General features: G+C 37.6%; 4 protein-coding genes across 7 annotated transcripts; 2 read left to right on the top strand and 2 right to left on the bottom strand.

Annotated features, from left to right (window-relative positions):
- Nucleotides 1-50,735: 50,735 nt before the first annotated feature.
- LOC131951602 (transmembrane protein 234 homolog) lies at nt 50,736-63,942 on the bottom strand. Its single transcript, XM_059313932.1, has 5 exons — nt 63,844-63,942; nt 53,500-53,651; nt 52,296-52,362; nt 52,033-52,125; nt 50,736-51,703 (listed from the first exon to the last, which is right to left on the bottom strand). Exons 1-5 carry the CDS (start codon nt 63,854-63,856, stop codon nt 51,624-51,626), a joined length of 405 nt encoding a protein of 134 aa, XP_059169915.1. The 5' UTR covers nt 63,857-63,942; the 3' UTR covers nt 50,736-51,623.
- Nucleotides 63,943-64,944: 1,002 nt separating this feature from the next.
- Nucleotides 64,945-87,446, bottom strand: LOC131951601 (kelch-like ECH-associated protein 1B). 4 transcript variants are annotated; one of them, XM_059313928.1, is made up of 6 exons: nt 87,206-87,446; nt 72,138-73,018; nt 70,076-70,687; nt 69,271-69,476; nt 68,609-68,785; nt 64,945-67,910 (listed from the first exon to the last, which is right to left on the bottom strand). In XM_059313928.1, exons 2-6 carry the CDS (start codon nt 72,950-72,952, stop codon nt 67,771-67,773), a joined length of 1,950 nt encoding a protein of 649 aa, XP_059169911.1. In that variant the 5' UTR covers nt 72,953-73,018; nt 87,206-87,446; the 3' UTR covers nt 64,945-67,770. The 4 variants fall into 4 exon arrangements, with proteins under 4 accessions (XP_059169911.1, XP_059169912.1, XP_059169913.1 ...); XM_059313929.1 differs by lacking the exon at nt 87,206-87,446 and adding an exon at nt 77,443-77,549; XM_059313930.1 differs by lacking the exon at nt 87,206-87,446 and adding an exon at nt 77,267-77,318.
- A 21,648-nt stretch (nt 87,447-109,094) lies between these two features.
- Nucleotides 109,095-129,180, top strand: LOC131951605 (uncharacterized). The gene is made up of 3 exons (XM_059313936.1): nt 109,095-109,205; nt 110,031-111,203; nt 128,995-129,180. The coding sequence occupies exons 2-3, from the start codon at nt 110,064-110,066 to the stop codon at nt 129,178-129,180; spliced, it is 1,326 nt and encodes a 441-aa protein (XP_059169919.1). The 5' UTR covers nt 109,095-109,205; nt 110,031-110,063.
- Nucleotides 129,181-131,909: 2,729 nt separating this feature from the next.
- On the top strand, nt 131,910-140,615 carry LOC131951604 (uncharacterized). The gene is made up of 3 exons (XM_059313935.1): nt 131,910-131,998; nt 133,032-134,258; nt 140,556-140,615. Exons 2-3 carry the CDS (start codon nt 133,128-133,130, stop codon nt 140,613-140,615), a joined length of 1,191 nt encoding a protein of 396 aa, XP_059169918.1. The 5' UTR covers nt 131,910-131,998; nt 133,032-133,127.
- Nucleotides 140,616-144,179: the final 3,564 nt, after the last annotated feature.

Genomic DNA, 144,179 nt, shown 5'->3' with positions numbered 1-144,179 from the left:
GATGTTGTTTGAATCAGATGGCGTAAGATTTGCGCAGTTATCGGGGTATTTTACTTCTGCACCAGGCATACGTCCTAGAGGTCGTTAATGTTGCATCTTGTTCTGACCGGCCACAGGGGGATCACCTTGATATTCCCGTAGGGGAGGGGCGATGATATATTATATGCAATGAACCGTAACAGGTAGACGTCAATCCCAGGTTCAAACTTTTATAAACATCTGGTTATTTTAAATGGCTCGCACTACGTATGTGTCCATATTATCTCAATTATATGTGTAATGATTAGCATATGGGTTGTTGTTTTTTTTAATAGTGTTGTATAATTGTCTTAATATTGCATCACAATCAATCATTTGCCATTTAGATTTAAATTTAAATCTCAAAGGCCAAAAAAAAGTGGACAAACGAGTCACTTCAACGCTGATTCGAGAAATATTATAAGAGTAAAAAGTAAGAATGGTAAAGTATTAAATTAAATGCTGACAAGAGTTCGAACCACCGAGCCGATTGGGTTTGATAGCTGGGGACAGCAACTCTTCTAGGAGAGACAACTCCCAAATCAAACAACTTATGCCCTGTAGTTTGTTCTTGGTTGGACAAAGGCTATGGAAGCAAATCCAAAAAGAAAAGCAGGCTGAAATCGGAGTCAATGGCCTCGATGGTGCATAACCAGTTGACATGCTCTTCTTAATTGTATAACGTAGAAGAATAAAGAAGAAACTAAGTGTTGGTATACAATACTTTGTGCTTATGTACGGAATACAAGTACGAAATAAATACAATGAGTAATTTGTTTTTGTCTGTCGTCTCTTCCGACTTAAAGACGTTTGATATCTCTGAAGTGCCAACTGTCTTGTTGTGTGTACCATATCGCTGCACAAATCAGAAACTTCAAATCAATCAGACGGAAGAAAACAAACTGCAGACTAGATATTAGATTGTTGGACAGGTGAGATAGATGATGTGGGTGAGTACACCAAACTTGGTGACATCAGGTCATGTAACAATATCAGCACACAACACTTTAGTACAGGGGTCTCCAAACTTTTCAGTCCGAGGGCCGCATTTACTATCAAATTTCAGTTCGGGGGCCATTTTCTTCCAGGCATGTCTTTGATTTTTCTGGGCAAAGTTCCTCAGCCAGCACCAACAAACGTTTTCTCCGTGGACAAAAAGATCTCCGCGGGCCGGATGAGAGGACCTCGCGGGCCGCATCCGGCCCGCGGGCCGTAGTTTGGAGACCCCTGCTTTAGTACATCAGGTAACAAGTTCCTCTCACCTGAACCTACCTGTGTGTACACCAAACGTTGTGATATCAGGTAACAACGTCCCCCGTATACTCACCTGTGTGTACACCAAATGTTGAGATATCAGGTAACAAAGTCCTCCGTATACTCACCTGTGTGTACACCAAATGTTGAGATATCAGGTAACAAAGTCCTCCGTATACTCACCTGTGGGTACACCAAATGTTGAGATATCAGGTAACAAAGTCCTCCTTATACCCACCTGAACCTACCTGTGGGTACACCAAACGTTGCGATATCAGGTAACAATGTCCTCCGTATACTCACCTGAACCTACCCTGGGTCTGCACCCAGGTACCCCAGCGCCAGGTAGTCAGGTTCGACTGTTCCAGAGTACAAGTTTCCTGTAATAAACTTCGTCGTCTGCCGATGTTACATTTTTTACCTGAGTCTATAAAACATAAATTCATTCCATAAGACATTCCATTCATTTTTTTTGGTTCCTTAAAGAACAGCTGGAAAGCAAACAAAAAAGTATCATAGGATATTTTCCTCAGCAAATATATATAGTAGTTATACTACGGATTAGAAAGGGTTAGTTTTAGAGTTAAGCATAGGTTTATGCAGTGGCGTAGCGAGGTCGGGTGTCACCCGGTGCGGTGCTTAATGGTGTCACCCCCCCCCCCACCCTCAAACTTTCGATTCCCCCCCCTCGAACTTTCGATTTGCAACCCCCCCCCTCAAGTTTTTCTCCATATATTTTGCTATTTTTTGCCTTGGTGTCACCCCCCTAAATGGTGTCACCCGGTGCGTTCCGCACCCCCGCCCCCCCCCCCCCCCTCGCTACGCCTCTGGGTGTATGCTTTGGGTTATGGTCAGGCCAGTTTTGATAAAGACCAGCTTAGGTTTCGGACATATAAAGGCCTACTAGCAGAAGACACATTCAAACACAGATAACCGATGTTTTAACACTTTTTTCCTCTGTTTTGTTCGTATCATCATGAAGCTCTATCAGTGTTGCCGCATTAGATTTCTTGTTTTTACGCTGTGTATACTTAGGATTTTCTTATTTATTTATACTGCAGGGAAGGGCGTGGAAAATTTCAATACGGTTTTAAAACTCTGCCCTAGATGTAATTTGTGATGGGAAAACCCTACACACAACAAATGAGTTTACACTTTGTGAAACTTTATTCTTCTATTTAAATGTACCTGTAGTAATTCAATTTAGATCCTGAAAAACTGGGAAATGTTGTTATGGAAAAACAACACAAAATTGATACTACCCTTTTGCTACTGGTTCTTTATGCTAACACGTCCTACCGTTCCTTGAAGTGCCAGTCTCTTTTCATGTCCTATCGACTTCTCATGTCCTGATCTCCTCCCATGTTCTACAAGCTCCTGATGTGATGTCCTCTCATGTCCTACAGACAGACACCTCATATACTTAAGTCCTCCATGTCCTACGTATTCCTCATGTCCTGAAGTCCTCACATGTCCTACATACTCCTCATGTTTAATGTCCTCACATGTCCTACATACTCCTCATGTTTAATGTCCTCACATGTCCTACATACTCCTCATGCCCTGATGTCCTCACACGTCCTACATACTCCTCATGTCCTGATGTCCTCACATGTCCTACATACTCCTCATGCCCTGATGTCCTCCCATGTCCTACATACTCCTCATGTTTAATGTCCTCACATGTCCTACATACTCCTCATGTTTAATGTCCTCACATGTCCTACATACTCCTCATGCCCTGATGTCCTCCCATGTCCCATGTCCTACTAACTCCGCTTGTCCTCACGTCTTCCCACGCCCTACTTCCCTCTCATGTCCTGCTGTCCCCTTGTATCCTCTTGACTCCACATAGCCTATTCCGAATATAATACACTCGGATCTATAATTAGATCTACTCCTATCAAATAAACTGACCCGGTGTTAATATCTAGGTTCTAAAACTCGTTATAACGGTGTAACAGGAAATTAAAATCTCGAAACATAATGACACTAATCGAGATAAGAAAAAAAAAGTTTAAAATATAAAACTATTTCAACGATATATGAACTGTAGGCGTTATATATGAACTGAAATACATTTCTTTAAAAAATGAGAATAAAGTTAACGAATAAATGATAAGAAATAATAATTGAAACATTATGCTTGCGATAGAACTCCACGGAATTCATTTCAGGACGAGTCAATAGCGAGCCGCCTACGCCTAAGAAGACTCATTAAAAATGTGTGGATTTAATCCCCGTACCTGAGCTAGCTATGACCAGGTAAACAATAGCTTGTGTGTCCCACTATTTCTGGAATGTCAGGATTCCGGGTCTGGGGTTGAAGAAAATAACGTTCATTTAGAAAATATGTACATAACATAAATCATATGAAATAACTCCAGGTCTTTAAGTGTAAAACTTATGCACGGGAAACTCATTTCAGTGTAAACGACTTCATCGTGGTGTTTTGTTTTCGTTTTGATATCAATCTAGAATATGCATGTGCTTTAACAGCAACTTTATTATGTCCCAGATTTTTCGCGTAAATCCCTAGTGTAAAAAACGTGTTAGGGTTATTGTCTAGCATGTATGTTGACTTACCGCCACCCAAGCCAGCTAACCCAACAAGATAGACGTCTGATAAATCAGACAAGACGCCCTTATGTTGCCATGGAGACGCACGCAGTAAACTTGGAGCTAAGCGTGAGTACCATCAACCTCCGGCCAAAAATAGCGCACGTGCGATTAATCAGGTCCAATTAATTCAGGAACTGGGAGCGACTGAAATGAAATAGTGTTACTTACTTTTAATTAACAAGATAATTAATTATTTTGTTTTTAATTAGAGAGATAATGCAATCGTTATAGTCGAAAATTAGACTTAAGAGTTAAGAGCTAGGAGCTTCTGGGCTAAAGCTAAATGCTAGCAGCTTAGGGCTTGTTAGGAGCTAATGGCTAGGAACTCTAAACTGTTTAGCTGATTTTTTTTAATCAAGCGGTTCCAAATATATACTGCTCACCAAATGTACTTTATTAAATAAGTGAGTTTGACTATGTGAAACATACAAAGTCTGTTAACATTTGAACGATTACTTATGAGCAATGGATTACATCAAATGATCACTATTGGCCCACTTTTTATTTTAGTAACAGAAACCGTTATATTACATTCAAGCAATCTAAATAAAGCACATTAAGATAATTTTAATTTGACCCGTTCGTCGCATTGAATTCTATGTAAGTGGTTCAGTCAAAGGACATTAACATACATTTAATTTACCCTATCTGACACAGTTACATTTGATTCAAGAAACGATAGAACAGATTCACGGATTTATGTAAACTCTCCCATCAGATTAAAGCTGGATAAAGTTTACCTTTGTTTAGACTAGCCAGGGACTGAGGGGTTCTCAAAGAGTGCTACTGGTTGGGGGAGGGGGGGGGGGGGCAAAAGATCCTGGTACGTCATAAAACTCGGTGCTGAGGGCGCCAAAACTAGGCAATGTGATGCCCAGGGCAGAAGATACATAAAACATGGTGCTGAGGGCATCAAGACTAGACACTGTGATGCACAGGGCAGAAGATCTGTTACACCATAAAACTTTGTACTAAGGGCACCAAAACCAGGCTGTGTTAACAGAGATAAGATATCTTTTGATCGGGTCTGTACCGTCATTCATTCAAGTGCAAACATCTTCTACTGGGGGGTGGGGGGAGAGAAGAGGGGTAGGGAGTAGCTGGTTCGCTCCGCGTGTGTAAGGAAATAGCATCCTACAGATTCTGTAAGTGGTACATCTTTAGTGAAGTAGAAATTACCGAAATGATCTTAAAACTAGTGGAATGCTTTGTTTGTAAGCGAATACACCTCAACTGCTCAAGCTAAAAAGGAAAACAAATTCTCGACAAATTTGCTCCTCAATGAATTCTTTGTACTTAAACATCTATGACGTCAGGGGACTTCAAATAAACATCTTTGAGCAGACCTGTTTTTCTTCTGCTTTGAAATCAACGGTAAAACCCGACTTCAGATGTGTATGTTAGAACAAATCTAAGCCTTTACGAGCTAGAAATAAAACAGTAAAATTTTGAAATTTTGTAGAGAAACTACGCACAAAACTTAATTAGACCCCGACGGTCGAACAATTAGTTGCATATTTCAACGATTGATATTTTTATCGCAGCAATTAAATGTACATTCATATACGCACGCGTACACACACACACACACACACACACATACACACATACTAACATCCACACACAGTTTCACATACATATATACTAACGTCCACACACAAACAGTTTTCACACAGGTAGGCCTATATATGAAAAAACACACGCTCAAACAAGCAACACAAATGAATAAATAAGTAAATAAACATGTATGATTATATATATATATATATATATATATATATATATATATATATATATATATATATATATATATATATATATATATACATATATACATATACATATATATATATATATATATATATATATATATATATATATATATATATATATATATATATATATATATACATATATATATATATATATATATATATATATATATATATATATATACATACACACACAGAGAGAGACAGTTTTAGCCAGCTTGTTGTACTTAAGGGTCAAACCAAACCACCAGCTTTGCAGACCTGATTAAAAATCATTTGCCATCTAAATCATTCATCATATTTGTATTGATTTTAAATATTTGCCCCCGATTTTATTACATTTTGAACCCCTAGATCAATACACAGCTAAATCAGATGAAATCAGTTCAGACAGAATGTATAACGGAGCAGCCTTGAGTTTCCATCCCATAGTTTATACAAACGTGTTGTGGTGTGTACCAGGAGGCGTCGTCAGGCAGCTAATGGCATCCAGGCAGACGACAAAAGAAGCTCACGTCTGCGTCCTTAATGCCCCTGTTCTGCGGCAGAGTAGGGCACGTAATCAAGTGGAATGACGTCATATCGACATGTGCAGGTACACTGGGGGAAGGTGGGGGGGGGGGGAAACACGATTTAATCGACTTGCGTAGCAGTGCCAGACTTTATGGGATGTAGGTTGGATTGGTAGACATCACTGGATGATGTTGTAATAGAGTTAGGAGAAGAGATGGGGGGGGGGGGGGGTCGGAAAATAAACATTTTTTATTAACATCTGTATGACACGAGTTTACTTAATGTAAATACGTTACGTAAACTTTTGACACTTGTCTAAACTAATTCCGTTTTTTAATTCCACGTTTTGTTTTTCGTTGGCCAGACTGTTTGGGTGATCACGTGACCACCTGTAACAGCACTCGTGTGCCCAGGGTTGTTGGAATGACCGAAAATTAGGTCAGAACACACATACACGCAAACTGACACATGTACACACACATACAAACACACACAACCATACTCACACACATACATCTCTCTCACACATACACATGCACACACACACTTCATCTGTTACCCCCCTCTTCCAGTAGATGTAATCCACACTGTATCCAGGCCTCAATATGTTGCCACCTTTTTTTATGCTAGCACCGCCATCCACACCATCCATACACAACTTTCATGCTAGCACCGCCATCCACACCATCCATACACAACTTTCATGCTAGCACCGCCATCCACACCATCCATACACAACTTTCATGCTAGCACCGACATCCACACCATCCATACACAACTTTCATGCTAGCACCGCCATCCACACCATCCATACACAACTTTCATGCTAGCACCGCCATCCACACCATCCATACACAACTTTCATGCTAGCACCGCCATCCACACCATCCATACACAACTTTCATGCTAGCACCGCCATCCACACCATCCATACACAACTTTCATGCTAGCACCGCCATCCACAGCAACAAAACACAACTTTCATGCTAGCACCGCCATCCACACCATCCATACACAACTTTCATGCTAGCACCGCCATCCACACCATCCATACACAACTTTCATGCTAGCACCGCCATCCACACCATCCATACACAACTTTCATGCTAGCACCGCCATCCACACCATCCATACACAACTTTCATGCTAGCACCGCCATCCACACCATCCATACACAAGTTTCATGCTAGCACCGCCATCCACAGCAACAAAACACAACTTTCATGCTAGCACCGCCATCCACACCATCCATACACAACTTTCATGCTAGCACCGCCATCCACACCATCCATACACAACTTTCATGCTAGCACCGCCATCCACACCATCCATACACAACTTTCATGCTAGCACCGCCATCCACACCATCCATACACAACTTTCATGCTAGCACCGCCATCCACACCATCCATACACAAGTTTCATGCTAGCACCGCCATCCACAGCAACAAAACACAACTTTCATGCTAGCACCGCCATCCACACCATCCATACACAACTTTCATGCTAGCACCGCCATCCACAGCAACAAAACACAACTTTCATGCTAGCACCGCCATCCACACCATCTGTACACGTTTTATACTGGCACTGGTAATCTACAAGACATCTGGAACGGCAGGCATTAGACAGAGCCGTACATTAACCCACAATTACCCGCCCCTCTTTAACTGGCTAGAGTTACCACATAGTGAGAAGGGGAGGACCTTTACTTCTGGCTACATCATCATATAAATATACAGTTCTGTATAATAAAACACGAGGAGTGCTAAAACCACAGGCTAAAGGTTATGCAACTCCTCCCCCCCTCCCACTCACCCACCCCCTTCATGCTACCCATTTGTTTAAACACACAACATTCAACCACAAAGTCAGAAAATGGTCAAATACTTATAATTATTTTTTTAACGATTTTAATCAAATCGGTAATCAATTTTTTTTTTTTAAATAGACAGCGTCACATGAAAGTCTTGAGTTCGGATCACAGGCTCTAGTTCGTAAGATGTTCCTGAGTCCACAAAACGACTCACGTTACAGAAGTAGAGGCGGCTGACCACATATGCTTAAGTCACTGAAAAAATGCGAAGTTCGCCTACTAAATGCACTGTAACTTTCGCAAGGGTACTTTACCTTTTTACCTTCTAAATCAGCATACACACTACGCTATCACCAACTGATTAGTTCTACATGACTCTAAATAGTCGAAATAACAATACTGACTAATCGGACAAAGTAACAGATTTGTAATTATCTCTCTGAAAATTTTTGACACCGAAGATTTTTATCCTATAAAGAAATGACGAAATCCAACCCGCCCATTACATAAATAATCTATCGAGGCCCATCAGAGGCGTAGCGACCCTTCCCGGCGCCTGGGGAAAAACTTTCAATTTGGCGCCCCCCCCCACCCTCCATATATTTTTTAGTTTATAATTCAAAACTGCAGTTAAAATTAGCTTTTAATTTTTTTCAACCCATTTTGGAGCCCCTAGGGCCCACTCACTCTAACATTCCGCCTATGAAGACTATCATCCTCTTAATATAGGTGGACAAATATCAAACACACATTGGTTGTGAGTAGTTTGTCTAGGATAATGCAATAATAAGTCAATACAATAAGTAATAACAATAATAAGTTAATAAGTCAATACATACTTTCTTCAACTAAAAAACAATCATTACTTAATTAGCATGTTCGATTTGAACATAAACAGCTAGTTTCAGCAAACAACATCACGTGGTTTGTATAAGAGAATGTCAATACTTGTTCCAGAGTTTCATTAAATGTTTACATTCGTCAAAATTGGAATTGTTCCACGAAACTAATCGCAGATCGCTCAAATAAAAAGGCCTGCGATAACCACACACACACCCACACTCTCACACAAATGCATGCAGCAACACACACACTCACACATACACACTCACGCAACCTTTTTTGTACAGCCATATTGCTACTTAACCTTCAGAATGTTGATTCACTAAACAACATCAATTCCGCAGACACCCTTAGAAAACTGTTGACCTCGATTTCGACATTTTTCCCGATCAATACTAATCGAACTATTTTTCAAGTTTTTTGTTGTTCTGTTTTAATGAACTTTGAAAATGAGAAAGAACCGGTTCTATCCGGCCACGAACCGGCATTAGCTCACCTACAAAGGGGCAGGTAACTACTGAGTTGTTATTGAATTAAAGGGGGGCCACCGCGTATAACGGCAAACAACTCAAATGTGCAGCACACAGAAATAACTTGCACGTTTGTTTTCCCTCGACTAGGTCAATGACTTGTGTTATTAAAAGGTAAACAAACCCACGTGACCTAGAACGTACTTGCATCTTTTATTATGTATGAAACTAGGTCACCTTGTATCCTCTCAACAAATACTGGATGATTTTGATGAAATAAAAAAAAATGTGTGTTTCAAAAATGTTTCAATGCTATTATATAAATAATAGAATGTCATCACGGCCTTCTAACATTGTGTTTTATTAATGAATTTACTCACTCTGTATTCTAGTAAACAGGGTGGAAGGTCAAAAACAAGAAGATTGGTTAGACAGAGAAGTCTCAATACACGCAATAAACTGGAGAGCATGACGTACTAGCTACATCATTTGGAACTAAGACTTTAAGTGAAACATAGAGGACTAGCATAGTGGTTAAATCACTCATGACTGCTGGTTCTTTTAACTGCTGATTCCTGTAATTAACTTAATAATAATTCTTCTAACTATCGTTAGCCAAACAAATTAACGTTTATATTCGGTGAGTACACTTTACAAGAGGTGTTTATTCCAGTTTGTTTACATCGCAGTTGTTGATGTTGTTGAACATCGTGTCTTGCTGCTGTTGTTGATGTTGTTGATCATCGTGTCTTGCTGCTGTTGTTGATGTTGTTGATCATAGTGTCTTGCTGCTGTTGTTGATGTTGTTAATCATAGTGTCTTGCTGCTGTTGTTGATCGAGCATCTGAATCATTCAGTGCCGGTGTAATCCTAAGTAGTAGGCCTAGGTGTGACAAACATGCTCAATATAGTCATACTGCACATTTGTAGCCTCAGCTAGAATTTTTTTTTATGTCTAGGGTATGTCTCGTTGGACAAGAGGTCCCTTAAGATTGTTTTGCTGTATTACTTTTACAGACTGTATGTCAATACTTGACCAACTGAACGGAAGAGTTGAACCATAGTAGTTTAATACATGAGTACATACAGTAATAAAACAGGAAAGCTAATGCTTTCGTGATACATTCAGATACAACAAAGCAATGCTCGCTTCGATTGGTATTGGGTGGGCGACTGGTGGTTAGGCTTGTTCAGCAGTCAAAGCTAGGGTAGCAAGAAAGGGGGGGGGGGGGGGGGGGGGGGGTTGAGACATTATGATAGGTATTTAGAATCCTTCATAACACTAGTCACCAAAGGCGTAGCGACCCTTCCTGGCGCCCAGGGACAAACTTTCAATTTGGCGCCCTCCCCCCCCATATATTTTTTTATATATAAAACTGCAACTAAAATGAGCTTTTAATTTTTTTTGGTGCCCCCTAGGGTCGGCGCCCGTGGACATATGTACCCCCCGCCCCCCCCCCCCCCCCCCCCTCGCTACACCTCTGCCAGTCACCCATATAAAAAACCAAGTACGTTTATATCCCATTCGAAATTATTGTACAAGACACATCAACGCCCCCCCCCCCCCCTTCTCCTCCTGGTTAAACCGTTTTATCTATATATATAATTCTCTTCTGGGATCAGTTAGAAAACAAGCTGCAAGCGCGCCTTTGCAGTCCCCTCTCTTCCTCTCTATCACTATCACTACCACCCCCCACCCCACCCCCACATGATCTGGTGAGCGGTGTTCACTCTGTTTACATTTTACAATCATAGAGACGGGTTTGGTGACGGCTATTAGGGGCAGATAATTGAGTTTGAAACGATTTTAAACTTAGAGGAGGTAACTAATAGGAGGCTGCTTTCACGTGGGGGGGGGGGGGGGGGGGGGTTAGTGTTTTTAAGCAAATATTTTCAATGGCAGCATTGGTAATGTCGAATTCACAAATTATAAATTACTGAAAAGTAGAAAAAACAACAACTAAATAGCGGCGTATGATACGCAGCGGGTCGGCTCGTGGTAAGAAAACTCCTAGAAGTTAAACGCTACACTGTAGGAACGTTTTGTTGTGTAAACACGAGCATAGTTCAAACTTTTAATGCCACCAACCATGGGTCGTCAGATCCAACCTGCTGGTTAACCCCCCCCCCCCCCCTCTTCTCCTTCTTGAATAGCACGTGTTCTGGTCACGTGTGATTACAATGTCTCATTAATAATTATAGATCATTAAAGATTGTATGCGTACCGTACCCCTTCGGTTGAACACATGTTAGAGGCATGCCCGTATCATTGCTCGATGCTTAATCTCAACGATTTAATCACCCCACAAAAGAGGATGCTTTCAATGTACCGGTCTGTATTTTAATGGTTGAATCTCCAATGTCCATTCCCTCCCACTATGAATCATAGCCATGTACAATGTCATGTCACTCTCAGAAATGCGCAGTTGTATACATCACTATAAAAATGTTCTTAAAGCCTGTTTTATTTTATTTGCCTTTACTTTTCTTTCTCAAATTTTACTTTTTAACTTTTATCTTTTCCCGTTTTATTTTCCTGTTACATTTTTCAGTTATTTTATGTTCCTGTTCTGATATATTTTCACTTGCCATTAGATCGACGTATTTGTTTTTACAAAGTGACTTCTCGGAAACATGGAAAAAGATGTTTCGGCAGAAAATACGAAACTCAATAGGTCTGTGCATGCGCAGTGACCTTAATAGCAGGGCTAGGGTTAGTATTAGGGCTAGGGTTGCGGTTAGGTTAGGGTTAGGGTTTTTTTTAGCCTTGGATAAATTGTATTACAGAAAAGGGTTATCGCAAGGACGGTAGACTTATACTACAGTTGCCCATCTTGACTCGTTTGAACTAGATCTCAAACCCTCAAAACTGGCAATTCTGTGCCTTTTTAATTGTGGCATAGATTAACTGTAGACAGCCACAGATGTTCCGATAGTACGTTTACTTCAGTAGTTGTAAAAAATTAAAGAACGTAATTTAATATTGTTGGGCAAACGACATTTTTGCATTGAATGATAATTTTCCCATCGCGTTTCTTAAGTTTTAAAATGTGCATAAAATAGCTTCGGTCAACGGCTTTTAAAAATACAATGTTGTGATGTGTAATTTGACTGCGCATCATAATACTTATCTGCAATGTTGTGATTTTATATTTAAAAATCAATATGTAAAAAGGCTTTTCGATTTTAAATCTTTGATTCAATTTCATGTCTCCCCTACCTCTCTTACCAACCCACGCTAGTGAATGTTTTTCACCCCCCCCCCCCCCCCCCCACACACACACACACTATTAAATACTTCCAAGTATAAACAAATAGCTTGCCCATGTCACTACCGATAACCTCGACAGTTTTATGGATTACGTCCCTTATTTTTTGTTTTTCGCCATAGAACCACGTCAACAACAGACAGTTGCAGTATTATGTGGGCCCACTGTCAGGGCGGAAGTGGTGACCAAAATAGACAGAACATGCCAGGTTTTCGCCACTTCCGGAGCCAAACCTGCAAAAATCGGAGGATGGAGCCACATCATGTGATCACAGAAAACAGAAGCCAGACAGATGTCTGGGTCTGATCTCTTCAACACGGGGGCGTTAATTGATTTATAAACACCCCCTCGCCCCGACCCCCTCGCCCCGACCCCCTCGCCCCGACCTCCCCGCCCTCCTTTGTTTTTGTTATCTGAAGGTGATGCCGCCCACTGCTGTGATAATGATAGTTGATTTGGGGTTTTGTTGTTCCAGGTTAGCAAACATGGATTAGATATGAGTGGGGCAATCATAGATAATTGTAAGCAAGGATTAACAGAGATTAGTATAACATATGATCAACATAGATATGTGTAAGTAAGGATTAACATAGATTATCTTAAGCGAGAATTATCGTAGATTAATGTAAACTATGATTAACATAGATCAGTGAAACCAAGGATTAATATAGACCAATGTAAGCATGGTTTAACATGCATTGTTGCAAGCAAAGATTATAATACATAACTGTAAGCAATGATTAGCATAAGGCATTGTAAGCAATGACTAGCATAAGGCATTGTAAGCATTAATTAGCATAATCTTGTCAGGTTAGCCTGTAATGTCACTCACCTACAGGTGGTCGATCATGACTTTACAAGTTACAGTGGACATCAGTCATGAGTTTCATCAAGTCAGCAGGTCAGTCATGAGTTTCATCAAGTCAGCAGGTCAGTCATGAGTTTCATCAAGTCATCAGGTCAGTCATGAGTTTCATCAAGTAATCAGGTCAGTCATGAGTTTCATCAAGTCATCAGGTCAGTCATGAGTTTCATCAAGTCATCAGGTCAGTCATGAGTTTCATCAAGTCATCAGGTCAGTCATGAGTTTCATCAAGTCATCAGGTCAGTCATGAGTTTCATCAAGTCATTAGGTCAGTCATGAGTTTCATCAAGTCATCAGGTCAGTCATGAGTTTCATCAAGTCATCAGGTCAGTCATGAGTTTCACCAAGTCATCAGGTCAGTCATGAGTTTCATCAAGTCATCAGGTCAGTCATGAGTTTCATCAAGTCATTAGGTCAGTCATGAGTTTCATCAAGTCAGCAGGTCAGTCATGAGTTTCATCAAGTCATCAGGTCAGTCATGAGTTTCATCAAGTCATCAGGTCAGTCGTGAGTTTCATCAAGTCATCAGGTCAGTCGTGAGTTTCATCAAGTCATCAGGTCAGTCATGAGTTTCATCAAGTCATCAGGTCAGTCATGAGTTTCATCAAGTCATTAGGTCAGTCATGAGTTTCATCAAGTCATCAGGTCAGTCATGAGTTTCATCAAGTCATCACAACTTGGTCACCATCAGACTGCTATCATCTAAGCTCAAGCCTGATGTTACTGCATTTGCACTGGGTTTCTTTCAGAATTTTTTTTTTCTCTGGGGGCCTTTTGACACTTTCTGTTGGCGCATGCATTACTACCTTGGGCGGAGGGGTTAGGTGGAGTGGACACTGCATATATTGTGCATATAAATTATAATAAATTTTCTTCATTTTTCAGGTTAGGAGCGGTTGTGGACGTCCTATTGGTGGATGCGGGGGGGGGGGGGGGGGGGGGGGTAGTCACTTGAAAGAAACTCTGCTTCTATATCACGACATGCTACTGTTCACGTGCTAAATTTGGAACTTCCAAAAGCATGATGCGATGTCACGTGGTCAAATTGATGCGAAACGATATCATTTCAGTTTTTTTAATGCAAAAAAAAAATACAATGGGCTTATGTAATTACTGTTGGGACAACGACGCTGCTTCAACATGCAGCAATAAATAATGAGCTAGCCTTGAGCGGCACTTACGGACTATTTTAGCTTAATTACAATGATCAGGGATAACATTTTTTTTTAATTCTTACACAAAGCGATAAGAACAGGTTGCCTTTTTAGTCCGATTTTCGTTTCGTTAAAATCACGCGAGTATAACACGGTCACGATTTGGGATTTTTGTTGCGTAGAAATAACCCGTGAAAAAAGAGGTCGGAAATCGGGATTTTTTTCCAGACATTATGATTTTTCTGGGTGGGGGTGGGGGGGAGGTATTTAGAAATTTAAAACTATCCAATTATGGATCATTATAAATTATTATAGTATAATTTTTTCGAATTGAAGGGTGGGGGGTCCGTGGAAGTGCTCCAAGGGTGAGGGGTGGGGTGGCAGAGAGGTCGCGAAACATATAATTACATTTATTTTTTGTCATCAATACCAAGCCATATTTAGATTTTATGCTCGTTTTTTATCGCCTGATGCTGGTGACGCAATAAGCAACATATTTGACCAACTTTACAAAAACAGACGTCGGTAGAGGCTGGTGACTCAATAAGCAACATATTTGAACAACTTTTTACTTCTTCTTCATCTTGGTTCTTAATTATTAGTGTTGGGAGGGATCGAGTCTTATCTGCCAGAGGGTTTGAACTCGAGACTTTTTTTTTGAATTTATCAACCATGAGCTTTGCCGACTCGACCATGCTTCCATCACAATTAAGGATTACAAAAACAGACGTCGGGAGAGGCTGGTGACTCAATAAGCAACATATTTGACCAACTTTACAAAAACAGACGTCGGGTAGTAAAAACAAGAACATACCAAATTTTGCTTTTATAATATGCAGCCAAATTTTGTAAAGTCTTTCAATTGCCAAAGAAGCACAAAAGATTGTATAGTCTATGAGAAACACGGGCCATAAAGCATTTAGCTAGCTTCTATATAAATCTCTATTAAAAACATTTTTAAAAATGTTTCTAAAAATACCCTTCGGCCTAATCAATACACCAGCATGCATTATAAATCAAACCATTTACAATTCCTTTCTACCGACGTCTTGGCGTCTATTTACGACTCTCGAACTAGCAATACGGATGGATAAAAATAGATATCTGCCTCATCCCATCTATTCTAGCCAACCAATCAATAGCGTTTAACTTTGTAGTGTCAGTATTGGGTGACAGGTTTAACAGAGTTAAACTGACGTCTGCGAGCATTGGATGCACTTATAGTTCTGGTGTTAGATGTCGTCTGTCCATGGTGAGTTGACAAAGACATTTTTCAAGTCCACATCGGTGACGTCATTGTTTGACTCACCTGGACAGGATGTCCGGTGCTGCTAAATATAACTCGGTCATATCGATTTGTGTCACTAAGATATAATGAGCAACTAATTACTAGCGTTTGATGATGGATGCAACATTAAGACCAAATGTTTTAAGACTAACTTATATGTATGTGTATGGGCATATTGTGAATTATATATGTATGGTCGTATGGTGAATTATGTCTATAACGATACATTTGTTTCATGGTACAACTTTTAACGGATGAAAGATTTTGGGTATCTTGTCTATGTCGCTGTATACTTTTTCAAGTTAAACCTGAGTAGACATTCAGTAAATTAGTATTGGGGTTTATTCACCGGCTTGTCTTACAAAATATGAATGAATAGAGTTGTCGGGTTATATGTCAGTTTTCAACTAGACAGAACGAAGATCAATTAAGGTTTCTTTATGGAGTGTGCACATATTGATAAAGAGTAGTCAAGAAAAAAAAGCCCATCAACTCTTACGTAAGCTAAATGGTGATTAAGATTAATAACGACATAATGCATTTGGCAAGTTTAACAGCGCAAACCATTCATAAAATACAAACACATAATTAACAAGAATAAAAACCTGAACATCAATTCTAGTACGCTGTAGGAAAAAGTTTAATGTCTGTTTTCACACGAAAACAATGTTTAATTCGTATCTTTTAGTTCATCTCGGTAACGATCAGTTGTTGTTCAGTTCTCGGTAAATAGCGGAAACGAAATAAGGTTTGAGGCTATGTTTCCGTACAACCGCCTACATAGTTAACGCTGTCTATCAGCACGTACACGCAACTAAAAATTGCCCCTGTCTACACACACGATAGACAAATAACAGTTCTCTGCCATAGGGCCGGGGCCTGTTTCTAAACTTAGCTCTGTAAACAGAGTTAGGCTCGGTGCTGGCCACAATCCCACGATAACGCTCTGAATAGGTGCTAATTAACTGCAGTTGTTTTAAGAAAAAAATAATTAATTAACTAATTAATTAACTAAGAAGAGTTAAGACAAATATTATTGATTTAAGAAAATAAATTTCGATACGCTTAATTTTTTTTTTTTTTTTTTTAAGGCATAACTAATTTTACTTTTCGGTGTAAATGAAAAGTGTGGCTTTGTGTAATACAGTTGTTGTTTATTTTAATTAATGAACATAGCTTTTAACAAAGAGCGTTACGATAAATAGTGTCAAATTTTATAAATCACAATCATGCAAACATGATACATACATAGATCTTCACTTGGTAGAGGGCAACATCTCCTCAAAAGAAACAAAAATATTAACCTACAAACGAAAAGATTAAAGCAATCACCGCTTTTTCTTATACAGTCAACTTATACAGTCTTAACTTGTCAATGTTATACATTTAAAAAAAAAGAACACTAAAACAATTGTAAAACGATTTATAATTGCTGCAAATTGATTGCATTTTGTAATTATGTTGTTAAATTCACAAGAAATAGCGAGCTAAAAAGAGCAGTCTGATTTAAGAAATTACGATACTGTCTTGTATCATGTCTCAATCGTCGTCTTGATATTTAATTGAAAACATAATGCCTTTTGTTTCGTTTCTTGAAGGTAACGTGATATTTTGACCTGATGAAAATTCTAGAAGTGAAGTCGTAAAACGGCGATATAATTATACAACTGACGCCATCTAAAAATAGCCCGACATCCGGTCAATAGCTGACCTAGAAAGTGTGGCGCTGACGTACGGACGGGTAGGTGGAAATTTTAGATTAGCGCGCGCAAATCGCACAAAATATGGATTGAAATTAAAACGCGTCTCTCAGTAATTAAACGTTTATTAACAGTTCGTGACTATTGAATTATTTTTTAAATGTCGTTGTACAATCTAAAAAGTTATCTCGCTTTATAAGTAAGTGAATTCATATAAGAGTTAATGACAAATCTCCATAAAACCAGATTTGTTTTTAAAACATACGCGACGTTAGACAAAAATAGCCCGCCTAGATACTTTATAGAACCAACTAAACATTTAATCTATTTATATCCCGAACCCCGGTCCTTTACTCCTTTCACTTTAACTAACCAAAAGAAACAATGACATTAACCGCTGGAATATAACTAATTGTTTTAGGTTTGACGTCTTTTTACTTTCTCGTATATACGAAGTATAGAGAAAGTCTTGTAATCGTGCAAAAAAAAAAAATCGAGATTTTTGCAAATCTCGACGTTTTGCATCTCACTGATACGGAAAAACATAATTTTGCAATCTTGTCCGTATGTCTGTGTGTCTGTGTGTGTGTGTGTCTGTGTGTGTGTGTGTCCGTGTGTAAACACGATAACTTGAGTACCGTTACAGCTAGGTTGATGAAATTTCATATATAAGTATTTTATCAAAATCGTAGATCAGTATCAACTTTTGAGCGATTTCCGACAACCGGAAGTGGTACTTTTTCTACTTTGAATTTTTCAAACTTGAGTACTATTTCAGATAGATACATGAAATTTCATACGTAAGTAAAAGATCTAATTCTCTACCTTCTATTAAATTTTGAGTCATTTCCGTTGACTGGAAGTAGTACTTTACGCTACTTCCGATTTCTCAAAAAACTAATGTAAATTTTAAAAGTAACTAGAATACCCGTCATCCGTTGGATAACTGTGGGTTTCGGGGGTCATCCATCAAAAAACATCACGTCTGTCACTCAGAGGCATAGCGACCCTTCCCGGCGCCCGGGGACAAAGTTTTCGATTTGAACCCCCCCCCCCCCTCAAACTTTTGATGTGCACCCCCCCCCCCCCACTCAAACTTTCGATTTGAACCCCCCTCAACCTATCAATTTATTTTTCCAAACCATTTTGGCGCCCCAACATATGTCCCCCCCCTTCCCCCCTCCACCTCCCCACCCCCCCTTCCCCCCTCCACCTCCCCACCCCCCCCTTCCCCCCCCCGCCTCCCCTCCCCACCCCCCGCCTCCCCTCCCCATCCCCCGCCTCCCCTCCCCTACCGTCCCCCCCCCCCTCCTCGGTACGCTACTGCAGTGTCACTTATCGTCACAAAAAACAGACCCCACATTCAAATATATGTTTTTTATCTTTTAAAAACACCGAAAACACCGATTTCGGACTATCCCTTCATAAACTGACGTCACAGGTGACCTACTCAACTCTACTTCACCTACCCAGTGTCCTGCCAAGTCTCAGACAACATGTTTTTATCGTTTAAAAAACAATTCCAGCCGAGCATGTATCTGACCACACTATCCTTTCATATGCTTAGGACAAAGAAACAGATGAACTCTACTTCACCTGCCCTGTATCTTGCCAAGTTCAGATAGGCAACGTTATCATTCACATCTAAAAAAAAAAAATTGAAAAAAAAAATTTCATTGACATATTGGTCTAGAACCCGTGCCTCCTGCATGAGAGCTGACTACGCTACCATTTTAGCTATTTACTCGTGACGTCACAAGTGAATTTTTATACTATACTATGTGTCTCCTTATGCAACTTGATTTACGCGTATAGATTCTAGATCTAGATCTAAAAATAAGTCTAGTAGTACTAACTTTCAAATTAAATTTTATCTTAAATAAGCCAAACAAAGATTTATATAAAATAATTAAGGCCTGAAATAGATTCTAGATGTAGAATTTACATTGAATCTAGTGACCTACATCTAGGCTAGATCTAGATCTAGGCTAGATTCATAAATTTCCTTCGATAGCTGATCTTTAGATCTAGAGAAATTTATCGTAAAACTAAATGAAAAAGACAGTTGAAAATTGATATAAGTGTTGGAACGTAATAAATACAGCAAACGGACGTATTGTTAAAGTTATGACCGACAGAAAATTAGATTTAGAACGCGTTAAACTTTTGAATGGGAACACAATTTTCTTCAATAGACGCCGCCATTTTATTGTACTAAAGAGTAAACAAAAACCTGTGACGTCACTATTCCCACAAAGTTTAGTCAAGGTTTTAACATTTTAAAAAAAATTGGGTTATTCTGCGTAGGAATAAATCAATAAATTAATTAACGTCTTTAAATAAATTTGTGATCAACAGTCTGTCTGCATTAAAAAATTATTCTCTACCTGCATACCATTTTACAGCTTTCCAGATAGAGTCGAACATATCACAATTTTCGATCAGGCAAACAAATAAATATTCAAACATGTAAACAAACTTGACTTTTAGTAGTATACTAGAATACCCGTCATCCGTTGGATAACTGTGGGTTTCGGGGGTCATCCATAAAAAAACATCACGTCTGTCACTCAGAGGCATAGCGACCCTTCCCGGCGCCCGGGGACAAACTTTTCGATTTTAACCCCCCCCCCCAAGATTTCGATTTTCAACCCCCCCCCCCTCCTCAAACTTTTGATGTGCACCCCCCCCCCACTCAAACTTTCGATTTGCACCCCCCTCAACCTTTCAATTTATTTTTCCAAACCATTTTGGCGCCCCAACATATGTCCCCCCCGCCCCCCCCCTTCCCCCCTCCACCCCCCCCCACCTCCCCTTCCCCCCCCCCCCCCCCGCCTCCCCCCCTCCCCCCCGCCTCCCCTCCCCTCCCGCCCCCCCCCCCCCTCCTCGCTACGCTACTGCAGTGTCACTTATGGTCACAAAAAACAGACCCCACATTCAAAAATATGTTTCTTATCTTTTAAAAACACCGAAAACACCGATTTCGGACTATCCCTTCATATACTGACGTCACATGTGACCTACTCAACTCTACTTCACCTGCCCAGTGTCCCGCCAAGTCTCAGACAACATGTTTTTATCGTTTAAAAAGCCGAGCATGTCTCTGATCACACTATCCTTTTATATGCTTAGGACAAAGAAACGGATGGACTCTACTTCACCTGCCCTGTATCCTGCCAAGTTCAGATAGGCAACTTTATCATTCACATCTAAAAAAAAAATATTGAAAAAAAAATATCATTGACATATTGGTCTAGAACCTGTGCCACCCACATGAGAGCGGGCTACGCTACCAACTTAGCTATTTACTCGTGACGTCACAAATGAATTTTTATACTATACTTTTGAGTCTCCGCGCATAGATCTAGTAGTAGTAACTTTAAAATTAAATTTAATCTTAAATTAGCCAAACAAAGATTTATATAAAATAAGTAAGGCCTGAAATAGATTCTAGATGTATTAAGGCCTGAAATAGATTCTAGATGTAGAATTTACATTAAGTCTAGATCTAGAATTTACACTGAGTCTAGTAGTGACCTAGAATCTAGATCTAGGCTAGATCTAGGCTAGATTCATAACTTCCCTTCGACAGCTGATCTTTAGATCTAGAGAAATTTATCGTAAAACTAAATGAAAAAGACAGTTGAAAATTGATATAAGTGTTGGAACGTAATAAATACAGCAAACGGACGTATTGTTTAAGTTATAGCCGGCAGAAAATTAGCTTTGTAACGCGTTAAACTTTTGAATGGGTCACAAAGTTTATGATGGAGTCCGCCATTTTTATTGAACCAAAAAGTAAACACATCAAGGGACGTCACTATCCCCACAAAAATTATTCAAAGTATTAACATTTTTAAAAAAATACGGTTAATTTAACTATGAATAAATCAATAAATTAATTAACGTCTTTAAATAAATGTGTGATTAACAGTCTGTCTTAAAACAAAAATTGTTCTCTACCTACATACTATTTTACAGCTTTCCACGATGAGTGCAACCATGCGAGATAGTCGATCAGGCAAACAAACAAACAAACAAAAAAACAAATAAATATTCAAACATGTAAACAAACTTGACTTTTAGTAGTATATAGATAGATAATAATATTGCGCACTATTATGCGCTTTTTTATTTCGCGTTCACTTGGTGTGCAATTAATTTGTCTACGAGATTTTATTCTATTTTTAAAACTTTAAGTATTTAAAATGGATTAAAAATCATGTCTATAGCCCGAGTTCCCATCCCCTGTTATTTTATATAAGAATATTCGAGAAAGTTTAGGGGAGATCACTCCCGGTTTATTTAAAAATAAGTTTCGATACATAACAGAAAATTGATTAATTTTTCTGACCACATCTTAGAACTTTCGTTAACATCTTGAGATGTAAATTGGAATTGATGCAAGAAGAATTGATTCCCCTGGCTTAGCCAGGATCGTCTCAGGAGGGGGGGGGGGGTGTCAAATTTTGTTCTATCATTTTATATATGTATGTATATATATATATATATATATATATATATATATATATATATATATATATATATATATATATATATATATATATATATAAATCTTTTCCTAATTTCATAATTTAACCATATTACTCATATTATCATGAGATAACAAATCAAAAAATAAAAAATAACAGTTACTTGGTCGTATTCAACATTAATAAAACTTCAAGATTTTACTATACCCGACTGAAATTGTCAATTGCTATTGCTTCCCGCGTTTGTTTTATTCTTGCGTATTTCTGCATTTGTATTGATAATTTTAAACACATCCATTTTTACATGTTTTAATTTTTATTGTACTTTAATTTAATAATATTTAAGAGAAGACATTGCTTTTTATGTACTTAGTACAAAACTATTAAAATTATTATTTTAAATAGGGGCGATAAGTCATGGAAGAGGTTTGAAGGTTTGCCTATCGTTATTTTTATTTGTTTGTGTGTGCGATAGTGTGTGTAAGTTACTGTAGAACAATTACTGCTGTAGTAGATCTTTTTTTAAACAAAGGTCCTGGCGGCATCGTACTTTGGGTACCTCATTACGCGTTTTCCCCCAATGTAGGCAGTTCAGTACGTTGATTTGCCACTGTTTAGGTCTATTTTCTTACCCAGCGTATACCAAGGTGTGACATTCATGTCGCTCTACACAATACGTCATGACCCGCTCTGGTGGTGAGTTGGGAAGTGGGGGGGGGGGGGGGGGATAACCAACTCAGAGTGAACCTTAGCGTCAGTTAAGATAGTTGTTCTAAACATACTTATACAATTATACATATACACTGATTCAGAATAAAAAGTTAAAGAAGTTACATTGGTATTATGACAATAAAAATTTTTTTAAAGAGGGGTCTATGGAGGGAAGGGGGTTATAATCCCCCATCCCCCCTGTCTATGCCAATGTTGAATAACCACGTGACTTTTGGTGAGATAAGCCCAACATAGAGATGCCTAAGATGATCTTGTCTGCAGTCTATATCCCCGAGGAGGCGAAAGGCTAACATAACCTTACGTTTCTACATTGTTCAAAAGCTCAGCAGTTTTGGTGCTATTTCAACCAGTACCAGTGGCGGAAGTACTGTACAACTAACCAGTGTTTCTTCCAGACATATTTCTCCGGGGGGGGGGGGGGCACTTGAAATTTTCGGGGGGGGGGGTAGACTTTCTTCAGGGGGGGGGGGGGGCGGATAGACTTTCTTCAGGGGGGGGGGGTCGGACACTGTTAAAAGTATATATTTTCTATATAAATTTCACTTCGTTCGGGAGGGGGGGGGTAGACTGGAAGAAACTCTGCAACTAACCCCGCAACAAGAGGGGAGCTTTGGGTGCCAGAAAATCAGGCTTTAAATTACATTGAAAAATAAAGTTAAAAATGTTAATTTTGTACCTTTTATATCAATCTCTAGAGTTGTAGTTAATGTATCGCCATTGTGTGTAAAGTACCTATGTTTTGCGTCAAAACAAATTGTACGCAATTTTCCTTTGCACTTATTTCCTAGAATCCAGAAAACGAATTCCTACACCCTAAAATTAATGTTTCTAAAGAAAATGTAATTTTTTTTTTTCAACGAAGTTGTTTCAAACAATTTCTTCTATAGATCGTTCTTGAACACTCCCACCAGTTCAACACCATTACAAGTCTAAATCTCCACCCCCACTCCTCACCCTGCACCCTTCAGTCAATGGCAGCCTGTTACAACATCGGACGTAAGTCTATCAGACAAAATGTAGGTCTGAGATTCAAATGGTCTACAACACAATAGGCCTAGTGTTTAGAGTGTACCATCTCAACCAGTGGCGTAGGCAGGGGGGGGGTTAGGGGGGTCATAACCCCCCCCCCTATAGACCCCTCGGTATATATATATATATATATTATATATATATATAATATATATATATATATATATATATATATATATATATATATATATATATATAAAGTATGAGGGGGGTGCAAATCGAAAGTTTGAGGGGGGAGGGGGTGCAAATCGAAAGTTTGTCCTCGGGTAAAAATTGGAACCCCCCCCCCCCCCCTTGAGACGATACTGGCTACGCCACTGATCTCAACAAAGTAAGTGACGAACACAGAATAGGATCTACAGCAGGGGTTCCCAACCCTGTGCCCTGTGAACGATTCGTATATGCCCGCCTCTCACTATTCGACAGAGACAGAATTTTTTTCATAAACATTATTTAAAAATATGATTTATTTTTATTCATGTGTTACAATTTTAATTTTTTTTTTCTTGACTGCCTAGGTTTATTAAACATGTTCGATACTTGTCCGAACTTGTCTAGCGGCGAGCCAGACTGCACTATTTACGTTTTGTAAATACATTTCTCGGAGTGTATGCAATTTGAAAAAAAAAATTGCCAAATAATTTTATTATTTTGAAACATTTTTGTTTATTATTTATTAATACATTATGACAATAAGAAAATAAGAAATTATAGGAAAATGACAAGTTATGGAAGGAGTTTGTCGATGTAAAATAAGTGGTGCCCGCCACCCTACCGATATTTTAGAATGTGCTCTAGAGTAAAAAAAGTTTGGGAACCCCTGATCTACAGCGTAGCTAACCAACAGGTCGAAGTGTTTATCATCTCAACAAAATAAGAGACTAAACAGAATGTATGGGAACAAACTTTGTATAAGCTCTAGTATAGTCTTTACAATGAAACAATAAAATGACTGGCTAAAAATATTGAAGTTCTGAAGGGTGGGATGCAGTGGCGGAACTAGAAATCAAAGGCTCCCCCGCAAAGAAAAAACTAGGGCCCCCTATATATATATATATATATATATATATATATATATATATATATATATATATATATATATATATATATATATATATATATATATCTTAACTGAGTAATTTAGTCTACTACATTGCAATATATAACCATTCTGAGAGAACAAACCAGAAAAAATTTAGTCCAAACTTATTGTGAGCTCAATAATGTATTATAATCATGCTGGTCAAAAATATATAAAGGCGTTAGCTTGATTCGTAAATGGTTTCTCGCGTTATGTTTATTTTTTTCATTTTTGGCTTTTATAATATGAATTTTGAAAATATTGATTTTTATAGCTATACTATTGTATAGTACGTCTTATTTAAGTAACAATTCAGAGAATCAATTGCTTTTTAATATACATAGTACAAAACTATTTAAATGAGCTTCGTGGGCATCCCTATTTTAAAGAAGGGCAGTAAGTCATGGAAGTAGTGTGATTGTTTACCTACCTTTCAAACTATAGCTCTATTAGATTTTAAAATATTTTTCTACGCAACAATCTCTGCTATAGTAGACCTGTTTTTTTTTTTTTTTTTTTTTTTTTTTTTTTTTTTTTTTTTTTTTTACAAAACCACTTTCAAGATGCATGAAAAACATAATTTTTGAAAAAAAATTCATTGTTTTTTGGTCGGAACTGGGCCCCTAAACGTCCTGGCCCCCCCGCATTGCGGGGTCTGGCGGTATGGTAGTTCCGCCCCTGGTGGGATGACATGTGTGGTCAAGTGTCGTGCTGACCAGTCTGCTAGTAACACGTGGCTATCTGCTCTGATGTCAACTCAAGCGTAGGGTAGGAGACATGAACTCTTCCGTTTTTGTACCGCTAAAAGATCAGTTTGGTATAGGGACCTTCTAAAAATAGAGTTACAACAGAAGTTCCAAAATAGGAACAGGAAAACCCGATTACAAAAATAACACATCTCGTCTTCCAGTGAGACGCCACGCTGTGCTTCAATTACGGGTATCACGTGAGCTCGCCAATAGACACCTCACGTGACCAGGTCAATAGATAACGTGACTACAAAAACAGATTAACTCTACTGCATCAGCTTTAAACCAGAGCAGGTCTCTTAACACGTTTTATCATGAGCCCACGCAGCACACACATACAGACAGACAGACACACACACATACATAAACACACACACATAAACACACAACATGACGACGTGTGTAATTAATTACTGTTATATAACCTAGCAGACGACAAATTACAGGATTAACCCTGTTGAGCAGACACTAAGGACGTTTAGTTCATGATTCATCGATACATCGATACAGACTGAGTGCGCGTCCAAAAATAAGAAGTGTAGGAAAATAAAACTTGAGACAAGTCCAGCTTTATTTGTAAAAAAAGTAAAACCACTCGCCTGGTCTTGTTACGGGAAACACGTGACCAGCAGAAAACGTGACAGCCAAGAGATAGTGTCGATAGCCCCTGGGAACTGTCGGGCATTCAACGTGGGAGGGCTATTTTTAGCGCGCTGTACTCGCCCACATTTAAACACATTACATAGTGGTAAACTTAGCAATAATTTGTTTCAAACACATTACATTGTGGGAATAATTTGTTTCATAAACGTTTTTTATAAAGTACAATTTGATTTTAAAGTACAATAATTTTAGCATCTCCAGTAAAATGTTTCGTATAGGGTGGAGTTTTGTATTGATAATTGATGGGGTCATGGGTCAACATTAAAGAGAGTTTATGGCTGAGTTAAGTAAATAATGATTCAATCACATGGACTTTACAAGACAAGGTGAAAGCAAATTACAAGCCAGTAATTATAAGTGCCAATTCATCGTCCGTTTTCTACGACACAATAATGCTGCTTAGTGGATCTAAAATTAGTTTTATAATACTAGTCGTTGTTGCTATGGCAACTGAATGGTGTTTTGTAGAAATGTTTTTTTTTAATCTAGTTGCTCTTGTAACATGATTCCTGTTTGAAGACCCCTAAGTGTTCAGTGTTGCAATTCTGCAAAGCTACTAGTATTGGTTTAATCATAATCTGTTAGTTAAAAAAATTCAGTTAACACTAAATCGGATAGTTTTGCAGTCTTAAAATGTACTGTAAATATCTTTAAGTAGCATCTGATTAGTCGCACGCTGCACCCTGCAGTGGTTAGGTTTATTGATGGTCAATCAGTTATACCTTCAGGACTGTTCCTTATATAGCCAGGCGCGATCCAGACACTGTCCCCCATACACCACACTCAAGGAAAAACTATACGGGGCACCAGCGGATCCAGTGCTTCTTCCAGACTTTTTTCTCCGGGGGGGGGGGGGGGCGGTAGATGCCTGGAAGAAACACTGAGCGGATCTGGAGACCCCAGTCCAGTTCATACACAAAGTTGGAAGTTGTTTAAATACTCCACCATAAACTAAATTAAGAACGGAGAAGAAGAAGAAATACCAGCAGTTAACGCTAACACTAATATTGTGATGTCATCGTTATTTAAAACCGTGTGCGCTGGCGTATAAGTCAGGAGACATCCACGTTAATTGATGACGTAACATGACATTTGTGCCACGTGATCGTCTGGAGATGGACAATAAGAAGAAGGTCAAAAACGGATTATCACGTGTTTAGCATCGCGCCGTCTCGAAGACCATGAAAAACTTTGAGGTTTGATTTAATCAAGCGATGAACTTCTTAAAGACACCCTCCTTTCCGTCCACCCTGCCCGTCTACATCGCCCCACCCCCTCCACCCTGCCCGTCTGCATCGCCCCCCCCCCCGCTTCCCCCCCCCCCCACCCCTCCATTCTGCCCGTCTACATCGCCTACCCCTTCCCTCCGCCCTGCCTGTCTACATCGTTCCATCTCCCCTTCCCCCTTGCTTTCCTCCATTAATATATGTTTATAGATGTGAAAAGTGTACACAATTAATTTATCACAAAGTTGAATTTCTTTTTCTGCATGGTTGTAATGAAGATAGAGGGTGTTGACGTTTTTACCTCAGTCTTTATCTTGATCTAAGCAACTCACTCAAATCATAAATATCTTGATCTGAGTACTCACCCAAATCTTAAACCAACTCAGACAAATGTCTCCATCTAAGCACTCACCCAAATATTAAACCTACTCAGACAAATGTCTCGATCTAAGCACTCACCCAAATCTTAAAACTACTCAGACAAATATCTTCATCTAAGCACTCACCCAAATCTTAAACCTACTCTGACAAATGTCTCGATCTAAGCACTCACCCAAATCTTAAACCTACTCAGACAAATGTCTCCATCTAAGCACTCACCCAAATCTTAAACCTACTCAGACAAATGTCTCGATCTAAGCACTCACCCAAATCTTAAACCTACTCAGACAAATGTCTCCATCTAAGCACTCACCCAAATCTTAAACCTACTTAGACAAATATCTCCATCTAAGCACTCACCCAAATCTTAAACCTACTCAGACAAATGTCTCGATCTAAGTACTCACCCAATCTTAAACCTACTCAGACAAATGTCTCCATCTAAGCACTCACCCAAATCTTAAACCTACTCAGACAAATGTCTCCATCTAAGCACTCACCCAAATCTTAAACCTACTCAGACAAATGTCTCCATCTAAGCACTCACCCAAATCTTAAACCTACTTAGACAAATGTCTCCATCTAAGCACTCACCCAAATCTTAAACCTACTCAGACAAATGTCTCCATCTAAGCACTCACCCAAATCTTAAACCTACTCAGACAAATGTCTCCATCTAAGCACTCACCCAAATCTTAAACCTACTCAGACAAATGTCTCCATCTAAGCACTCACCCAAATCTTAAACCTACTCAGACAAATGTCTCCATCTAAGCACTCACCCAAATCTTAAACCTACTCAGACAAATGTCTCCATCTAAGCACTCACCCAAATCTTAAACCTACTCAGACAAATGTCTCCATCTAAGCACTCACCCAAATCTTAAACCTACTCAGACAAATGTCTCCATCTAAGCACTCCCCCAAATCTTAAACCTACTCAGACAAATGTCTCCATCTAAGCACTCACCCAAATCTTAAACCTACTTAGACAAATATCTCCATCTAAGCACTCACCCAAATCTTAAACCTACTCAGACAAATGTCTCCATCTAAGCACTCACCCAAATCTTAAACTTACTTAGACAAACCCTTCCATGTAGACATGTGCACTACATGTACTGGTAACAATTAACAGAGATTCTTTTACAGACATCTCAAAGGTGAGTTTTTATTTTTAACCAGTGTCCACCCCCCCCTCCCACCTCCGGAAATTTTAAGTGCGCACCCCTGGAAGATTATAGTACGTACCCCGACCCTCTGAGAAAAATGTCTGAAAGAAACTTGGCTAATATACAGTATAAACCTGCCACAACAACAGCGTAATGAGGACGTGTACAGTATATCCCTGCTAACGAATGATATAAATGAAGAGTTTTACTGTATAACCCTGCTAACGAATGATACAAATGAAGATATTTACTGTATAACCCTGCTAAGGAATGATACAAATGAAGAGGTTTACTGTATAACCCTGCTCAACCTCTAGAGAGTACACACAACGTACGTCGTGTCGTCTAAAACTATTTATAGCTGTAATCTAATTCTCTTTTTTTCAGCTAGTTAATTTTTAACTGAAATGATACCGAATCTACTAGAACAATTTTGCAATCAGAGAATAAAAAATAGGTTTTTTTAAAGGGTGATGACAGTTCTATATAACCATCCCACGTAAATCAGAAATTAAAAATGAAAAGTTCTAGAGAAACCGAGAATATTCGGAAATTTGAAACTGCCGAGGGAAAAACTGTAGTGTCTGTTTAAAATTAGAAACCGGAAACACTACGCGCATGCGCTAAGCTGGGATATCCATGGCTCGTTTTACAACGGACTTTCGTGATGCTATTATTTCTTTTTAATTTTATATGTAGGACTTTGTATGACCAAAAAGTTGCAGTTTTAAAGTCGTGAGTTTGTGAATGGATTTCTCATATCTATAATGTATACCATTAATACAGGCTGTATCAAAGACTGGGCTGATAGCCTTGTGAATTCTCTCCACAAATGGGAATGAAACAATAGCCATTTTGTTTTAAGAAAGGGTTCATTGAAACTTGAACATCGGTTTGATATTGGCATCATTTGTCGATCACAATCTTAGATGTTTAATGCAGAGTTTCTTCCAGCCATCGCTTGGAGCCCCCCACCCTCTAGAAAGTCTACCGCCCCCCCCCCCCCTCCCCCGAACGAAATGGAATTTATATAGAAAATATATACTTTTAACAGTGCTCCCCCCACCCCCCGAAAATATCAAGTCCCCCCTTGGAGAAAAAAAGTCTGGAAGTAACACTGGTTTAATGTGTTACATAATGTGTCGTCATTTACATTTAAATCTTAAATAACCGTTAGACATTTTTCTCGGGAGGGAGGAGGAAGGAGGCACTTATATTCACGGACAATATATATATTTTTCTGTGCTATGGAGAGGAAGGCGTGTCAGCCAGTCATCCCCCCCCCCCTTCTCCATGGCAGTGTTATACTGTACCTCTCGACATCCAGACCTTTGGTTGACAGCACCAATTTAAGAAGCCTGAAAGAAACTCTGGTTAGTCACCGTGCAAATACCACTGATTCAACGATTTCAACACAACACAATTTAAGAGTTATATGTATACATTGTGTATTATGAATTAATGTATATAATTATGTTGACATTATATGTGTAACACTATGAGATAGACACGGTAGTGTATTTTTAAAATACGTATTTACTTTTATGTCTGATCATCAAAACTTCACTATTTACCGCCAAGCCATCGATCTATGGAGAACAATGATCGAAGAAAATCGAAGACGGGTCGGTAATTGTAACTAAACGCTACACGGTAATGATTCTGTTTTTCCACATACGCTGTTGAAAATAAAAATTACAACAGTTAGTTTAGAAAGCTAAGCTGAGCTTTAATCTATTCTGTCGCTTCAGATGGATTGCAGGGGCGGAACTACCATACCGCCAGACCCCGCAATGCGGGGGGGCCCAGGCCGTTTAGGGGCCCAAAATCCAACCAAAAAGCAATGACTTTGTATTCCAAAATTACGTTTTCGTGCACCTTAATTATGGTTTTGTAAAAAAAAAACTACTACTGTAGTGATGTTCTACAGTAGCTAACACACGCTGTTGCGTAAAAGAAAAAAAATCTACATAAGCTTTAGTGTGCAAGATAAACAAACATTCAAACCACTTCCATGACTTATTTCCCTTTTTTAAATAGTCAAATAGAAGTGCCCATAAACTCCTTTTAATGGTTTTGTACTACGCAAATTGAAAAGCAATTACTTCTCTTAATTATAATTTTTTTATAAAATACATACTAAAGAATGAAATAGTATAAAAAGGAATTTAAAAAAAAATTAATTTAAATAAAAAAAAAACACCTAAAAATAAACAACACGAGAAACCATTACACAAACAAAGCTTTTATGTTTCATATACTTTTGACCGGCTTGCTAATGGGAAGCTATACAGCCGACATCACAAGTGACACACAGATTTGCAAAACAGACTAATGCACTTAAACACATGACATGTTGTAGTAATTTGTTAGAATTGAACATAAAAGTATTATGTATTTTTTAAAACAATGTGTTTTTTTAAAACTAGATTAGGCCCGAAATGAGTATAATACGTCGTATTTTGTGTTTATATATATATATATATATATATATATATATATATATATATATATATATATATATATATATATATATATATATATATATATAGGGGGGGGGCCTCAAAAAATATTTTGCGGGGTGGCCCCTTTTTTCTAGTTCCGCCACTGATGGATTGCATGCAACCATGTGGTAATGATATAATTAACTATAGATGTTCTAATTCTGCTACAAACCAGAAGTGTGTCAGCACACCTTGTTGTAAGTCTTGCTGTCTGCTAAGTGCCAATTTAGAAAATTGACTCATAACACAGCCGTTTTTATAACGTTTATCCATTAAGGAAACGTTTCTAAATTGTCTTTTGTTACAAGTGTAACATGCTAAGGTAACCCTTCGATATTTTGTTGCTGTATTTGTGTTATACGTTTTTTTAAATTCATTTCATACTGTATCTGTTTGAGGATATGTGGCAAGCTCAATGTTAACCCACTTCTAATGCAGCGATTTCATTCCAACTTTCTTGAAAGTCTCAGCTGACAATGCACGAGTATATTTAAAAATCTATTTTCTTATTAGACATTTAATTGAAACATTAGTAAAGTTAATACTAAAAGGTGATCTAACAGGTATCTCTTCAGAGGTAAGGGAGGGGTGTGTGCCTGGTGCCTTTATCCAGAACCAAGTCTATCAGGCACCCCCCTCCCACCCCCCCCCCCCCCCACCCCCCCTCAGAAATCGTCGATTCACAATCTCCACCCACAATGCACATAAAGGCGGATGCACAGGAAGCTGGGGATTTCACGACTTCCGTCGTCTGCGGTCATCATGTCATGCAATTGTCGGTAACAAAACATTCAGTCGTGAAATAAAACGGTCAATCGTGAAATTATACGGTCAAACGTGAAATGAGATTTTTAAAAAAAATATATCCACTCAAAAACGTACGACATAATTTTTTTTTTATTATTGCACAGTTTGAAGGAAAATAAACAAGGACGAACGTATACGGTTGATGAATTTGATCTTAAAAGTTTATTTTATTTTACACGGTCAAATAGTTTTAGCAACCAAAGCCCTGATTTATCAAGGCTGGTCGCATCGCGGGAACGGAAACAGTTTTCAGACGATTTGTTGAGTTGTCGGTCGACGACTTGAAAAGTGCACCGACACCCACGGTATGATGCAATGATAAAATAGGATATTGTTTCATAACTTGCATTTATCAATGATTATTAGACAGATAAAATCAGGAGTATACTGCCATGGGAAAAAAATTCGCCGTCAGAACTGTGCTGTAATGGTCCTATAAGTGCTTTGATTTAAAAAAAATTATATTTAATTTATTGACCATTCCGATATGCCATTTAGTGATTATTGTATATTGTAATTTGTAAAGTGAACCGTGACTTTGTTAACCCTCAGCCTTGGATGAATGAAAAATTGAAGTCGGGAGGGGGTTGCCTTGATTTGTTCCCCAGTAACTTGGACACAGTCCACTGGGCTGCCTTGATTTGTTCCCCAGTCCACTGGGCTGCCTTGATTTGTTCCCCAGTAACTTGGACACAGTCCACTGGGCTGCCTTGATTTGTTCCCCAACTTGGACACAGTCCACTGGGCTGCCTTGATTTGTTCCCCAGTAACTTGGACACAGTCCACTGGGCTGCATTGATTTGTTCACCAGTAACTTGGACACAGTCCACTGGGCTGCCTTGATTTGTTCCCCAGTAACTTGGACACAGTCCACTGGGCTGCCTTGATTTGTTCCCCAGTAACTTGGACACAGTCCACTGGGCTGCCTTGATTTGTTCCCCAACTTGGACACAGTCCACTGGGCTGCCTTGATTTGTTCCCCAGTAACTTGGACACAGTCCACTGGGCTGCCTTGATTTGTTCCCCAGTAACTTGGACACAGTCCACTGGGCTGCCTTGATTTGTTCACCAGTAACTTGGACACAGTCCACTGGGCTGCCTTGATTTGTTCCCCAGTAACTTGGACCACTGGGCTGCCTTGATTTGTTCCCCAGTAACTTGGACACAGTCCACTGGGCTGCCTTGATTTGTTTTCCTTGGACACTGCCTGTCCACCCAAGCATAAAGATTACAGTGGAGGCCAACTTTTATCAAAAGTATTTGATGAAATCCGTATAAAAAAACAGGTCTAATTATTCATCATTTTGCTTCACCTGTTTTCAATCCACTATTGGCAAAAAGAAATTAAAGCTAAATCTTCTAAATTTTTGTCAGATTCGTAACTTAAAATCGTAGAAGGAAGAGTAGTTAAGGGGGCAGTATCACCTAGACTAGGGGAGGGAAACAAAAACTATCACCAAAAAAAAACTATTTGACATACACATGTCAAATTTTTACAGCAATAGTAACGTTTCTTCTGTTATAATACAATATATAAATTGTAGGGTATATGTATGGCAATAAATTGTCAAAAAATTATTTTGTTAATATTTTATCACATTTTTAATTTTTAGTAAACATTTTTTCGAAACCATAAGTAAAGTACTTAAAATTTGGTATAAACCTTCCTTGCGTTATTGGCTGCGTCCGGGACTAAGATAAAAGTATTCTATTGAGAGATAAATTTTTTAGGAAATTTCAAAATTCAATTATTTCGGTCTGACTGAAAAATTCTAAAATTTTCAAAATCAGTCACAATGGATAACTCCTAGCCCCGGACATAGGCAACCCTGTTATGCATCTCCTAGAGTATTTTCGGAAGGAAGGGCCAAAATGTTTGAAAATCGCAGCCAAAAATTACTTAGTAAACATTTTTAGGTAAAATTATTTATAAAAAATGTTTGCATCATACGTTAACTTTCTTTTATGTGCTGTATTATAGCTCCTTGCTATTTACTATTATGGTAAAAGATTTATGTGTGTATGTATAATAGTTTTTTTTTGGCAAATTTTTTCGTCAATTTTCAAATTTCTGGGTGATACTGCCCCCTTAAGGATTTGTTATTTTATCTCGTAATCTCATAAGTCTATCATTGATAAAAATAAGACTCTAGATGAAGTAGGGTATAACTGTCTCAATGACCTCTGCTAATAAAGAGATACTAAGGTCAGTAAAATGCTCAGCCACATTAGTTTTCCCAAAAGTGAGTGAGGTACCCATCGGTTAGGTAGGCTCCAGGACACCCAGGACGTTTCGGGTTAGCAGTTGTGCTATCTAACTATCCAACCACACATTGTATATAGGCCTATTGTAACAGTTTCAGCAGTCTTGATAAAGTATTTTCCCCTATTTCAATGTACAGAACTCAAAACTTACCAAAGGGAGAGAATCCACTTAAATTGCAACATGATTGCTTCCCTCGCTATAGTTAAACGAGAAAAATGGCCCGTTGAGGAAGGATACACCGGGCGCTAGGCTGATAGTGCTGTCTCTTTTCTCTAAACTAAAACCACCCCAGCCCCCCCCCACACACACCCCCACCCCCCCACACCCCCCACACCACCCCCCCCCCCACCCCCACCCCCCCACACCACCCCCCCCCCACACCCCAAAAAACATGTATACCGTCCCATTCAACGAAATATAATTATATACTTTTTCCAGTGTCCGCCCCCTCCCCGAAAATTCTACCCCCACCCCCGAAAATTTCAAGTACCCCCACCACTCTCCGGGGAGGAAAAAGTCTAAATTAAAACCACCCCCCCCCCCACTCACCCCCCTACCCCCCCCCCCCCCCCCCCACCCCCCACCCCCTCTAAAAAAACATGTCTACCGTCCCATTCAACGAAATATAATTATATACTTTTTCCAGTGTCCGCCCCCTCCCCGAAAATTCTACCCCCGCCCCCGAAAATTTCAAGTACCCCCACCCCTCTCCGGGGAGGAAAAAGTCTGAAAGAAACACTGGTGTCGCGCTTAGCCACTACGCGAAGAATTGCATTAAAGAAATAGCGAGAAAACCACTTTTTAGATTAGACACATTAATTAGGCGGTAATTTTATTATAGAGTATCGATGAGGAAATTTCTTTTGAGTTGGGGAGGGGGGGGGGGGCTCAGACGTTCTTACGCGGGGGGTGGGGCTTCGCCCCTACTCGAAGAATTCTATGCAAGAAACTCTTCACGCAAACCATTTAGATTAGACAACATTTCCTTTTTTTCAATGTTTCAATGACGTCATTACATTACTGTGTGCACTCTCTGGTTTGAGATTATGTTCTACTCTACGCTAAATGTGTCGACGTCATATTTCGTTTTTCGAATTACTGTGCATGTTTTTAAATTCCTTGTGTTTTCTCTAGAGCGTTCTTGTCAGACAGATAGATAGATAGATAGAGAGACAGCGAAACTATTATTATAGACGAGAAAAATGGCCCGTTGAGGAAGGATACACCGGGCGCTAGGCTGATAGTGCTGTCTCTTTTCTCTAAACTAAAACCACCCCCCACACCCCCCCACCCACCCCCCACCCCCACACACACCACCCCCCACCCCCCCCACCCCCACACACACCACCCCCCACCCACCCACACCCCCCCCCCCCCACACCCCCCCCCCTAAAAAACATGTCTCCCGTCCCATTCAACGAAATATAATTATTTACTTTTTCCAGTGTCCGCCCCCTCCCCGAAAATTCTACCCCCGCCACCGAAAATTTCAAGTACCCCCACCCCTCTCCGGGGAGGAAAAAGTCTGATAGAAACACTGGTGTTGCGCTTAGCCACTACGCGAAGAATTGCATTAAAGAAATTGCGAGAAAACCACTTTTTAGATTAGACACATTAATTAGGCGGTAATTTTATTATAGAGTATCGATGAAGAAATTTCTTTTGAGTTGGGGGAGGGGGGGGGGGGGCTCAGACGTTCTTACGCGGGGGGTGGGGCTTCGCCCCTACCCGAAGAATTATATGCAAGAAACTCTTCACGCAAACCATTTAGATTAGACAAAATTTCCTTTTTTTCAATGTTTACGCGAAAATCAATGACGTCATATTACTGTGTGCACTCTCTGGTTTGAGATTATTTTCTACTCTGTGCGCTAAATGTGTCGACGTCATATTTCGTTTTTCGAATTACTGTGCATGTTTTTATTTTCCTTGTGTTTTCTCTACAGCGTTCTTGTCAGACAGATAGATAGATAGATAGATAGATAGATAGATAGATAGATAGATAGATAGATAGATAGATAGATAGACAGACAGCGAAACTATTAGTATTAATAGACGAGAAAAATGGCCCGTTGAGGAAGGATACACCGGGCGCTAGGTTGATAGTGCTGTCTCTTTTCTCTAAACTAAAACCAACCCACCCCCCCCCACACACACACCACCCCCCCACCCCCACCCCCGCACCGGAAAATTCTAACCCCGCCCCCGAAAATTTCAATTACCCCCACCCCTCTCCGGGGAGGAAAAAGTCTGAAAGAAACACTGGTGTCGCGCTTAGCCACTACCCGAAGAATTGCATTAAAGAAATTGCAAGAAAACCACTTTTTAGATTAGACACATTAATTAGGCGGTAATTTTATTATAGAGTATCGATGAGGAAATTTCTTTTGAGTTGGGGAGGGGGGGGGGGGGCTCAGACGTTCTTACGCGGGGGGTGGGGCTTCGCCCCTACCCGAAGAATTGTATGCAAGAAACTCTTCACGCAAACCATTTAGATTAGACAACATTTCCTTTTTTCAATGTTTACTTACGCGAGAATCAATGACGTCATTACATTACTGTGTGCACTCTCTGGTTTGAGATTATGTTCTACTCTACGCTAAATGTGTCGACGTCATATTTCGTTTTTCGAATTACTGTGCATGTTTTTATTTTGCTTGTGTTTTCTCTAGAGCGTTCTTGTCAGACAGAGCGTTCTTGTCAGAAAGACAGACAGCGAAACTATTAGTATTAATTGTTCACCTGTAGGGTCGTCCATAAATGACGTCACACTCGTAAGGGGGGGGGGGGGGTCCGTAATTTTGTGACGGTGTGTGATGAGGGGGAGGGGGGGTTAGATGGTGCAACGTCACACTTTTGCATTATAAAAAAAGCAATGTTAGAAAACGCATTTTAGACATTTTGCGTTTTAGACAAATGTTTTAATAAATTGTAATAACAATTGATTGAAAATACTCTATTTTGACAGAGTTCAGACAAGATTTTGGAAAAAATATAGCTGTTTAAAAAAAATTCAACTGCAATTTTGAGGGGGGTTGTAGGCTGAGGTGTGACGTCATTTTAGGGGGGGGGGGGGTTGGCTTTGTGTGACGACGTGTGATGGAGGGGAGGAGGGAAAAATCGTTTTAAAAAGCGTGACGTCATTTATGGATGACCCCTGTAAAGATCTGAACTAAAACTAAATAATGAACAAGTGTCCGCACATCTTTAGTCAGGATAAACAGGCGGCCTAATTAATGTGTTTCTACACACATACCTTACTTAAATAAAGTATAAGAAACAGTGAAAAACCAAAAATAAAAAAGCGACAAAAGGTATGCATATAAATAAATTTTGTGTTCATTACAAACTAAATGATCAACATAACAATGTGTGCGTGGATAAGACTGTTGCTATACCACACCACCACAGAAAAGAGTTTGTGTTCACATTGGTAAGCTATACTAATGTATCATAAATATAAACCTGTCAGAGGAAGGGGCTGACAGGTTATAGCCCAGTGGTGACAAGAAAAACATTCTGATCAATACAAATGTATACATCATGTTTTATTTTGAGATGATAATACAATTAAGAGAAATATTTCATGTAAAAACACATTGAATTATACAACATGAGAATAAATATTGGTGTCCATAGATATCAACAAATGTTGTCAAAGTTAAGAATGTAATGCAGTATAAAGCTTTACATTATTTTATCTATATGTTTGCTTGTTATTTGTTTTTGTATTAGATTACAAAAATAGTATTATTTTTCAAAAGGATTTGTAGTTATAAATGCCAGAAAAATTTGATCTGTCCTGAATTTTTAAATCATTTATTTGATTTGCAAGATTTAGTTTTGTTAGGTTATAGTAAAATAGCAACAACAAATTTTCTGATTGACAATTAATTGATAATATCTTTTCTTTTAAAATAATATAAATTGAAATCAATTAAAGCAATTTAAATAAATAAATATGAATATTTTCAACAGAAATAATGCTTAATAGGAACAGTAACAACATAACACTTTGGTAAATTGAAACATATTTTGTGTTGCCATTTTGGATCAACATTTGCATCTTTCTGATTGTTGGCCAGACAATATAAATTAGATTAACAAACAAGTTATGGTTCTTTTTAAGTGAATTATTAAATTATTTATTTCAGTAGAACATAATAAGTGACGAATATAATTAAAAAGAAAATTTGATTTGTATTATCCATACCAGCATGCTGCCAGATTTAATGTGTGGAAGTTACAAGTGTTAACAAGCGTCAACAAAAGACTCAAAAGATTCTAATCGAGGTCCCCAACCCCTTGCACTAGGAATGGTCCCGCGGAGGCGGAGTTAGAAAAAACATAATGACATCCTTTAGTACCAAAGAGGTGTTTCCTTAGAAGCATGGCTGGAACCCATCTATCATCTTCCTAGGAGAAATTCACCATTTTATTGGATCCCTAATGCCAGAACCCCACAGACAGGCACAGTGTCTACAAATATACCTTTAGACCCACAAGACAGCGTCTAGAGTAGAATGGGAATATTAGCAAACCAGGGGATTCAACGTGGTATTATAGAATTGCTAGAGGGCGTTATTAAAATATAAGTTAGCTCTCTAACACTGGAGAAAGAACAAATTAAAGATATCCCTGTGGCTAGGGTTGTTATTGACACCAACAGACGGGAATTGCTGAACATGAGGAGATTTAATGTACAGACTGTCAATAAGGTGCCAGTTATCTTAGAAACATGAGGTTTAATGTACAGACTGTCAATAAGGTGCCAGTTATCTTAGAAAATAACAATTCACCCGAAGTAGCGTCAAGGGAAGTGGTGTTAAAAGAAACAGGTGGCAACATTCAAATAATATCAGAGTCCCACTGTTCATACGACTGTTTGCAGTACGTTATTTTTTTTTCATGTGATGAAGATGGGAGGTACGGTCAATTACAGCTGACAAACAAAAAGAAGCTAACAGCTTATCGCAATATAATTCATGAAAATGAAGTCAACCCCACATGACTTTTCTATAAATATGTAGTCAACATGGCGGCAAAGATGAAAGGCGAACATCTGAACTTCATAAGAACTAATCAAGTGTCCTTAAGATCATCTACTTATAAAGGCCTTAAAGATGTGCTGAACAATAACAACAATCTCCGAAATATCGACAAGTGCGTCATCCTTTCCCCAACGTTTGTTGGCGGACCACGTACATGATTCAGAGATGCCAGGATGTACACAGGCAAATATGGCAATGCATCATTCTTCATAACCATGACCTGTAATCCAGACTGGCCAGAAATACAGGACAATTTATTTTTAAATCAAAAGCCTCAGGACAGGCCTGATTTTATTGCTAGTTTTAAGTTAAAAAGAAAATTATTCCTCACGTACTTGACAGGGCCTGACGGTTTGTTAGGCAGGTGCATTGCTTTTATAATAAGCACCGAATATCAAAAGCGAGGACTGCCTCATCTGCACTGTTTACTTTGGCTTGATGAATAAACCCGACCAAACGTGTATGATCAGTACGTGCAGGCTGAAATACCTAATCCATTGGAAGATCCTGAAAGCCACGCTTTAGTTTTAAAGCACATGATTCATGGTCCCAACTGTTGTACCACATCTCCTTGCAAGAAAAATGGAGCATGTTCAAAAAATTACCCCATTTTTATCGTGAAAATCATGATGTGTGGAGATGACACATATCCTGTCTGTAGGACTCATACTTGGAGTAGGTTGGTGATTAAGGGTGGATTCTTTGGTTACAAAGAGTGGAGAGGGTGTAGACCGAGAGGAGGGAGAGTAGACCAATATCAGTGTGATGTCCCTCAAAAAATGCAGCTCTAAAAAAATATTTACTATTTCACTGTGGAGGTCTGCACATTTGTTAAATAAATAAAATATGATGTGAAGTATACATTGAAGGCCAGGCGATGTTTGGTCTCAAGCAGAATGACCAAATTGCCCAGTATCTGGCAGGCATTACATGGTTCATCTGAGACAGTTGTTACGTCCATTTTAGGATTTCCAATGCATGAAAGAGTCTATCCCCCAGCGGTACTTAGACTGAAGACCATCTTCCAGAGGAACAACATGTTTATTTTTGAGACACTGCTGATTATATTTATACAGTAATTTGTAAAACAATTCTAACCCAGTTCATGGAGCAGAACAAAGTGACCCATTTGCCAGAACAGGTTTTAAAAACCTGCTGGAGTTGTCATAAAATCTCATGAAATTTTATCAACCACAAAAAACAGACACATTTTGATTTTGTAATGGTTATAGGATGATCAAGGGAAGACAATGCATACATTTCACATCTAAGCGTAAAGGTTGGAAAAGAAATGAAACAAACGGGCAGAAAAGGAAGTAAAACTAGTAAAGATTGGGAGGGAAATTAATGCACAAATGGCTACCAGTCAATAATTCGATTCAGTGAAGCACACAAAGTCAATCCCCATATTAGAGGAAAAGAACATTGATCAGTATTTAACCCAATTTGAAGTCACAGCACACAACTCTAATTTCCCAGAGAAATTATGGCCAATGATACTACAACCTGCCCTGACTGGGACAGCCACGGAGGTGTTCACCTCTCCAACAAGGGAGCAGCAAAGAGAATACCAGGTGGTGAAATCTCTGATTTTAAAGAAGAAGAAAGATAAAAGCTGTCAAGTATGAGCATCTACAAGCAGTTAAACCTTTATTTCCAGCAGACTTACATCATTTCTATGATGATTTGCCTCATTTTAAAAACATTTTACGAAATTAAATGTTAGTTTTTCAAGTGATTTTTGTATTCAAGAATACATTTTTAATTTTTTTTTTAAATTCATAAAAGATAAATTTGTAAATATAACAAAAATTATTTTAAAGCGCTAGAGTATAATCGATAATGATTTTCTTTGCACTAATCATTAAAGACATTTTAATTTGAGCTATCGAGAATGAAATAATCAGTTTTTTGTCTCTCCTGTAAAATTTACTTTTTTGGAGTTAGATGGTTTGAGACTTAGGCCATCAATATATAGTCATTGGTGTCATGGATTCAAAGCTAAAATCAATCACCAACAACAAACTGGAAGGGCTTGGGGTCCAAATACATGAGGAGCAAGATTTTTGCAGACTTCCACGACGTTGCAGAGTGAAATAGAAATATTTCATCTAGAATGAAACTCCTGCAGCAGCAGAAAAGGAGACAGCAAGCCATGAAGTGATGGTTAAATTAGTGCTTGCTGTAACAAGTAATGAGAATGTTTCAATAGCTGAGGCTTTTTTTCATCCTATATTTTAAACTGGTGGGTGTTGTAATGACCCACAAGCTAGAGACCAAAGATGGTCAAGATATTATGTTATGGGTAGGATGGTAAACAGAACTTGTGGGTGTTCTACTGGCCCACAAGCTAGAGACCAAAGATGGTCAAGATATTATGTTATGGGTAGGATGGTAAACAGAACTTGTGGGTGTTCTACTGGCCCACAAGCTAGAGACCAAAGATGCTCAAGATATTATGTTATGGGTAGGATGGTAAACAGAACTTGTGGGTGTTCTACTGGCCCACAAGCTAGAGACCAAAGATGGTCAAGATATTATGTTATGGGTAGGATGGTAAACAGAACTTGTGGGTGTTCTACTGGCCCACAAGCTAGAGACCAAAGATGGTCAAGATATTATGTTATGGGTAGGATGGTAAACAGAACTTGTGGGTGTTCGACTGGCCCACAAGCTAGAGACCAAAGATGGTCAAGATATTATGTTATGGGTAGGATGGTAAACAGAACTTGTGGGTGTTCTACTGGCCCACAAGCTAGAGACCAAAGATGGTCAAGATATTATGTTATGGGTAGGATGGTAAACAGAACTTGTGGGTGTTCTACGGCCCACAAGCTAGAGACCAAAGATGGTCAAGATATTATGTTATGGGTAGGATGGTAAACAGAACTTGTGGGTGTTCTACTGGCCCACAAGCTAGAGACCAAAGATGCTCAAGATATTATGTTATGGGTAGGATGGTAAACAGAACTTGTGGGTATTCTACTGGCCCACAAGCTAGAGACCAAAGATGCTCAAGATATTATGTTCAGGGGTAGGAAAATAAAGTTAAAACCCCATATGAAATGAGATTATGCTGTGATTATAGGAAACTTAATAATGTCACTAGAAAATATGCTTTTCCACTACCCAGAATAGAAGAATCGTTAGATGCGCTAGGAGGTTCACGTTATTTTTCAACTCTAGACCTAGCCAGTGGCTATCATCAGGTAGCCATAGATGAAAATGATCAGGAAAAAACAGCCTTCATCACGCCATTCGGTTTATATTCTTGGACTAGAATGCCATTTAGATTATGTGGAGCCGTACAAACATTCTCTAAGCTCATGCAAGGTGTAATGAATGATTTTATCATGGACATAATGCTCGTATATTTAGATGACTTATTGGTATACGCTCCAGATTTTAAAACACATCTAGAACGATTAGCCAAAGTCTTGAGCAGATTAAGACAGATAGAACTTAAACTGAACCCTGATAAATGAGTATTTGGTGAAGCTTCAGGAATACTAATTTAGTTGATTTACAATTAAATTTCTTAAAATTCACTAGTACTGGATAAAGATGAACAAAAGCATTTTCTGGAAATTTTGTTTTACATAAACATTGTAAAAATTTATTAGATTCCAAAGGTATTGGTGCCTTGCCACTTAATGTGTTACTGTCACAGACATGACAATCAATAGATTCAAGCGGATTTAGAATAACCTACACCTGTCAAACAATGTTCAAAAGGCAGAAGTCATCTACAAAAAATGCTTTTAGATTTATACCAAAGGATGGTCTAGAACCAGGTGTAAACCCTGCAGCTGGTTTGAATGACTCTTCTACTCCACTGCAATGTTTGCAAAGCCTTTTAACACCGACTATTGTTGATGAACTTATTTCATTAATAAATACATAATACTTTTGCGCCTAGTTAAAAATTGGTGAAGACTAAACCTTTAAGCCAGGTCAAATTACCTGTTACACTTATTGGTGGGCCATGCAGACGTCGACTTTTAAAAACTAGTCAACAAGCATAGAGATTTTGCCCTCAAAAGGATGTTTTTGTGTGCCTTCAATACAGCAAGGCAATCCAAAAACAAACGTAGACAACTGCAGCCTAGCCAAGCATAACGCCGATTTAACACATCCAGGCTCAAGGCTACCAGCCACATGACTCAAGATTTGCGAGAAGCAAGCTTCGTGTGTTTTTTCTGCATTTTCAATGCTGCATATTATGCAGCATTGAAAATAATAAAAAAACACACCACCTCTGCCAAGATCAAGGTTTAGCAATTCTACTTGGACTGATTACAACCACTATGAGTGGAACACATTTTTGGCTGTCATAATAGTAATGGGCATCGACAAGAGGCCTATATCAGGGACTTTTTTAGTAATACAGACAGTTTGTACACAGGATTTTTTCACAAAATGTTTCCGAGAGAAAGGTTTGAGACACTTTACTCTTCTATGTTACATGTTGGAAAGCCTGATGCTGAAGGCAAGAACAAAATAGAACCTTTTGTTGATTCCCTTGCCGAATAATACCAAGAATGTTTTACGCCCTACCGGCCAGTCTCCATTGATGAAATGATAAAAGGGTGGAAAGGCAGGTGGCAATACAAACAGTATAATGCAGCTAAACCACACAAATACCACATAAAAAGCTTTGGCTTAGTTGACAGTGCAACCTGGTTACGTCCTGAACATTTTGACGTATTATGGATCGCAAACATCAAATGATCCTGACACTGACCTCAACGATGGAATGGCCATAAAAATATTTGACACTCTGCTAAGTCAATTAGTTAAAGGATACCATATTACGGCCTATTTTTTATCTAAGTAGGTCACTGAACAAAACAGAGCAAAACTACTCTACCGTGGAAAAAGAATGCCTCGCCAATGTATGGTCCATGACCAAACTACACAAATATTTATTAGGAAGGAAATTCGTCCTTCTTACAAATCACAAGCCATTGATAGCTCTAAACCACAAAAGGATAGCCAGTAACAAAATCAACAGGTGGTCATTGATTTTGCTGGACTTTCAATATGAAATAGAATCTATAAAAGGAAAGGATAATTTAGTCGCAGATTTCTTGTCTCGTCAAAATGGCGATAAAACAGAAACTGGTCCTACTCTACAGCACTTAAGTCAACACTTATAATGAAAATGTTGGTGATAATACTGCATTAGCAATTGACAGTTTCTTACTGTTATATATTCTGTATTATATGGATATCAAATAATTTATATGAGTAAACAGCAGTGTACCAAATCAAAGAAGATACAGAGAATTTCATATGGTAAATACAGTAACATTAAGAATTTAAGAAAGAATGTATCAAGTTCCGATCAGAACTACAATAGTGTGAACAAGTATAGTAATGAAAGATAACGAACCAAGACATATTATGAGAGGCCACTAATAGAGGCAATGCCATAATATTTGTATTAATTAAGTTGGTTGATAAACCAAGAGAACGAACACAAATTAAGAAAACTACTGACGTAAATCTGAAACTAGAGAAGAAAGAAATGATACAAATACAGTGTAACGTCGTTCAGAAACCAGAGTAGAATAAGGATAATGGTCAAGAAAAACCTAATATTAAAACAATTGAAGTGAGACAAGAAATCCAATTAATCAATATGGTAGCAAGGTTAGAAGCTACAAATACAATTTAAGGGAGAGATGGCAAACAGGTCATCATCAATTACACAAGGGTGGAAACAAACCTATGAATTGTGAATTGATATCATCCTAAAGTATCAAGTTCATTAGAGCTTAAATAAAAGGTTGAATAATGGTTACAGTCATTACTGTAAAAGTTGACTATTTTAATATCGCATAATAATAACTAAATAAGACGGAAGTCTAAATGATGAATGGTACATTGGTCATAGCCTGCTGAAGGCAGGAATAATTTTGATGTGTTGTGACCTAGTAATGACTTAAATGGGTCAACTAGGGGAGACAAGAAAAATCACTCAAGCATGGTGATTGAATTAATTTGAATGCCTTGTTAATAAGGAAGGCTTTCCCTAAATATGATATAATCATTTTGATCTATGAGTTGAATTTAGTCTTGAGTATTTCAACTGTGTGTTATGAATTTGAAATTAAGTCCTGTACCAGATTAGTTTGGTAACGTATTTTACCCAATTGATGTAGTCTTGTTTATACTACAGTCACTGGGTGATTGAAATGTTTTTTTTTTCCTATTTTTTTTCCTATTTTCCTATTTGAATATATATTGTTGTATTAAATATTACACATAATGCTTGTGCATTTAAAGTTCTTTTTCGTAACACTGACACATTTTAATTATCAGGTTTAAATCTTAATTCATTTTGTTGAGGTTCTGTGTATGAACAAGCTGATTGTGATTTGTGCCACTGTATTTTAATTTCTGAACAGTTTCTACGTATTTTGAATTAAACTAAGCATATTGTCATATAATTTTTTCAACATAACCTAGAAATTATCAAGTAAGTGATATAGTCACTACATACTGTTGCATTTTTCTGTGCTATAACTTTATGACTACAAATGTTTAGTCTACAAAGAATGTATTTCACTCTACTTTTGAGATGTACACAAAATTTGTCTCGCACATGATCCTGCCCTACTAGCATTGTACTTTGTAAATTTTGTTGCACAAAATTTTATTTGAAGGGGGGACGTGTCACAGACTGTATTATTGGGTATGTTTATTATATTGTGTGTTACACGAAGTTGCATGAATGTAGAGTACCTGGCTAACAGAAGGACTGTCTGAGCGACTCGTCATGTATTTTTCCATGCTTTTGTGAGATCGCTCATTGATGTAAGGGGAGAGTTGTAACAGTTAAATGTAGATGAATGTATGTTTCGAGTGTGTATCTTAAAAAGGCGATATGAATATAAAATATAGGATGGGTGTGCGCATGCGCTAAGGAAAGGAAGCAGAGAGAGGTAGAAAGAGCGCGAGGAGATGACGAAACTGAAGTCGTGGTTCAAGTAGTGTAGCTGCTATATTATCTGATATCAATAAAAGACTGTAAAATCACCAATAATGTGGTTTGTATTTGCCTTTAGTTTGTGCCATGAATCCAGTCATAAAAAAAATTCATAAAAAACGTTTTAATAACAAGCTTTTATGTAATGATGCACTAAAAAGTAGAAAATAAATTATAGACTACTATTTAAATAACTATAAAGAAAAGCGTGGGTCACTTTAGTATCTATTGGATACCTTTACTAATGTTAAGGAAGACACCCACGCTTTTCTTTATAGTTATTTAAATAGTAGTCTATAATTTATTTTCTAGTTTTTAGTGCATCATTACATAAAAGCTTGTTATTAAAACGTTTTTTATGAATTTTTTTTTCAGTACTTTACATGTTTTATCTACAATAGAGTTACATGACTAAAAACCATTGCGCGCCTTCTGAATATCACGTTCAGTAGGCGCGCAATGGTTTTTGAACGCAGCCATTACGTGGTCGTGATGGCGCAGCTATTGATGACGCGTGTGGTGTGGTTGGCTAGACATGCCTACTAATTCGGTCCAAATTTTAATTAATTCATAAAAAATCAATTAGGCATCCAATTAAGTCAAATTTAGTTTCAGATTGCATTGTCTTCATGTCTTGACCCACGTGCCAACTGTGAATCGTGTCGGTCAAGTAGAACTGTCCGAATTTTCACTCCTGCGTTTCCGTCTAGACAGACAGACAGACAGAGGAAGTGAGTTAAATAAAAGCTTGTAAAAAGGGCTGTGACAAGAGTGTTATGATGCATGTTCTGAGTGTAGATCGGTGCGAGTGAATGTTGGTGCGAAAGGTATGTTGAACGCATGGAATGATGACATGTATAGTGCGACAGTGACAAATTTGAGTAGAGACTGGTTGCTAGGAGTTTGTGTGTGAGTTAGTCGAATCTTGATCATTGGTGTGAAAGGACGTGTGCTGGTTGGCATAACTCAAGTTGAGAGATATGTTCTAGGAATATAGATACGTGAATACAGTAATAAAGATTCGTACAAGAAGTATTTAGTTCGTCTTATTTCTAAACGTCGTTGATTTGTCTGAACGTAAGACAACCTTAGTGGTTCTCAAGGTTTAGTACTCTCTCCCTGGTATTGGAGATGAGCTAAATGGTAGCTGTCTGAGTCAAGTGACTCAAACCCTCTCACTACACACCATAAGCGTAACATGGTGGAGCAAGCAAAACAACGATAGATAGCCCAACGACCGTCCTATGAAGACTCGTTTTGTCTGAAAATCCGACTGAAGTTTACCAGTGTTGTGAGGACCGGTGGAAGTATATAGGAACCAGATAATCATCGATATATGTCGTATCAGTACAGCACATTCGCTGGATAGTTCTACTATCTAAGAAACTGATGTTTCGTGTATAAACATTGATCCGGATCCTGTATCAACGTGAATTACCTCATTAGTGGAGAACTAGAATACAACGAGAAGAATCTGTGTGTCAGGACGTATTGAACAAATCAAGGGGATCTGTGTGTCTGGACGTATTGAACAAATCAAGGGGATCTGTGTGCCGGGACATATTGGAGAATCAAGGGGATCTGTTTGTCGGGACCAGTGTGTGAATTCGTTAATTAAGATAAGTACCACCATTTTTTAAATTCAATAAGCACATTTGTGGTAGGTTCATATTATTATAATAACTGATCCAGAAGTTGCCAGAGTGTATAGATCTAGATTTGGCATACTCTGGTGTACCAGGATTGTAGCTGACCTGGCTGAAAATAATTGTTCAAAAGAAACAAAAATGAGTGCCGAGCAAACAAAGAAGCTGCGTGAATTGGGGCAAAGTTTAGATTATAGGGGTGAAGAACTAGAAACATGGGTAAGGGAACAATCAAGGTTGCTAGAAAAATTATCCCTGATTCCCACTGAATTGGAAGCTTCAAAATTAGAAGTAGAGAAGGCTAAAACTCAAACTGCAGATCTAGATAGAATGAGATTACAGGCTGAGGAACAAATGAAACTAAATGTAGCAAGGGTCATAACGCAGGTTGAAGAACAGGCTAGAGTAAGTATGGAACAAATGAAATTAGATTACCAAGCAAAACTGAAATCGGCCCAATCAGCAATTACTAAGACCGCAATTAACATAAGCGTAACAGAGAGAATGGAGTGTATAAAAGGGGGAGCGCAAGGTGAACGAAGGATGCCTGCCTGTGACATAAGATGTCACCACGTCAGTTTGTTCTAGACTTAAATGTAATAGTCATTTTCCTACTGTGAAATATCGCTATTATTCCTTATGGATCTATGTAAATAAAGTTTGAAGTTACTGTGGATCGTATTCTTGGATGAACGAACCCACAATAACAACAGTATCTTCCTATCAACAATATTACTGTTGTTACAGTGCACTACCAGAGCAATGATTGACATCTAATGGACAAGAAAATTTACTATACTGGTACAGTGCAGATCAACAGAGCCTTAAAACTTATAAAGCTTCAGCATATGGAAAGCCGGTACTGGATGCATGAGGACAAAATCCTTTGTGTTACATAGAAGGACAAATAGGCAAAAAAATCTGTCATAATGGCTTCAACTAAAGCCATAGAGTAGATAATGCAACAACACAAAATGACACGGTAAAGCCTGCAGTCATTCATGAATACAATTTCAATATGAATGGCGGCGGTCGGGCTGATCAAATGATCGGCTACTATGGTGTCCACAATAGGAAAACAAGAAAATGGTGGAAAAAAATTTACTACTGGATCCTTGAAGTGACCACAGTCAATGCTTACATTCTACATCGTCTGACAAGGCCACCTTCTGCTGACATAAAAAGGCACGACAAAACTTTTAAAAGTTTCAAATTCCGCCTGGTTGACGAACTGTGTTGAAATGCCTCCCTTCTCATGCGTGACCCAACTACTAGGATTTTTGCTAAGCCAGGACGGCCAAGACAAGGCAATCCTCTTAAAGGTTTAGAAGGGGCCAAACACTGTGAAGTTCACACTGACAAAGACAGAAGATGTGATGTGTGCAGTACACCTAAAAATATTAAGGTGTAATTTTATTTGTAAGAGCTGTGAAGGTCATCCACATTTACATCCAAAACACTGTTTTGAAATTTGGCACACTAAAGCAGATTTGTAAATAACTCAGAACTTGTGAATATTTGTGTATATAGTTCTATATGGTGTCTATTATGATTTCAAACTGTTAGATTGAAATTTCTTCTTTTTTGTTTGTTTTTGGTGTGCTATTTTCAAATGGCCATTACTAAAAAAAGTACTTCAATTTTCCTTCTAAGACTTGTTTTATTTTGAGAAATGGATATTCTCTTTAGATTTAGCAGTCATTTGTGAAAATATTTCTCACAAAACATTGTTATTTTTTTATAAGTGACTTTTTTCATTGAAAAATTTTGACAACAAATTTTCACCCCCTATCAAAATGCAATATTTTTTTTTTACTGTAATAAATTATTATTTATATTTTATTTCTACTTGTAGTATGTTCATTTCCCTACAATATTTTATAATACATGAATATGTTCCAAATTATATCTTGGAAGTAATAATACTTATAATGAAGTGTGTGTGATAAGAAATGGCAAACAAAAAAATAATTCCGGTGAAACGCGAAAATAATTCCTGTCTTAACCATTAATGTCCCGTAACGCCCGCTGCCGCCCGACACCGTTAATGTCCCGTAACGCCCGCTGCCGCCCGCTTACAATACGCATAGAAAAATTAAATTTGTTTCATTAAAATTTGGCCTACAAATCCTAATTTTTAACTAAACAGGAAGTCAGATAGTTTAAGCATCCTTTTCCGGTCTTGTAATTTCAATGGCGCTTTTGAAAGATAAAAAATAATAGTTTCTTTCTATCTCGAAATTTTAGACTCATCTGTCCTATTTTTAGTAGATTTAATATTAAAAATAAAATAAAATAATGCCTCTAAGCGTATCTAGGCATGTATTTTATGAATTATATATCTTAAACACAACCAAATTGATATTTAACTGTTAAATTCGATGCATAGTTGTTTAGACAAAAATAAATAAAGTTGACTACCGAAAATGACCTGTTTTGAATTTTCTCCGACATTTTTTATTTTTATACTGTACTTTTACCGAATATAATATATTCTATTTAATACTGTTGGAAAGCCAGGTTTATTCCCAACATTAAGCAGTAGTTTTTATCTTAATTTTCAATTTCATTTAGAAAAAAACAAATATTTTGTGAAACTATTCACTTGATCATACAGAGTTATGCTCCTTACATTGGGCCGTCATGGGTGGAGTTTTGGTAGAATGAATGGGACATTAATGGTTAAAGAGTTAAGGTTCTATATCTTATAGCTCAAAGCAGTACAAAAATATCATGCACAAACTAAACTAAAGCAGATGTCACATGCTAATTAGTAATTATTGATAAGTAGTTTGAAGTCCAACAGAGGCAAGCACAAATTAAACAAAGGAGTTGTGCCTGGTGGCTGTTTTAACTACACATTTTAGAAATAAAGGAGTTTCAATTCTTTTATGCTTACATTTATACAAATCACATACTTCAGGTGATACACAATCAGTGCCAGTCTTTGGTGCTTAAAAAAGAAAATATAACTGACCAATTGATAGAGCAAGGGGTTGAGTCCAGATATAAGGTTATATAAACGATGAAATCAGAGGTCTCTACAGGTTATTGAATGTCACTTTGTGACCCCTGAATGTGACCCCTCCTATCACATAAAGGCACTGTATCAGTAAAACTATCCGAAACAATGACAAATATTTTTTCAAGGTTTCAAGTAAAAACTATGAAACTTTCAATATTTAACACACCTAAACTAAGAAAGACAATAAAAACTGATCTGTAAGTACATATCAAACTGTTTGTCAGCTGTCCTCCTGCTTTACTTTGCTAAGTACACACAGAGTGACTCCAGTTGCAACAAGGAACATTCCAACAAATGTCTCTGAAAATATCACAATAATGTTATCATTGTAAATAAACAAACTTAATTAGAAGAAAAAATTAATGAAAACAATGACCCATTTCTCAGTCCAATTATTCCAAAATAAAGCAGTTAGATTAACAACAGAACAGTGGGTTAATTTAAGAAAATTAAAAAGTTAAATGTTCATAAAGACTGTGACTTTTAAGTGTAGTTGTGAGTTGTGATTTAACTGAAAGTACTGGTGAAATATTTACAGGATATAATTTAGAATTTACCCTTCAAAGACAAAATTAGTGTTTAAAAAAGAAGAGTTTAAACAGCTGAAATAAAAGTGTGATAAAACTTACTATATGTCAGTCTTTGGTCACCCAACATGCGGGCGGACATGGCAGTGGTGATAAGTGTCAGGGAGTTGGTCACTGGCACTGCCAGCGTCAAATCTACGAGAGTGGACAAACCTTTTTAATCAGGTACTAGTAAAAGTTTTTTCTTATCAGCAATACAGGCAGATTCAACTTTCAGAATCTGGTACAAAATTGTATAATTGCAAGCTACACTTCTACAAGCTAAGGAAACATGTATGCAGGTTGCAATTGGAACCAAAACTCACCTGCAGATGCCAGGGTAACATAATACACAACTGATCCAAGCTGGTTACACAAAAAGGACAACAGGTACTGAAACAGATTGGATTTTTTAATATTCATTAGTTAATTCAGAAAGCTAGGGAAGTCACTAGTCATGCACACAATTTTAATCTGGCATGTCTAGAGTTGGGTCCCTTCATTAAAAACTGGTATGGCCTAGAGTTGACTCATGCATGACCCAGACATTTACCTGACTAGGGGAAGTAAACAATGACTGGTCTATGTCATGACCGCTATAATCTTTAATATAAATATTTACAGAAGAAAATCCATTCTATTTCACCTTTACCTGCCAGGGTCACTGGATGTGAATCAAAAATCTATAGAGCATAATAAATTTTATGCTTCCAGACAACTCACTGGGTATATGATTCACCTAATTAACAAGGTTAGCCATACCATCACTGTCTAACACAAGACAGAATGAGAGACACATCTAGCACCTCAAATGATTACACTAAAATCCCAGTTAGCCTGAGACAAGGGATATCTAGCAAGGGGTGGCTTTATGGTTACTGGTGGGTCATTTTTTATTACACTAATTTCAACTGCTGTAAAAACTATTGTACCTATTTGAAAATCAAAAAATTTAAATAGGGGCCTATATATATTTTCTTTACATTCGTTAGTCATAATTTACTTAAGTGAATGAAAACATAATTATACAGAATTTATTAATTGAAAATGTTATTACAAAAGAGAACTTTTTTTTTCAATACTTTAATCTTACACAGACCATTTTCTACTTGTGGTTTTATGTCAGAGGGAAAATGTTTTTTAAAAGAATCATGATATGTTATGTGACCTATAGGATTATAAATTAATGAATGGCTTTTTGTGGTTCTGCTTACATGAAACAATAAACAGAAGTTTTTGTGGTTCTGCTTACATGAAACAATAAACAGAAGTTTTTGTGGTTCTGCTTACATGAAACAATAAACAGAAGTTTTTGTGGTTCTGCTTACATGAAACAATAAACAGAAGTTTTTGTGGTTCTGCTTACATGAAACAATAAACAGAAGTGTATCTTCCCAAAGGTAAAATACATAATATAATAATAAATGCAATCAATATAAAAGGGAGTTTAAAACTGAGTAAGATAAAAACAACAGAAGGTAAAACATAACATAATTTGTGATTCAACTGTGAGTGTTATTTTTGACATACCTTCCAGTTTAAAAAAAGAAATGCTATCTCAGCAACAAATTGTGAAACTCTGCCAGTTCTCTTGATGTCCTCAACTCCCTTGCTGTGTCGCTTGATCAAGGGGTTAGTTGCACCCCATAGTGTTGCCACAATCAGAAGCCAAAACGCATCACCTGGAACATTATTTCAACAACAATGAGAATTACAAAACAAATTAGACATGCACGTCAATCAGCAAGTTACAATCATGTTGGACAGCTTGGCAGAAAGATGGAAGTCAACAAGTTCAAAACTAATAACACTGATTAAATCATTATTATTAAAATTTTATAGGCCTAAGCCAACTATATTTTAAAAGCATTTAGCACGCTGTATTTTGCTTTTAATTTTATGATTCTTCCTATTATGAACCATATATTCCCAATTTGAAGCTTTAAAGAATGCAAGTCAACACTCAACAGACTTTTACATTTTGCAAACAGATAGATACACAATACTTTACACTAAACACTGGAAGTATAGGCATAGGTCTATAATGTAGATTTGAACAAAACTTTTTGCCTAAAACTAGACCTGATTTGAGATGGGTTTACAACAACAAATCTTAATATAGGCCTATCTATTGAAATTATGCTTAATGTTATCAGAAATGATTTTGCAAGATTAGACAGTTATATTCCTGAGAAACATAAGAAAAGACAGTTACGTTGAAATATTTAATTTAGAACTTTAAACACAAACTTTGTAACAGTAGTGCCATTTTGAGAGGTCAGCGTGGTTAGGTCAGCCAAGCTAGAGGTTGCTGGACTAAAACGTCCAGAGTTTGGGGGATGTTGGTATAAGTGTGAGACGCATAACGTGAAATGGTGAGGTGGTAAATTGCGAGAGTGTTGTATGTTGTTTATCGTGAGTGTTGTATGTTGTTCTGTTTTTTTTTTTTTATCTAGAGATCTTGTTTAAATTTTATCATTGATGCTCCTAAGATTGCCCATCTCAAACGACTGGTCAATGTGGGTTCACAAACAGAATATTAAGACTTTTTTTCAAAATCTATACCTTACATCTTCTAGTCTGTGTGAGAAAAATACCACCATTTAATGGGTTACAGTCAGAGCATATAAAAAATTTAACATGTGTCATAGCTGAGCAGGAGCAATATGACAATGCTTGAGGTTATGTGAGTTCATGGGCCATTTATCTTGCCAGTGGGAGAAATAGTCAGGTACATGGTTCATGTTTGGCCAATCATTTCTGACTTAAACACTTTGTATTGCTGTACTTTTAAGAGTAGATGTTTAAATAAACAATTTTAATTATCAACATTTTTAAAAATCAACAGAAATTATATTTAGGCCTATAGGATTAAAAAAATAAATAGTAGGTGGTGGTAATAATGCAAATATTTTAAAAATCTATATCTAGATATTACAAATTTTAAATATTCTGACGTTTTCTAATCTGCGTGAGAAAAAAAAACCCCGTTTGAGGGGGTGGGTATACATTTTGAACCGTCCCACTTTTACTCATTAAATCTACACCAAGACTTAATAAACACGACCTTAATATCATACTGCCTTGTTTTTTCAAGGGGAAACGTCATTCAAGGTCAATACCTCGGTGAATTATTTTTCGCTCGGTTTCGAAGAGTATATAGCCGTCCCTCTTCTTCTGCACCGCATTTTTAAAAAAATTACTAACATTGTCAAGGTAAAAATTGTAACGTTTGATTCAAGAAAGAGAGCGGGTGGTATTGAAACAACGCAGCTGTTTCTGTAATAGTAAAAATAAATTGTACAGGAAATTTGTAATCTCATTAGGCCTACTTATGAATTAGTTATTATGAATTAATTTAAATCGCTAAAGAAAATAAAGGGATAAGTGCTATAGTTTATATATTTAGTTTATTAGTTTAAATGTATTATGGCACAACACTATGCGTGTGGTATGTGGCCTGACCTATTAAAGATATATTATTGTTTTGAGTTTATATTTAGGGCCTAACTCAATGTAACATTGAGCGGTTGAGGCTCACCAGGGGTGTGGGGTTATTCTGCTAAGCAATAAAACAAAAATTTCTATGCAACAATACACTATTTGTTTGTGGCGGCAGGTGGCCTCGGTGTTCTACACAAAAGAAATCTAAGTTAGCGGTATTTCAAACAAGGTGAAAGGTTGTATACTAAATCTACACAAAAGATGGTGGTAATATCACGATATAGTGTCAGTTATTATTCCGGAAATGTGCAGCAGTAAAAAAACAGTAAAACCATGGCGTAGTCTGTCAAGCCGTTCCGGAAACCACCAGAAATACTGTAAGTGTAAACCATCATTTATTTGCCGCCATATTATTTTTAATACATAATGTTGAAAAATGCGCAAGGATTGATTTTAGTTGCAATTTAAATACTGTTTTACTAATTATTTTGTATTTCTAATTATTTTAAGTGTATGTGCTAATTATTTCTGCTACTAAACATTATTCTAGTTCTTCTTACTACTTTTAACTTTAATAATTCTAATCGTCTTATTTTACTAACAGACCTAGAGCTGGTTGTCGCAAATCTTCTGCAGCTTTTTTCTGTGTTTCTTAAAAAAAAAACATTAATTACTACACTCGACTTTATTAATAATATTTAGATTTACTAATTAATGCTAATTTTTTGTCAGTTAAACATTAAATTAAGTTAAAACATTAATTTAATGCACTTGACTTTATTTTTCTTTCAACGGTCAAATAAACTATGGTTTACAGTAACCAACCAATGTTACCGAAACTCAACGAACATTATCCAATAATTTCCAACGCTTATCGTGATTTTACCAAGATGGTTAAGTTGACAAATCATCAGAATGTCTAGCGACAGAAAAATCGGAAGTTTTAACTTTAACCATGTAAACGACAAAAAAAAGTCTTATAAGTCTGCATCAATAAATATTGATCGTTGCAGTAAAATTTTCACAGATAGCTTTGCATCCGACTACCACCATGCGTAAGTATCGGGTGGTTGTAAAATCGAGGCAAAAATATCACGTGACCGACGGTTTTCGCGCCCTTCTCGCAGTTTACCGCCTCGCCATTTCTCTATTTCCCAACACCCAGATCTAGTTCTAGGCCTATCTAACTAATTTAACTAAATTTTAGTTCGTATGATACTGATTTTACGGTAACTGTATCTTTATTAGGTAATCTATCGCTTTAGCGTAATCAATTCGGCCGTCACTAGTAATGTAGGGATAAGGTAACTAATAAATATGGCTTAAATATGGATATATTTTTGCATATTTTACTAAAATACTAAAGATAATTGAATATTAAACCACATTTAAGGTTTAAATCAATAAAAATGTCAGGAAATTTGAAGTTTAATAACGATGTTACAGATACTAAATTTGCTATTAAAAACAGCGGCCATCTTAAGAAAATATTATTTTGAGTCATTTCCCTTTAATTTCTATTTGTATGGAAATGTATTGATGTTTGCTGTTAAATAGGTTGGTCTTGTGTTTAAATACAAAGCATGCGTTTTTTTTTAAAATTCTGCCCTTTAAACAATTTAATTGACTGACAATAAACATCAGTTCTATAATTATTATTATGAGATGCAATTTGTATACATTAAGATACTCCCTATTTTTATAGAGCTACCACTACATATCTAATGTTTATTTAAATATTAGTTTGAGTTCATTCTTATTGTTTGTGTTATTGTTTGTTTCCTTTAATATTTTCATGCTTTTTTCCTTTAATTAGTGATTTAATCACAAATGACGTCCCGTTTTTGATCTCTCTTCACCTTAACCCCCCCCCCCCCCCCACCCCCATTTTTGCCGTCACGAAATAGTCGTAATGTCGAAAATTACCTTTTTGCCCTGTCTATTAAAAAGTCAAGCCATAATTCTAATGAAAAATATTTTTAGCATTTTTGTATTAGGCGAAATACATAACGTTTCCCGTTTCTTACCCCTCCCACTTCCCGCGTAAAACGTCGTCTCAAAACCAGTTACTCCACCCCTTAAGTGTGCGATGTCATTTAGGGTAGATGTCAAGTCCTATATACATTTTGAATAACCTTTGTTGTCAAAATGTTGATACCAAATACTCAAAATGAGTTATATGGGGTTGCCCATAAACGATGTCACATATGCAATGCTAATGTGACGTCAACTTACGCAGGGTGGTCGGGGGGGGGATGCGTGACGTCTATTTTGGAATCTTCTATAAAGCTGTGCTCAGTGAAAATGAGGAACATAAAGCGTTCGTTTTCATGCATACATTTGTTCATAACTATTGCATGCCTGTTATACTAAACGGTGTTAAACAACCTCAGCACATCATCCCCGCCAAAAAGGGCCTGCCACTAAATGCCTACCGACGAAAATAGGCCGCTTTATATTTACTCCAAATGAAATAACTTCTGACAACAAGGCTCAAACCAAGTAGCTCCTGTCAACAATATTCGACAAGTATTGACTAGCAGGTAAAATGGGACAAATCGAAAATTGAAAGTTTGTCGCCTCTGGGGGGGTGACACCATTAAGTGCCGCACCGGGTGACACTCGACCTCGCTACGCCACTGAGCTAATGTAAAGCCACAGCTCAGTATAGGCTTGAATTTAACATAAAATAGTGTTAGCAGTGGACAGCCTCTAAGACTGTGCATTAGGAGTACGGCCGTCGGCAAAACGCCAGAGTCCGACGATATCTGAACATCAATTTTGTCTTTTATGAAGTGCGGAGCACCTTTAAGACCTGAGCTTGGCCCCTGTTGACACCACCACTAGCGCCGCTTATGTCCACATATTAATCACACGTTTTGCGTGGAGCTTAATGGACAGACGTTTATAGGTGGGACCGGGAGCCTAAATGCATTTACCGAAGCCGCTGTGTCACGGGCATTTTAGAGCCGAACGTCTCAGGGCAACAGGTTGCAGAAATTAAAAGCACGTGAATTTGTATAGTAGAGGGAGAACATCATGCCACTGTAATAAATTAAACACCAATATAATTCACCGAACTAAAGTTATTTAGATCTATTCGTCAGGCTAAACGTCGTTAAAGTCTCATCGCCATAGTGATTTAGGGCCTGTTTTGATTTTCTTTTAATTACGCGGTATCTTTCTTAAACATTAGCGTAATGACAAATGACGTCACGCGCGCCGCGAACTTTGTGACGTTGTGGGGGATGAAACGGCGTGGTTGAGAAAAATGACGTATTTCTTTTTTTTTTTTTAACAGACGAATAAGTGATAGATTCTAATTTTCCTACGAACTATACGTTGATCTAGTTTTTTTTTCTAGAGTGGGATATCACTATATTGTGATGGGCGATTTAATTTATATATAATCTCAATATATTCTGATCTACTACTATTCATACGGCAACTATTATACTCGTGAGGAGGACGGGAATCACTCTTATGTTCGGCAGGCACTAATTAACAATGTCAACAACTTAGTTTATGAAATAACATGAACTTAATTAACATACACTTATAGATCATTTTCACAATATCAAATAATACATCCGTCTTCTACTATATCTAACCCCCAACTAACTTCACTGCTGCGTCTTACGTCATCGGTACATTGTCGCACCATGCTCACGTCACACTCACGCCACACATATTTTATTGAACACGCGCACAATACTCTCGCACCAAATCGTCTACCGTCAAGTTCGTACCGTCCTTAGTAACCTCTACTCGTCTAGTCTAATTCTATATATCTACGCTATGACACATATAGTGGGTGTTTTTTTTTTTTTGGTAATAATGGATTGTGTGGAAGGGGTAAACATTGACTACTGAAGAAATCAAAAACTGGTGACAGCAGAAGGCAAAGAAAAAAAAAACAACAAACCATGTGGTATTCAAATGTAACTAATTAAAATTTGAACCTATTTTAATAAACACAATAATCTTAATTCAGAAAAAGTGTAGGCCTAAGACTAATGTCTACTGTAACAACATGAATTCTTTGTTGTTGTGGGTTAGTTTTCACACAGGAATACAAGCAATAGTGGCAACTTCAAATGATGACTTTATTTACACTATATACAGTGAGAATGATAAATCCATAGTTATTCATGGTAAATCCATATTAGAAGATACTCAACAAGTACAGTCACAGTCACGACTCCAAGTCATCTGTCATGGAGACATCTTACATTCACTGCCACAGTTCAAGTCCCAAGTCCTAGCACACAACACCCGTTCACCTTTTTCTCTCCCTTTTATTCACAACTTTCTCTCCCCTTACGTCAATGAGCGATCTCACCCAAAAGCATGAAAAAACACATGACGATCGCTCAGACAGTCCTTCCGCTAGCCAGGTACTCTTCATTCATGCAAAACACAATATAATAAGGATACATAATAATACAGTCTGTGACATCTACAGACAAAATAAACAACTAGGCTTAATTAAATGGATCGCCCATAAATGACGTCATACTTTTCCCGACAATTTCCCTCTCACCCAATAGTTACTAAAAGCAAGATGATGATTTAATATCATATCGCAGTTCTACTATACCCGAACCCTTAATCACAATTTCTAACGAAAACGAATATATTCTTCATCATTTTTGAAAAAAATATTTTACACCGTCCCATATTTTGAGTCCAACGTCATTTATGAGGAATATGGACGACCTAATAATTGACAAGTTAAGGGGTCATCCATAAATGACGTCACGCTTTTTTAATACGATTTTTACCTCCCCCCCTCCCCTTCGTCACACGTCGTCACAAAAAGTCAGACCCCCCCCTAAAATGACGTCACACATCAGCCTACAACCCCCCCCACCCCCCTCAAAATTGCAGTTGATTTTTTTTTTAAAACATCGATATTTTTCCAAAATCTTGTCTGAAATATGTCAAAATATAGTATTTTAATCAATTCCTATTATAATTTATTAAAACTGTTTTTTAAAAAGCTAAATAATGTCTAAAATTCGTTTTCTAACATTTCTTATCTATAAAGCAAAAGTGTGACGTAGCACCATCTGAACCCCCCCCCTCCCCGTCATCACACATCGTCACAAAATTACCGACCCCCCCCCCCCCCTCCCCCCTACGATTGTGACGTCATTTATGGACGACCCCTAATCAGTACAAAAGGGTTTAGTAAATGTTGGACCTCCCAAAATTTTTTGAGATCTTGGATGTACATACATACATAGCCTTCATTTCACTTGAAAATGAAATTAAAGATAAGAAGACGGCCCTCTGTCTTACTTATATTAAACAAGACAGGTATGTATATTAAACAACAAAGTCAACACAATATACATACGAATAGACATTTTTATCCAGGGAAACTACTCTAAATTTTAGTCGATCTCCTTACCAAAACCGGAAGTCAGAACCTGACCCTGAAACGTCATGCTCTTTTAGTTTTCGCATTTTAAGTGTTTTTGGGGGGTCCTATATACAAAAAATGAAAAAACTGCTAATCTAGCAATATCTCATCACTATTTTAATGCGAAATGCTAAGGAAATGGATACTATGGCTTAAATGCCAGAAACATTTGCGAGATATGTAGTAATAATTAATACAAGCATTTCTTATGGAGCACTCTCATTAGGAACTGAACTGCAACGAAAAACGACCGACCTCCGGGCATCAGCGCTCGACAGCTCCTAGATAAATATATATTTGAGATATTTACCATGATTAATTACAATGATGCTGCTTCCCTTCTGCCAAAATCCAATTCCCCATAGAAATACCATGCCGCTGCTATTTTTAGCAACGTTACGCCATTGTTACGCTAGTTGTCAGATAGAAACAACTAATTTTTGTTTTTTGCGGAATGCACTGTTAAGTCTAGTATTTTAATTATAATTCAGTTTTAGCATGTGCAGAAATTGTGGGCATTATTATTGTATTAAAGTATTAGTAATTTTATAAGTATATTGATTTTTTTTTCTTCACTGCAAGCCAAGTAGGCCGACTGCACTGTTAGTTTCATTGAACATAATTCGTGACCGGTCATTAACCTTGTTAATATTAATACTTCGTGGCCTACCTGACTGTATAATTTATATGAAATTATATGTAGTTTTTAATTAGGCCTTAGTATTGTATTTTAAACAATGCTCATTCCGAGCCTTTTTGTGCTAGATCTAATTAGGCCTACTGGCAATTTTTTTTATTTTTAGACTTGGTCAACCTCGTTAATGCTGTTGTGTTAGTTAAAAATATAGGAATTGTGTGTAAAATTTACGCAGTTACTCAGTTACTACGTAGAATGATATCAATAAATGAAGTAGTAATTATTTCCTTTTAGTTTTAGAAATCTTTTGATACAAAATGTCTAATATTTTATTTTCCAATACATCGTGGTGTGTGGCAGAGTAAACAGAACGGTGCGGTAGGTGACCTAGAATCTCCGAGTTCGAATCCGACGTAAATCAGTTGTGCTTTATTTTATTGTTTCACATGGGAAATGCCACGAGCGGTTTTATTTTCTTTCTTTTTCAAAAAAAAATTTTTTGAACGAAATAATATTTAAAAAAATAATTATTCAAAATTTTCCAAACATCGTCGCTCGCATCGCTCGCGAGATCGACTGCTTACATTTTCTTGTCTGCGGGAGAAAAATGTTGACACGGTCGAGGGTTCACCGTGAGTTCAGCAGGCCTACCATACATACGTCACAGCATTAACTATTGCTGTTAGAGATCGTCGGTGGGCAATCCCACCCCTCCCCTCATAAACCAAGCAAATTGTAAATCAACTTAGGGTCATTTTAAGTTCACGCAAGCTTACATGACTGTAGATTTACTACGCATAGCTGGTAAAAAAAAAAAAAAAAAAAAAAAAAGAAAACTTCGCCTAACCTAATGCTACTACAGAAGAGAATACTAATTATAGAGTATTTAATTTGAAAGTTAAAAAAAAGTTCATTTATCATCTTACCTAATAATACTGTATTGTCGTTACAGTTAGAAGGACTAGATCTAGATTTCTGTCAGATCTATTTTTAGTTTTGGATATTAATTTTATTGTCATCTTCATGGGTATTGATTGTTCAATTCATCATGGAATGCCTAATGTCTTAAATTGTACATACAATTTATAATAAATATGTCTGATATTTCCTTAATAAACATAATGAATATAAAGTTTTATTTCTAACAAAATGTTTTGGTTTTTTTTGGTAACTAAAATACCCAATGTTGTCGTAATTGCTATGACATCATGCTACGAATGGAAAACACAAACCAACGTAACTTTTTGATATCTTTTGATGGCGAAAAAGAGTTTCGCATTTTAAGATGTTAATAGGTCATTTTGTTTTTGTTTGTTTTCTCGGCCCCTAATTAAGCTAGACCATTAAATTTGGTCTCAAATTAACCAGTAAGTGATATGGTTTGTAATGATATATGATAAGTGACAGAAAATTTTAATTAAAAAATTGTAATAAGACAACCTACTAAATTTTATTTGGAAAGATGGCCGCTGTTATTTTTCTACTAATATTTATCTCAAACACCTAGTTTAAAGTTAGTTTCATGTTATTTAAATTGTTTTGGTCACTGTTTGTTATTTTAAATCAATTACCTGTGATATTTTGTAAAATTTGACTTAAATATATAATAAATATTGGTAATCTATCGTTTTAGGTACGTAAAATCGGCCGCAACTAGTAATGTGAAAAACAGGTGACTCCTTACATTTTAATAATTATTTCACATTTTGATGAGGATTTATGTTTTGAAAAATACAAAAATGTTTCCTTGTTTCATTTATGTACCTGTTTTTAAACAATTGAATTAAAACTTTTCAGTAATAAATGAACACCAGCGATGTTTCCAACAGATGCAACCACGCTCATTTACTATAGCAGCCATCTTGTTTAAGTTTTATTTTTATAGACATATAGCGCGAGATTCAGGCGGAAGTCACTCTATTTTACAAATGGCTGCTGTTTATATAGCAAATCTTGCTTGCAGACACAGCTGTTTAAAGTTAATTTCTGGCCTATATTGATATATTTAGCCATTGATTTAGGTTTATTATTCATTTATCTATAATATTTGACACAAACATATCACAATATACTTCTATTACAGCCTTGACAATGAGGTAACGTTTTCGTACATTAATAGCCGCGGGCGATTTTACGTACCCAAAACGATAGATTACCTAAATATTAAATAAACTTATTTAAACAAATATATTCATCAGCTACCTCTCCCGCACATTTACATTACTATTGCAGCCGAATTGATTACGCTAAAACGATAGATTACCCTTTATTAAATGTTAGTAGAGATCTAGAAACAATTCAATTAGATCTAAATATTAAATATTAGTATATTCTAGGTTTAGATTCTATTTAACTGGGTAGTAACCTAGGTGTTTCATTTTCTTCAGACCGCACTGCTGGTAAAAGTGAAAGTCTAGTCTACACTGTAGTAGGCAGCAGTAAGAAATTTTTTTCAGACCCTAGGCCTAACTGTGAAATGTAAGACCAATTTTATCGCCTGTTTATTGCCGTTTAGGCCTACTGTTAAAATTAAGCTATAGAGTCTAAATAGATATTTGATTCTTTTGTTTTAACAAGATAAATCCCAATGGTCAGTTATTACAGTTTTAAAAATTATTATTCCCTTTTTAAAGTTTTTACTTTATAAGCTAGTTACTAGTTAATATTTATAATTTTAAATTAATATAGTTAAATATAGGCCTTAACTGCCTATTAAAAATATTAGAAACATCTACATCTGCACTAGCATGACTAGATTTAGATCTGGTAATAAATTTATATTATAATCTTAAATAATAAAACGTGTGGTCCAAGTCTTGATCCAAGAGAAGATTTAAAGTGTGCAAAGTAAAGTAAAGGCAATTAGCAGTTTTTACAAGAAAGTCTACCGCCCCCCCCCCCCCCCCTTCCCGCTTTTTACCAGTGCCCCTTTTTAAGTGCATGACCTTCCACCATGGTTTGAGTCACATAGCATCTTTGTTTCTGTTATAGCTCAAAATGAATATTAATGAGATCATTTTCCCTGTTCATTGTGTGATTTGTATTGCTTCCGAATATTTAAACAATTGTGGTGGTGTTTACTTATTTGAACTTAGGACTAAATTCTAAGTTACACTCTTTATTACTAATGTTACTTTTTTACTAATTTTACTAAACTCATTTGACACTAAGGCTGACTAAGGTCTGAAACAACACCACTTATTGCAGAAAGAAAATATTAAATGGATTCTTCTAAACTTACCAAAGCTAAAATTGTAGTTAAAGTAGTTAAGCACAATTGGTGCTATGAAAAAGACTTTTGTTTAGAAGAAGAGTTTAGATCCGCACATTGCTCAAAGAAATATGGATGGCTTAAGTCTACTTCATGTTCCAATCACAATCACAGATAGAGCAATAACATTCTTATAAAAACATTCTTACCTTAAACATTCTTATCAAAGATCACAACAAAGACCATTCTCTTCACAGTATTTAATTATCACATTTTGAGAGGACATGGCACTGACAAATGAAATGAGCAGGACTACAGTGGTTTATCATTATGAGGTAAGCATCAAGTTGTTAATCCAAACATAAATTTGACACGAATGTTTGAAAAAAAAAGTAATCAATGACTGGTTTCATAATTATAAATTATATTTTCAAATAAAAATAATGATGCAAACATTTCATTTGATTTTTTGTTTATTTAACTTAATTATTAACTTAATAGCACAGATAACAGAGTAGCACTTAGTGCAAGAATGTTAGTGGAAGTGTAGGTAGTACAGATGAATACTCAAGCAGAAGTCTGACAAAATACCTTTGATTTCGTTGTATAAAAGTGTACTAACTCTCTCTCTCTCTCTCTATATATATATATATATATATATATATGAATGTGAACATTATTATATATCTTAAACATGGTATTTAGGGGATTCTGCTATTTAGTTTGAACACTATTATTTAAACACAATTGTGCAAAAGGAGATAGGACCAATAAAGATTAATTTGAAAACTCCCTGATCAATGTTGCCAGAAATCACGCCTGACAAAAAATTAGATTTAGAGCCAAAACTGTATTTCTTCTTAATGACTTTATGTCAATTTTCATCATACAATATTCAACTTTTTACATCTAACATTTAGTGTCACAAACTAATGACCAAAAACTATTAATATTTTAAATTTCTTTCCTTTTTTTTCACATACTTCTGGCTGAGCCTCATACACTGATTGAAGAAAATGTCCATCTTCCTTGAATTATCTGACCGTATAATTGGTCAGTATAGGAGGGGCCTTGTAGGTTGTTTATTAATCTGAATTATTAGATTACATTAAAGAAACACCATAAAAGAAATCAGCATCACCATACACTTACAGTCTTGTGTAGAGGAAAACTTCACAGCATTTCATCAACACAAATATCACAGAGTGTAGTTTATGTGTAACACAAGAATAGATAAAGACTGGACAATTGTCTGTTATAAAAGCAATGATACATTTCTTCAATATATCAGGCCTGTGAAAAACACAGACCACTATTCAACTGGAATTTTTGAAGTTTATAAAACAAGTGCTGTTCAGCATCAAGTGCAAGGGGAGAGAGGTACTGGCTTATATCAAAGTTAGCTAATGTTTGACACAGAAGGTATGCACACCAAACCAAAGCTTATATCATAAAACTTTATTTTAAATATCATTTTAAACCTAATCAACTTTTCCAATTTTACTTTATATACAAGTGTTATGGTTGATAACAATTTTCATTAAAATTGCAGCTGTATAAAGTATTGTGCAGATGACTAAATATTGAATGAGGAGCAATAAATACACAAAAACTAACACTAGTAAGTTTGAGCTTAAAGAATCCCTTGATAAAAAACTAACAAACTCACCGGGTCACAAATTATTTTTAAAATGTATTTTTGTTAACTGTACGTGAAAATATAATGACAAGTTTGATTGCACTTGGTAAGGCAAAAGTGAAAGTTTGATATGGGTACCAAAGACAACACAGTTCTGCATGAGCCTTCACTACACACACACACAATATAACAACATAAATATGGTAAATCATCCCCTGAGTTCACACATAATGTTTTACATGTGAAAGTTGCATATAATTATTATACACAATATTTGACACATGAAAATTTAAAATAATTATTGTACAAATGATTTAAACATGGAAAGTTTCACATGATCATGTTATAAGTATTTAAAATGTGGTAGGCTTGTACAACTATTTTATAAATACGTAACAAGTAAAAGTTCAAAACAGTTATATTTCAGATGTTAAATAAATTTTAAAACAATAAATTTATGTAAGCACTGACTAAGTATATGTACATTAGACACAATTTAAAAAATAGACACATCAGGACGTGGTCACCAGAATGTACACAAAATATTGGTTGATTTCATTGTCCACCTCAATTTATGTACACATGTACATATAAACACATAGAAATGACACACATGTTGTTCTTAGAAATAAGTCACTGAAGTACTTGACAGATGCTGGTGGCAACAAGCTGCCATCAATGACCACAAGTGGACCAAAGCAAGTTTGTTTCAGCAGTATATTTAAACTGTTGTTTAGATGTGCAAACACTATAATTTTTCTTCATTTGATCTATCAGATCAATGCGAATAAGCAAGTACAAAAACTGTAAATAAATGTTCAACAAAAAAATTATCATGAAGTATAAAGTTCTCTCCCCTTAACTGTTAGAAAATTCTACCATTTTTTAAGTTTCAAAGTATAGAATCAGGTTAATCTGTCAAAAAATTGCATGGTTGCCTACATTTTGACAATTTTAACTGTAGTATAAATCATTGTTAAATAAAATATGGTGTGTTTTTAACATAACACAATTCAAACTACACTACAATAAATGTGACAAACATCCCATATTCTGTATGTTGATTGAAGTTCATGTTTTTGCAGATATTTTTTTGAATTATCCAGGTACATTAATTTACTTGAAAAAGAATCCTCGTGCCTTATTTAACTTGATAAAGATGTCAAGTTCTAATGTCTATTACTGTGTTCCTTGAAGTATCTTTCAATATGTCATTGATGAAATAAAGTGAACTGGCCATAAGCAATGTTATCCAGACATATTTTGTCTCAGTTTACAAGAGACGTAACCATCAAGTTTGTTAATACGACTGATGTTTGGCATCACTGTATTCCAAACATATATGTATATAATCCAGGCGCCGTCATGTTTTTTCAACAGGTTCAGAAAGACGCCAATCTAGTTAAAATCCCTAGGGCTGTGTATAGAGCATCCTGCAAACATCAGCTAACGTTAGGTTTCCTCTCCACCGCCACGCCATGGCCACTACGCTCACACAGCATGACAGTCTCACACTCCCAGACATCTTTCTCTGGGCAGTAGACCTCAACACAGGGTAGGAAGTCGCTGCCATCATACCCACCTGCAAAAAACAAATAAACCATATTTAAGTATTTATTTATAAAATGAATTCTTTACTTTTCTAAAATTACATGACTGTACATGGGTTGAAACAAAATAAGTGTTCCTCCAACATGATTTAAACCTTTAATATATATATTATTTATATACCAGTTAAACCTCTAGATAACGGCTTTTCAAAAACAAAACAATATAAACAACAAAACAATGTAACAAATAACAATATAAAACAAAACAATATAAACATTTAAGTTTAAACCACCAGGCAATATTTGACATAAAGTGTAATGTTAACATCATAGGTAAACAAAGATACTGAAAATAGTCACTGTAAATAACAGTATGTCGACGCTTCCAGAAGGGATTCATGTCCAACTCTCCAATGGCAGTAATTTTAGTAGTAAAACATTAAAGACAAGGTCTAAAGCACTGAACAAATGCAAAAGTTTGTCAAAAATCTGAGAAAGGTCTTAAGAACTGAACAAATGCCAAAGTTTGTCAAAAATCTGAGAAAGGTCTAAAGCACTGAACCAATTTAAAAGCTTGTCAAAAGAAGTGAAGAAATGTGAAAGGTTGTCAAAGTTCTGAGACAATATCTAAAGCATTGAAGAAATGTGAAAGGTTGTCAATGTTCTGAGACAATATCTAAAGCATTGAAGAAATGTGAAAGGTTGTCAACGTTCTGAGACAAGGCCTCACCTAGTGCAAAAAGTTTGTTGTTAATGACAGCCACTCCCACGCCACTGCGAGCCTTCAACAGGGAGGAGACAAACTCCCACTTGTTTTCCTTAGGGTTGTACCTCTCCACAGTCCGCAGCTGGTTCTGACCATCAAATCCTCCCACAGCATATATGTAGCCGTTCATCACAACCACGCCTACACAAAAACAATGGATATCATGTTTTACAACAATTCTATTTATATACTAATTAGTTAAACTACAACTAATTTTAAAAAGTATATCAAATATTTCAACATGTACGCAAACTTTGAACAAACGGCTTTAAAAAAATCTAGTCTGGAAACGAATTTGTTTCCCTAGATACAAAATAATTAACATGAAATGTGGTTTTGCATTAAATATGTGCTTCTAATGTTAAGTACATAAAACTATAGAATATTTTATTTTATGGCATCTTTTTAAATCAAATATTAGTGCTTTGAGTTTGAGCTATTTAACAGGATTTAGATGTGTTTTAAATGTATAGATGAAATGAAGCTTCAAGTATTCATGTTGTTCATCACAGTACTAATAAACATACAATAAAAATGTGGTCATATCTAGATCAATAACTCTCCACCTATCTGAACTAAATACAATATCAAACATCACAAATTTCTCATCCAAGTATAAGACCTACCAGCGCCACTCCTTGCTTCATTCATTGGCTCCACATCCTGCCACTGGTTCTCCTCTGGGTGGAAACACTCAACAGACTTGAGCCTGGTCCTGCCATCAAACCCCCCCACAGCGTACAGCAGTCTGTTGACCACAGCAACACCTGCTGACATTCTGACTGAGTTCATATCTTTGATTGGTTCCCACTTGTCCAGGACTGGGTCATACCTGGAACAACGTGATCTTTAAACTTACAGAACTTTTACATTCAATGAACAAAACAATTATATGTTAATGCTTAACTGATTTTTAGATAGGAACATAGCACTATACTGGAAATATTACATCTAGTTATGAGTAATGTATGCATACTAAAAATACTAATGACTAAGGCAACTAGGAATTTAAAACCATTTTCTCCTTGTGACGTAAACATCAGTAACTTAATATTTCTTTATATTTAATGCCTGGTTGATTGTAGGCTTATATCAAAGACCTAGAAATTTCATCTACATTAGGATTTGAATAATGAAATATGATATTATGATAATCAGGACATTCTTGTTATGAGGCAGCATGGTCTAATGACTGAGCTTACAACTGCTAAAAAATAAGTCATGAGTTTGGAAGCCATATGATTTCCCTTTTATACACCCAGCTCTGATGGATATCTGACACACACTAGGGAAAGTAGAGGCAGACTGGGCATAGTTCTAACAATACTATCCCTTCATATGGCAAGGTCTCTGATACAGGTGAGCTAGGTTTTAAAGGGTAATTTTAGTACTTCACACTTGAACTAGAAAGAAAAAAGAAAAGCAACAAACCTCTCAGCAGATTTATGCTGCTCTCCCCCTGAAGACCCTCCTATGGCGTAAATCTTGTTGTCAAGAACCGCCACACCCACTCTGTTCCTGGCTACACGCATGGGACTTTTAGAGATCCACATATTCTCCTCTGGGTTGTACATGTCCAGAGAAGCCAGGTCCCTGTTCTCACCCCGGAACTTGAAGCTCCCACCTATCACGTACACTGACCCCAGCAGCGACGTGACCCCCGGGCCACATCTAGGGTTCGGCAGGTCATTCAGGCGAGTCCATTCTTTACTGCAGGGGTTGTAACACTCCAAGCACTTGAGTGAGTCCATGACCTTACGATAGAACCCGCCCACGACGTATATGACTAGAGGCTTGCAAGGCTTTCTGGGCTTATCCGAGCAGGTCCGGTGCTGCTTGAGGCTCCGCAGCTTGTCCAGGAGAAGCTTGACGCACCTGGGCAGCTGGTTGATGATGTAACACTTCTCCAGCTGGTCCTCGAGGAAACACGGCGCCAGGTTCGTGAGACGGACCTTCTCCAGCAGATCTTCCAGCTGGCCGATTCTTTTCTCTGAGTCGTGCTCCACCCATCTGACCACTGCCTGGAAGACCTCCGTTTCACACCTGGGATAAAACAAAATACAACTTGAACATAGAGTCGTAGACTTTTTCTTAACTACTACACATGGCATCCAAGTTTCAGATCTAAAATGACAGAATATAGCTTAAACTTTGAGAAAGATGAACCAACATATCTAGTAATGAAGTCATGTATTTGAGCAGATATACGGGTCAATAGTCTGATTATACGGGCTCGAGTGTGTAGGAGCTCCCAAACTCCACCCAACCCGGATGGGTACCTGACTCACATTAGGTAAACTACGGTAGCTGGGAATAAGTGCTGACATCAATATACCCATGCATGCCGAGGTCGTTGAAACATATGAACTCTACTTCATCTACCCATGTGTCTTGCACGAAAGGGAAAAGATGATGATAAAACACAAGATACAGATTATAGAGACCGCCACCGTCCCGTCTATGTATCAAATCAACACTATTGTAGAGGTTTTTTTTTCAACGCTCGGAAATCCGACGATTTTTTAACTTCGTTATTTTTTTTAGCGGCAATAGCAGGATGTGATCAGAAAGCCTAGCATCTGAACACACAACAGAAGCCTAGCATCTGAACACACAACAGAAGCCTAGCATCTGAACACACAACATAAGCCTAGCATCTGAACACACTACAGAAGCCTAGCATCTGAACACACTACAGAAGCCTAGCATCTGAACACACAACAGAAGCCTAGCATCTGAACACACTACAGAAGCCTAGCATCTGAACACACTACAGAAGCCTAGCATCTGAACACACTACAGAAGCCTAAGATCTGAACACACTACAGAAGCCTAGCATCTGAACACACAACAGAAGCCTAGCATCTGAACACACAACAGAAGCCTAGCATCAAAACACACTACAGAAGCCTAGCATCTGAACACACTGTAGAACTCTAGCACATGACGACACTACACAAGCCTAGCACATCACCTCACGACTAGCACATGAACACACTACACGTAAACATACAACACGCATTGCACGTAAACTAATCGTAAACACACTACACACGCCTATAACGTAAACACATTATACGCCTTGCACATGAACACACAAGACACATGTGAGCTCTCATCGGTTCAATCGCATAACGCATTGGTTGTAGTTTTTATTTTAAACTTTTATTTAATTCATTACCACCATTCTGGAAAAAAAAAATCATTAACTAACTAAACGAAAAATCGTTCCAATGTTAGGTGTCACATTGTTATTGTAACCTACACTAAACACGATTTCTCTTTTCCAATACTAAATCTAAAGCTATTTCTTTAATCTACCTATGGTATAAATTATTCAGTCACCTTCAACTGTTTGGTATTCAATAATGCGGGCATTACATCTCATTAACCGCAAATAATGAATAAGCCTATTGTTATGTTAAACTTTGATCTAGTAAACAACATTAACAATGCAGGTGTCACGTTAGAGCATAATGGAAACATCACTCACTTGACATTGAGTTCATCTTTCTGAATGATACAGATGACATCGTTGACATCTAGCGTGAGAAACTCGTCGTACTTGATGACCTCACAGAAATGTTCACGAATGTATTTCTTGGCCTTGTTCTCCAAATCACAACAGCCGTGCGCCGCGGCGAAGTAGGCGAAACCTATACAGTTACTGGGGTCCAGTTGCTGTTCCATGAACAGCGTGCAGGCGTCTACCACATGCTTCATCTCGAGAAATATCGCAGAGACCAGCAGAGACTGGACATTGTCCTGCGTCACGTGAATTTCGTACGTGTACGCGAAGTTGACCAGCTCTCGCAGAATCTCGGCTGTTAGACTGGGTTCGAGAATTTCTACAGAGCTGGCGTTTGATTCTTTCATCCCTCGTGTGAACATCCCCCTGAAATAGTCACTGCAGGCAGCGAGGATGACTTTATGCGCGTGGATTTCTTCCCCTTGGATTCGAAGCGCAATATCACAGAGGGAGCCTTCGAGTCTAAACTGGTTGATAGCGGAAAGTGCTTCATCAGCATATTTGGAGATGGTAAAGTGCATGCTGCCGTCTGACGACACGCTGGTGATGGGTGCACGCATCATGTACACCGATAGAGGCATGGGCCGACTACAGGCCGCTGTGGTCTGGTCGCGAAGGTACGCCTCCCAGATCCTGGTGTCCGAGTGTCCGGCCTGTGGGCACGTGTTGCCCGTCATCTGGCCCAGCTGCCCAGGGTGCAGGATCTGCTCCCCCCTGGGCTGGGGCTGCATTGAGGATGTGGTGCTCCATACAGGTGAGTGGGAGTAGTTCGATGCCATCAGGTACGTTGATGTGTGTCTTGTGCAGCATGCAAACAGATTCAGGCACAGCTAAATCCATAACACCTATATAGAAAAACAAAAATACACATTACATTTATTACATCTGGTAATTTTTTTCTGATTGATTTTCATTTACACAAAACTTAAAATTAAAAAGAAAATAAACTAACTAAAAACTTTAAAATCATGTTAAAATTTTTGCATTAAAAACACCCAATGACTGCTGTGTAAACAACAGAGAGACCGCCAGCTTCACGAGTAACATACATTTTAGTCTTAGGTCTTAGTTAATTGGGTATATCACTCAGACCACCAACACCTTTGGAGTGAGACAGTATAGTATACTCATTTTAATACATCCACAATTTTTGCCATTTCATCATAAGCTATATCCAGTATTTATATGCTGAGCTAATGTTACATTACAAAATGACGGTCAATTTAAAAAATGTATCACTTTTACAAGTGGTTTCTTTCAGGTGAACTAGGATGAATCAGCGATAATGTGACCTCGGTTTTATCAATACAAATACGGTGCTTCTGCGCATGCTCACACACGGCATATTGTCATGACGGGGGAACTGGTACCATATTTACAACAGGAGATTGTCATAAAGGTTTACAGTCAGCCGGGGGTTGTTGCACATTTACAACAGGAGATTGTCATAAAGGTTTACAGTCAGCCGGGGTTGTTGCACATTTACAACAGGAGATTGTCATAAAGGTTTACAGTCAGCCGGGGTTGTTGCCCATGCTGTAGGCTAAAACAAAAACCGTTACTAGATAAACCTTAACAGTTAGTTTGTGTCAAATGCTTAGTTCTTTCGTACGTCAATCTGAAATATCGATTGTAGTTAAGAAAAGTTAACTAGATTCATACCAATTGCCACAAAATAGTAACGAGAACAAAAGCAACTTAAGGGTAAAAGACATTCATAGAAACTATTGTAGACTGCATACCGTGCATACAGAACATAAAATCACGTTAATGGACTTTCAAACAAGAACTGCAATAATCAGTCTGTGTCGCGTACATATCGTCCAATGTGTAGTAAAGCACATAGCCTTTTGACCAATGGCTATTTTATAAAATATTTTCCTCAAACAAGTTTAACATTAAAATATATAGGCTTATAATTCACGTGTAACGGGTACCGACAGCTAGTCAGTACGAGTAGCGATCAACGTAATTAAACTTAGTTTATCTACTTATTTTAACATTTTCAATTAAAATGCTGTAAAAAATAAAATCCCTTCTGTGAGAAATGTTTTAATAGTTTTTGATATAATCATTTATCGTGTATGTTTTTAACCTCCATTATTGTATCCACATTGTGTGCATGTTTTATCCTCAATAATTTAATCAGATTTGTTTCTGTGTTTATTAAAGCATGTTATTGAATCGTGTGTTCGTACAATGGTGTACAGAAGAAACAAAGGCGCAGAAGAGGTGGGTAAAGGTGGTGGTCCACCTGTGGCCTGATGACTGGGCTTGTCATCAGGGATTGTGTGATGAATGGGACAAAAAGGTGTGCTCAGGAGCGAAACGTAGAAAATTAGTAAGATGTATTAACAGCAAGTATTTACCAAATCTATAAAAAAAAAGCAGCGTAGTTATGTTTTGGGGTAATGCTAACTGCAGGTTAAACTACTCGTTTCGTTAAAGATGTAAGCTTTAAGTAAGTACATGTGTAATTACTTTCATTGGAAAAAAAAATATCTTCCAGATAAGGAAAGACGGTATTTAACAAAAAATAGTTGAAATAATTTCCCCATACAAGATTTTAATAATTACTGGACTGGTATATCACAGCACTAAAAATACAGTGTACATTTCCGGATCAATATAAATCTATACCTTACGTCATCCTAGAGTCAATAAATCAATGAGAGGAACATTCCAATGTTAGAGAACTGCAGGACATATAGCACATTGGGCGTAGCTATTAAGCTACATTTATCAAAACAAAAGTAGCTAGAAGGCTACATTTATCAATACAAATGTAGCTAGTAGGCTACATTTATCAACACAAATGTAGCTAGCAGGCTACACTCACCATACAAGTGTATAGAAAAAGACTAAATACACAAGTAAATGGAGTACAAGTGTAGCTAATAAGCAAAATACACCAATACATCTTGTACACATGTATCGTATAAGCTAAATACAACAGTACATCTAGTACATGCGTAGCCAAGAGGCTACATACAACCGGCTACATACAGCTAGTAAAAGTCACACCATACGGACCATGGTATGCCAACAGATAAGATTGCAGTTGTCAATATGACTCGGCATTAAAAAAAGGTAACATACCGGCTTTGGTTAAAATGTAACGAGATAGCGGTGTTGATTTTTTAGGTGTGCTTCTCTTTAGTTTAAATAACCGTATCTAGTTCAAGTACCCTGTAAAAAATTGAATATATATCTACGATAGAAAGATAGTTCTTCAAACAAAATTTAAAAAACGTTATATTTTATACGTTTATTCTGAAAGATGGGACACACACAGCCCACCCCTCCTCACTGTTCCATAACCTTTAACCCCAGTCCTAAGTGTCGCGTTTAGTATTTTTACTTGCCTGCGATCCCGTACCTTTGAAGATACAATAAACGTGACAGATGACAATGGTATGTCAACCACACAAAAAAACAACTTCGCATCACTTGGTTTAGCCGTACCATAAGAGAATGATTTCTCTACCCGAAGAGGACACACGTCGAAGCGCCTACGATAATGTAAACCAGGGGTCTCCAAACTACTGCCCGCGGGCCGGATCCGGCCCGCGAAGTCCTCTAATCCGGCCCGCGGAGATCTTTTTGCCCAAGGAAAAATCGTTTGTTGGTGATGGCTAAGGAACTTTGCGCAGAAAAATCAAAGACATGCCTGGAAGAAACTGGCCCCCGAACTGAAATTTGATATTTAATGCGGCCCTCGGACTGAAAAGTTTGGAGACCCCTGATGTAAACGATAAAGATAAGGGAAAAGAGCCGGTAGCTGAGTTGTGCTAAGTAAGGTAGTTGTCAAAGGATTCTTTGTGTGAGTTTTCATACCGACTGTTATCATTGGGCAGGTTCAGCATCGCAAAATAACATGTTATTATTACAAATTACATACATTACACATACGTTTCTATGTACTAATTTGGTTATGAATGAAAACACATTTTCAAACGCTGGTAAAATCATTTAAACATCTGAAATACTTATTAAATCTAAATGTCTACAAATGTAGTATTTAATATAATTTAAGGTTTTATATTTTATCTACAGTCGTATTCTAATTTTAAATGTTTTGAAGGATTAAGTAATTTATCGAATTGAAAAATTGGACGCAACTAACAGAAATCAAGATACTAAGTTGATCAATTGTTATTTATAATGAGTCAAAGCAAATGCCAAAAAACCTGAAGTGATACATAATTACATTTGTACTGCCATTTAAATATTGCAACTTTACTTTTATTCCTGAATTTTTGTTGTCTATGTATATTTCTGATGCCGCCGTTGCGTCTTTCCTATCACCAGTTGGCGTAGGCAGGCGTGCATTTAAGTTTGGAAATCGTGACATCCAAAAGATCTCGATCTACATCATCTACATCATTCACAGGGACTCTTTAAGTAACTACAATCGTATGCTGAATACGCTTCTAAATTGCAAAGAGATAATGAAGAAATCACGGATAGATCTATATAAAGTGAAGGGAAGGACTTACTAAATCTCGTAATCCATCGAAGCATGAAGTGCCACAAACAGGATTTTCGGCTACACTGAACTGTTGGGCGGGATAAAAAAACCACCCGGGTTATTTATAGCTTGCCCGCGAGATGACACCGACAAAAAATGTGGTATTTGAAGTAGGCCTACACGTATACTTTGATCTACATTCAACAACATATGCAGAATTAGCATATGGATCTATGGGGACGACGCGAATTTCGCGCCCGCTTAAGAAACGAACGTAGGGTAATAGAGTTCTTGGAAAACTATCTAAGTTAATTAAACAACTTACAATAAAAACAAAGGTATAGTTATTGTATTAAATTAATTAAAATTGTATTTATTTTCGCAAAAAGATGTTGCCATGTGAATTCATAAACCACCTCTAGTTTACTATGAGAGCATTTCTAATAATTATGTTTGTAAAGGGAAATTTTAATTGTAGTTTTCGAAGTGGTATGTATCAAGCGAAATATCGACCATTTTCGTCGTACAACACCACTAAGGCTCAATATGACAGGTAAAGTGTGATTTGATGAACATAATTTTGTTACAAGTTAACAGGTAAAACATTTGTGATACAACTTACATGGTTGGAAGTAATCCAAGTATAAACATTGTGTGTGTCAAAGGATTAGCCCGAAGGCACAAAACTGATATTTTTTTAAAGATAACCCGCGATACTACCACCAAAAACAAATTACGTATACATCCATATTTAGCCACACTCAGAAGATTATTACTAGGAGATCGAAGAACAAATACCTGAGAATAAATCTTACGGTATGTCGGCACACAGCAGTAAGTCCCCATACAGTAAGACAGGGCAAAGAAATGCGGCTAACTTTAATAATGTTAAATGTGCTACGTCACGGTCCATGACGAGCTATGGGTGTGTGTCAATAGGGGACTACACTGTTGTGGATTCATTCTGTCTTGGTTGCTGTTTGCTGAGCTCATTAGTTTGTCTACATCTGGATCATTGTTTGTCCCCATGATTAGCCGCTAGTAAGAATTTATCGAATCCTGACTTTAATTAGATTACTTAACGAAATGCTGACTTCAATTAGATTACTCAACAAAATACTGACTTCAATTGGATTATTCAACAAAATGATGACTTCCCAAAGATTACTCAACACAATTTTGACTTACCAAGGATTACTTTAAAAAATCCTTACATCTTCAGATAACTCTAGAAAACACTCCGATTATCCACAGCAACATAAATAGCACGAAAAAGTTATTGACTTACACAACAAGTAAAATAACAAAAACCAATGAGGGTGCTACTGTTTAAAGGAAATACGATTGACAACTGTTTAAATAAATCGTCCAACTTTTATCTACCCGTCACATTAAGAAAGACTTCCCCCCTCCCCCGCCCATCACACTACACATTTTACTCAGACGGTACATATAAGAGGCGTAGCGACCCCTCCCGGCGCCCGGGGACAAACTTTCGATTTGCACCCCTCCTCGAACTTTTCATTTGCACCCCCCCCCCCCCACCTCAAACTTTCGATTTGCACCCGCCCCCCATCGAATTTTTCATTTGCACCCCCCCCCCCCTCAAACTTTCAATATGGCCCCCCCCCAAGGTCGGCGCCCGGGGACATATGTCGTCCCCCCCCCTCGCTACGCCTCTGGTACATATACACATCTCCATAATTGAATATTTAAAAACTCTAGCAATGTAAATCAATCTTGAATTAGTAAATATGAGAATAATCAATTTTTAGTGTTCGTAAATGCTAAAGTTAAAAGTCAAAATAAATAAAAAACCTTACATTAAAACATTTAATAATACATATTTTCAAACAAATAATATCTACAACAAATAAATAACTGCGAATAATTGTCTGTTTAGTAGCGGAACTTAAAGGCACAGCCCGCCAAGTTACTCAAGTAGGTCGCGAGACTGTATCAGTCCGCCATGTTCGATTGGCGACGTCACCATTCTACACGATCACGGTGACGGTGCAAAAAAAAAAAAAGGACCGGGATATATTCAATGGGTACACTATATTAAAACTATCAAAGATTCTTTCCGACTGTTTGTGTTTGTCCTGGGTACACAACTTGAGTTCACGGCTCGGTTAAACGAATAAACCGTCAGCACAGATGATGACGTCTAACACATAAACAAACACGGTTTATGTTTGTATATGACAACAGTTCAGGTTGATCAAATCTGCGCGTTTAATCTATTTATAGAAAAAAAAACTAAACCGGATGCGTGGGGCGAAACAAAATATGATGTTTCAAGAAAACTAAAGTGTAAACATGACAAGGAATCACTACGGCGTGGAGAAACATACGTACAACTTCTGTTAAGTATTTCTTTCAGATTTTTTCTCCGGGGAGGGGGGGGCGGTAGGTAGGTAGACGGTCTTCGGGTCAGTGGCGGAGTCCCCCCCCCCCCCCAGGAGAGATGCCTGAAAGAAACTGCTTCTGTTGTAGCTGGTAATCCTATCTCTATCACTAACCTCGCTCTGTCGCTAACCATAACTAATACACTGGCCCAAAAAAAAAAAACAACCCACGACAGTTCTGTTCTTAGAAAAATATAAACAAAAAAACTTTCACAAAACCTGTCCACAAACAGTTTTTTTTTCTGCGTATCCACATCTGTAAACCGTTTAAATATCGTTCGGTCCGGCCATTCATGTTGGTACATACCTAACATTATCGTTTCTGAGCTAGACGCCATTAAAGCATTTGTATGTACCCAACTGATATAAGGATAGTGTAATAAGTTCAAAGACCGGGTTCCGAACTCAAAACATTCAAGATATTCGTCCTGAGCTCTACCGTCCATCTAATAAACTGAAATGGACAACTTTAGGTGTAATTGTTATCCAAAATGACAGTTTAAAGTGTCCCCTTAACACTTTGATCCAGTGGATAACATACCAGGACAGAAGCTACTTCTGAGTTCATGAACTAGCTTCAGTATTCCCGGAAAATCTACGGCTGATCGGTGACAGCAAAATGTTCCGACCAAGCCTATGTTGCTAATCAGGATGTAAATTTGTAGTATGTGCAGACGGGGCGTATAACAGTCAATATGTGGTGTCTGGCTGACTTTAACACAAGCACCTGCCTCTGTACATGTTAATGAGTTGTATGGGAGAGAGTAACTTGAAAGTAGTTTTTATACGGCTAGTCAGGTGGTGCTCGACTTTAATCACTGTTTACATACATGTATGACTCTCATGTGTCAAGCACTTCTTTCTTTTTGCTAAAAACAGTTGAACTATTAAAATTAAAGCTTAAACGTAAATGGAATTTGAAAATGTTGAGAATTTGGATCTATTTTAAAAAATACCGATTTATCATTGGCTCTAAAATAATTTTATGCTACACACTTTCGGTTAAAGTTTTCATTCGTGTTGTTTATTAGTTTAAACTTCTTCTTCTTCGTTCTTAATTATGAGTGTTGAAGGGGATCGAGATTTATCTGCCAGTGGGTTTGATCTCGAGACTTTGTTCGAATTTATCAACCATGAGCTTTTTGCCGACTCGACCACGCCTCCAACACAATTAAGCGTTACGTGTCAACTGGTTATGCGCCATTGAGGCCATTGACTCCGATTTCAGCCTGCTTTTCTTTTTGGATTTGCTTCCATAGCCTTTGTTCAACCAAGAACAAACTACAAGGCAGCAGTTGTTTAATTTTGGAGTTGTCTCTCCTAGAAGAGTGGCTGTCCCCAGCTAACGAGCCTCGTCTGCCCGAGGGTTCGAACTCGAGACTTTACCGACTCGACCACGTCGACCCCTTTAGTTTAAACAAAAATGTATGATTTAACCAACCCAACTCCCTTATTGTGATATAGCCCTATCACACATGTTATAAAAGCAATTAAACTCGCTAAGCAATATTTGAACAAAAGACAAAGTCTACAGAAAACATGACGGTTTGCGTAACATAATGAACTGTTTCCAGCAAAAACAATGTTTTTTTTTTACATTTGTATAAGTGTAAGCAGTTGTTGAAATGGACACCCTCGAGTGTTTATCAACAATAATGTTGCAGTTCAAATAGGTCATTTTTAAAAAACATGTCAAATGGCATATAATATTAATCACGGGTAATGGTAAATTCCCATTCATATTAAGGAACCAGTTTAAATATTGTTGACTAGCTTTTAGTTTAGCCGGTGCGTTTTTTTTTCTCTCCATAAAATAAGTATGTTTAAATCAAAACACGGAATACAATATTGTTTCTTTTAGACTTTTTTCTCCAGGGAGTGGGGGCAAGAAACTTTCGGGGGCGGAGTACATGTTCCGGCGGGTGGAAGGGGGCGATAGAGATCCTGAAAGAAACAGAGGTAATTTTCAGATCACAACAGAATCTAGGAAACATGACGAATTTCTCGGTCTGGTGTGTCTGAGCTTGTTTTGTTTAATGAATCTTTTATTACATGCAGAAGAATAATATCGTTAAGTATCGGCGGCATTTTTTTCAACAAATTATTAGAAGGCTGGCTGATTAGTTGTGCATCTTAATTCAGATTTGAGCCTAAAATTAGAATACTGACAAATCATTATCAATTGTACTTTTAGGTTTCCTTAAGTGATCCAAACAAAAGAATTCAGGGAAAAAAAAAAGAGACCGAAATTGCGCAGTTAATACAGGCGGATGTGTTCTTCCGTATGAGACTTTCACCCAAACCCAACACAGTTTGCACACCTTGACGACAGGCACTGTGCCCACCTCGATAGTGCCTCACCCACACAGGTTGTACACCTTGACGACAGCCAGTGTGCCCACCTTGATACTGCTTCATCATTCTACAAACATCCTGGAAACCGTAGACTTCCTGGGTCACGTGGTGTGTAACGTGACCGGGTCGTGACCTCGCGAGAGTTCTATGAATAGTCACTGCGATAATTACTGCTGTATCACTGTGGTATTCACCGTTCACTGTGATAACATTAGTAGCAGTCAAACAATCTGACAGAGATACAACAGCAGTGGAAACTCGGTCGTTTGCTTTTCTGCTGTTTCATATCCTTCTTCTATTCCCCACAACCGAAACATCACGAAGTTGATCCGTAGCTGGATACTCTCTATTAACAACGCATTTATGGATAATACAAACAACTCCAATCTATGGATCCGGCACGTCAGCTGTCCCTAAAGCCCACACATTTAATAAAGAGACCATGTCTTGTATTTATGCATATTGTTTGTTTTTCATTGCTTTGCCGAGATCTTTGTATCTTGAATACCATATCGTATAAATTTGTTATTTTTGCTTTTTTATTTATCAGTTATACAATGTGAAGCAAACTAAAAGATGAAAGGATATATATTATATTGATGAATACAGTTGTATCGAACAAATCTGTTAACGGACAATTATAGCATCCACCGCCCTAAAATGTGCTTATTTGTTTTCATAGAATGCGAGTTCGCAAATTTGATGAATTCAAGATCATTGAAACCTAGGGGTTTTTCGCTTTATTCTGAATTAAAACACATTTCAGATTCAACTAGATAGAAGGAATCTAGATCATTAGATGCATTCATTGTTGGTGGCGTTAAAAAAAATAACTACAGCCTCGATATCGTATAGCATTGTTAGGTTGGCTAAAGTCGATCAAGTTCGGCAACATTAGGTTCCTGTAGGCAGGAACAGATCTAGATCTCTAGCCTACTTTAGCCTGCGCGGTGATAGGACAATCAATAGCGCGGCACAATTCGTTAGTCCAATAGCAAGGTCGTTTAGCTGGTTAAAGTTGCAGGACCATCCCAAGTCACCGAAAATACGCGGCGCACTGAAGCGGAGTCTACAGATGGTCACGGTAGGCTGGTCACACGAAACTCGCTGGGGAACAGCCATCCGATTGGCTCGCGTGTGACGTCATTGCTGCAACAATGTATTAGATGGTAGACGTGACGTATACTGAGTTTTATACCGCAAAAGCTGCACGGATTTCACACACGCCAACACTAGCACTACACAAGCGATACGCTACCCTACCAATCTACCAACTTAGGAGGCTTAGCGAGGGATGTAAGAGAATGAGTACTAAATGTAGACTTCAGATTATGACACATGAAAAAATTGCAATTTTCAAATGGAAAAAAATATAAATGCAATAAGAAAATAAAATTATAATAAAATTGACTGTAGTTAGTATATATTGCTACTTGAGCTATAGTGTATGATACAACCGCTATCAGTATCTTATAAATCTAAGAGGTACGGTTACATTTATAATGAGATTGTGAAAACAAAGGAAGACTTTCTTCCGGGCATCTCGTTTCTTAAGGGGGGGGGGGGAGAATAATGAAGCACTGCTCCCCTTTCCTAAAGTTCGACCACCGCTGCCACTCACCACCCCCCCCCCCCCCCCGAATGTTTCAAGTTTCACTTACGTGCAAAATATCTGAATTGCTGGTAGTGTGTTAGAACACAATGTCGTATGGTGGTTCTATTTAGGTGTATTTACATGGTAAGCCCATTAAGGCTATACAGTAATACTATGGTATTACAATAAGAATAATGCATTTGTTACGTGCAATTTGAGATATATGTCTAGATATTGGGAACAGAAAGGGTGTAGGAAATTGAATGAATGTAGGCAAGGAAATTGAATGGATGTAGGCAAGGAAATTGAATGGATGTAGGCAAGGAAATGGAATGAATGTAGGCAAGGAAATTGAATGGATGTAGGCAAGGAAATGGAATGAATGTAGGCAAGGAAATTGAATGGATGTAGGCCTACACTTAAAACAAAGCTAACAAGGGTTCACTCATGCAGACGTGCACATGGTAGTAGGAGCAGAGGCGTATCCAGGTTTCCGTTGTAGGGGGAGCGAAAAGAGCAAAAAAAGGCGCCGAATTTTTAACACGATCTATATACGTGTATTATATATATATATATATATATATATATATATATATATATATATATATATATATATATATATGTATATAATTACTAGCTGTATGCCATTACTTCGCTATGATGTAAAATAAATTGAAAGTAGCACTCTGAAGAAAGAAGAAAAAACACACAATGTAGGCCGACAAAACAAAAATTGTATCAATCTAAACATATATATATATATATATATATATATATATATATATATATATATATATATATATATATATATATATATATATATATGCACTACAACCAAAAACAATAAACGTAACACAATCTGTTTTGTAATTCTTATAAAAAAATTCTTACATAATAATTCCTGGGAAATTATTTAAGCCAAGTGAAGTAGGGGAAATAATCACTATCTTAATATAAATAAGTATATATCTACACATTTAATTATAAATGTCAAAACAAATAAATAATTACTTTATAATATAATGAAATTGTTTAACACTATTCGTGTTTACAAAATGTTTTTGTCTATAATCAGAATTTAATATACCGTCATCATAAATGCTAAAGTATTAGAGCATAATGAAAGTTTTTAAAATCTGAGTTGGAATAAAAGCACGCTTTTCGACGTATTAGAAAAACATTCGGAATATCAGCCTACATTTAACTAAGTATCGGTCTTTTAGTTCAGATCATACATTTTAATTAACTACTGCTTCTTTGAGTTCTTTAAAGGTCATTTTTTTAACATAGTGATAGGTAAGGGTTAGATCACTATATTGATCACACACCTTTTTACTGGTAATTGCAAAAACAATATTCACAGAGTTTTACGTTTAAAAAGCTAATTTTCTGGCGGCATGGTACTTTGGTACATCATTACGCATTTTTCTACATGTACTTAACAGATCAGTTCGTGGGGGGGGGGGGGGTGTTCAACTTCATTCACCACTGTCCGTTCACTTTAGGTCAATTATCCAACCCAGTGTATTCTTAGGTGTGACATTAATGTCGCTCTACACAATTGTGGTGGTGATGTGTGTGTGTGGGGGGGGGGGGGGGGATAACCAACTCAGAGTGAACATAGCGTCAGTTTTTAGATGACTGTTCTAAACATACATATATATTACACAAATATATATTACACAAATATATATTACAGAAATAGATTTAAATAAGTAGCAGTGGTATTATGACAATATTTTTTTACAGAGGGGTCCATGGGGGAGGGGGGTTGTAACTGTTTCATATAATTTGTAATCGTAATCACTATCGCCCAAACTGTAAGACACTACTAGACTAGTACAATAATGCTTAATTGCTGCATGAAAAGAAATCTTGTGATTTACATAAATGTGCCGACCAAAAATATTTTTTTTAACAAATATCATTGTTTAAAACTTTGAGTTTAAAAAGTTTCCAAAAAGGCGCCACTTTGCTGAAAATGGCCAGAGGGGGAGCGGCCGCTCCCCCTGCTCCCCCCCTGCGTACGCTACTGAGTAGGAGGGTCAGAAAAAAGTCGAGATGTACTAAAACGTGTGGACGAGGCAATTGTTTGATTTTGGAGTGATCTTTCCTAGAAGAGTTGCTGTCTCCAGCTATTGAACCCATCTGCCTGAAGGTTCGAACTCGAGACATTTCGTTTCAGCCATAAGCTTTATCTATGATATTATATTCCCAGTTCATTCTATATCCTGCATATACTATTAAGTAACAAACAATAAATCAAAATGATTAGTAAAGCAAGGTATACATGCATAGGCTCTTATCAGAAGTAGCTTTTGAAAGGACTATTTGTTTGTATTTCTGTGCCTATTCATATGGTGGAGAGGAAAGAGGAGGAGGGGTCTAAATTTCTAATTTTTGGGTAGATTACCCTTATCATCCATCTGTACCAGCATTGGTAAAATTAATTAACACATACACTACAGCTGGGAAAATGTTAAAGTTAAAGCTATTTACAATTGTTTTAATTTAAATATAAACTGTATTTAAAACATGTAGGTAGACCTACTTTTACAAACGCAAGTGTACCATTTCAGACTAGCTAAGTTTAGTGGTTTCATTGATCAATGAGAGCTTTATTAACCATTAGCCATAACAATAAGGAGATTACCTAGCCTACATGACAACTGCAGATTGAACTGTAGGTTGTATTTATTGACAAGTCATGTCATGAATTAAAAAATGTAAGTGCAAGTATTGCAAGCTAGTTATGTGTGCCAATTACTTTTTAATATTTGTCATTATGTTCACCTCTATATCCCTATGTCAACATAACAAAGTTGATGTTTCGTTTCATCTCTATATTCCTATGTCAACATAACAAGTTTGATGTACAGATTCACCTCTATAACCCTCTGTCAACATAACAAAGATGTTTGGTTTCAACTAAATATATCAAATATAATCCTATATCAAACAGAACTAAGATGATGTTTGGATTAAGATAATTATTAGTAGGCACCTATGTAAATGAATCATCTTTGTAAATATGTCAAAAATCTGACAATCACTTGCACACAATCACAGGCTAGAGAGATGTAGGTCAAAGTACTAAATTCCCATTGTTTTAAGCATGCTACACACAATTATTATTTTTGAGCTACAGCAATCTAAACTCATTAAATTTAAATATTATTATGTATTTGAAAAAAGTGTATGGGATGGTATGGTCATAGTATAGACAAGTTTACAGGATGTCCTAAAGTCCACCACCCAACTCGGGTGGGTAATTGACTCAAATTAGGGAAAGTCAGGTGGCTTGACATAGTTCTGACCATACTATACTGTTCCTTCATTTACAGAAGTTACTGAAACAGGTGAACTTTACTTCATCTGCCTCATGGGCATCTAAGTTATAAAGGAATGAACTATGAAGTGTGCTTTCTGATTTCATTAAGACTTAAACTTAGCACATGAGCATGATTTGAATGACTATGTGAACTGAAAGGTATAAAATGGGTACAGAGTCATATAGTATATAGGCCTACTATAGAGTAGGTTTGTACTTTTGGTTTTATATTAGGTTCATATTTTGGTTCATATTAGGTCTCTAAGGCTTAGATCTATATGTAGGCCTACTGAATTAATCTGAAATCTAGATCTAGCCTGAGTAATCATTAATTTGGATGTTTTACTATTTAATGACTTAGGCTTAGAGTTAAAAATTAAAATGTTTAAAAATTAAACAGTCTCTTTCTATACACAAAATGATCACAATGTTATAATTTACTTAATCTAGTTAGAGTTAGATGTTCTAGATCTAGATTCTAGTCTTAAACTTAAATCTACTTCTTAATGATTGATTGTGAAATGTACCAGTACCAGTCTACTTCTGATGAACTAATGTATATGTAACCATTAACCATGTAGATTCTAGATCTAGAGATTCTAGATCTAGATCTATCTCAACTAAATCTAGATTCTAGATTCTAAATGTATGTTTGTATGTTGTATGTAGAATCTAGCTAGAATCTAGAAGTTCAATCTAGCTTCATGTTCTAGAAGTCTAGATCTAGATTTTAGACTAAACTTCTAGACTAGATCTAGAAAATCTACTCTAGATTTAGATTTAAAGATTAGCTAGACTAGATCTAGATCTAGAATCTAGATCTAGATATAGGATTCTAGATTTAATAAAAAAAAATTGTCTGAGTAGACTTACCGCCACCGCTGTAAATAAACAAGAAGCCAATCCACAATATTCACATTTAGAAACCAGTTCCTCCATTGTAGATCTACATATAGATAATCTAGATATATTATTAGAACAATTCAACTAATGTGTTGTTACTAAAACAAAACTATCTCGACAACTTAAACTTTAAGTTTTACTTTTGGCCTACACATTCGTTTGCTTATCGCCTGGTATGCTTACACATCAGGTGGCGTAGCATGTGCTACAACCTTTGACCTCCCACTTATTTTACTCTTCTTTTTCAAAAAGTACATTAGCGAAGAGTGTTTACGTCACTGATATGAATAAAAGCTGTAGGCTGTACAATTTTCGCTGAGTCACAGTGACTCGATTGACCTGAATTAAGACCAGCTCGCAGTCCTTTTGCTGCGACTACAACGCAATAATATCTCAGCTATTTTTTGTGTGTGGTTGCGCAGTTAGATTGTTTGCAAAAGTGTGTCAATCAATCGTATTATTAAAATGTAATTATATCTAGGTCCTAATAATCATTGTAGTAAAAATAACATTATGTACTATGTAGGCATATTTAGCTAGACCTAGATTTATTTTACTTATTTAGGCCTCTTTATTTCTTCATCTTATTTTTCTGTCTAAACTTTATACATTGATCTAAAGGGAAGCCAGCTGAAGTGTGCGGATGAGTGTGTGGCAGAGGCGTTGCGACGGGGTGGGGGTACATATTCCCCGGGCGCCGACCCTAGGGGCGCCAAAATAAATTGGAAAAAAAATTAAAAGCTCATTGTAGCTGCAGTTTTGAATTATAGATATAAAAAATATAGGAGGGGGGGGGGCGCCAAATTGAAAGTTTGTCTTCGGGCGCAGGGAGGGGTCGCTATGCCTCTGGATTGTGGGGTGTATTGGGCTTTTTTTCGTCTTAAAACAGGACCTTACATTATTGTTAACAATATAGTAGGTCTTAAAATAAAAAATGAAAAAAAAAACAGCAGTAGGCTATGACTGTAGCCTATATTAATCAGCTATTTAATCACATCAAAATAAATTAAATTTGAATAGGGCCTAGATTTTTATTTTAAAAGCTAAACACTATAATGATGTTGTTTTATTACCTACTGGTGAGTTAGCCGTTAGCTAAGGGCTAAGACCCAATAGTAAGCCTAAATGTATATCGCGTTGACTACGATTATTGAACTTAACCTACCCCACCGTCCACACATGACGTAAGCTTAACCTTTATGTGTAGGTTGTTGTAAGGTAACTCGACAAACAAAACGTGAGAAAACGGATTTAAACATTGTTGTAGACAGGCCTTTTAATTATATCACATTCCTTTATCACAACGTCTCTACCAACCAATAAAAAGAATAGAACAGCATTTACCCACACTGTTCAGATAATCGGTCTACTTACATGCCGAAACCATGAGAACAAATATTACGTTATGTAAATGTCTCTAGTAAAGTAGCCATAACATCAAGTGAGAGTGTCTGGGAACAGCATTTCTAATTAAGAATTGCATGTTGGAAGGCACGTAACAGACCTAGATCTACTTCCACGATGTCTAGCAAAATATTTATACCCAGTAAGAAAGATCTCTAAAACATAAAATTATGGAAAAAAATTCTCGCACCTGCTGTCTTTTTTTCACTAAATATTATAAACTATAATAGATTGACGACAGAAGCCTGTGGTTGTATATAACACATTTAATGGGTCTAACTACATCACGATAGTAACACACAGAGAGGACGGAAGGAAGTACACAAGGGACATCACTCAAGATAACAATATTATAAATATAACTAATACAGAAGAGTGAGTTCCCTTGACCTCACAATTATTTCAATCTATTACATCCCTTTACCCTTAGAACACAATAACACATCTCTCAATAGAACAATTGATAGTATCCTAAAATCACCAATTATATTGTAACATGAACACTATGGTAGATTACATCCTTACAAACAATGCACAATATGCTACAACATAATCAAAATACAAAACAATAATGTCAAAGTCCTTTTGACCTTTAAAATCATAGGTCTAACTTATTTGGGACTTTGATTGTCCTGTTTGACCTTCTCAGTGGCTTCTGATTTGGTGACTCAAGATTCTGACCATCTGGATTCTCTATCTCAGGAGGTCTAGGATTTAAATCATTAACTCCAGAATTTACATTTTCTGACTCCAGACAACTTGGTTCACTCATATCAACAGAACTTGGTTGTGGAACAAACTGAGTTGGTGTGAACTGATCAGATTTGGTGGGATTGACAGATTCACACTTATTATCTGCACAAGTTATTTTTAACTGGTCTGCATGTCTACGGACAATAAGCCCATCATTTGTTTTTACTTTATAAGACACAGGTCCTGTACATTGAACAATTTGACCTGGTATCCATTTTTCCTTTCTCCCATAACTTCTTAGATACACATTCTTATTAACACCAAATTCTCTTTCAATGAATGTCTTGTCATGATTTAATGGAACTATTTTTGAATTGGCATCTGAAAGTATTAAATGGCAAAAATCTTTTTTCTTTTCTTTTGATGTTACCCTTTTAGTTTCTGTAAGTGCTAATGATGCTAGCAAAGTTGTTTGATGATCACATTCCTTCTTACTAATGTATTTGAAATTGCCATATCACCATAATCATTTATTAAGTTACAAATACTTTGTTTAGGCAACTCTGACTGATAATGGACTGCATCTTCTCCATCTTTTATATTATCTTCACAAAGGTTTTTATTTCTTATTTAATATGGCCTTAAGTCATCATTCACAGACTCTTCAGGCCAATCATTCTTACAGTACTCATATACTTTTATTAAGCACTCATCTTTTTGTGTTTCTCTTTTAATATCATTCACATTTATATTGGAGTTATCCATGATAGTGAAGAGAACAAATACATCTTCTGGTACATAGCTCAGGCTCTGGTTTTTTTTAAAGGTAATCTACTAAGACTATCTGCACTATTCTCAGATCCAGGTTTGTATTTCAATTCATAATTGTATGCAGTTAGTGTGATAGCCCATCTTTGAATTCTTGGTGAGGCATGCTCAGGTAGGGTTTTGTTTTCTCCAAATAAACCTAGCAATGGTTTATGATCTGTAAAGATGGTGAACTTCCTACCAAACAGAAACTTATGAAATTTCTTAACACCAAAAATGATGCCTAAGCCTTCCCTATCTAACTGAGAATAATTTTTCTCAGCCTGGTTCAAAGATCTACTGGCAAAAGCAATGGGTCTGTCACCCTTCTCATCCATGTGGGACAAGACTGCTCCTACACCATCTGGTGAAGCATCACATGTCAATACAAGTCTTTTCCCTGGGTCATAGTGAGTTAGTAAGGTGTCAGCAGACAAAGCCTCTTTTGCTGTATTAAAAGCAGTATCTTGTTGTTTACCCCAGTGCCAAGTTGCATTTTTCTGTAGCAGCTTGTACAGTGGTGATAGTTTACCAGACAGATTCCCTATGAACTTTGCATAGAAATTTATCAAGCCCAAAAAAGCTCTTAGTTGTTGGGTATTTTCAGGTTTGGGTGCTTCTTTAATGGCTTTTGTTTTCTCAGGTTGAGGTCTGATACCTTGTTTGCTCAATATATAACCAAGAAAACTAATTTCTGTCAACATGAATTGACATTTATCTTTGTTTATCTTTAAACCTTTTTCACCAACAATTTTTAATACTTTATCAAGTGTTTTAAGATGTTCAGTGTCATTCTTACCAGTTATGTACACATTGTCAAAGTACACACAAACATTTGGAATGTCCTTAAAAATACTGTCCATGACAGCTTGGAAAATTCCAGGGCTGGATGATATGCCAAAACATAGTCTTTCATATTGGTAGAGTCCTTTATGTGTGTTTATTGTCGTATAGACTTTTGAATCTGGATGCAGTTCTAGTTGAGTGTAAGCATGACTAAAGTCTAATTCAGTGAATTTGTCTCCTCCTGCCAAATTCAAAGAAATTTCCTCAATGTTAGGAATAGGGTACCTATTTAGCTCTATTTGCTTATTCAGTGTAGTTTTATAATCTCCACAAATTCTTATAGAACCATCCTTCTTTAACACTGGCACAATGGGTGTTGCCCAATCGGAATAGTCTACCTTCTTTATGATGCCATTAGATTCCAATCTACTTAGCTCATTTTCAATTTTATTCCTCATTGCATAAGGTGGAACTCTAGCTTTGCAGTATCTTGGATTTGTATCTTTAATGCTTAACTTCACTGTTCTATCATTTAGTAAACCTGAATTACCAAAAACACATTTATTTTCAGATATAACTTTATCTAGTGAAGTAAGACTAGATTCTTTTACATTCTTCAATGAACAAATACTCTCCCAATTTAACTTAAGATCACTTAACCAGTTCCTACCTAGTAATGGCGGTCCATTTCCTTCAACCACAAGAAGAGGAAGTTTAACACTTTGACCATTATAACTTACATGAACCATACACTCTCCTATTACCGGAACATTGTCACCAGTGTATGTTGTTAGACACTTGTGACATGGCTGTAGAGGCACTGATTCTCCTGTGACAGCGTCAAAATCTTTCTTTGTTATGACTGTTAGAGATGCTCCAGTGTCAAGTTGGAAGCTGATGCTCTTACCGTTGATATAAACTGGTACATTGATGGGAGCATGACTTATTGATTTCACAGAGAACAGGTTGAAATCCGGCTGCAAATCAGTTTGAGCATTTTCACAGGTAGAGTGGTTCATTGGTTGGGTTAGGTAGTCTTGGTGAGAGTTAACATAGTGCTGCCTTTGGTTGCGGTACTGTCTTGACTGGCTAGATTTAGCAACAGACGAAGACTTTGCAAAGCAGGCCTTGGCAATGTGACCTTGCTTACGGCACTTATAACAAGTTGCAGACTTGAACTTGCACCGATGAGATGCATGGGGACCCTTGCATCGATGACATTTTTGATAATTATTACTAGCTTTAGATCTAGGATTTGAATGAGCAGGCTGTTTAGCATAAGTTGGAATGCTCTGATGGGGTTGATGTTTATTGACTAACCTGCTGTTTACTGCATGGATCTCTGAAGGTGCTAAAGATCTCGCCGCATCTGATGACTGCTGGAATGACATTGCAAGTTGTATTGCTTTTTCCAATTTTAGATCTGACTCGAGCAGCAACTTTCTTTGAATATCAGGGCTGTTTACACCTGTCACAAACTTTTCACATAATCTGTCAGACAGCGTGTCACCGAATTCACAAAATTCACTTAAATGACGTAAGGCAGCAACATATTCTGATATTGACTCGTTTGGTTGACGAGTCCTACTGTCAAATCTAGCTCTACATAAAAACTTTGATGGGGTAGGCGCATGGTGGTCTGTTAGCAATTTGCTCAGCTCGTTAAAGCTCTTGGTAGTTAGACTAGCTGGTGCGCATAAGTCTTTTAGTAGCCTAAATTGTTGAGGCCCTATGACTGTTAACAAAATAGCTCTCTTTTTGGCTTCTATCGTCACGTTGTTTGCTTCTAGGTAAAAGCTTAACCTCTCTAGGTAATCTTGAATGATTTCATCATTCGCATCAAATTCTTTTATTTGGCCATACAGCGCCATAATTCTAGAAATAATTAGCTAATAAGCTCTAGCAAACCTCTTTTTTGCGTAAGTAGGTGCTCTTTCTAGTAGATGTTTATCCCATCCTCGTCGCCAGTTATAATAGATTGACGACAGAAGCCTGTGGTTGTATATAACACATTTAATGGGTCTAACTACATCACGATAGTAACACACAGAGAGGACGGAAGGAAGTACACAAGGGACATCACTCAAGATAACAATATTATAAATATAACTAATACAGAAGAGTGAGTTCCCTTGACCTCACAATTATTTCAATCTATTACATAAACAACATCATAAATTATAAATAAATGCGCCTACATTGACGCTTCTTTGGATTACTTTTTTTTTCGCTGCAATATTTTTTCAAGGGATGTGATCCGAGAAAAAAATATATATTTAAAAAAAAAAGACTTTCACAGTTGTTTCCCTTTAACTTTGATTTTTGCCTTATAAAGTTGTACAATATAGTGCATGCGATTATACATCAGATATTAACCAAGTTAATGTAAAAATTAATAAGAAAATACCTTTATCTCAGTTCCATTTTCTGTCAGCAACTAAATATTTCAATTAACGAGATGTTGTCCACCACAATTTTAACAGAAGAAAATTTGTTAAAATGAATTCAAATAACAACGATTTTTAACGATATAATATATAATCAAGTGCCCCGAATTTATTTACGATTAATTCAGATAAGAATATGTAAACAATAAAATTTATCTGACTAGAATATTTAAAAATAAATTCAGTTGACGCGATTTTGTCATCCAACAATGCTGTAATATTTTCTTGTTCAATTGGTTATCACTATCGTTATGAAATGTAGCGGAAATAAGACATTAATTGTAGACAACCGTTTAGGTAATATCAACAGCTACAGTATTATTTTCAACGGCAATGGCCTGTGTAGCGTACATCAGAAAAATTTCCATGTGATCAAGTACCCCAATTCACCTCACTTTTTACTCTAATGTTGTAGTTGTTATTATTTAGATACTACATGCAATTTCTTATAAATGATATATTTTAAAACTTTATAAAAAAGTAGTGTTATATACTTAAAAAACATGTAAATACGTAAGTATACCTGCATAAAATAGACTTGAACATACGGTCCTGTAGACACGATACAGTTAAACAACTTAATTTGAGCACTGTCTTCTGTGATTAAATCATACAATTTTAGATTATGAATCAGCATTGCTTACAGGGGCGGAACTACAGTGCCGCCAGACACCGCAATGCGGGGGGGGGGGGGGCACGCCATTAAGGGGCCCGCAGACGACCATAATAATTTTGTTATAGTTAATTTTTTATTTAATTTTCTTGCTAATTAGATGGTTGTTTTGTAAAAAAGATTACCGTAGCCGTGGTTATATTATCTTTATTTTATAGACTAAACACCACGCTCTTGTATATTCTTTATCCCTTTGTTTTTAAACCACTGTGAAAGCCGAGTCTTTCTCCTACAATTAAACTTATCAAAGATAAGTAAACGTTCAAACCACTTCGATGACTTATTTCCCTTTTTTAAAATAGTCAAATAAAGGTGCTCATAAGCTCCTTTTAATAGATTTGTACTACACAAATTAAAAAGCAATTATTTCTCTTTATGATTATCTAACATATAAAGCTCAATTCTGTAACGCATATGTTTGTCGTTGGCATTTCTACGGATTTAAGTGTTAGATCAATTATCGTGCGCGTTTGTCTAAATTTATGAGTTAAAAAATTACTATTAAAAGTGTTGGGAAATCATTTTCATTTTTCAAATTATAGTAATAATTGTCGGCATGTTCATTAAACACAAGTTTTAAAAAAAATATCATCTTTTACAAAAATTCTAATTATGTTTTTATTTAGTCCTATAGCGCTTACTTCCCTTTGATAAATTAGGCAAAACACAATTACTTCCCTTTATGAAAGTATTGCATTAGTTGAAAAGCATTTACTTTTTAATTACTTTGTTTTGGTGTTGGGAAAAAAATAATTACATAATTAGCGGGGATTGATCAAGTGCAAATGTTTTAGGTATTTTACGGATAAGCTTGGAGTATTATAATTGTTCATTAAATTGAAACAGGCGCGTTCGTTTAAGTGAGTGCAAAAACTATGAATAAGTTGGGGTACTATAGTCGTTTATTAAGCTAAAACAGGCGATTCTGCCCCGGGCGTTTATGTTCGCGTTAGTGTTTTCTTTGTGTTTAGGTGGGTTTGCGTTAGTGGTTGCGTTTTGATTTGGTTCATTTTTGTTCTTTCTTTTTTTCGTTTTTGTTTTTTTTTGTTTGGGTTTGTATTTGTGTTTTTGGTTGGTTTTGCGTTTGGATTTGGTTTGTTTTCGTTTGCTTTTTCGTTGTTTTTTTTTTGGTATTGGTGTTTGTGGTTGGGTTTGTTGTTAGGTTTTTGTTTTCGTTTGTTTTTTCTTTGTGTTTGTATTGGTGTTTGTGGTTGTGGTTGGGTTTGTTGTTAGGTTTTTGTTTTCGTTTGTATTTCTAATTGTGTTAACGTTATGTTTGCGTTTTGTTGTTTTGGTTGGTTGTGGTTTGGGTGGGCAATGCCGGGTTTATGATGATTACTAAACACACAGGTAATGGTCTTTAACGGAAAGGTTTTTCACAGAAGCCAGAGCAGGGCCTGGCCGGGACGGCTAGTTTTTTATAAAGTACATACTAAAGAATAACATTGCATAAAAAGGAAATGTATTCAAAATTAATAATATAAATACAAAAAAATCTAAAAATAATCATAACACGAGACACCACTACTTATACAAAGCTTTCACGGTTTATATTCTTTTGAAAGACTAGATATTCAGATGTCTTATAGCAAAGATAAAAAACAACTGATTTTCACAAAACACTCTAATGCACTTACACACATGACATGATGTAAAAATTATTTTTTTTATACTAAAACTCGAACAGGCCAACAATGAGTAACCGACGTTCGTATTTTGTGTTCATACATATATATATATATATATATATATATATATATATATATATATATATATATATATATATATATATATATATATATATATATATATGAAGGGCTCAGTGGAAAAAGTACTTAAGTTACATTTTGTCAAAACTGAGTTAAGACCGGTATATTATTTGACTACATACCCTTAACCATCCCTGTAAATTTGGGCCATGGAAAAAGTACCGAAGTAGCTTAATTTAAATACTCTGCATCAGCTGTTTTGGTATTTCAATAACAATTTAAAAACTTTGCACTCATTTTTCTCAAAACTCTCAAAATACACTTAAGTACTTTTTCCACTGAGCCCTTCATATATATATATATATATATATATATATATATATATATATATATATATATATGCGGGGGGGGGGGGCAAAAATTTTTTTTGCGGGGTGGCCCTTTTTTTCTAGTTCCGCCGCTGATTGCTTACATTAACATTATTTACTGTTCTTCTATAGAAATATTTTAAACTTTTGTATTTTATGAATTCTAAAATATATGTCTAAAATGTTTTAACTCAAAACAATTTAATTATTATTATTCATCAACAAATGCGGTGAATAAAAAAAAAATGAGCCTCGAGAGGGAGACAATTCATATTAATAAAACTGATTGTGTTTTTCATGATTATGGTACTTGGAAAGTTTGTGAACAGCAATTCAGGCGCAGCTGACGATTATATTATGAGGGGATTTTTCAACTTTATTATAACAGTGTTGTATGATGGGAAGTTATGTACAGAGTTTCTTCCAGCCGAACAAAATGTAATTTTTATATAGAAAATATAAACTTTTAACAGTGTCCGAAAATTTCAAGTGCCCTCCTCCCCCCCCCCCTCGTCACATCTATATTTACATGTTTGAATAGTTTACGTTTTAGTATCTTGTTATAGCAACTACTCTAGCACCTGTTCTGTTCCCTGTCCTAGCTCACGTTCTCACATCTGTTCTAACACCTGTCGTAACTTATGTTCTAGGTCATGTTCTAGGTCATGTTCTAACACATGTTCTACCTTATGTTCTAGGTCATGTTCTAAAATTTGTTCTACCTTATGTTGTAGGTCATGTTCTAACACCTGTTCTCGCTCATGTTTTAGGTAATGTTCTAGTTAATGTTCTAGCACCAATTTTAACACCTTTTCTACCTCATGTTCTACCTTATGTTCTACCTCAGTTCTAGCAGCTGTTCTGACACCTGCTCTATCACATGTTCTCTCTCATGTTCTCCCTCATGTTCTCGCTCATGTTCTCGCACATATTTTCGCTCATGTTCTCTCATGTTCTCGCTCATGTTCTCGCTCATGTTCTCGTTCTTGTTCTATCAATCTATCTCGCACATATTCCAGTCTGTTGTACTAGCCTATACAAATGAGAAGACGTAGACCGGCTAACCACGGATATTTAAACATCATTTAGGGAACCTCCACACTAATAATTAGTTCTTCTAATGCAAGTCTACCAGCGTCTGTATATCGCACAAGTAAACATTTCAAAGAGGGCGTTATCTCATGTCCTATATAGGGTGGGGTTTAAAAGTCTCATGTTCCTGGGATGGTAATACGAAGAAACCTTATGTTTAAAGTGAAATGACAGGGTATGCTATGGGTATGTCAAAGGACATACTACATAGTCAGGTCTTAAGACGACGAACTGTGTAATTTTCTGTGAGCATACTCAATGCTTATTATTTGTGTTAGGCGCCTCAAGGCTCCAATTTTCGCCAATGATTAACATAATGAATATAATGAGGATAGATTTTTTTTAACAAAGCAGTTTTCTTAAGATTAGATTATAGAATTTTTTACCAGGCGTGTCCTTACTTGGTAAGATTTAGGGCAGTCGTATACTTTATTATTTTGTAGGTGCTAAAGTTAGGAGAGTGAAAAAAAAAGTAGTGTGTGTATCTATGTGTGTATGTGTGTTTGTGTATGTGTGTGTGTGTGTGTGTGCGTGTGTGCGGGGGTATGTGTGTGTCGGTGAACACGATCTTGAGTAACGTTTCAGTGATGTCGACTAAATTTCATGTATAACTATTATCAATTTTTTAGTTCAGTATCTACTTTTGAGCGATTTCCGGTAAACGGAAGTGGTACTTATTCTACATACGGTGTCTCAAAAACCAATAACTTGAGTAGGCCTACTGTTTAAGTTAGGTGAATGACAATTTACACTTTACAGGATAGTATTACATTTTATGTTTCCATTTGTTTTGAATGATTTCCGTTAACCGGAAGGGATACGTCATTCTATTTCCGTGTGAACACGATAAATTGAGTATTGTTTCGGTTAGGTAGTAGAAACTTCATATATAAGTATAAGATCTTAAACTTAGATAACTTTCAATTTATGAGTGACGTCCAATAGCTCTAGCTCTGGTTTCTATAATACCGATAATTCGAGTACCGTTTCAGTTAGATGGACACAATGTATACACATAGGTGTGGGGATGTGATGTTTATGAAAGGTGTTTACGTTGGAGGGACCTCTGTGTGTTTGTGTGTGTATATACGGAAAGGGTGCGCGAGGACGGGTGTGTTGACGTGTGTGCTGTTGTACAGAGTGAACGAGGGTAACAAGGGAAGCGACTGGTCGAGTGACAGCGGGTGTGTTGACGTGTGTGTTGTACGGAGTTATAAAATAACCTTACAGCTGTTTCATGCCGTGACGTCACGACTAACGGATGCAAGGCGTCAGAGGTGATTTTTTTTTAAATTCGATTAATAATTTGAGAACTGTTGGCACTAATAGACCCAGGACGTCACGTTTCGGGTTTGTAGAGATAGCATGTTTTAGAAGTGATACTTTAGTTGGTAGAGATACTGCTTGATTGGGGAACATCTTATTTAAGAAGTGATACGTTAGTAGGTTCTGCTTGATTGGGTGATATCTGATTTAAGAACTGATACTTTAGTGGTGCTGATTGATTGGATGTGCCGATTGTTTCTTCGCGTGATTTTTTCTGAAGGAGGATGCTTGTAGATCAGATGAGCACCGATCAGTTGATAGCCACCATATAGACACTAGGTTTGTAGATCAGTTGTGTTAATGCAGGATTGCATGCTGGGAGTCAAACAATAAGTTGACCAATTACGTAATGACCAATTTTTTAATGACCTGATAAGCGATCCTCTAGCAACGAACCGACATTTTCCTGAAAGGTCACAGTATTTTCGCTCGATTGGTGTTTGTGTAAAGGGGGGGGGGGGTGTCCAGCCCCGGGCAAAACTTCACTGCTTGAAAATCTGGAGAAAAAAAAAGACATCGAGACATACGTAAGTTTGCACGTGTGAGTATGTGTGTGTGAGTGTGAGTGTGTGTGTGTGTGTATGTATGTGTATGTATGTGTGTGAGTGTGTGTGTGTGTATGTATGTGTGTGTGTGTGAGTGTGTGTAGGAGGTGTCTGCCCACTTCGCTGTATAACAATCTAAACTTCGATTTATCTAATAGCATCTAGTGAAAGTGGTTATCTCAACACTGTTTCTTTGATTAAACATGCCCCCCCCACCCCTCAGCTGGTACAGACACCTCAATACTTGCTGAATCAGCAAGTTTGTTGAAATAAATCCTATGTACGAACAACTGACTGCTGAATCAGCAAGATTGTTGAAATAAATCCTATGTACGAACAACAGACTGCTGAATCAGCAAGTTTGTTGAAATGCATCCTATGTACAAACAACCGACTGCTGAAGCAGCAAGTTTGTGGTGAAAATAAGATCTGCCTTGTGTGCCTTTTATGAGGCGGCTAAATGCGTTGAGAGATTTAACGGAGCTTTTCCAACTGTTGAAACAGCCCACTGACCAAGCCAGCGTAACGACTCAAAGCTGTCCATTATTGCCCAGACACCACGGTGGAGCTGTTTTTTTTATCGATGGGGGGGGGGGGGGTATTAGGTTGGCTTAGGGACCTTGATATAAAGTTAATCCATCAGGTGACACATTTGAGTGGATTAGCCAGCTTTACGGGTTAGCTTAACCTTAGTGGAGTATTTGTATGGTAGCAGAAAAAATGAATTCTATGAATTAAAACATTTAGTTTCGTAAACCAAGAAACATTACAAACTTTGAATTTAAAATTTTAATTAAGAAATAAAATAAATGTTAAATACTCTTGTGTGTTGTATAAATTCTTCAATTATAAACAGACAAATTTACATTTTAATTTACTTAATATTAATGACATGTAAATCAACTAAGCGCTGAATTCACCCAATCAGATGTATAGAAACAATTAAGTCGCTATAAGAACAATTTACTCAAGAAAACCAGCGTGTGTTCTTTATTTTTAGCCTTTAGCTGGATTTATGAATACCTTAAAATAAAAAAACACCGATTAGAGAATACTAAAGAGGAGAATCGATTCCTGAAACAGACTGTGATTTACGAGTTTGGCAAATCTACGTCGCCCTAGGTAGCAAAGGCAGCGAGGCTTTGTGTTAATTCTGTCTTGAAAAAGGTTCAAGTTCGAGGGTTGGTTAATTGATAATGTTATCGACCGGCGCACACAAAAGCAGGAAGGAAAAATACCCAGGAGGGTGAGAGGGGGTAGGCATGCGGGATGGGAACTGGGTTCAACTCTAGTGAAGGAGGTTTAGCATAATGCAGACAACATACATACACACACATGTACATGTATACATTCATATATGCATGTGACATTTTCGTTTTTTTTTCACCCTTTGTAATTGCCATGGTTAGTTAAACATGCATGGTGACGCCCAAAACCCCCATCACGTGGTAAACATGCATGGTGACGCCCAAACACCCTTCATCACGTGGGGTTTATAACCAAACCCCTGAGGCTACCAACGTTTTGAACTTCTATAACTGACTTTACCCCGTTCTTAGAGACGGAACAATTGATAACACACACCTGGTACAGCGCTACGTCCTATTTACGCATCGGTTGGTTGATTTCTGACGCTTGGATTGTGTTATCGTCTGGTGTTGTTACATGTCTGCTCGATGTCTTCTGCTAGGAGATAAGTTTAATGGCCTTGTATTTTCTACAGTTCTGCTGAATGTCTTCTGCAAGGAGATAAGTTTAATCGCCTTTTATTTTCTACAGTTCTGCTCGATGTCTTATGCTAGTAGGTAGGTTATACAATTATATGCTTTATCTGTAATGTATAAATTGAATACACTTACCTTTTACTAGGGCCCATGCTTTCTTCTAGTATTGATTATTGTTATTTGATTAATTATTTGTCATTATTATTTACTTGTACTATACGATAATAAACCTACATAGCTAAATGTTTACAAAGCTGCTTTTAAAAATTGAATTCGGGAAAATTTTATTTAAAAAAAATCTAACTTTAGATAAGTCTAAAAGACATATTTAATTGTATATTGAGCGACACGAGAGTGACTATAGTCACGGTGAGTGCGGCATAGAAGACTAGGCAGCTTCACAGATAGGGCTTATGTTGAACCCCGTTATACTAGTTATAGCCAGCTGATCATTCATTTGATGTTGTAGTTCGAATTTATATAGAAAAAATATATACTTTTAAAAGTGTCTGCCCCCCCCCCCCCCCCCCCCGCCGGAAATTTTAGTGCCCCCCCCCCCGAAAATTTCAAGTGCCCCCTGGAGAAAAAAGTCTGGAAGAAAGACTGTGCCTCTGATAAGGGTTTTACAGTTTTACAACATTCAACTGAAATACAACCGCTGAAACACATTCAACTTAAACAAAACCGCTGAAACACCTTCAACTTAAACACAACCGCTGAAACACATTCAACTTAAACACAACCCATGAAACACATTCTACTCAACCAGTACTAAATATCATAATGTATGTCACGATGACCTGCTGGTAACATTAAAATCAGTGTCAACCTTTATCGCATCAGTTGGCTGTAATAAAATATCAATGAGTGGTTTAGCAGAGCATTTTAACAACGTAACTGTTCTAAAGTATCAACCTTTAACTGACGCCTATTTCCGTAGCCGTAAATTTAGATCTGGCTTGGTACTATGTGCGTAAATGTAAGTGATTGCAGTTGTATACATTTGTATGTTTGTATGTAAAAAAATTTTCAATGGTTTAAAACATGTATACATTACAAAAATGATTGTGTACTGTTGGCTACAAATAATGTAACTTGACGGGAAATTTGGAAAACTTTATTTTTTTCGTGTATTTTTTTCCCCTATCAAAACATACATAAAAATCAGTTATTTGTTTATTGAAAATCACACAAAATCTCGCACTTGTATCCTGTTTCACATAAAAGTTTTTAATTCAATGAGAACAACGAGAGAAAATACCTGATACAACTGTCAAAACAAAAGCAGGTTACAATGATATAACTCAAAACTGCAGTCCCCAAATATCGCCATTGGTCCACAATGATGTCGTGCCGACTACTACTCTACTCACACTGGTGTCTGTAATCTAAGAAATAGTATTTTGGTGATTCCGGAAGAAAAAACACGAAACAAGTCAATATTCTCCAGAGCCGATAGTTTATATGTGGTGTTTCTTCCAGACTTTTTCTCCCGGGAGGGGGTGGGGCACTTGATACTTTCGGGGGGGGGGGGGGGGACACTGGTAAAAGTATATGTTTTCTATATAAATTCGATTTCGTTCAGGTGGCGGTAGATGAAGATCCTGACTATATCGCCTTTTTGAACAATGAGAAGGAGGGAAGGGACGTCGTTTAGACTCAAACCTTGTGGCTACTCTCTTGTGACAATCGCTTGGTCCATAATTTCTTGACCACGCCGTCATGAGCTATGTGTCCAAGATTAGCTGTGCATTTAACCTTTGTAATTGTCAGATGAAACAGGCAGATACTCTCACTAGATCAGCACGGAGCTCTGTCAGAAACATAACAAGTGTGATGCAAATGATTGGGCCGCACCACATAATCACGTTATAACTGGGCCTCGTGTTTGTTAGTTCACTAAAGATATTTTCATTTTGAGAAGAACAACCAGAGTGTATATTTAGTGCGTTATGTGAATACCACGTGACAATATTTTATGTGCCATATGTCCCGATGTTAGCCTTCTTTTTTTTTGTAATGAATTGCTTCCATAGCCTTTGTCCATCCAAGAACAAACTACAACGCAGCATCTATATATGGCAGCATTGGTACTGTCGAATTCACACATTATGAATTACTGAAAAGTAGAAATTAAAACAACTAAATAACGGCGTATGATTAGCCGCGGGTCGGCTCGTTTGTTTAATTTGTTTTACTTTTTTTTTTTGTGCGGCACCCAGCTATCGAGCCTTATCTACCTGGGGTTTAAAACTCGGATTAACAACCATCCACGTCAATCCCATGTTATGTCTAAATGGTTTATTCCCAAGGGGCCTTAGCACATACCCTAGCTACGCAACTGTATAGTGTCTTTTTACTTTCTCGTATATACGAAGTATAGAGAAAGTATTGTAATCGTGCAAAAAAAAAAATCGAGATTTTTACAAATCTCGACGTTTTACACCTCACTGATACGGAAAAACATAATTTTGCAATCTTGTCCGTATGTCTGTGTGTCTCTGTGTGTGTGTGTGTGTCTGTGTGTGTGTAAACACGATAACTTGAGTACCGTTACAGCTAGGTTGATGAAATTTCATATATAAGTATTTTATCAAAATCGTAGATCCGTATCAACTTTTGAGCGATTTCCGACAACCGGAAGTGGTACTTTTTCTACTTTGAATTTTTCAAAAGCCTATAACTTGAGTACTATTTCAGATAGAGGAATGAAATTTCACCTGTAAGTAAAAGATCTAATTCTCTACCTTCTGTTAAATTTTTAGAAATTTCCGTTGACAGGAAGTACTAATTTACGCTATTTCCGATTTCTCAAAAACGCATCTAAATTTATAAAGTACTAATAATATTGCGCACCATTATGAACATCTTTATTCGGCGTTCGCTTGGTGCGCAATACTTTTTTCTATGAGATTCTATTCTATTTTAAAAAGTTTAAGTATTTAAAATGGATTAAAAATCATAACTAGATCTATATCCCGAGTTCCCATCCCCTGTTGTTTTATATAAGAATATTCGAGAAAGTTTAGGGGATATCACTCCCGGTTTATTTATTACAAGATTGGTTAGATTTGTTGATCGACTAATGGACACAAGCGAGAAAAGTCTCAAAGGTATTTGAGAGGTGCATAAATTAATTTAAAAATCTTGCACGGCGTAGTTACAATTAATATGGTTATAAAATCCTGTCTGTCTCGTTTTTTTCGGACTTTACTAAAGATTGGACGTATTTGATGTTTTTAATATTTTCGGTAACTAAATAAAAATTTAAAAAAAAGCAAAAACAATTTGGTTTTCACGTGTAATGGCGATATAAACAATGGCATCCTGCGGATAGGCCGACATGAATTCTATTGTACACATTGTAAGCTAAAAATAGAAAACTAGGTCATGGGGTTTTAAATTTGCATTGTTATTTAAAAACTTGATCTGCAAAGTTTTGTAAACAAATAGTTATCGATCACTAAGTTACTGTACAGCCAATCAATATTTGTCTTACAAAAGTGAAACATCCGGTTATAACTTAGGCTTGATGAAAATAAATAGAAATGTAGCCTTAAACTCAACAAATTATTTTCAAGTTCTCTGGATTTGCAACTTTTATAGCATTTATTCTAAAAATATAAAATTTCTCAATTAATTTTAGGCTTAAGTTTTTATTTTTTTATTTTTTTGTACGGTCTAAATCTAAAAAGCACGTTTTTATTCCATGTCAACAACACTATGGAAGGAATCTCGTCAACTCGCTTGTCTCCATTGAATCAGGCGATTTTCCGGTGGGTTTTATGGGGCTATAAAACAGATGCGTCAGACGGGAGACATCGTAATAGGCTCGGTCTGTGTAGACAATACAGGCAGGTCGTACATGTGCTCTCAAGGGTGGGGGTGACATGTCAAGGGAGGGGTGACATGTCGTCAGAGGGGGTGGGGGTGGGGGGTGGGGATGACATGTCGTCAATTAGTGGAACCACTGCACACAAGCACCTGCAACCACTTCAGTCCAGAAACGTGTAGGGTCATATAAGTAAAACACCAGCCTCAACAAGCCCCCGCCCCCACAGTAATAACGTGTAGGGTCATATAAGTTAAGCTCCAGCCCACAACAAGTCCACCCCCCCTCCCCACTGTAACACGTAGGGTCATGTAAGTTTAACCATAGCCCCAACAAGCCCCTAGTCTTTAAATAAGTCAAAAAAAAATAATATCTAATGTAGCAGAGATTAACATCGATGAATATATATATATATATATATATATATATATATATATATATATATATATATATATATATATATATATATATATATATATATATATATATATATATATATAATATTTTTTTTTAAAAGAAATTCATTAGCAAATAAGATTCAAATAACAATTTCGTATCTAAAGGTTATCACGAAAATTTGTCGCGTAACACCAAAGTTTGTTTTTAAAAATAATAGGAAGACCTGTTTTCGGAAAGTTGTGGGAACTTATAAAATGCAAATCTTCCCAAAATAAATGTTCTTCTTCTGTATACCAACTTCTTTGTCTAAATATACAAACATTTATTTAGGGCATATAAAAGTTTTATTGACTCTTGTATAACCTCTTGGTGTACGAGAGAAACTGAGAACATATAGAATCGACTGACAGAATTATGTCTGGAACACACGTTAAGATGTTTCGCTTTTGTCGAAATAGAACTTTAAGTGAATGAGTGATGACAAAATTGAAGACATGAAATGATGCTTAGTTTGAAGAAACTGCTGATACCATGACCAATATCATGGTAAGTCTTGATATTTTGATTTATAACATCAATTTTTGCAATCGTGTCTTTTAAAAAAAATATCCTTTCTATTCATCGTTTATGTTGATATTGTATATTTTAATTTGTAAAGCGACCAGTGATTTTAAAAGCATCAGAATTGGATAAAAATAAAAACTGCATAATGAAATTTAAAGTCTGGTAAAGGGACCCCTATATATTTTTTTTAAAGTTTACCTCTCCGCTTGGATACAGCCACTCCATCCCAGCTAAAGATGAAAGACGCTGTATCGCTAACTTCAGTTTGAGCGAGGGTAATATAGTTTGACACAAATCAATGGAACACGACAGTTTAATTACTCTGATAAAGAGTAAGGTACGTAAATAGCAACGTACCCTTTAGCATATTGACCAAGGGGGTTTTGCTCTTAATACATCATAACTGTGAGCTTTAATTGTTAACACGTTATAAAACTTAGGTTTAACTATTTATATAACAAGAAGGATTAGGTTTTAACACAATATAGCATTGAGGTTTAGCTGTTAACATAATATATAATTGAGGTTTAGCTGTTAACACATTATATTATTGATGTTTAGCTGTTAACACATTATATAATTGAGGTTTAGCTGTTAACACATTATATAATTGAGGTTTAGCTGTTAACACATTATATTATTGATGTTTAGCTGTTAACACATTATATAATTGAGGTTTAGCTGTTAACACATTATATAATTGAGGTTTAGCTGTTAACACATTATATAATTGAGGTTTAGCTGTTAACATGATGAACTGTATTGAGCAGTTACAAAGTTGAGAAATAGGACAAACAATGTGTTTGACTTCAATGTTTAGATGGCGTGTAATCTAACATCAGATAATAACTGGGACAGTGTTAGTGCTATATGTAGCACCGTACTTAACTGGTGCTAGCTAGGGCCACTTTATCTCACGTCAGATTGAATGGAAGACAGTGAGAGCCTCGTCGTCCCCTGCTATTGATCCAAAAGACTTGATGTACTTTATAAGACAATATACCTCCCCCTCCCCCAATATTACATAACATGAGCAGTAACGAAGGCGGACAAACTCCACATGAAGTTACAAATCAATCTTGAAACTTTACACTTGTCACAACAACAAAAATGTTATTCTAATAACTTTCTGGGCAATGTTGTGAATAATAGCAAGCAATAACCACATCAGTGATGGCGGAGGAAGTTCTAGATGGGGAAAGGTCGCGAGGGCATAGCTTGTGATGTAATTGTCAGATTTCTAAACTAAAATAGACACGAGATGAGCTGGTGCGGTGTTTTTTAAAAAAAAATTCGATGGTTGTTGCATATTTCAGAGAAGTTCAAAGATGATATGTTTTGTGCAACCCTCAATTTTTTTTGCAGCGAGAATCAAGTAATATATTATACTTTTAAGACAGTGTATTAGTTATTTAATTTACATCTATACATTTAGTCAAACAACTTTAGATGTGAAAATGAGGTTGTAGTATCATCAGGGGCGTAGCGATGGCGGGGGGGGGGGGGGCGTGGGGTGCGGATCGCACCGGGTGACACCATTTAGAGGGGGTGACACCAAGGCAAAAAATAGCAAAATATGTAGAGAAAACTTGAGTGGGGGGAGGGCAAATCGAAATTTTGAGGTGGGGGGGTGTATATCAAAAACTTGAAGGGGTGGGGGGTGCAAATCGAAAGTTTGAGGGGGGGGGTGCAAATCGAAAACTTGAAAGTTTGTCCCCGGGAAGGATCGCTACGCCTCTGGGGGGGGGGGGTGACACCATTAAGTGCCGCACCGGGTGACACCCGACCTCGCTACGCCACTGAGTATCATTCTGTCTTACATTTAATTTGAAGCTGGTAGAGCTATAATTTCGGCGAACTACCCTGTACACAGTGTTTCTTTCAGACTTTTTTTCTCCGAGGGGGGGGGGGGGACTTGATATTTTGGAAGGGGGGACACTTGTAAAAGTATGTTTTTTAATATAAATTCCATTTTTTTTGGGGGGGGGGGGGGTAGACTTTCTTCGGCCACCACCCCTCCGGAGAGATGACTGGAAGAAACTCTGCCTGTAAATATTCACTATCCACAAACAACAAAAAATGCAATGTTTTTATGTTAAAATCTAACACGATTTACAAATATAGCTAATTTATAAACGTACATGATGGCGTAATGTAGGCTACTCTTTATTTACATTTACGTTCTTCTTTTTCTCATCTATCTGTGTATGAAATGTTGACATTCTATAAAAATAGCTACTGGTGATAAATGACAAAAAAAAACATTAAGTATAGTCTACTACTGTGGCTCTTACAGTAGAGTTCCTATCCCTCTATGCCCATCTTGCCGGCAATATCTAATGGCGCTGACTGACAACAACAAAGTCAACACTGATGTTCGTCAAGGAAACCTCTAAAACTTTACTGATTCGTTCTATGCAAAGTTTCAACACACTTTAACCCAAGAACACATAAACCCTTGTAGTGGTATAACAAGCAATAAGCCTGCTACACCGGTCTGTTTGTTGACATGAATGGAGAATGTATATACCAACAAAACAAATGAAACGATGCACATATATTCAGAATCTCAAAACAAGTACTATGATCAGTGTGTTTGATGAATTGAGACTGTATAAAATAGCTAACCAAACGAGAGGGTGTGTATGGACAGAGAACCGTTGGAGCAAATCACCTTTTATAAATACGAAGACAATCACATTGTATCCACAATACTCTAGGTCGCCTTCAGTCAACCGGCCGTAACAAGTTTGGTACCGTAGATCTACCGCTTTATGCCTGTCTTAAACAGATCTACCGCTTTATGCATAGCTGTCTTAAACAAATCTACCGCTTTATGCCTGTCTTAAACAGATCTACCGCTTTATGCCTAGCTGTCTTAAACAAATCTACCGCTTTATGCCTAGCTGTCTTAAACAGATCTACCGCTTTATGCCTAGCTGTCTTAAACAAATCTACCGCTTTATGCCTGTCTTAAACAGATCTACCGCTTTATGCCTAGCTGTCTTAAACAAATCTACCGCTTTATGCCTAGCTGTCTTAAACAGATCTACCGCTTTATGTCTAGCTGTCTTAAACAGATCTACTGCTTTATGTCTGTCTTAAACAGATCTACCGCTTTATGTCTGTCTTAAACAGATTCTACCCCTTTATGTCTAGCTCTCTTGAAACTCTATTATTCTGTCATACTCAAACAAAATTAGTTACCGCTTTATACTTAATATGTAAAATCGTAGGAGATACCGCATTATACCGGCTGGTTTTAAACAGGTCTACCGCTTTATGTCGACCTGCCTCGAAGAAATAAATCCCCAGCTTTATACTCTGATTGTTGTTCTGTCGCCCTGTCTAAGTGTAACAAACTATGTGTACTTCACGGCCGTGGGTTTATAGCTTTATTTGTGAATCGATATAAAACAACCCACGCACCGTTTATAAGGAGTTGATATAAAATAAGCCGGGTTTTATAAACCACTCGTTGAAACAGATGCTAGGGCAACTGATTATCAAGTTTGTCCTATTGTATACCATAGGTAGGCATTCATTGCATTGGGAGAGGGCGCAGGAAAATCAGGAGAGATTAGTTCTAACTATAGTGCTGGTAGGTGTACGGTGGTTTTCTTTTAATTTGTCTGCATTAACCAGACCATTCATTTTCGCTACTGATTATTATTGTAGGATATTCATATTTTGTTTTGGATTTCTTTTTATAATTTATCTCTAGTTTAATTGCGATAATACAATGTATTAATCTTATTTGGGATACGTCTTTGGTGGTAGGTAATAGTTTAAAAAAAATACATTTAACAATGCTTATGTAGGTCCCTATGAAGCTTTACTTTGAAATTTTTAAAAACATTTAAATTTAACTTCTTTTTATTTTAAAAATAAACGTACACGTATTATTTCTGTATATTTCTGTTTAATATTACTTGTATATGGCACCTATCTCAAAGATGTTGTATTTGTTTTCACCAAAGATGTGTACAATATTTCTAAATTTTAGGCAATATCTAGCGTCATTAAAAAACACATTTGTAATGTACTATTTATAACCGTAGATAAAAGACATCAGTATGCTAAGATGACTGAATTAAGGTGCGCTACGGTCATACAGAATTGTCGCGTTGGGTGCTTTAGTGTGACGTACCTCGCTTAGAGTATTGATTTCTTAACAATCTCATGCTTGGCAGCGTTCTGAATCTGAGGTTAAACATTCAGACGTTTAACAATCCGAGGCACCACATATTGAGATTTGTGCGGAAGAAGATTTTGATTATTGTGTGCAATTTTTTATTCTCTAAAATCTGCAAGTGATTAATAGTTAATGTTAATAATAGCTTAAATTAAATAATATGTATTTTAGTAATTACATATAATTTTAGAAACATAATTACTGAGTTATTTTTTTAAATTTTATTTCTAGAAGAACCTAACATCGAGACCTAGTCAAACCTCAATGATGGGATTTCCCTGCATGAAGCTGAAAAAGATCCGCTGTGTTTTTTTTAAACTAACAAGTCTGACGCTATGCTTGACCATTGTGTTGTTCCTGTATAACAACGGTAATCTGACGGTCAGAAGAGGATTGTCCTACAACTTCGCTATGATCAGCAGAGAGAGGGCAGCTACAATGGACACTTATCACACTGAAACTCTTCAGTGCGTGATGCCTAAGTTGGGCGTCAATGATTCAATCATGATGAAGTTCTACAAGAAAATGGACGCAGTAACATGTAAAGGGGAGAAGAATTGGGTTTTTGCTGAAAACGGAACTTTGCGTTTTGCGGAAAACCTCACGGAAATACACGGAGAGGTGAAATGCGATTTTATACCATTTTTCCGGGGTGAGAATGATTATAAAGTTACTTATGGCGAAAAGGTTGTCGGAATAAAAGACGGTTTTCCGTTGGTGTCGGATTTTTTCAAGGTGTCTTGTAATTCCAGTAAAGACAATGCGAGCTATACGAACCTCCACGCTGGGGTGTTTGTGAACCAGACGATCAAAGACAGGCTCAAGCTGACCAAACCTCCAGCCAACGGTCTGGGACTGTCTGTGGCGCTACTAGGGTTTGATTCCATGTCCAGAATGTCCTGGCTGAGACGGATGCCAAAGACCAGAGAGTATCTGGTCAACACGCTAAAGGCGATAGAGCTGGAAGGTTACAACATCTTGGGGGACGGGACGCCGGCGGCGTTGTTGCCGATCCTGACAGGCAAGCACGAGCATGAGCTACCAGAAGCCAGGAGGGGCTTCAATGGATCACATCCGGTTGACAGCTTTCCTTGGCTGTGGAAAGATTTTCAAAAGCGTGGATACGTCACTTCCTGGGCGGATGCGGAAATTGTCATCGCCCCCTTCAACTACAGACTCTTGGGGTTTAAATACCAGCCTACCGACTACTTTATGCGGACATTTTTTCTAGCGGTGGATCCAACGTACAAGAAATACAGTCGCTTCTGCCATGGATCCGAACCCAAACACATGGTCTGGCTCAACTGGGTTCGTGACATTTTCTACATGTACAAAGATGACCCGAAGTTTATGGTCCACTTCTACACACCACTGAGTCACGACGACAACAACCTCATCACTATGGTAAGTCGTCTTTGCATTTAAAAATTCCACTTAGTCCTAAACCATCGCACAAGTAATTTATGATAATTTTAAATTAAAAGCACCATTGCAATGTCACATATTTATATTCTTTTTGTAAGGAAAAACAATACAATTCTACACAAATCTAAAATCTTTATAAATATATTTAGACAAAAACAAATGAAATGCGGTTCTTTCCTGGATGTAACTAATCTTAAGCCATATTTTATTTATCACATATTTTTTAAGAAATTTAATTAAGAAGCTGTGTTCTGGTAACCCTGCAGTCAGTTAATTAACTTCCACTTTCATAATCCTCTAATCATGTTATCTCGCGAGTTAGTGAACTCACCCACACTATAGTTACCAGGTGTTGCCCAGTTTGTTTGCATTACAATTACTGACAGTAAAATCTATTAATTTGATAACATTTAATTTTTTAACAATATACATCTCTCTCTTCCCTTTTTATGTGTCATCACTTTTAATTCTGGTTAAACCACTCAGCTCAAACCCCACTGTTGTGTTCAAATCATGTGCAGCCTATGTTTACAGAGATAAAAAAAATTATAAGGGAGGGAAGAATTAGTCTAGTTTTGTACGAAGGTATTACTGATCTTAGTGCATTTGTGTGAACTACTTACGCTGTACGTGTGAACAAGATTATTATTCAAAGGCAGGTTAGATTTGGATGCCAACAACACCTGCAATGATTCATTTACACCTGAGATGTATTAATTATGTCATAATTATCGTTGCCCAGAATTATAATTCCGGCCATAAAAATCTGTTATATGTTTTATATCTATCGACACATTATATCGTTCTGCTTACATTTTCAACCTGTGCATGATTTATTTACAGTAGTAATAGCGTGAGGTACGACCAGAGGCGTAGCAAGGTGGGGGGGGGGGGAATGCGGACCGCACCGGGTGACACCATTTAGGGGGGTGACAGCAAGGCAAAAAATAGTAAAATATATAGAAATGATCAAATCCCGTTTATTAGAGTACTTGTGAGCAGAAAATAGAAACAAATGTTATGGAGAAGTTGAATCACAAACATGAGTATCCTGCTTCAACATTAACTAACATAGCCCAGCTAAAAAGGTAACGAAAACACATTAGTTGAAATAATAAATAACCTCAAAATCAACACGTTTCCGAACAATGTATCAATGTTTAAAATTACTTCCATCCCGCGGTCGTACAAATATTTTGTATATACCAGGACTAAATTTGACTAATAACATTAAAAATATTTTATAAAAGAATTAAGGTATTGTACAATACAAGGCTTTTGTTCACTGGGGTTTGGCTTGCAAAAACCAGGAAGACTTTCTCAACGGGGCGGAGGTAGATATTGGTAACAAGACATCACCAAAGTCTAACCTATACCCACAACGAAAAATATTTAATTGCCAAGACAAAATCCGCTAGAACAAAGACACAGGTGTCGCTTAGGGATATAAAAACAAAAGAATTAAAACACCATTAAAAATAGTAATTTGTTTTTGCGACCTGTTCACTATCGAACTTTTCTTCTTCTTCTTCCTTCTTAAATTTTTGTATTTTTGAAAGAGATTCCCTCTTATACAATTAAGTATACGTGTCAACTGGTTATGCGCCATTTTGGCCGTTGGCTCCGATTTCAGCATTTTTCGATTTAATAGCTTTTGTTTTTGGATTTGCTTCCATAGCCTTTGTCCAAACCAAGAACACACAAGGCAGCAGTTGTTTGATTTTGGAGTTGTCTCTCCTAGATGAGGTGCTGTCCCCAGCTATAGAGCCACATCAGCCCGGGGGTACGAACTCGGGACTCATCTGTTTGGCTACAATGAGCTTAACCGACCTGAACACGCCGACCGCTATTAACAATGACGGTAGATTCTAAAAAAAAAAGGATACTTTATTTAAATGATAAACGATAATTTTCATCGACAGGAAGAAGCGACGTTTTCGTCTCGATGCTGTGATTTATATTGTTCACACTTATATTTACTAGCCCTTAGCGCCTAAGCTTCGCTCAAGCTATACGTAGCCCTGTCAAATTTTAAAGGTAAACTCTTACTTTTTATGAGTTTTTAAATTTAAAAAAATATTTTTTTAAACGCTGACAACGACTCCAAAATAAACTAAAAGCGGTTGCATTTTTCTTAGTGCCCCAGGCTCGTTCATGACCAACACGGCACCTGCATTCGTTTTAAAGCGCGCCATACACGAAGGATAATGCCGCCACAGGGGACAGCACCTGTCGCCACTGCTGTAGAGAAACCCGTGGCTCCCAAGAGCACTTCACGACGCCCGGATACCTGAGCTTTATCGGAGAGGTGTTCCACCTCACCCTTGCTGGGGGTGATCGCATTATACCCGTACACAACCTACGAGCGTGCGTGACATGCTGTGGTCGGCCACTCACAAGCCACTTAACATAAAGTAAATTTTGTGGCCTATGAAATATACAACATTATTGTTGCATACATCGACACTATTTACTTGTTGAAATCTCCATATAAATTTAAGCTTTTAATCAATTGTTCGAAGTATACAATGTTTCGGCTGACTTTCTGTTTGGGTTGCCTGTGAGTTTATGAAATACTTAAAATATTGGATTCTAAACAATGCTTAAGATATTGGATTCTAAACAATGCTTAAGACATTCTATTCTAAACAATGCTTACGATATTCGATCCAAAGAGCTCCTTACTCTATATGATTCTTAACAATACTTAAGGTATTGGATTCTAAACAATGCTTAAGGTATTGGATTCTAAACAATGCTCAATCTATTCGATTATGCACTATGCTTAACATATTCCATTCAAAACAAGGCTTAATATATTCGATTCTAAACGATGCTTAATATAATCCATTGGAACATCTGCAGCAGTTGACGTCATATTGTATTGCACGCCCATACGTTCGATTATCGGGAGGCTGCCAAAACTTTATCAGGTAATCGATTCTTCCTATCGTGACTGCGATAACGATACCAAGAGGATATCGAGAAGAAATGAAAAATATATAATTAAAAAATGAGGTAGGAGACGATAAAGTTATCAAGTATGAGTGTAAATATGTACATACATAAACACATAGCTATACACACATAAAGATGCACATACACACATAGACAACCTGGTAACTGAGCCAAGATTATGCTCACAGATGTTTTCTCACGAGGGAGCCGCCCTCTTGTATTCACTAGGTTAAAATTGCAAGCAATTGATCGGGCTCTGAAGCACTTATTTTCGGTCGTGCAGTTTTCGACTTAATTGTAATCGCATTAAATGGAAAGAGCAATTCGTTTTTTTTTTCGCCTGAATATTATAATTTTTTAATAGAAAAATCATTGTTACGAAACAAAATGTGGAAAACTTTTTTTTTTAAATCCTGCCAACTCACAAGCTGTTAAAAAAACTAAAACTTACAATATGAAACAAACTTTCTTTAGTAAGACATTTTTTCTTTAAAATTTTATCTGACCATTAGCAACCAAGGCTTTTACTAATAAGAAAGATAATTTCATTCTTTTACTTTTGTGCTTGTAAAAACTTATTATAAAGACGGTATGCCCTTCTTTGCAGTCTAATTTACACAAGGTAGTTAAAAATACATCGGTTTCGATACACCACGACAGTTGAACCATAGGTTTAACCATAGTTATCCGAGCCTCACAGACTTGTGTAACTAAGTGAGGTGAAGCAGAGTTTACCTCTTCACTGAGGTCAACTGTGGAAACACCTTGACATATGGTGACATTTACCTAAATACAATGTTTCTCCAGGATGAAGTGACATAATGTTGACATATTGTTGACATACTGTTGTCACATTGTTGACACATTGTTGACATATTGTTGACATACTGTAGACATACTGGTGACATACTGTTGTCATATTGTTAACCTACTGCTGACATATTGTTGACATACTGTTGACATACTGTAGATATATTGTTGACATACTGTAGATATATTGTTGACATACTGTAGACATACTGTTGACATACCGTTGACATACTGTTTACATACACTCACATGTGAGCGTCCATCATATCTAGGGGGGGCACTAGAAATTTTCGGGGGGGGGGGGGGGCGACACTAGTAATAGTGTATGTTTACTATATAAAATCCATCTCGTTCGGGGGGCGGTAGACTTTCTTTGGGGGGAGGGGGGGGGGGAGAGAGATGCCTGGAAGAAACTCTGTTCCCTTGCTGTAACATGAGTACATACATATTTGCGTTATTGAAAAAACGCATCCCCCTAATTCTAATTTGAAAGCGCACTTTTATGACGTCACACAATTGATGTAGAAAACAGTTTAATAATCAGAACAGCAGCTTAGAATTTTAAACTATATTTTTTCCTGCTTTGGCCCACCCATAGGGTCGGCGCCAGGGGCGACCACCCTCCCCTCTCTTAACCTCCGTAGCCGGGTCCGTAGTGGGGTTAATAGTTCGTGATAAAAAACGAAAAGCTGCGACTGAATGTGCACCAGAATAGTATCATGACACCTGTCATTTCCGTTACATTCTGATAGCCGGAAAAAAAAACACTTCCGTCTGATTGAAAGTGAGAAAAGCGTAGTGAAAAAGGCACTGATCATTGTAGATAAAAACACTGTCGAAAATGAATCCAAAGTAGCAAAATATTGTAAATTGTAGGAATGGTCTCAAGCGAAGTTTAATTAAGTTTAATTAATTTTTTGGGCATGACGTGTAATACAAAGAGTGCAGCGTGTCGGCCTAAGTTAATAAAAGTTACCGACAGAGAATAGCAAGGGAACGAAATGAAGCCTCGTCACCTATCGAGTGTAATCTACATCCCCACCGTAATCTCAAGTCTAGCAATTTCCAAGGTGAATAACGCTTTTTAAAACTATTTATTTCTTTGAATTTTCATTTTTAGGATTGCGTACAATATTTATAATTTATCAATGCGTGTGTCTTAAAACACGATAAAAATAAATCGGGAGTGATCTCCCCTAAACTTTCTCGAATATTCTTATATAACTTGGAATATAGACATGATTTTTAATTACTTAAACTTTTAATAATTATCATTTAAAAACGTTTAAAAAAAACACGTGATTGAACTAAAAAGTAGAAAATAAATGCTATACATCACAATAATGCAAGCGATCACTCTACTATAAGCGATGAAAAACGTGGTCATTGTTAATATAAGATGTAAAAGTTATATTACTATTGATTAGATAATACTATTGACTTTTATTAGGGAGTTTGTAGAGCAACAACAGTATTAAAAACTGTAAGAAAATCACGGCGCCCCACGTTTTTCATCGCTTTTTCATAGCATAAATAGTATTTAAAATTTTAACTTAACTTGTGGACGGGGTAGCCTATGTTTTATATAATGGTTTAGAAAAGCAGTGGCACAGGGATGACTCCAAATCCAAATTGTTGGTGGTTGGGGGGTGAAAACTTCACTTACCTTATCAGGTGATACCCGACCTATAGACGCCTGTCTTTGTGTATTATTTTTTAAAGTCAGTATATGCGCCATTTTACTGATAAACTAGGTCACTACGCTCCCCTACACCTGCCCCATGGACCGTAAGGTTAAAAAGGTTACTTAAGTATTTTACTTTTTTAAAAAAGATTGATAAACATACACCCCCAGGTACTGCCTCCTAGATCAATGATGCCATTCAATATATAACCCAGGCCTAGAAAACTGGACAGATTGATTAAGTTAACCTTGTAAAAACGTGACAGAAACCCGCTTGCCGTGGCCTTGAGGGGTCACAGAAAAACTAGGCCACCATCTCCATTCGCTGAACTGGAAATTTTCCATTCGCCTCGTGCCCGTCGCCATTAGCGCTGTGCTGCGTCATTGGTCGCGCGCAGACGAAGCGAGGCGACCTTTGGCGCCGCCCACCGTTGTGGCGTGCTGTGTCGTGATCCAGTCGTCAATACATGTTGAGAAAAAATAGAAATTGTCAAAGCAAACAATCTTTGTAGCAACGTCATGCGGAACACGAGTTCACATTGTTTACAAGAATGTTATTTCACATTGTTCTCTAACATGTTTAGAGTTCTTAAAACAAACGTAGGAAAAAAATATCTTGTCCAGATAAGCTTCGACAAAAAAATTATAAAAAGGATATGAAATGTGTACTTGTAGTTTTTAGCCCTACCCAACCCTAAATCTCTAACCAACCCTAACACTAAGACTAGAGGCGGATAAGGAGCTGTGTTCACGGCGTGCGTTTAATTAAAATATTAAAAATGTCTAGACTTCAGAAATAGTCCAAGGCTGTGTTCGTGCTGAAAAAATTCCAAAAAAGTTGAGGGGATTAACTTTGATCCTGGGTACTTTTTGCATTAGTGGCGGGGCTTTAAAAAACAAAGTTAGAAGCAAATGTTCAAATAATGGACGAGAAAGTAACATGAAAGCTATGCGTTCGTATCAGTTCATGTTTTTCAACACTCCGAATATACGTTTACCAACAAGTATATAAACATACATTCATTAAAAACAACCTTTTATAGCAGCAAACACCAGACACTTGTGAACATACACTCGTAACACTAAACCCACACACTCATAACATTAGTTTACACACATACATTCTTCAACACAAAAACACGTTAGACACATACGTTCACTCATACCGTGTAACGTATACTCATAACTCACGTAAATACACAACGGAACACACAAAACACATTTACTAGTAAGATAGCCTAGTTTTGTATGCAATATGTTAATTATATTCGTTAGGTGGTAGTCTACATTCTTTTTAGAGAACAAGTGAAGTACACTAATCAGACAATCGCTTTTGTGATTTCTGTAGTCTACATTCTTTTAAAGAGAACACTCTAAATACAATAATCAGACAATCGCTTGGGTAATTTCCGTGCTTCCAACTGAACACTAAATGGTAAATAATTTAGTTCAGTTCAGTTATTATTGGCAGCGACACAATAGCTGACATATCGATCACAAGCTGACGTACAATGTGACGTTTAAATGCATTGATTTACATTATCGGTTTCAAACCAAGGACAAGCATGAATAAGACAGTGTGCTGAGTGGATGACTAACTCATTAGTTTGATTTACATCGACAAGCATGAATGTGTTATGACCGGACTACTTTATGTGTGGATTAAATCTGCAAGCATCCATATGTGTCAGGGTCTTTTTACTTTCTCGTATATACGAAGTATAGAGAAAGTCTTGTAATCGTGCAAAAAAAATAAATAAAAAAAATCGAGATTTTTACAAATCTCGACGTTTTACACATCACTGATACGGAAAAACATAATTTTGCAATCTTGTCCGTATGTCTGTGTGTCTGTGTGTGTTTGTGTGTGTCTGTGTGTATACACGATAACTTGAGTACCGTTACAGCTAGGTTGATGAAATTTCACATATGAGTAATATATAAAAATCGTAGATTCTGATCAACTTTTGAGCGATTTCCGATAACCGGAAGTGGTACTTTTTCTACTTTGAATTTTAAAAAAGCCTATAACTTGAATACTATTTTAGATAGATAAATGAAATTTCACATGTAAGTAAAAAAACTAATTCTGTACCTTCTGTCAAATTTTGAGTAATTTCCGTTGAACGGAAGTACTAATTTACGCTATTTCCGATTTCTCAAAAACGCACGTAAATTTATAAAGTACTAATAATATCCCGCACTATTATGCACATTTTATTAGGCATTCACTTGGTGTGCAATTCTTTTTTTTACGAGATCCCATTCTATAATAAAAAGTTTAAGTAATTAAAAATGGATTACAAATATTGTCTTTGTCCTGTGTTGCCATCCCTCGTAGTTTTATATTAGAATATTCGAGAAAGTTTAGGGGAGATCACTCCCGGTTTATTTAGTTTATTTATGAATTCAAATCTACGAGCATGATTGTGACAGGGTCCAGACTACCTTATTTGTTTGATTCAAATCATAATAAAGTAGTGCGTGTTAATGGGACGGATGAATACATTGAACTTGTAATTTTCTATTAAAATTTACACGGCAACCAGGACGATTTGCAGTGATAGCTCATAGGGGCGGGCTACAGAGATTTAAATCAACGTTTGGTAGATGTGCCACATTGGACCATTTGAGGTGCTATCTTAGAATGACGGGGGGGGGGGGGGACCTTTGTAATTGTTGACAGCTAAAAAATTAATTTAAAAATACAATGGCTATGCAGCTCAAGTTTTAATTCACACATCGCTTTGTAGGTCAAATGATCGTTCCCCAGTTCGTGAGACTTTGCATTAACTAATATATATATATATATATATATATATATATATATATATATATATATATATATATATATATATATATATATATATATATATAGTTTGATTATTTTCATAACGTGCACTAAGAACGATAATCTCTCTCCACAAATTAGACTCCAATGATAAGCGAATTTCTTCTTTAGTTACATACCTTAGAAATATATACGCACTTGTTGAGTATGCGATATATAATTAAATAGATCTTATAATTGTCTTGTTTTTTAACCCAGCATATAAGTTATTAGACCTATAAATAAAACGCATATGTTATACTTAAATCTTCGTTACAGCGTTTATCTATTGAGGAGGCGTTTATATTTTCTGTTTAGGCTTTCTAGCTCTACTTTTGTCCTTAGAAAGGGTCTTTATAAACGTTCTTTACATATGGTCTTTTATATAGGTTCTTGATATAGGGTCTTTATATAGTATTTTTACATAGGGTCTCTATATATGGTCTTTTGTATAGGTACTTAATAAAGTATTTTTATATAGGGTTTTTATTTTGGGTCTTTATATACGTTATTCATATATGATTTTAAATAGGTTTTTTTAATTGGGGTCTATATGGTCTTTTATAAGGTTCTTATATATTGTTTATATATGGTCTTTACATAGGGTCTTTACATAGGGTCTTTACATAGGGTCTTTACATAGTGTCTTTACAACATAGGATCTTAACGCTCTCTGTGTGTTCGTACACTGCAGCTATAGCTATAACACAGTGGGCAACACAGCAACAACTAAACAATTAATGACAGGCAACACGAACCATTAACCAGTAACACCACACAATAGTTCACAATAGCAACCAGTGACAACACGCCAGCAACCACTGACAACACGCCAGCAACCTCAGACAACAAAATACAAAAGCCACTAACAATACAATGCAATTAAACAATGGCTTACACCCGATTGTTAAAACCCCCACATTTTCAACCTCAATGTACATGAATGAAATACGACCCACTTTGCATGAATACTTTAGATTATCATACAATGACTTGTTTTGCTATTCAAATTCGTCCTCCTCTTTATACTTCATGTCTTTGTGGAGGTCACTTTAGAACGCTACCGGTGCGACACAATGACTTGAACTACATATTCATTGGGGCTATACAACAGGGGCGCTAGACAAAAACTGGCGTTACACACCATTGTTGTTACACCACCATTGGCCCTACACACTGACAGACCATACACCACCTACACCAACACTAACGTTACACATCCTAGGTGTAACACCTCCACCACCGACCCCACACCACCACTAGCCCTACACCACCTACACCACCACTGGCCATACATCACTATAGTGCTACCTATACCACCACCGGCCCTACACCAGCACTGGTCCTACACCACCACTGGCCCTACACCACCTACACCACCACCGACCCCACACCACCACTAGCCCTACACCACCTACACCACCACTGGCCCTACACCACCAACACCACCACTGGCGCAACACCACCTACACCACCACTGGCCCTACACCACCACTGGCCCTACACCACCACTGGCCCTACACCACCTACACCACCACTGGCCCTACACCACCACTGGCCCTGCACCACCTACACCACCACTGGCGCTACACCACCACTGGCCCTATACCACCTACACCACCTACACCACCACCGACCCTACACCACTACTGGCCCTACACCACCACTGGCCCTACACCACCACTGGCCCTACACCACCACTGGCCCTACACCACCTACACCACCTACACCACCACCGACCCTACACTACCACTGGCCCTACACCACCACTGGCCCTACACCACCACTGGCCTAACACCACCTCCGGCTCTACACCACCACTGGCCCAACACCACCACTGGCCCTACGCCACCACTGGCCCTACGCCACCTACACCACCACTGGCCCTACACCACCACTGGCCCTACACCACCACTGGCCCTACACCACCACTGGCCCTACACTACCACTGGCCCTACACCACCACTGGCCCTACACCACCACTGGCCTAACACCACCTCCGGCTCTACACCACCACTGGCCCAACACCACCACTGGCCCTACGCCACCACTGGCCCTACGCCACCTACACCACCACTGGCCCTACACCACCACTGGCCCTACACCACCTCCGGCTCTACACCACCACTGGCCCAACACCACCACTGGCCCTACACCACCTACACCACCACTGGCCCTACACCACCTCCGGCCCTACACCACCACTGGCCCTACACCACCACTGGCCCTACACCACACTGGCCCTACGCCACCACTGGCCCTACACCACCTACACCACCACTGACCCTACACCACCACTGGCCCTACATCACCACTGGCCCTACACCACCACTGGCCCTACACCACCACTGGCCCTACACCACCTACACCACCTACACCACCACTGGCCCTACGCCACCACTGGCCCTACACCACCTACACCACCACTGACCCTACACCACCACTGGCCCTACATCACCACTGGCCCTACACCACCACTGGCCCTACACCACCACTGGCCCTACACCACCTACACCACCTACACCACCACTGGCCGTACACCACCACTAGCCCTACACCACCTACACCACCACTGGCCCTACACCACCAACACCACCACTGGCGCAACACCACCTACACCACCACTGGCCCTACACCACCACTGGCCCTACACCACCACTGGCCCTACACCACCACTGGCCCTACACCACCTACACCACCACTGGCCCTACACCACCACTGGCCCTGCACCACCTACACCACCACTGGCCCTATACCACCTACACCACCTACACCACCACCGACCCTACACCACTACTGGCCCTACACCACCACTGGCCCTACACCACCACTGGCCCTACACCACCACTGGCCCTACACCACCTACACCACCTACACCACCACCGACCCTACACTACCACTGGCCCTACACCACCTCCGGCCCTACACCACCACTGGCCCTACACCACACTGGCCCTACACCACCACTGGCCCTACACCACACTGGCCCTACACCACCACTGGCCCTACGCCACCTACACCACCACTGGCCCTACACCACACTGGCCCTACACCACCACTGGCCCTTCACCACCACTGGCCCTACACCACCACTGGCCCTACACCACACTGGCCCTACGCCACCACTGGCCCTACGCCACCTACACCACCACTGGCCCTACACCACACTGGCCCTACACCACCACTGGCCCTACGCCACCTACACCACCACTGGCCCTACACCACACTGGCCCTACGCCACCACTGGCCCTACACCACCTACACCACCACTGGCCCTACACCACACTGGCCCTACACCACCTACACCACCACTGGCCCTACACCACCACTGGCCCTACACCACCTCCGGCCCTACACCACCACTGGCCCTACACCACCTCCGGCCCTACACCACCACTGGCCCTACACCACCTCCGGCCCTACACCACCACTGGCCCTACACCACACTGGCCCTACACCACCACTGGCCCTACACCACACTGGCCCTACACCACCACTGGCCCTACGCCACCTACACCACCACTGGCCCTACACCACACTGGCCCTACACCACCACTGGCCCTACGCCACCTACACCACCACTGGCCCTACACCACACTGGCCCTACGCCACCACTGGCCCTACGCCACCTACACCACCACTGGCCCTACACCACACTGGCCCTACACCACCACTGGCCCTACGCCACCTACACCACCACTGGCCCTACACCACACTGGCCCTACGCCACCACTGGCCCTACACCACCTACACCACCACTGGCCCTACACCACACTGGCCCTACGCCACCACTGGCCCTACACCACCTACACCACCACTGGCCCTACACCACCACTGGCCCTACACCACCACTGGCCCTACACCACCTACACCACCTACACCACCTACACCACCACTGACCCTACACCACCACTGGCCCTACACAACCACTGGCCCTACACCACCACTGGCCCTACACCACCTACACCACCTACACCACCACTGGCCCTACACCACCACTGACCCTACATCACCTACACCACCTACACCACCTACACCACCACTGGCCCTACACCACCACTGGCCCTACACCACTTACACCACCACTGACCCTACACCACCACTGGCCCTACACCACCACTGGCCCTACACCACCACTGGCCCTACACCACCACTGGCCCTACACCACCTACACCACCACTGGCCCTACACCACCTACACCACCTACACCACCACTGGCCCTACACCACCACTGGCCCTACACCACCACTCGCCCTACACCACCACTGGCCCTACACCACCACTGGCCCTACACCACCTACACCACCTACACCACCACTGGCCCTACACCACCACTGGCCCTACACCACCTTCACCACCTACACCACCACTGTTCTACTCTAACCGTAGGTGCTACACTTAATTGATACGACCATTGAGTCAATCTTCTCGTCAATATGAAACTACAACTACAGACACAAGCAATACAAAAGTTAGCTAAAGTGGGTCTCACCAAATTGAGATACCAGTCAATGCCTATATGCACTGCGCCGTAGTGCAACAAACCAGTTTATCTGATCAAACCTTACGGCTTACGTTTCACTTACAACCTTAGAATCTAATACTTATAATCCTTAACCTTTTACAATAAGCTGGTCAAGTCTTCACATTAAGACAAAAGTTAATTGATGTTATAAGCAAGTAGGTAGGTATGTCTGTGTCAATTACTACAGACATGGGTTTCTTTCATATATTTTTTCTCGGGGTGTAGAGGGGTACTTAAAAGTCCGGCGCGGGAGTCGTGTGGGTGGGGGGGGGGGGGTGGGGCTTACACTTGTTAGAACCTTTCTATAAGTAATCTTTTCTGTTTTGTCCCTCCACGACCTGCCCTCACAAATAGATGCCTGAAAGAAACGGTTATGACGTCACAAGAACTCAGTGCTGTCTGTGATTGATTTTGACAGCGTAGACCATGAAACAGCATCGTATTTAGCCGTCCTAAAACATCGTATTTAGCCGTCCTAAAACATCGTATTTAGCCGTCTAAAACACATCGTATTTAGCCGTCCTAAAACATCGTATTTAGCCGTCCTAAAACATCGTATTTAGCCGTCCTAAAACATCGTATATAGCCGTCCTAAAACATCGTATTTAGCCGTCCTAAGACATCGTATTTAGCCGTCCTAAAACATCGTATTTAGTCGTCCTAAGACATCGTATTTAGCCCTCTTAAAACATCGTATATAGCCTTACTAAAACATTGTATATAGCCGTTCTAAACCATCGTATTTAGCCGTTTAAAAACATCGTATTTAGCCGTACTAAAACATCGTATTTAGCATTCCTAAGACAACGTTTTAGTCGTTCTAAACCATCATATTTAGCCGTTTAAAAACATCGTATTTAGCCGTTTAAAAACATCGTATTTAGTCGTTCTAAACCATCGTATTTAGCAGTTGAAAAACATCGTATTTAGCCGTTTAAAAACATCGTATTTAGCCGTTTAAAAACATCGTATTTAGGCGTGTTGAAGGCGAGGAATGAGTACTTAAACGGCCGCATCAGGTGTCATCGCTAGTGCATGTTTTTATAGAGTGATGTTTGTTGAGCTGTCCAGAGCCAACACAAAGGCATTCAATGCGTTAAACTATAAGCAAACAGTTCAGTATTCTAATGGCCTTATAAATCTGATTCACATTCTAACCAAGCACGTTCGGTCACAGTCATAATTTAACTGGAAAAAAAAATACGTTTTGCAAAGATAATAAATATATATAACGATGAAAAAAGGTGTTTAACAATACAAGACTATGTGTTTTATAACGTAAGATTTGTGTGATATAACAGTGACAGAAAATGTATAATATAACGTGAAAAAAAGGTTAGGTATTAAAGAGTAACCGCCTGATCGAAAGGCTAAGTACTTCATTACTACCTTCAATATTATATATCGTTTCCACTATTTGATAAACGTACCAGAGTGCACTCAGCTCTTTCGAGTACCCGGCTCTTGTCGGCGACACTAAAGACAACTTGAGACGCCAGCGACACAATCTCTTCGTCTTTAAATTCACACACAATAAAGGAGCTATACCTCACCTTAACGTGTTTAGTATTGTATGGCGCTGATGTTCTGTATGCGCATAATAACCACGACTAGTAAACATTGTGATAAAAACCAAACGATTTTTAACGTTGAAAAGTCTCGGGTTTCATTTCTCAGTGTAAGCTATGGACTTATACTTTTAAAAGAGTTCAATATTGTTATAAAAATGCTGGTAAATCGTCAATAGTGTATTTGGTGTCATTGCAATTTTTTTATTTGTATCCCAAATACGTCCCAAATAATATATTGCAGCTGCTTTTACGAATATTTCATTTCAATGAATGTTTGATAAACTTGTAATAACGCTTTTTTTTAATTTATTTTTTTCGAAGTTTAATATTATGTCTTATGCAAGAGGTACATTGATTCTGGACATCCATATTCTTAAACCCAATGACTCCATTGTCTCGATACTTACACACTCCTGAATCCAATGACTCACATTAATTTAGACTTCCACACTCTTGAATCCAATGAGTTGAGACTTCCACACTCTTGAATCCAATGAGTTGAGACTTCCACACTCTTGAATCCAATGACTCAAGACTTCTGATAAGACAACTCTTCTCAAGCTCGCTTCAGATTTGGAAATAAACCGGGAGTGATCTCCCCTAAACTTTCTCGAATATTCTTATATAAAACAACAGAGGATGGGAACTCGGGATATAGTTATGATTTTTAATCCATTTTAAATACATAAACTTTTTAAAATAAAATAGAATCTCATAGAAAAAAGTATTGCACACCAAGTGAACGCGGAATAAAGATGTTCATAATGGTGCGCAATATTATTAGTACTTTTAAAATTTACATTAGTTTTTTGAGAAATCGGAAGTAGCGTAAATTACTACTTCCAGTCAACGGAAATTACTCAAAATTTAACAGAAGGTAGAGAATTAGATCTTTTACTTACATGTGAAATTTCATTTATCTATCTGAAATAGTACTCAAGTTATAGGCTTTTAAAAAATTCAAAGTAGGAAAAGTACCACTTCCGGTTATCGGAAATCGCTCAAAAGTTAATACGGATCTACGATTTTGATAAAATACTTATATATGAAATTTCATCAACCTAGCTGTAACGGTACTCAAGTTATCGTGTTTACACACGGACAGACACACACACGGACAGACACACACACACACAGACATACGGACAAGATTGCAAAATTATGTTTTTCCGTATCAGTGAGGTGTAAAACGTCGAGATTTGTAAAAATCTCGATTTTTTTTTTTGCACGATTACAATACTTTCTCTATACTACGTATATACGAGAAAGTAAAAAGGAAGTCAAATCATGCAGCGAGCATCAAACTGTGCTGCGCGCATCAAATGGTGCGCAACGTACAGACGTACTAGAGGGTGAAAGATTTAACTGAATGACGTTTCAAATTTAAACTCAAACCAGCTGACCCTACAAGTGTGACACGCGTGGGGATGAGTCCTGGCCGGGATGGGGGTGGGAGGGAGCGAAACTTTCAAACGATTGGTTAATTACAGATATCGATTGGATCGCAATCAGCCGGAAACGGAGCGTTGTGTGACTCGCATACATAAATGATTCACTTTTACAGCACCAATCTTAACAGGCCAGCGAGGCAAAACAAAACCTCGTTTAAAGCAACTATGACATCAGTGTTTGGTATGTTTTCTAACTAACTGGTAAGATATATCGTATATTTTGGTGTTTAGGATAAAATAATTTGACAATAAATGATTTTTTTTTGACAGTTTTATTTAAGGATCCGTGTGATTTGACGTAGTCGTTCAGGCAGTATTTTGTGCTGTCGCCGCAGTTAGTGTGTGTGTGTGTGGGGGGGGGGGGGTGGTGGGGGAGGGTTTAATGTCAACAGCCCAGAACTTTGTTGTTTGAAAGATATAAAATGTGTTATTCAAATTAAAAATAAAACACGAGATTGTAATTGTATGATAAGGTGCTATATGTATTAGCAGTGTAGAGATTTATTGGTATTCGAGTTATATTAAGGATAAACAAGATTCTAAAACGACTTTAGCCGATCAGGTTTTTTTTTGTCAGCGCTTGAGTATACGACATTTTAAACATAACATGCATCAATGGAAGTCTAGGTAATATGTCATCAAATATCATCTACGGAAGTCTAGGTAATATGTCATCAAATGCCATCTATGGAAGTCTAGGTAATATGTCATCAAATGCCATCTATGGAAGTCTAGGTAATATGTCATCAAATGCCATCTATGGAAGTCTAGGTAATATTTCATCAAATGCCATCTATGGAAGTCTAGGTAATATGTCATCAAATATCATCTATGGAAGTCTAGGTAATATGTTCTGAAATGTCATCTATGGAAGTCTAGGTAATATGTCATCAAATGTCATCTATGTAAGTCTAGGTAATATGTCATCAAATATCATCTATGGAAGTCTAGGTAATATGTCATCAAATGTCATCTATGTAAGTCTAGGTAATATGTCATCAAATGTCATCTATGTAAGTCTAGGTAATATGTCATCAAATGAAATCTATGGAAATCTAGGTAATATGTCATGTCATCTATGGAGGTCTAGGTAATATGTCATCAAATGCCATCTATGGAAGTCTAGGTAATATGCCATCAAATGCCATCTATCGAAGTCTAAGTAATATGTCATCACGTCATCATTGGTGAATGGATCTGTTTTAAAAACCGAGTAGTAATAATAACTGTGTGTATTCCTTTCTGACAGATAATTCGTGGCTGTGTGATATACTTAGTTACGTCTGCATATAGGTCAGCCCGACCTCCCAATGACCCGGTTATATCGCGTCATGGAACCTTATCATACCAGGTCTAGTTTGTATTCCAAGTGGCGTTAACAGTGTGACAAAACGCTTGTGTAGAATCTAGACTAGAACGGTCCGAATTGTGATGTAAGCTGAACAAGGTGTACGTCATGCTTGGATGAACACGGCAGATCTAGCACTCGTGGTTCCGGTACCTGCACTCGGGTGGGTTATTAGCACCGGTGCTAACCCGTTTCATCAAGACATTTAAATACCCGATTTTGGAATCATTTTAGAACCGTTTTATTTTTTTCAGGTGATTATTTTCACAAATTCTGTGGACTGTTTGTGATTTGAAATAGGAATTGATATCTGTGTCGCTCTGTTGAAGAGGCATCCTTGAGATAACTTTAATGGTGCGCTATGATACTACACAAACACTTCCTTGTTTCAGCCGAGGTTAGTGTTTCGTGTGTTAGGGTTTAGTCTGTTTCAACTGAGGCTAGTATATTCATGTGTTCGGGTTTAGGATTTTCAGCTGAGGTTAGTATATTCATGTGTTTGGTTCAGACTGTTTCAGATGAGGCTAGTATATTCATGTGGTAGGGTTTAGACTGTTTCAGATGAGGCTAGTATATTCATGTGTTTGGTTCAGACTGTTTCAGATGAGGCTAGTATATTCATGTGTTTGGTTCAGACTGTTTCAGATGAGGCTAGTATATTCATGTGTTTGGTTCAGACTGTTTCAGATGAGGCTAGTATATTCATGTGTTTGGTTCAGACTGTTTCAGATGAGGCTAGTATATTCATGTGTTCGGGTTTAGTCTGTTTACACAGATAAAGATTAGAACTCAGTTTTTGTTTAGATAAATAGGGGTTGTAATTTTGAAAAATACAATCCACTAATGTATAATATTAGGAGTTGTGATATAAATACAATCTAGTATTTTAAAGTAGTAAAGGGAATTAAAATGTAACCCATTATTTTATAAAAGTAAGGTTTGAAATTTAAAAAAAAACACCCCCTCAACCTAGCTAAGTAGGCTATAATGTTGCAGTTGTTTTCCTGTATGTGTAAATACGGTTAGACTCAGGGATTAAGGATCATAGCCAGGGTTAGGGTTAAGATATCTGTTCGCAATGCCAACTACAGTATAGTCTAGGATACGCCATAAGTAAGAGTTCTAACATACATACTTAGATATATATGAGGTACGTATACATATCGTTCAATCATCTGATATATCAATAGGCGACGCACCAGTATTTTTAACCTATGACAGTTGTAATTCATTTCACTGCCGCTTTTTTCAGCCGCTCAATAACAGTATTGATTTGTGTATGCACCGAGCAAATATAGAATATAAAGGTAAATCGACTATTATGTCTCAATGCAGCCTTTGAATTTGTGTGTATTAGCGAGGCATAGAGTGTGAATAGGGGAAAGGCTAACTTAAAAATCCGGTGTTAAAATATATTGCTTTGCTTCCTGTCTTACTTGAGGATCGCGAAAAAGTAAATTTACTTCATTCCGAAAACAGATACTGAATGTAAGTCAGTAGTTTACATTTTTTCTCGTACTTTTAAAGCTACGATTTAAACATAGTCCAATTTTGAATTATTTGGCTTTATTTCTAGAAAATGTGAAAGTTAGTTGGGTTTAGTAAAGCAAATCAAATAACGGAATTTTTTATTGAACCCTCTTTTCCGAGTAAAATCTTTTCCTGTTCGTTCAAAGACACATGTGGCAGATAAAGCAGAGTTCATCTGTTTCATAGACCTCGGCATAGTAAAAGATAGTGTGGTCTTGAACTCGAGACTTTTGGGTAAACAGTCTAACTCTCTACCGCTAGGCCACGTCGTCCCATTTTCTCCGCGTATAAGGCCGTTCGTTATTTTTCATCTCTATATATATATATATATATATATATATATATATATATATATATATATATATATATATATATATATATATATATATATATATATATATATATATATATATATATATATATATATATATATGGTCTGGTGAGCTGTGGTTCACGTTAAATGTTTACAATCGTAGAGCCGGGTTTAGCGACGGTTATTAGGGGCAGATAATGTAGTTTGAAACCATTTTAAACTTAGGGAAGGTAACTAAGAGGACTTTGCTTTCACGGGGGAGGGGTGGGGGTGGGGTAGGGGTTGGGTAAAGGCGGCGAGGGGGGGGTTATCGTCCTTAACGAGCTACTGATAGTATTTTAAAGCAAGTATTTTCAGTGGCAGCATTGGTACTGTCGAAATCACAAATTATGAATTACTGAAAAGTAGAAAATAAAACAACTAAATAACGGCGTATGATACGCCGCGGGTCGGCTTGTATCTTATACTGTATTACCTGTGGCCAGACCGACCCAATGAATATGAGTTCAGGTTTAGATACGGTGCCTAGATCGCTAATGTATAGTAGGCCACAGCAAGACAAAGTAAAGAAAGTCAGGGTTTTTTAGACTGCTACAAAAACTGACAAGTTTGATGGGAGGGGCGAGCGAGTGGGGTGTTGACGGGAACACTTGATACTTTGTCAACAACGAGTGCGTGCATAGTTTGGTGTCTAGGTTTATGGCAAGTTTTATGGAATGTAGTTTTTCGGTACTGCTAACGCGTAGGTGACAAGTCAAGAGTTAGGATTTAACTATTGGGACCACGAGATACATTGATGTGCACATTTAGAGCTAAGACCAAACAGATCTAATTCTGTCAGTAAGTTATATTAATATCTTACAAATGTTATGTCATAGTACACATTTAATGTCATATTATGGTGTAAATATTTTATTGTTTATTTGAGAGTTTTATTTATTGCTTATATACATTGATTAAATAAAAATAGGTCTACATTTCCATTTAATAGTTTTACTATTCAGTTAGTGTATCCGTCCATCTGTCTGACAGAATACATAACGAATAAGGCAAGAGTGATCTTCCCTAAACTTTCTCGCATATTCTTATATGACAGTAATAGGGGGCAGTACTCCCAGTCCGACCAGGCTTTAGAAATGTTCTGCTACATGCTTTTATTTAACTTGCTACCTCTGTAGTGCTTCGTCATGGATCGAAACGGCCGAGCGAGATTTCGATCATTTCTAACTGACCGATTGGTTTCGAACTTGGCACTTGGGTCAAGACCCGACGACTATGCAATTTGGCATCAAAATAGACTAAACTGGAGGCCTAATTAATTTTGTGTAAAAAATACTTATTTAAAGTACTACTTACCGCGCAATTATACGCGCATTTTTCATGTTCAATTAGTGCGCAATAGTTTTTAGTCATGCAGCTCTGTTATATTAAAAATTATAAAGTTCTGAAGCTTTTATGTAATAAAACACTAAACAAGAGCAAATAAATGATTCTCTGTAAAAATATAATGATTAACTGCTATTTAAAGAACTATATTAAATAACTATATTACCTATTGGATACCTTTACTATTACTAAGGAAGCCGGTTTACACAAAAAAGACTGACGTCATTAATTGTTGAATAAAAAATAGAATTTTAAAAAAAGTCGAAGGCCGAAAAAAACACACAATAATAATAGAGACAAAAATGAAACATCTAATTTTTTTGTCTGTCTTTAGAAGTGTCCAAAAAAAAGTAAAATATATAGTAAGCGTAAGTATTAGGATTACGGTTAAGTTAAGGTTAATATAGGATTTAACGTCAGTTTGATTTCAAAATCAGGTTAAAATGCCGTGTCCAAATAAAGTTCTGTTTCCATCAAAATGTCTGACCAATGGAGGCGAGCGAGTTGACGTGAATCCTTCCATCATGTTGTTGACATGGAATAAAAACGTGCTTTTTTTAGATTTAGCAAACAAAGCGACCGTTAAAAAAATAAAAAATAAAAACTTAAGCCTAAAATTAATTCATATATTTTATATTTAGTTGCAAATCAAGAGAACGTGAAAATAATTTGTTGAGTTTAAGGCTAAATTTCTATTTATTTTCATCAAGCCTAAGTTATAAACGGATGTTTTACTTTCGTAAGACAAATATTGATTGGCTGTACAGGAACTCCGTGATCGATAACTATTTGTTTACAAAACTTTGCAGATAAATTTTTTAAATAACAAAGCAAATTTAAACCCCATGACCTAGTTTTCCTTTTTTTTTCGCTTACAATAAAATTTATGGCAGCCTATCGAATAGCAGGATGCCATTGTTTTATGTCGCCATTACACGTGAAAAACAAATTGTTTTTGATTTTTTTTTTTTAAATTTTATTTAGTTACCGAAAATATTAAAAACATCAAATACATCCAATCTTTAGTAAAGTCCGAAAAAAAACAGTGCATGATTTTTAAATTAATTAATGGGCCTCTCGAATACTTTCTCGCTCGCGTCCATTAAGTAAGGTACTGATTTCGGTTAAACTTCAAGTCGAGTTTAATTTCCGTTTGCGTCAAAGTTCCGTCTTTAGATAAATTTCCGCTTAATGTTTAATTTCCCGTTGTATTTCGACCTCAATAGGCAAATTATTAGTTTGAAAAATACTTTGTTTTGAGAATCCAACTCATTGGAATATATCAGTTGTATCAACGATTTAGTAGTCATAATGTCTATAAAACCAGTTTTATTTCTTTATATCTCTTATCTTCAGTATTTATATCAGAATGTATTTGTATCCATCTTTAATCTATTACAGAAAAGCACCTTATCCATATTGACATAAATTTCAAAAACTACATAAAGAAATATATTAACACTGATTTAATTTGAGCCTGTTATTCCCATTTTCAACATGGTGTATCGGAATTGTAAGCGGGTGTTGTGTGCTGTTACCTTACCCAAACTGTTGGGAGGAGTGACGTTGATGTCCACGCTGTTTGTTATACTAACACACCAAAACTACTTGTTTAGTCGTGCAGATAGTTCTCGGTACATGATCATCAGTTATTTCAATACACGTTCGAATGAATCACCTGAGGAACCGCAAGCCTGTGTACACCCTGATCTTCAGGTCGATGATCCAATAATGCTAAACTTTACCAAAGCGGCAGAGCCTATAATATGTAGGGGCTACACCAATTGGGCCACCGTTGAAAACGGGACTGTTCGTTACACGAAAATCGCCTTAAACTACCACGGCGATTTTAAGTGTGTTTACTATCCTTTGATTCGAGGCCCAGGGGATTATAACATTACATTTGGTGAGCCTTTTCCTGTGAAAAATGGAAGTCCTTTAGTGTCGAATTTCTTCAAACTTGAATGCAACTCTTCTTTAAAAAGGACACATTATTTAAACGTCCACGCTGGTGTGTTTGTGAACCAGACGATCAAAGACAGGCTCAAGCTGACCAAACCTCCAGCCAACGGTCTGGGACTGTCTGTGGCGCTACTAGGGTTTGATTCCATGTCCAGAATGTCCTGGCTGAGACGGATGCCAAAGACCAGAGAGTATCTGGTCAACACGCTAAAGGCGATAGAGCTGGAAGGTTACAACATCTTGGGGGACGGGACGCCGGCGGCGTTGTTGCCGATCCTGACCGGCAAGCACGAGCATGAGCTACCGGAAGCCAGGAGAAAGATGAATCATTCTAGACCCGTGGATGGGCATCCGTGGATCTGGAAACAGTTCCAGAAACATGGTTACGTCACTTCCTGGGCAGATGCAGAAGTATTAATCGCACCGTTTAACTACAGGATGAAGGGGTTCGAACACCAGCCCACTGACTACTTCATGAGGCCATTTTACTTGGCCGTGAACCCGATGTACAGGAAATACAGCCGTATGTGTCATGGATCCGAACCCAAACACATGGTCTGGCTCAACTGGATTCGTGACATTTTCTACATGTACAAAGACGACCCGAAGTTTATGGTCCACTTCTACACACCACTGAGTCACGACGACAACAACCTCATTACACTGGTGAGTACTTTAGTCTTGTCTCTACGTCTATTCTGTTTGGTGAGTCAACAAAAATTAAAGTTACAGTTGACTAATAGGAGTTTACACGTTAGCCGTATATACATTTTATTTAGTTCTGATATACGTTATTTTGGTACAAAAATAAAACTTCCCCGACATTCGCATCAGCTCACATTTTGTAAGAATTTTTTTGAAAAGGTCATATTACCCCTGATATTCCTATGAAAAACTAAACAACAACTAAAAAGTATCAACGATTACTAGATGGTTATGTCAGTGTCATTGATGACACGATGACATGCGTGTCACAATGACACGTACATGTTTTAACAATGTCTCTATAACAATACTCTATACTAAACAAATATACATAACTGCGACATAGTTTAAATATACAGACGTGCTCCTATGCACCCAATATTTACATAAGTGTATGGTTATTTAAAACACAATTGGAAGACTGCCTCCAGTTTTATCTCAACTGGTCAAAGTCTTTTCTCTTCAACAATGAAGCGACACACAATGGAGCGAGTGGCTGGCCAAGTTAAACATGTATTCAGCGCGGTGACTCCCCGGCATTATAACTAAATCCACCAATTAAGAGAGGATTAAGAGAGGAAATGTAAGCGAAAGAAACACAGTTTAATAGCTTTAACCGGTGCTTTTAAAACATTATTTTCAACATATGATTTATGAACAACTATCAGCAATATCTTATTTTGCTATTTTTGTTATTGATTAATTAATCGTTGGTTTTAAAGCTAAATACAACGCTCTATATAATGAACTGACCTGATTAGCTGATATAGACTACCTTTTTACAAGTTGAAATAACAAAATCAGTACATTGTTATAACAGTGTTCAGACCAATGTTTTGTGTGAATTACATCTAGGACATTACACGCTCGCAACACAAAAGCAACACATATGTATGTAATAAAGATCGCCTTATTAAAAGTCCCAGTCATGTGGATATTGTTTACATCACCGTAACGACCACCATACAGATCAACCTTTGAGTGTGTCCGGGTTTTCCTGCTCTTGTTCTTAGTACTTGTCCGAATGCCACCCCAGTATTACCTGTCATTTTTGGGAGTTCACATAATAAAGAAAGGTGTCTTGGATTGGTACATGCGTGTGGTAGGCGTGGTCGGGTGGGTTTAGCTCATGGTTACCATACCCTAAAAGTCCGAGTTCCAACCCCCGGATAGATTAATCTAACAACTGCAGCCGGGTAGCGTGTTCTTGGATTGGTAAAGGCTTTAGCAAAAAATCCAAACAGGAAAGCAGACTGGAATTTGAGTCTACGGCCTATACACTCCCTTCTAGGCTTGTGCTTATCATCCTTCATAACTAAAGTGCCACATCAAATAACCTAAACGTAACGTCAATTCTGACCCCCCCCCCCCCCCATTGACGGCGCGTAATTTAGTTAGTGAGCTGAATAGAATGACAACCTAGATTTCATGTAACTTACCTCAGTGACAAGACTAGTTGATTTTTTCATTACGCTAATTGTCATTAGCTGACATTACACAACTAGTATGTCATTTAGATGGATACAATTACATGCCTATTATGTTATTAATCTGACTGACACAGCTAAGCTGTCATTTAGCTGACTGACATTACACAACTAGCCTGTCATTTAGCTGACATCACACGACTAGATTAACCTCATCACCCCACAGTGCCACCTACACAACACCCGCACACCTCAACAAGACCCTTGAATTGATTTTCACTTGTCCACGTTCTCCATGCATTATTGAGAGACACACTCAAGGTTAACCACCATCATGTCTTTCATGTAGCCTGGCTGTTTGAGGCTGTAGCTATCAGTTACTTAGCACCAACAGCACCAACTTCCAGTACACTAGCCCCAGGGAATGGACTGGCAAGATGGTCTAGGTGGGGCAAAGGAAAATGTCTCGATGAATCCACAGGAGCAGAGTTTCTTTCAGGCATATCTTTTGGGGGAGGGTGGGGGGGGGGGGGCGAAATAGAAAGTACATACAAAAAATATATCCCTGAAAATTTAGTCCCCCCCCCTCCCCCAAGAATTGCAAGTGCCCCCCTCCCCACCATCGGAAGAAAAGAAATCTGAAAGACAATACTTCAGGACAAAATTAGTGTAGCACACGAGTCGGGAACTTATAGGCCAACATGTTGCATACGTCTATTTACGTGTAGGGAGCGGTGTTACGTTGTTCTAATAAAAACATAAGTCGACACAAACAAGGGAGGAGGGGTCGAACGAAATAGAATTTATATAAAAAATAAATATTTTTACAATTTGTCCGCCTAGCTGGAAGTCAATCAAGCCAATGTTGTTTCGCTGATTTAATAAACGTCGTACTTTCTTCACAAAGTTCAACAATCTTGAGCTAAAAGTCACACAACTTTAAGATTATGTGCAATTTCGTCTACTTAAACTCTAAACGCAAACGATATTACTAACAGTATTTTTATTTAGAAATTTCGGCCACATATTTATATTATCCACGAAACTGTCAAACACTGTATTAGGAGCTTCAATTCCTAAGAGTTCAAGTTTTTAAACGTATTTTTCCTTTTCCGCGGGCGCGATTCTTTACATACGGTGAACGCGTCCAGCGCTGGTGAACACGTCCAGCGCTGGTGAACAGCTGATTGTGTTTACGTCTGGTGTACACCACTGTGGCGGCGGGCGTAGGTATCACGTGATTTAGGTCACGTGTTTGCAAGGACTCTATAAAATGGCGGCGTCTATCGAAGAAAAATGTGTTCCCATTCAAAAGTTTAACGCGTTCTAAATCTAATTTTCTGTCGGTCATAACTTTAACAATACGTCCGTTTGCTGTATTTATTACGTTCCAACACTTATATCAATTTTCAACTATCTTTTTCATTTAGTTTAACGATAAATTTCTCTAGATCTAGATCTACAATCTGTCCAAGAAAGTTATATATAGATCTAGATCTAGAATCTAGGTCAAATCAAAGATTTATTAATTATAAATATAATCCAAAAAAAAAAACGAGACTTAAGCAAACCAGTCGTAGATCTAGAATATAGATAATTCTATCTAGATTTAGATAATAATGCGTTTCTATATACTAAACTATTTTAGACCTTTATTATTTTGTATAAATCTTTGTTTGGAATATGGTAATTTTGAAATGCTGTATCCAGGGCCTATGGGCGTAGCTTAAGATTCATACGCGGCTTCGATGCCGGTAATTTTGCTAAATTATAAACGTAAATTCTAAATATAGCTCAGTCGTAGATCTAAAATATAGATAATTTTCTATCTAGATTTAGATAATAATGATTTTCTATATACTAAACTATTTTAGACCTTTATTATTTTATATAAATCTTTGTTTGGAATATGGTAATTTTGAAATGCTCGCTCCGGGCCTATTAGCGTAGCTAATGATTAGATCTAGATCTAGATTCTAGATCTAGCAAGAAAAACTAAACTTAAGACTTAAGCAAACGAGTCGTAGAATCTAGATCTAGATAATTCTATCTAGATCTAGATAATTTCAGACCTTCTTTATTTTATATAAATCTTTGTTTGGCTAATTTAAGATAAAATTTAATTTGAAAGTTACTACTACTAGATCTAGACTTAGATCTGGATGTATGCGCGTAAATCAAGTTGCAAAAGGAGACTTAAAATATAGTACAAAAATTTACTTGTGACGTTACGAGTAAATAGCTAAGTTGGTAGTGTAAATGGCTCTCATGCGGGTGGCACAGGTTCTAGACCAATACGTCAATGTTTTTTTTTTTCATTTTTTTTTATATGTGAATGATAAAGTTGCCTATCTGAACTGGGCAGGATACAGGGCAGGTGAAGTAGAGTTCATCTGTTTCTTTGTCCTAAGCATATGAAAGGATAGTGTGGTCAGAGACATGCTCGACTGGAATCGTTTTTTAAACGATAAAAACATGTTGTCTGAGACTTGGCGGGACACTGGGCAGGTGAAGTAGAGTTGAGTAGGTCACCTGTGACGTCAGTATAGGTAGGGATAGTCCGAAATCGGTGTTTTCGGTGTTTTTAAAAGATAAAAAACATATTTTTGAATGTGGGGTCTGTTTTTTTTGTGACGATAAGTGACACTGCAGTAGCGTAGCGAGGAGGGAGGGGGGACATATGTCCCCGGGCGCCGACCTTAGGGGGCGCCAAAATGGGTTGGAAAAATAAATTGAAAGGTTGAGGGGGGGGGGGTGCAAATCGAAAGTTTGAGTGGGGGGGGTTCAAATCGAAATCTTGAGGGGGGTGCACATCAAAAGTTTGGGGGGGGGGGGGTTGCAAAACGAAATCTTGCGGGGGGGGGGGGTTCAAATCGAAAAGTTTGTCCCCGGGCGCCGGTAAGGGTCGCTATGCCTCTGAGTGACAGACGTGATGTTTTTTGATGGATGACCCCCGAAACCCACAGTTATCCAACGGATGACGGGTAGTCTAGTAGAATATAAAGGTAAATCGACTGTTATGTCTCAATGCAGCCTTTGAATTTGTGTGTATTAGTGAGGCATACAGTGTGAATAGGGGATAGGCTAACTTAAGAATCCGGTGTTAAAATATATTGCTTTGCTTCCGTCTTACTTGAGGTTCGCGAAAAAGTAAATTTACTTCATTCCAAAAACAGACATTGAATGTGAGTAGTTTACATTTTTTTTCTCGTACTTTTAAAGGTACGATTTAAACATAGTCGAATTTTGAATTATTTGGCTTTGTTTCTAGAAAATGTGAAAGTTAGTTGGTTTAAGTAAAGCAAATCAAATAACGGAATTTTTTTTCCATTGAACCTTCTTTTCCGAGTAACATCTTTTCCTGTTCGTTCCAAGACACATGTGGCAGATAAAGCAGAGTTCATCTGTTTCATAGATCTCGGAATATGAAAGGATAGTGTGGTCTTGAACTCGAGACTTTTGGGTAAACAGTCTAACTCTCTACCGCTAGGCCACGTCGTCCTTTTTTTTAAACACGTTTTTATTAACTCAGCTTCGCGTGTGTTTGTTGTTAAAATTGACATCGAAAATTAGCCCACTTCTGATTGCTCAATAGATCTGAAATTTGGCATGTAGGCTACTTTCGCCTAACAATTTCAGATGCAATGATAAAAACTAGCAATTAGAGACCGTAATTAGCTTAATTTAATTACGCCACAAGGACCATAAAATTGAGGACATGATTTCTAAAGATACCGACACGACTGGAGGCCTATTGACACAGTTACTTCGGCCCCAATCGATTTGAGCGCGCTGGCCGTGATCGTATAGTGGTTAGTACTTCGCGTTGTGGCCGCGACAACCCAGGTTTGAATCCTGGTCGCTCAAGATTTTTAGTCCGTGTATTTATAAACACTTAGTCAAGTCATACTTAATCAAGTCATTAGATATAGTAGAAAATAAACTATATAAAAAACTTTTTTAAAAACCACGTTTTTCATGTGTAGCAACGGACTAAAAAGGAGAAAATAAAATACTTAAAAAAAAACTTTAAAAAAAAACACGTTTTTCTTGTGGACTAAAAAGTAGAAAATAAATTTTCATACATTTGATGACAAAAAACGTGGGTCGGGCAGATGGGTCGGGAAATTTGATGGTGAACGTACCCACGTTTTTTGTCATCAAATGTATGAAAATTTATTTTCTACTTTTTAGTCCACAAGAAAAACGTGTTTTTTTAAAAAGTTTTTTTAAGTATTTTATTCTCCGTGTATAAAGCCGTTCGTTACTGGTCATATCTTATACTGTATTACCTGTGGCCAGACCGACCCAATGAATATGAGTTCAGGTTTAGATACGGTGCCTAGATCGCTAATGTATAGTAGGCCACAGCAAGACAAAGTAAAGAAAGTCAGGGTTTTTTAGACTGCTACAAAAACTGACAAGTTTGATGGGAGGGGCGAGCGAGTGGGGTGTCGACGGGGACACTTGATACTTTGTCAACAACGAGTGCGTGCATAGTTTGGTGTCTAGGTTTATGTCAAGTTTTATGAAATTTAGTTTTTCGGTACTGGTGGAGACGGGGGCTAGCATATAGGTGACAAGTCAAGAGTTAGGATTTAACTATTGGGACCACGTGATTCATTGATGTGTACATTTAGAGCTAAGATCTAAATAGATCTAATTATGTCAGTAAGTTATATTAATATATCTTACACATTTGATGTCATAGTGTGGTGTGAATCGTGTATTGTTTCTAGGAGTATTTTATTTATTTCTCATCAAAATTAATTAAATAAAAATACATTTCTAAAAATACATTTTCTATTTAATAATTTCCCTATTCTGTCAGTATGTCTATCTGGCTGAAAGGAACGCTCTAAAGAATACAAAACGAATAAGGCAAGAGTGATCTTCCCTAAACTTGTTCGCATATTCTTATATGACAGTAATAGGGGGTGGTACGTCCAGTCCCACCGGGCTTTAGAAATGTTCTGCTACATGCTTTTATTTAACTTGCCACCTCTGTAGTGCTTCGTCGTGGATCGAAACTGCCGAGCGAGATTTCGATCATTTCTAACTGACCGATTAGTTTCAAACTTGTCACTTGTGTCAAGACCCGACGACGATGCAATTTGGCATCAAATTTGACTAAACTGGATGCCTAATTAATTTTGTGTAAAAATAAACCGGGAGTGATCTCCCCTAAACTTTCTCGAATATTCTTATATAAAACAACAGGGGATGAGAACTCGGGCTATAGACATGATTTTTAATCCATTTTAAATACTTAAAGTTTTAAAAATAGAATAAAATCTCGTAGACAAAAGATTGCACACCAAGTGAACGCCAAATAAAAAAGTGCATAATAGTGCGCAATATTATTCTTCACTTACTTATTCCTCTTTGCTCCTTATGGAGCATAGGGCCTCCACCATTTCCTTCCATTTCTTCCTATCCTCGGCTATTAATTTTGACATCTCCCAAGACATCCCTATTGGCTTCAGTTCTTCAAGAAGACTCCGCCTCCAGGTCTGTCTTGGGCGCCCTCTCTTCCGCTTTCCCTGGGGGTTCCACTCAAGCGCTTGGCGTGTAACATTTGTGTGAGCCTTTCGCAGTGTGTGACCCACCCAGCGCCACTTCCTCCTTCTTATTTGCACACCTATAGGCTCCTGCCTAGCTTTCCTCCATAGTTCCAAGTTCGGCACTTTGTCCTGCCATCTCAGTTTCAGTATCTGTCTAAGGCATCTATTCATGAAGGTCTGTATCTTTGCTGTGCTTGCCTTGGAGACTCTCCATGTCTCTGCTCCATACAGCAGAACTGCCTTGACATTAGAATTAAATATCCTAATTTTCCCACGTTTTCTTTAACTTGCTTTCTCTGTTTGTTTGTCTTTCCAATCAAATCTTGCGATCGAAATTTCTGGCACTTCCCAGTTAGCTAGCGCGCTGAAATTTTCAGGGAAGCTTTCTTTTGGATGACCATAGAATATTCAATTGTTATTATTACTAAATTGATCAATGGAAACATTTTATTGAGCATTTTAGACCGCTATATAATCTATATATATAATTCTCCTCTGCGAGCCATTATAAAAAAACCCAGCGACGCGTAGCTAGCCTCTCTCTTGCCGCGCGCAGTGAAGCGAACGATCCCACTTCGCTACAGGCTTAGGGGCAGATAATTTAGTTTTAACCGACTTTAAACTTACAGGAGGTAACTATTACCACTGGTGGCCAGTTTGGGGGAGACGATATGGTCGAGTGGTTGGGCACACGATTGCTATCCCACTCGACACGGGTTCAAATCTATGTGTTCTAGTCAGTAACGTATTCACACAACGTGTTTTTTACGAGTTGTCTTTTTACGAGTTGTCTTCGTTTACCCAAAAAAAAAGTGAAAAGACTAAAAAGTAGAAAATAATAATCATTAAAAAAGTTTTAAAAAACCCACGTTTTCTGATTGAACTAAAAAGTAGAAAATAAATGCTATACATCACAATAATGCAAGCGATCACTCTACTATAAGCGATCAAAAACGTGGGGCGCCGTGATTTTCTTAAAGTTTCTAATACTGTTGACTCTCTCCAAGCTCCCTAATAAAAGTCAATAGTATTATCTAATCAATAGTAATATAACTTTTACTTCGGCGCCCCACGTTTTTGATCGCTTATAGTAGAGTGATCGCTTGCATTATTGTGATGTATAGCATTTATTTTCTACTTTTTAGTTCAATCAGAAAACGTGGGTTTTTAAAAACTTTTTTAATGATTATTATTTGTGGTAATGGAGATGGCCGAACTTTTCCATATGGGTCGCAGGACTGTGAAAGCGCAGCGTGCTTTATTAACTCTAGCGCGTATGTCCTCCTCTGTGCCTCCCGTTTTGCTGATCTTGCTGCCAAGGTAGACAAACTCTTGCACATCATTTACCTGTCTTCCGTCTATTGACACTGGAGCCTCCTGTTTATTGTTAATTCTCATCATTTCCGTCTTTTCTTTGTTGATCTTCAGACCTACGCGCTGCGAGATGGCTCCTAATGCATCAACTTTTTCTTGCATGTCCTGTAGCCTGTGCGAGAGTAAGGCAAGATCATCTGCAAACTCCAGATCTTCTAGTTTCCCCGTGAGTGTCCACTGAATACCTTTTCCAGAACTGGCATAGGCTGTGCGTGTCACCCAGTCGAGAACTACCAAGAAGAGGAGGGGCGACAGCAGACATCCTTGTCTCACACCTGTGTTGACCTGGAACTCTTTAGACAGTTTCCCTGCATGGCTAACTTGGCATGAAAATCCATCGTAAAGTTGCTGGATTATTTCCACTAACTTAGCAGGTACACCATAGTGTCTCAACAGATTCCATATTGTTAGCCTATCCACACTATCAAAGGCCTTCTCAAAGTCAACAAAGCAGATGTAAAGCGGGGCTTGCCATTCTGTCGTCTGTTCTACAATAATTCTAAGAGTGGCTATCTGATCTGTACAAGATCTTTCCTTCCTGAATCCTGCTTGTTCCTCTCTTAGCTTAAGGTCAACCGCCTCTTTCATTCTGTCCAAAATAACTCTGGTAAGGACTTTACTTGGTATGGACAACAAGGTAATGCCCCTCCATTTTCCACACTGAGATAAGTCACCGTTCTTAGGCAACTTCACAAGGAGGCCCCTTTTCCAATCGGTTGGGATCTGTCCTGTGTTCCAGACTAAGTTAAGTAATTTATGAAGTCGATTTACTACTTCTTCTCCACCTTGTTTTAATGCCTCTGCTGGGATATTATCTGGTCCTGCTGCCTTGCCACTCTTCAAACTATTTAAGGCGTTGAGAATTTTCTGTCTGGTGATTTCCTCGGTATTGATGTTAAGGGGTTCCCCTGGCTCCAGGTCTGGTGGATCTTGAGGTGCTGGACCCTTTAGTACTTCCTGGAAGTGCTCTCTCCGTCGTGCCAATTGTTCCTCAATTGACGTTAGAAGTTTACCATTTTTGCTCCTCACTGGCCTGTTGGTATTGGTTTTCCTCCCACTCAGAGCTCTGGTTGTTGCATAGAGCGTCTTGAGATCTCCCTTACTGGCAGCTGTTTCGGCCTGCTCTGCCATTTCATTTATAAACAATCTCTTGTCATTTCTTAGTTTCCTTTTCACCTCTTTAGCCTTTTCGTTATATCGAGCGGCTGCTGCTTGTTTTTGTTGCCGTGTTTTTGCTTGATTTAGTTCGCTCTTTAGGCTTTTTCTTTCTTCCACCTTCTGCCATGTATCATCTGTGATCCAGGGCTTCCTGTTTGGCGCTCTGCCTCCCAGAGCCTCTTCGCAGGCTTCAATAGTGGCTTGCTTAAATACTTCCCAGGTGTGTTCAACTGAATCAAGATCTTTCTCTTCTGTCTGTAGAGCTTCAAACCGATTCTTTAGGGTGACCTGAAAATTTGTCCTGTTGTCTTGCGTCTTAAGTTTACTAACATCAAATCTTCTTCGTGGATCAATTTCAT

Source organism: Physella acuta, unplaced genomic scaffold, assembly GCF_028476545.2.
Source record: "Physella acuta isolate Inbredline_101_S28 unplaced genomic scaffold, ASM2847654v3 ptg000816l, whole genome shotgun sequence".
Classification (NCBI taxonomy): domain Eukaryota; kingdom Metazoa; phylum Mollusca; class Gastropoda; family Physidae; genus Physella; species Physella acuta.
Note: the sequence above shows the minus strand (reverse complement) of the source record. Positions and strands in the feature narration are given on the sequence as shown.

What these genes read in the sequence shown, in the direction of transcription:
- LOC131951601 (XM_059313928.1), bottom strand. Translation starts at nt 72,952, where the DNA reads ATGGCATCGAACTACTCCCACTCACCTGTATGGAGCACCACATCCTCA. An exon ending in TGAAGCAAGGAGTGGCGCTG is followed by an intron (nt 68,786 to 69,270) that starts GTAGGTCTTATA and finishes GTTTTTGTGTAG; the next exon opens with GCGTGGTTGTGATGAACGGC. An exon ending in CAACAAACTTTTTGCACTAG is followed by an intron (nt 67,911 to 68,608) that starts GTGAGGCCTTGT and finishes TGTTTTTTGCAG; the next exon opens with GTGGGTATGATGGCAGCGAC.
- LOC131951605 (XM_059313936.1), top strand. Translation starts at nt 110,064, where the DNA reads ATGATGGGATTTCCCTGCATGAAGCTGAAAAAGATCCGCTGTGTTTTT. An exon ending in ACAACAACCTCATCACTATG is followed by an intron (nt 111,204 to 128,994) that starts GTAAGTCGTCTT and finishes TGTTTGGTTCAG; the next exon opens with ACTGTTTCAGATGAGGCTAG.
- LOC131951604 (XM_059313935.1), top strand. Translation starts at nt 133,128, where the DNA reads ATGGTGTATCGGAATTGTAAGCGGGTGTTGTGTGCTGTTACCTTACCC. An exon ending in ACAACAACCTCATTACACTG is followed by an intron (nt 134,259 to 140,555) that starts GTGAGTACTTTA and finishes CTATTCTGTCAG; the next exon opens with TATGTCTATCTGGCTGAAAG.
- LOC131951602 (XM_059313932.1), bottom strand. An exon ending in TGTTACCCTGGCATCTGCAG is followed by an intron (nt 52,126 to 52,295) that starts GTGAGTTTTGGT and finishes CCACTCTCGTAG; the next exon opens with ATTTGACGCTGGCAGTGCCA. An exon ending in TGACCAAAGACTGACATATA is followed by an intron (nt 51,704 to 52,032) that starts GTAAGTTTTATC and finishes TGATATTTTCAG; the next exon opens with AGACATTTGTTGGAATGTTC.